Source organism: Mus caroli, unplaced genomic scaffold (assembly GCF_978045245.1).
Source record: "Mus caroli unplaced genomic scaffold, Mus_caroli_1 scaffold_20, whole genome shotgun sequence".
Classification (NCBI taxonomy): domain Eukaryota; kingdom Metazoa; phylum Chordata; class Mammalia; order Rodentia; family Muridae; genus Mus; species Mus caroli.
Window position 1 is genome coordinate 52,660,299 of NW_028227275.1, and position 116,233 is coordinate 52,776,531.

The 116,233-nt window shown below is 47.4% G+C and overlaps 11 protein-coding genes, 1 long non-coding RNA gene and 1 other non-coding gene across 17 annotated transcripts; 4 read left to right on the forward strand and 9 right to left on the reverse strand.

Annotated features, from left to right (window-relative positions):
- Nucleotides 1-3,661: 3,661 nt before the first annotated feature.
- On the reverse strand, nt 3,662-14,983 carry Eef1g (eukaryotic translation elongation factor 1 gamma). Its single transcript, XM_021151612.3, has 10 exons — nt 14,807-14,983; nt 13,645-13,803; nt 12,796-12,859; nt 12,515-12,657; nt 12,035-12,178; nt 9,254-9,383; nt 8,794-8,998; nt 4,353-4,525; nt 4,134-4,258; nt 3,662-3,900 (listed from the first exon to the last, which is right to left on the reverse strand). Exons 1-10 carry the CDS (start codon nt 14,816-14,818, stop codon nt 3,742-3,744), a joined length of 1,314 nt encoding a protein of 437 aa, XP_021007271.1. The 5' UTR covers nt 14,819-14,983; the 3' UTR covers nt 3,662-3,741.
- An 840-nt stretch (nt 14,984-15,823) lies between these two features.
- On the reverse strand, nt 15,824-28,035 carry Tut1 (terminal uridylyl transferase 1, U6 snRNA-specific). Its single transcript, XM_021152507.2, has 9 exons — nt 27,881-28,035; nt 26,339-26,529; nt 22,684-22,999; nt 22,003-22,103; nt 19,155-19,621; nt 17,850-17,959; nt 17,604-17,714; nt 17,383-17,475; nt 15,824-16,994 (listed from the first exon to the last, which is right to left on the reverse strand). Exons 1-9 carry the CDS (start codon nt 27,960-27,962, stop codon nt 15,868-15,870), a joined length of 2,598 nt encoding a protein of 865 aa, XP_021008166.1. The 5' UTR covers nt 27,963-28,035; the 3' UTR covers nt 15,824-15,867.
- Nucleotides 28,036-29,641: 1,606 nt separating this feature from the next.
- On the reverse strand, nt 29,642-39,447 carry Mta2 (metastasis associated 1 family member 2). The gene is made up of 18 exons (XM_021151253.3): nt 39,018-39,447; nt 37,883-37,950; nt 37,282-37,375; nt 35,521-35,638; nt 35,324-35,387; nt 35,022-35,139; nt 34,659-34,761; nt 34,348-34,447; nt 34,038-34,226; nt 33,877-33,951; nt 33,698-33,756; nt 33,377-33,474; nt 33,104-33,243; nt 32,281-32,509; nt 31,591-31,680; nt 30,904-31,022; nt 30,650-30,798; nt 29,642-30,444 (listed from the first exon to the last, which is right to left on the reverse strand). The coding sequence occupies exons 1-18, from the start codon at nt 39,043-39,045 to the stop codon at nt 30,279-30,281; spliced, it is 2,007 nt and encodes a 668-aa protein (XP_021006912.1). The 5' UTR covers nt 39,046-39,447; the 3' UTR covers nt 29,642-30,278.
- A 190-nt stretch (nt 39,448-39,637) lies between these two features.
- Nucleotides 39,638-51,805, reverse strand: Eml3 (EMAP like 3). 2 transcript variants are annotated; one of them, XM_021151480.2, is made up of 22 exons: nt 51,487-51,805; nt 50,473-50,644; nt 50,139-50,396; nt 49,940-50,053; nt 48,472-48,539; nt 48,235-48,358; nt 47,840-48,010; nt 47,582-47,651; nt 47,385-47,495; nt 46,673-46,768; nt 44,957-45,112; nt 44,656-44,797; nt 44,148-44,299; nt 43,941-44,066; nt 43,734-43,865; nt 42,909-42,976; nt 42,308-42,396; nt 42,139-42,236; nt 41,920-42,007; nt 40,712-40,810; nt 40,356-40,486; nt 39,638-40,259 (listed from the first exon to the last, which is right to left on the reverse strand). In XM_021151480.2, exons 1-22 carry the CDS (start codon nt 51,506-51,508, stop codon nt 40,056-40,058), a joined length of 2,691 nt encoding a protein of 896 aa, XP_021007139.1. In that variant the 5' UTR covers nt 51,509-51,805; the 3' UTR covers nt 39,638-40,055. The 2 variants fall into 2 exon arrangements, with proteins under 2 accessions (XP_021007139.1, XP_021007138.1); XM_021151479.2 differs by having other exon boundaries at nt 50,139-50,399.
- A 95-nt stretch (nt 51,806-51,900) lies between these two features.
- Rom1 (retinal outer segment membrane protein 1) lies at nt 51,901-54,055 on the forward strand. The gene is made up of 3 exons (XM_021151482.3): nt 51,901-52,860; nt 53,221-53,467; nt 53,560-54,055. Exons 1-3 carry the CDS (start codon nt 52,271-52,273, stop codon nt 53,776-53,778), a joined length of 1,056 nt encoding a protein of 351 aa, XP_021007141.1. The 5' UTR covers nt 51,901-52,270; the 3' UTR covers nt 53,779-54,055.
- A 164-nt stretch (nt 54,056-54,219) lies between these two features.
- Nucleotides 54,220-60,904, reverse strand: B3gat3 (beta-1,3-glucuronyltransferase 3). The gene is made up of 5 exons (XM_021152343.3): nt 60,637-60,904; nt 59,290-59,464; nt 55,566-55,926; nt 55,092-55,382; nt 54,220-54,728 (listed from the first exon to the last, which is right to left on the reverse strand). Exons 1-5 carry the CDS (start codon nt 60,716-60,718, stop codon nt 54,630-54,632), a joined length of 1,008 nt encoding a protein of 335 aa, XP_021008002.1. The 5' UTR covers nt 60,719-60,904; the 3' UTR covers nt 54,220-54,629.
- Nucleotides 59,459-60,085, forward strand: LOC115029980 (uncharacterized). The gene is made up of 3 exons (XR_003835555.2): nt 59,459-59,520; nt 59,610-59,677; nt 59,958-60,085. It is a non-coding gene; the product is annotated as an uncharacterized LOC115029980 (long non-coding RNA).
- Nucleotides 60,905-64,671: 3,767 nt separating the features above from the next.
- Nucleotides 64,672-86,830, reverse strand: Ganab (glucosidase II alpha subunit). Of its 3 annotated transcripts, none has more exons than XM_021151251.3 (25): nt 86,717-86,830; nt 82,456-82,560; nt 82,196-82,304; nt 79,587-79,714; nt 74,831-75,010; nt 73,388-73,453; nt 72,579-72,648; nt 72,318-72,405; nt 72,139-72,235; nt 71,713-71,893; nt 70,694-70,847; nt 70,370-70,605; nt 70,152-70,278; nt 69,957-70,036; nt 69,575-69,718; nt 69,355-69,451; nt 68,753-68,854; nt 68,369-68,612; nt 66,958-67,022; nt 66,729-66,805; nt 66,568-66,642; nt 66,307-66,420; nt 66,077-66,189; nt 65,843-65,943; nt 64,672-65,722 (listed from the first exon to the last, which is right to left on the reverse strand). In XM_021151251.3, exons 1-25 carry the CDS (start codon nt 86,752-86,754, stop codon nt 65,613-65,615), a joined length of 2,901 nt encoding a protein of 966 aa, XP_021006910.1. In that variant the 5' UTR covers nt 86,755-86,830; the 3' UTR covers nt 64,672-65,612. The 3 variants fall into 3 exon arrangements, with proteins under 3 accessions (XP_021006910.1, XP_085690257.1, XP_021006911.1); XM_085834131.1 differs by lacking the exon at nt 86,717-86,830 and adding an exon at nt 82,682-82,924; XM_021151252.3 differs by lacking the exon at nt 73,388-73,453.
- Nucleotides 86,831-86,905: 75 nt separating this feature from the next.
- Ints5 (integrator complex subunit 5) lies at nt 86,906-91,920 on the reverse strand. The gene is made up of 2 exons (XM_021151524.2): nt 91,788-91,920; nt 86,906-90,117 (listed from the first exon to the last, which is right to left on the reverse strand). Exons 1-2 carry the CDS (start codon nt 91,865-91,867, stop codon nt 87,141-87,143), a joined length of 3,057 nt encoding a protein of 1,018 aa, XP_021007183.1. The 5' UTR covers nt 91,868-91,920; the 3' UTR covers nt 86,906-87,140.
- Nucleotides 91,921-94,190: 2,270 nt separating this feature from the next.
- On the reverse strand, nt 94,191-101,393 carry Lbhd1 (LBH domain containing 1). 2 transcript variants are annotated; one of them, XM_085834031.1, is made up of 6 exons: nt 101,244-101,393; nt 101,005-101,167; nt 98,230-98,448; nt 95,911-96,032; nt 94,823-94,920; nt 94,191-94,527 (listed from the first exon to the last, which is right to left on the reverse strand). In XM_085834031.1, exons 1-6 carry the CDS (start codon nt 101,391-101,393, stop codon nt 94,497-94,499), a joined length of 783 nt encoding a protein of 260 aa, XP_085690157.1. In that variant the 3' UTR covers nt 94,191-94,496. The 2 variants fall into 2 exon arrangements, with proteins under 2 accessions (XP_085690157.1, XP_085690156.1); XM_085834030.1 differs by having other exon boundaries at nt 95,911-96,035.
- On the forward strand, nt 96,475-96,622 carry LOC115030048 (small nucleolar RNA SNORA57). Its single transcript, XR_003835639.1, has one exon. It is a non-coding gene; the product is annotated as a small nucleolar RNA SNORA57 (small nucleolar RNA).
- Nucleotides 101,394-104,724: 3,331 nt separating the features above from the next.
- Uqcc3 (ubiquinol-cytochrome c reductase complex assembly factor 3) lies at nt 104,725-105,373 on the forward strand. The gene is made up of 2 exons (XM_021152285.2): nt 104,725-104,930; nt 105,020-105,373. Exons 1-2 carry the CDS (start codon nt 104,745-104,747, stop codon nt 105,167-105,169), a joined length of 336 nt encoding a protein of 111 aa, XP_021007944.1. The 5' UTR covers nt 104,725-104,744; the 3' UTR covers nt 105,170-105,373.
- Nucleotides 105,374-110,304: 4,931 nt separating this feature from the next.
- Nucleotides 110,305-114,376, reverse strand: Ubxn1 (UBX domain protein 1). Its single transcript, XM_021151801.3, has 10 exons — nt 114,298-114,376; nt 114,127-114,212; nt 113,971-114,024; nt 113,769-113,875; nt 113,596-113,665; nt 112,260-112,451; nt 112,128-112,179; nt 111,716-111,832; nt 110,621-110,813; nt 110,305-110,447 (listed from the first exon to the last, which is right to left on the reverse strand). Exons 2-10 carry the CDS (start codon nt 114,183-114,185, stop codon nt 110,398-110,400), a joined length of 894 nt encoding a protein of 297 aa, XP_021007460.1. The 5' UTR covers nt 114,186-114,212; nt 114,298-114,376; the 3' UTR covers nt 110,305-110,397.
- Nucleotides 114,377-116,233: the final 1,857 nt, after the last annotated feature.

The window sequence follows — 116,233 nt, forward strand, 5'->3', positions numbered from 1 at the left end:
ATAACTACATCCATACACACAAAGGACCAGAACAAACTAGAATATTATACCTTTGGTCTCCCACTGTGAGAGCCTGGGCAAGCTATGACTTCCCAACACAAGCCATCTGATATATTGAGGGACACTCTAAGGAGTGCTGGTTGTCATACAAACTATTAATTTCAGGGTGGGGTCAAGACACACACACACACACCCCTGCACCTTTCAAAGGGGGAAGTGGCACATTTGGGGCATGTGGGCAGCTGGTGGGCTGAGTCCAACCCAGGGAGAACAGCAGCTGTCTAGATATAACTCAAGTTGGGACATGAATGGAAGGAGAAAAAAAAAAGACAATTTAGGTCTATCTTGGATGAATTTTAAAGAATCCTAACTTTTTTTTTTTTTTGAATCCTAACTTTTTAGTAAGTGATTCATGCAGAATTGCCAACAAAGCTAAAATAAATAGCTGCTTATGACCAGAATCGACTGACTTATCTACAAACTAGACCAAGGCTCTGCATTCCCACTCCCACTCCAGATTCAGTAAAGATTCTGAGGAACTGCAACTCTAGGCCCTGACCCCTTTCTTTTCAGCCTCCATCTGAGCTCTGAGCTTCTGCCCGTTAAGTGGATACCATGGCCTTCCTTCCAGTTTTCCAGGACCTCAACCTGACCATTCCCAACACCCCCTCCCCTTCTGCCCTTGACCCCTAAAACTTTGCCAGCTTGTTGTGGGCAGTGGCTGATGGCAGAGAAATCTCTCTGGCATCCAGGGACATTCAGAGGCTCACTTTTGTATTTGTGGCTGATGGTAGAGAGAGGACTAGGCTCTAACAAGATGCCTGCAGCCCAAGCTGAGATGGAGGAAGGCCAGGCTGGCAGTGTGGTGACTCAGGCCTCCCCAGGGTAGGGCGGAACCAAACTAACCCCAGATGTGCTTCCCCTTTCTGCACAAAGCCAAGCACCCCCCCCCCCCAACCTCCCTCGCCCTTTAGAAACTCCCATTAACTCTTTCTTAGGGGCCCATCCCAAAAGCCTCTTCTCAGATTTCTAACCGGTGTGCACTAGCCCTTTATCTACAACCTGGCCACCTTTTACCCTGCACCAAACCAAACCGCAGAGTTAGAATCAAGCAGGATGTGCAGAGGAGTCACCCTTCCTGCAGGCTGAGAGAGGAGATGAAGGTGAGGGTCCCTGCCCACCTCTAGTCCAGAAGTTTGACCAACTGCTGCCCCAAGCACTGGCCCACCCCCAAAGAACTCTATCCTTTAATGGGCCTCTCTCCTAGGCTGTCCTACCCCTTAAGTAGCACATGAGGTGGCCTTTTTGCCTCAACCTTCTGCTATTAGAAAAATGAAAAGGACACCAAAAAGTAGTGAAGACTGCACAAGCCAAAGGGGTGGGATGGGAAACAGAATTTAGGAGTCTGACAGGTTCAGTGAGGTTCCAGCAGCAAAGATATCGACACACCCCACCACCAGCATCTAGTATGAGGCCAAACTGCAGGAGACAAGTGTGGCTCTAACTCAAAATGAGCTGCCTGGGAACAGCACTGGAGCAAGAGCCAACCCATCTTAGACTTACCTGGATTCCAAACTACAGCTCCCACTAACCAACAACCCTTTTACAAAAAAACCCAACTGCAGGTTCAAGGTTCCATATGCAGAGGAGTCCCATTCCTAGTAAGGTCACTAGTCTCCCTCCAGACCCTTCTCCTAAGCCTTGACTAAGAGATGGGATAAGAAAACACAAGGGGCTGGTGAGATGGCTCAGTGGGTAAGAGCACCCAACTGTTCTTCCGAAGGTCCGGGAGTTCAAATCCCAGCAACCACATGGTGGCTCACAACCATCCGTAACGAGATCTGACTCCCTCTTCTGGAGTGTCTGAAGACAGCAACAGTGTACTTACATATAGTAAATAAATAAATATTAAAAAAAAAAAAAGAAAACACAAACAAGGCTGGAGAGGTGACTCAGTGGTTAAGAGCATTGACTGCTCTTCCAGAGGTCCTGAGTTCAATTCCAAGCAACCACATAGTAGCTCACAACCATCTGTAATGAGATCTGATGCCCTCTCCTGGTGTGTCTGAAGACAGCTAAAATGTACTTACATATACATCTTTAAACAAACAAAAAATGTCTTTGCCAGGCAGTGATGGCACATGCCTTTAATCCCAGCACTTGGGAGGCAGAGGCAAGCAAAAAAAAAAAAAAAAAAAAGTAGCACCGACAGTTCTGGTAATACTCAAGATGGCTTTAAACTTGTAGGAATCTAGCCTCTGCCTTCTGGTTGTCAATATTACAGTCATGTGCCACCACAACTGATTTATGTAATACAGACGAATGACAACAGGGCAGCATCATGAATACTAGGCAAGACTCTACTAACTACAGTATAGACCCAGCCTAGTATGTGAGCTGTTAACTTAGGTGGAACACCTAGATATGGTGGGTGGCACATTCCTGTAACTCCAGCATTTGGAAAGCTGAGGTAGGAAGGATCACACTAGCCTAGTCTAGCCTAGACCACAATGAGAGCCAGTCTGGGGCAGGAAAAAAAACCCAAAATTCTGAAAAGGTTGTAAAACAAGTTCAGAGTTCAGAGTTGGAGGGCAGCGAGTAGGAGTTACTATTAGCCATTGCTCTCAAAATACTGGAAAATAATCACAACAACTTGGTGTTGTAGACGTCAGGGTGACACCTACTGGATTCAGCAGCCAGCCTCCAGCTCAGATGTATTTACCTAGAGTTACTGTGAACTGTCCCCAAACTTCCTTGTTAGAAAGCATGGATACGAAGCACCCAAACCTATAATGCTAACACTTGGGAGGCTGAAGCAGGGTCTTAAGTCTGTAGCCAGCCTGAACTACACAATAAGAATTATTTCAGAAACTAACTAGAGGCTAAAAGATGGCTTAGCAGCTAAGAGCACTTGCTCTTCCAGGTGACCTGAGTTTAGTTCCCAGAACCGACACAGAGCAGCTCACAACTGCCTGTAACTCCAGCTCCAGGGGCTCCAATGCCCTCTTCTGGCCTCCAGGGTACCGGAACAATCATGCATTATGCACACACACACACCTTTAAAACAATGGATATGACCAGAGCTGATCCACAGCCAGTGGGACTAACAGGCCAATACATACCCCAAGTGGCTAGTCTAGTTCTAGAGTATGAATCATTTAAGCTGGACAGTGCCATCCAGCCACTCACCTACCTATGCCACAAGGCATCTAGGAGGAAATGAGCCCTCCCTATCTTACCATCTTCTGTAGAGCACTTAACTGTACTGCAGAGATGCAGGCCCTATGAAGACTCCTGAGCATGAGGACTGCATACGAGGTTACTCCAGAACCCAACCCAGACAGCAGCTACGACAGAAAACACCTCTGCACACTGGGAGCTACCCCTTAGCTCAGCAGACACTTTCTTCAATGGTTACAGTCTGGGACATAGCTTCTAAGAACTTGGTAATAATTAAACCCTATGTCACCACCCAGTCTGTTTCTCATCTTCCCCAGCTACAACAGCATCATTGTAGGAAGCAGGGCAATAAAGACAAAACTGAGGCCAGGCCTCTACTTCTGCTCTTCTGAAAACTTCTGCCCTGCCACACTGATGTCTCAGGCATAGGCAAAAACTTTGAAGAAGCCACCAATCACAAAGGAGGCAGGACAGGAAAAAGTTCAATGTTCAGTTTCCTTTAATGACCCCCATCTCCCTTGAAGGGTAGGTGCAGGCAGCTAGGCGACCGGCAAGACTTGTTCACTTGAAGATCTTGCCTTGATTGACGGCTTTGCCCACGTGCTGGAAGGTCCCCTCCCAGGAAAAGTACTCTCGAACCAGGGTCTGGGTCTCCTCGCTCCCAGGATCCAGTTTCCGCCATGTATACGACTCATAGTCCACCTGCCAATCTGGACTCAGCTGAGGATTTTTAAAAAACAAAACAGTACAGAGGCATGTGGTTAGACACTGGACATCGAGGCACCATTTCTGTCCAAATTCTAGCTCAGACATGACAGCAGATGCCAGGATTCCCACTGATTTGAACACACTTCCTATGTTTAGTCCAGAATTCTTCCTTCATACCCACTGGCCATGGCTCAAGACTCCTAGTTTCCCATATTATTACCCCCTCCCCCCAACATCTTCCTTACCGGAAAGGCAAGCTCTTGGCCTCGGAAGACCCAAACACCAGAAATGGAGCTGCTGTTGTTGGTTCCAAAGAGGATAACACTAGCAAAGGCATTCTTCCTCAGTTTGTCCAATCGCTGAAACATCCCTGGACGGGGGGGAAGGGAGACTTAGCTAGTCTCTGGAATCATGTCACCCACTACCTTGGATCCTCTTCCTCCCAGACCCACTCCTCTTCTCACCAGTGATGAGGTTGCAACTCATGAAGGTCTGGGTGAGCTCTTCAGGGAAGCGGTACTCAGCATACCACAGGGACCAGCCATCTTTATCAAAGTGCTCCCAAAAATATGGCAGCGCCACAGAGAGGGTGTCCTCATTGGAGTACTTACGCTTAAACTCATCCAACACAAAGGTACTAAAGAGAAGAAAACATAGGAGTTCCATAAGGAGCAAGCCCTACCAAGACCGCAAAGCATCTCTAGGCCAGTACTAACTTTCAGTTAGTACTTACTGGTATGACAGAAGTGGTCCCTGTAATGTAATGCAATGGCAGACACTAATAGTAAATAGTAAAGAGAACGAGAAGCATGACATGAAGAGCTAAGACATTTCTGTCTACCTGTCTTGACATGCACAGACAAGACTCAGAGCATCCGGTGAGCCAAAACCTTTTAATGTCATAAAGTTGAAACAAGCAATTTAACTATCATTTGTTCAAGGTTTCATTCTGGTCATGTTTATTGTTTTGTGGTTTTATATACATATTTTTTTTAGAGTGTTGGGTATTTAACTTGGAGGTGGAGGTTCACACACACTTAAACAAACTGCTATACATTCTAGTTACACCACCAGTCCTAGCTTTTTGAGGCAGGATCTTGTTAATAGTCCCTGTGAAAGACAAGACTCAGAGCATCCAGTGAGCCAGCGAGGACACAGGTAGCTGCTGCCCCCAGGTGGTGGCTAAGAGCAAGGTAGTCGGTTTTTCTCTCTAGCCTCTCCTGGACACTCCCCAGGAGCCACAAGTCAATGCTCAAGTCTGAGTCTCCCTCCCCACCACACAGGCCTTCTCAGGTTACAGGCTGGAACCAGAATTCAGAGAACAGCCACCTCAAATCTTTCTTTACACCCAGGTCCTCTGGTTCTTCTTTGTCCACTAACAAGTTTACATACTGAAAAGCTCTTAGGTCCAGGTTATCTTCAAAGTAACCTGACACTCCATCCAGGTCAGCTGCCAAGAAAGCTAGCCAGCATAGGCACAGGAGGTATTACTTCCCCATGGCTCGGGTCCATTTTTTCTTTCCTCCAATTATAAATTGGTCCGCAACCATCTTTAACTCCAGTTCCAGGGGCTGTGCCCCCTCTACACTCTTCTGACCTCCTCAGGCACTAGGCATGCACATGGTACATATAAAATAGAAACAAATCTACAGAAACTATTAAAAGCTGAACACGGACTGAAGAAAATCTGTAATCTCACTAAGTGGGATAACTAATACTTCATGTCCTTTCCTTTGGCCTTTGTTTCCAAAGATGCAGCCGTGAGTTACCAAGTTTTGTGTGCAACAATTTAATCCTGTGACATGCTAGGGCTAATTCTTACCAGGTATGGTAGAGCACACCATAATCCTAGCATTTGAGAAACCGAGTAACAAAAAATCACGGGTTCAGGGGGCTGGAGAGATGGCTCAGAGGTTAAGAGCATTGTCTGCTCTTCCAGAGGTCCTGAGTTCAAATCCCAGCAACCACATGGTGGCTCACAACCATCTGTAATGGAGTCTGATCCACCTTCTGATGTGTCTGACAGTATACTCACATAAAATAAATAAATCTTTAAAAAAAAAAAAAAAAACCCATGGGTTCAAAACCTGCCTGGAATCCTGTGTGAGAAGAATTTTTAGCAGGTAAATCTTGTACTGCACACAACCTACCACAACCTGTTAAGTGAAAATCAGCGGAGTGGTTTAAATTACTAGCATAAATACTCCTGCAAGTTGGGGGTGATGGTTGTGCCATACTCAGTGCTTGGGAGATAGCAACAGAAGGATCAGGAGCCCAAGGTCATCATCCTCAGATACATGCCAAGCTCACACAAGACCCTGACTCAAAAGCTACAGTTTAAGGATCTCTTGTTGTACTCAGTCCTCTTAGCACCTGAGTTACATCGTTACCTTTCTCTCATTTCATAGCCGAGGTTAAATGGTAAAACCTTTCCAGATTACTAGCAAAGACATAAGTCTGCTCTTTAACCACAGGTCCCAGATTGGTCTGCAAATGTCCAGGAGACAACTCATCATCTGAGGGGCCTGAAGGCCTCGCCTCAAACCCTTCTCCTTCCAGCAAAAATGTATGACTAAAAATTTCTTTAGACTCCATGTTCCCCCTTGCTCCCAAATAGTGCAGATCAGGTATGGACTGCATCTGTAATCTCAGCAGGGACTACAAGATGCCGTCTCAAAAAGCTAGGACTGCCACTTTATAAGCATGTGTGAACCTCCAACACTCTACAACCACAAAACAATAAACGTGACCAGAATGAAAGCTTGAACAAATGATAGTTTATGGCATTAAAAATCTTAAAAGCCGGGCATGGTGGCGCACGCCTTTAATCCCAGCACTTGGGAGGCAGAAACAGGCAGATTTCTGAGTGTGGGGCCAGCCTGGTCTACAGAGTGGGTTCCAGGACAGCCAGAGCTGTCCTAAGGGAAAGGAATTGTGGTGGCACATGTCAGAAATCTAAAACTTGGGACTGAGCCAAGGAGGCTCAGGAATAAGGCCACTTCTTAGCTACACAGTTGAGACCAGCCTTTGCTATATTAGAATCTGTCCACAAAACAACTGGAGAGATGGCTCTGGTTAAGAGCACTGACTGCTCTTCCAAAGTTCCTGAGTTCAATTCCCAGCAACCCACAATGGCTCACAACCATCTCTAGTGAGAACTAATGCCCTCTTCCGGTGTGTCTGAAGACAGTGACATAAAATAAAAGGAAAAGGAAAAAAAAAAAACAAAAAAACCCTTCCACAAACCAACAGCAAACAAAAATCCTAAGGGAAAAAACACTTTCAACATCCCATCATGTAACATTAAAAACTAGACATCTAAATAAACATCCTCAGAGGTACCTAAGAGCCAGCAAAACGGCTCAGTGGTTAAAGGTGCTTGCCTAGTGACCTGACTTTGATCCCCAAGACTCAGAGTAGAAAGACAACTGACCTCATTCAAGTTGTCCTGACTTCTATACACATCAATGCTGCACCTCTACGCTGGCAAGAGCAGGCACACGCTCACACATAAATTGTAAAAAAAATTATTTTTAAGGAGAAAAGGCAGAAGGAGCAAAGGTGTTCAAAGATTTTGTTTTATTTCACTTTGTTTATTTCCTGTCCATAATATAGATCAACTGACTATGTGTAAGAAGTGTCTAGATTGAGATACACTGTAGATTTATTTTTTACATAACAAAACTTTGCTCATTCAATCTATCCTGGTGCAAGGCTGGAGGTTAGTAATTTGAGTTCAAAACTCAATGTATTCTTAAAGAGCAGGGCTGCAGCTGTCCTGAGAGGCTGAGCAATTGTCTTAAATGAACCCCCGCGGGTTCCATCCCCAGCACCTTCCAAATCTTCCATACACACACACAACTTAAATAGCAACTACAGCTGGGCAGTGGTAGTTCCAGCACCTGGGGGTCAGAGGCAGGAGGATCTCTAAGTTCCAGGCCACCTGGTCTTCAGAGTGAGTTTCAGGACAGCCAGAGTTATACACAGAAAAACACAGTGTCTCAAGCCCACTCCCCACCCCTCAAAAAAGAAAAGAAAGAAAAAGCAGGAACACTACATACATCTGAAGTCTTCTTGGTCTGATACCAAAAAAGCAAACAAAAACAAAAACTACAAAGCAGGACTCTCAGACAGAAGTCCCCACCTATCCTTTGGTATATATAATCCTTGCTGCAATTTCCAACTCTACATTCAGAGTATTTCTACATGCTGGTTTACAAGGCAATCACTTAAAACATCACAAAATGTAGGTGGGTCAAAACTGAGCCCGCATGGCTGCTCTGTAGTCAACTTGACCAGGCTAAATGAGTGGACCCCAGCTCTCATGTCTCTCTGCCCTTCCCAAAACAACTAAAGGGACGGATTATGTTGTCTCGTTTTCCCTTTTCCTCAGTTGTCACAGCAATGAAAAAGTATTATGAAACAGACCATTACAGTGCACGCACAGAAGGTGGCTTTGGGAAGGGCAGAGATGCTAGACCTTGGGGACACACCTGTAGTGCTAGTACTTGAGGTGCAAGGGCACAAGGTCCAGGTTCAAGGCAGCCTGGTCTGCACAATAACAAAGTAAGGCATGGTGGCATGCACCATGCTTGGGAGGCACAGGCAGGCCTATAAACTACCTTTGAGCCACAGGAAGACCCTATCTGAAAAACACACACAAAAAAACCCAAAAACCACCCCCACTATACTCCACTTTAAACAGGCTTTTGCCCTTCTGTTAGAAAAATTCCAAGAGGCTGAGGACATGGCTCAGTGGGCAAAGTGCTTGCTATGCAAGCATGAGGAACTGAGTTCAGGCCCTCAGCACAACCTGGACACATGAGACCTGGACTCTACGTATACCCATCAGCATTGTAACAACCCACAATAGTAGCCCTAGATGTGAGAAGAGCAACAGCTTACCTCTTGGGCAGGTGAGCGAAAGGGTCCTTGGCCTTGGGCTCAGCAGCCAGTGCCTGCTCACACTCATCCATCTCTTCCTCAGGAGCTGGGGCAGCTGCCTTTTTTTCCTCTTTCCGCTCAGCCTGGGGTTTCTGTTTCTCCTCTCGTGAACCCTTTTCTTTCCTTGGGGTATCTTTTTTAGGCTGGCTCTCTGCAAACTTCTTAGCTGGCAAAGGAGGGAAGAAAGTAAATATACAGCCTCTTTCTTTTTTCTCCCAAACCCGGCAGCAGGCAGGGAAAAAGTGATGGCCTCAAAAAGCAAAACACACATTGTCACACGGCACTGCAGTTTGATGTAAACATCAGTTATTGGGTGACACCCATGTTCTCTGGGTGAACAAGGCTATGCAAGTCAAAGGGTCGACAGGAGCGAACTGGACCCTGACCCTATCTATCACATGCCCAGTCTCTTCAGACTTACCATCAAACTGAGCCATCTTCTCACACAGCTTCACCTCCCCCAAGACAGCCCTGAACTGGGGCTGGTTAATGCAGGTAAGGAACCACCGGTTGGTATTGGGGAAGGCCTGGCGAAAAGAAGGCTCTAAGACCTGCCAGAGGGAATGACAGAAACAAGATCAATAATGGAAAGGCCATGAACAGATTTCAAACCACAAGCCCCTTACCTCCAGGTCCACTTTCCTCTCCATGCCCTGACATCAAAACCCTAAATGACTACACCTCCTGGAAGACTCCTTTCAAAGAAAAGTTGTGTTTTATGTGTATTGAGTGTTTTGCCTACATATGCACGTATACTACGACATACGTGCAGTGTTCCCTGAGGCCCTAAGACAGTGTTAGGATCCCTTGGAACTGGAGCTGTAGATGACTATGAGGCATTATATGGGTGCTGGTAATTAAACCCTGGTCCTCTGGAAGAGTGGCCAGTGCCCTTAACCACATAACTGTTGAGCTATCTCTCCAGTCTTTTTCTGTGTTCCAGTCAGCTTTATTACACAACCCATACATGTGAGCCTTTCACATCAGGATCCTCCTATCTCTACCCTGCTGGGCTGGGACTATAGGCACTTTCTCCCTTGTCTTTACAGTTCAGTCGAGGATGGCTGTTCCCAGTCCTTCATGCACCATTGCTACTTAATGATTTCATATTCTGCTCTTTCATCTTTTTTAAAAGATTTATTTATTTATTTATTTCATGTAGGTGAGTACTGGTGTGTCTTCAAACACACCAGAAGAGGGCATCAGATCCCATTACAGATGGTCGTGAGCCACCATGTGGTTGCTGGGAATTGAACTCAGGACCTCTAGAAAAGCAGTCAGCGCTCTTAACCACTGAGCCATCTCTCCAGCCCCTCTTTCATCTATTCTTAATTTTAAAAATTTCACATGCCAACAAAATTTTCAACAAAAGTTGAAAAGTGAAGTTAGGCATGGTGGCTCATGCCTTTAATCCCAGCACTAAGAAAGCAAAGCAGAGGCAGGCAGAGCTCTGAGTTTTATGGCAGCCTGGTCTACAGAGAAACCCTGTCTCAAAAAAGGAGGTTGAAAAGTCTGTAAGAAGAGCCTGTCTAAGAGTACCAGGGCTAGGAATGTGGCTTAGTAGCAGGTGACCCCAGCATTGGTCAAGGCACCGGGTTCCAAACCAGCACCCAAATGGGGTAGAGTGGGGTGACTACTACACTTATTTTGCTAAATATGACAACCCTCCAAAAACAGACACTTCGTGTGTGATGCTAGGAATGGAACATAAATCATGCCAGGTAAATCACCGGGCTCCACTCTAGCCGTGCACTGCCACTGCGACTCTAACTAACACCGATGCCACAACCAACCCAAGACTAGACAGAGTAGAGCAGCGACACAGCACGCGCCCAGCACAGACACAACACAATCCTTCAAACCCTTCCTTGGAAACTTACTATCCTCTTTAAAAATTTTTAAGATTTCATTCTTATGTTTTAGTGCTTTTCTTCCAAGTACATCTGAGCCCACTTAGGTCATAAAACACTGGCTCCCCGATTTGGCGTTATATAGCTTTAAGCTGCCATTTGTGTACTGGGAAATAAACTTAAGACCTCTGCAAAACAAGAACTCTTCGAGTGCTGAGCCATCGCTCCTGCCCCACACTACCATCTTACAAGCTCCTGTTTGGTACTTTTATGTATCTGGGTGTCTTGCCTGTGCGTTTGTCTATGCATCCCGTGCATTCCTAGTGCTCACGGAAGTTGGAACATCAGATCTTCTGGAAATGGAGTTACAGTTATGAGGAAGCATGTGAGAGCTGAGAATCCACCAGAGTCTTCTGGAAGAGCAGCAAGCATTTTTTTAAACTATTGACTCATCTCTCCAGCCCCTGTCATTTTCTACTTTGTCAAACAGGAGTGGGTATAGGAGGGTAAATCTTGTCATGGAGACAGATGGCAGAATTCAGTTAGTCACATACTGCAAGTTCTGCAGTGATTGGGTCATTAAACTTGAACACGTACTAGCTGTGTGTTGTGGCCATGGAAGGATTATTAGAACCCTGTGAGGCACACCGGTCTGGCTAACAATGTCTTTTTGTTGTTGTTGTTCTCACTGGACTATAATTCTGAACCAGAATGGGTCCAGAGCTGCTGCTGCCTGGAAATCAGCAATACAATATTTAAAAAATATATAAAAAATATGGGGGTTGGGGCAGCTGGGGATGGCTACCTGGTTTGATTCCTAGCACACACATAGTAGCTCACAGCCATCTATAACTCAAGCTCCTTGGGATATGCATGCATGCATACACACATGCAAATACATGTAAGTGGAAATCTCAAAGATGCTCAAAAGACATAAGCTGAATACCACCTTGGATTTATTACAGATAAGTAACTATGAGAATTCTTATTCCACTGCATCTTTAAACAGTGAAGTTAAGACAAAGACCTGAATCTGCCTCCAAAAGCCCTTGCTGCTGCAGTCACTATCCCTGTCTCTTACATCTTTGATTTTTGCTTTCTATTTTTGATATCACTATGTAGCCTAGGGTGGCCTTAAACCAGAATGATCCTCCTGTCTCAGTATCTCAAGTCCTGGGATTACACAAGTATGAGCCACCACACCCAGCCTTTATCCATCTTTAATAAGATGGAAATAGTCACAGTTCTCACTGCTGGGATCCCTACAACTATTAACTGCTGGTCTGTCCTAAGCAGAACCAGGGTTACCCTAGTACATGTCTAACCCCTGTCAAATGGGATATAAACCTTACCTGTTTATAGAGCCACAACAGGGTACAGACAACTGTGATATCAGCCAGTGTCACTCGCTCGCCCACCAGAAAAGTTCGAGTCTTCAAGTGAGTGTCCAGCAGCCCCAGGATTCGCTTCACCTCCTCTTTTGCATTTTCAGTGGCCTGTTGTTTTGAATACTCAAGCTTAGTGGGTACCAAGTCCCTTTCCTCAGATTCCCCCACCAACAGAACTAAAGAAGCCATTTAACCAGCACTGACTCAACCCCCACCCTCTATCTTAGACTCTAGAATCAGTTGAAACTTATCAGAAATGAACCACTCGTGTTAAATTTCTTCATGATCAACATGACTTTATTTTCACCATACTGATGGTAACCACTTTAGTCTTTGCATTGCCCACACACTCCTGGTATCTTTTCCTTCATCTGTTTCCCAGTCCCAAAATGTAGGCTCTGACTCTATCTCTGGCCCAGCTTCTCCCCAAGTTCCAAAGCGTACCTGTTTGTTGTGGTGCATAATGCCTAAGGTGGGGAACACCCAGGTACTAGCTGGAGGAACGATGTCACTGTCAGCAAAGCTGACCCACTGCACCACCTGAGCTGCTGCCTCTGGCGTGCTTCCTCGAAGCTCCTCGTTGCTTACTGCAAAGGCAGACATAGAGCTTAAAACTTTGACATCATGCCAAAACCAAGGCGGGTTTCTGATTCCACCTTGTCCGCCACAGCCGCTTTTACAGCCTTACCCCCATACCCTCTCACCCCTGTATCCCCACAAATTACCATAATAGGCAATGGCATTGCTCTCAAACACACAGAATCCATCATCGCCCTCAAATGCTGGAACCTGTGGAGAAAAGAAAGTAGCAGAAAACATAAACACAGGGATTTCTCAGTAGCCAATTCTCCAGGCTGAATTGTTCTAAATATGTTAAGACAGACAACTCTTGCTATGCTAACTCATGACATCTCAAGCTCAGAAGAGAAAATTACTTAGTATCCCTTATGATATGAATTCACAATGGTGAAATTCAAACATAGTTGAAGTGTGCCCCATACCCTTGTCTGAAACCAGTCAGAGAGCTACTGAGATCCCACCTCAAAATAAACAAATTCAGATATGGATGCCACCCAACAATCCTACAGCTTCACTGCCCAAATCATTAGGTGCAATTCAGACTTAGCATTTGCCTCTATATTTAGATTTGGATATTTAGCTCTACTCATGCTCTTTGGGGTAAGAATCCAATTCTCAAGACATACTGGATACATACATACAGATAACACCTGGTGACAATACATTTTATCCTATAAATATAAACCAGGTCTAACTCCTGACAGTCACTGAACAGCTGTGAATTTTCCATCATAAATACAATGGAGACAGGATCTTACTGTACTTATAGGCTTGCTTCACACAATCTCCCTGCCTCAGTCTCCAGAGTCCTGGGATTACCAGAAGCTTTCAAAATTATCTTTTTTTTCTTTGGGCAGTCAAGTTCAGGGGCTTTCATAGGTTACATTCCTGGCCCCATAAAATTTCTTTAAAATAAAAAAAAGAAAAGAAATATACCATGGGGGCCATCTCCAGAATAATGGAATTCTAGAGATCCCAGATGCTTCCCCACTCACCTTGCCGGCAGGAAATTTTCGAAGAAATTCGGGGGTCCGGTTGGTTTGGCCAAAGTGGAAGTGGGGTGGTGCGGAGAGCACGCGGACCTGAGCCCCGCTGTACTGAGCAGCGATGAGGGCCTTGAAGGCCCTCCAGTTTTCAGGGTATGTGTACAGGGTCTACAAGAGAAAGGGTGAAGGATGGACTAGAGGAAGGAACCCTGAATGCACGCACCCCACGCACACTTCCATGCAATTCCAATGTGCACAGCTTAGATTCACTCCTAGTGAACCGAGTATGCCCCATGTAATCAGAGTCCTCTGAAATACCAAGAAGGAGAACATCCCAGCTGCTAAATAAAGCTTACCGACAGATGTGACCTCTCTTAAGGACATCTCTAGAGGCATTCTTCCCTCCAAAACTTCTGGTCCCACCAGACTCCCATCTGCCTAAACACACTAACACTCACACCCATCTCTCCCAGAACCCTTGTTTCATTCATTGGCAGTGACCCGGCGTCTTACTTGCAGGCTGGTATCACTTCAAAAGCACACACACAGACCAAGGGATTTCAAAGTTCCCCCCAGAATCGACACGCTGAATTCCAATGTTCATCAGTTATTCTTCCTAAAAGGCCTTTCTTTGCACATCGCGAATTAACAACCCTCTGGTCCTGTCCTGCAGTGAGTTCCCAGTTGTCTCCCTACTAAAATCTCACCAGCAGGGTCCATATGGGCTCACTTCACCGTCCCTTTATTCCTCTGGCTCTCAAACCTCCCCGAAGGTCACCTCCCACTGTGCCAGTCGCCCCTTCCCACAAAGACCCTCTCCTCTCCACGTCCTCGTTGTTGTCCCACAAGACGGTGGCAAAAGTTCCACCAACCTGCTCAGACGCCACACCTCAAAATGGCAGTGAGGTTAAACACTTTTTAAAGGTCCAGACAATGGAGACCCAGCATCTCTTTTTTCTCCTCAACCCCAGAACGTTCCACCTCTAGCCTCTGAGCCCCAGCCTCAGTTCCCCTTCAGGCCCTAGAAACCATGCTCTCCGATCGTACGGCTTGTGAACCCCAGATCGGCTCGCGGCTTGGGTCTGAAACTCCCCTGGCGCCCACTGGCCCCACTCAGGCAAAGGATGGCGGTGGATAGGGTGACCCGAATCACCGGAGCCGGCAAACTTACCCCAGCCGCCATGGTGATTCCGCAGAGAAAGGGGGTGGGGCTGTCGGTGCTGCCGCAAAGTAAGCCGCAAGGGAGACAAGGGAGGAGGAAAGGAGAGAGCAAGTGTGGAAACAGCGGCCGGAAAGCGAGGACGGCATAAAAGGCATACGCACGACAGTTCCGTCTACAGCCCCGCTGAGTTGGAAAAAGCGAGGGGTGGGGCCCGCTGCCTGGAGCGCAGAGAGCGGGCGCCTGCGTAGTATAACTCTGGACGATCCTGCCCCGCCCGCGTCGCCGACCAATCGGAAGCCTGATAGGAGACGGAGCTCACCGAGGGAGGGGAAAAGTGTGAGAACCTGGCGGAAGCACCGCCCCTCGAAGGCTGGAATCTGGAACCCGTGACAAACTACAGGAACTGCCTTAAGGAAGGGGTGGCAATTTACTGAATTCCTTTTGTTCCTGTTCGGGTTTTTTCTATAAAGGGTCTGTTCAGCTGGGGCCCACGGCCGAAAACGTCCGAAAGTAGGTCTGCGCCGATTAAACTCCGCGCTGTTAAAACTTATACAACAAAGCAGCACGGACCAACTTGCCACGTCACCAGCACCTCTCAGGCTTGGCTGCGCCCCAGAGGGTCGGGTAAGGCAGCCCAGTTCTGATACAATAGTTTACACATATCCAAATTTGAAAATAAATCTGACTCCAGCTTATGGGCAATTTGAACTCTCTTTCATGTTAAAGGATAGAAAAGACAAACCCTAAACCCAAATTTGTGGTTCCCATCACCTGGAGCAGCAGGACAAACCTCATGTGGGCAAAGCTTGTTCTCAGAAATCAGTGCCTTTGCCTTGTGGAGGTGGCACTCCCTAAGAAAGTGCTGGAAAGTGGGAAGGAGAGCTCTGAAGTGGAAGTCATAGGACTGTTTTAGGGTAGTCAGGCCAGAAGCTACATTGAGGCAAAGAAAAAAGGCGTTACCAGGAGGAAAACAAAGACCTCATAATGGTCTTATGAGGGAGTATGCAAAAGAACATTAAATGTCTGTATGAAATAAACTAGCAGCTTTATTGTTTTTGAGGTTTGGTTCCTCACTTGAGGAGGTTTTTAAGTGCTTGAGGGATAAAAACCTGTAGAAAATGATGAAGACCAGGGAACAGGCCTTGGGAGTCCTGGAGTGGAGCCACAGTGAGTGTCTGCTCAGCCTGGGAGGCAGATGCCACAAAGCTGAGGAGGGGCTCCCCCGCCGGCCTCTCTTGCTCATTATTGGGTCCTTTTAGTTCCTGGGTCACAAGAGCTTCCATTGCCAGCCACTCTGCTCCTGTGGTGGGACCTCCTCTACCTTCTTCCTTGGTTTGTTGCTGTAATCGTCTCCGGGCACGCCGCCTCCCCTGCCATACTTGGTGCCACAAGGCACAGCGCCAGCTCACTGATGATGGGTGTGATGCCTCCTTCCCTGTCTCACCCTGAGACCCTTCTCCAGCCACTTCAGGTTTCATGGGATTATGCTCAGCTGCCTTGTCTAGACAGTTTGCAGTCATCAGGGGCAACTCCTCCTCTGGTGGTCCGGAGTGCAACAAGGCCCAGTCCTGAGGTGTCTCTCGCAACTCTATTACCATTTCTTCTACCTCATTTTCACTGTGGTCCCCTGCACATCCCTGTGGCTCCTCTTTCCCTTCCTCGAAGCTCCTTTCTTGCCCACCAAGTCTCTGTCTTTTGTTCACCCCTCCCAAGGGAGAGTCTTTAGTTCTGGCACCTTCTGACCGTCGTCTCTTGGTTCCCTGTTCTATGTGGCATCCTAGTGCTTCCCTTAACACATCCACCAAAGCCATAATGACCTGTGGAAAGGGGGCAGAGGGTAAGGGGATGAGCTTGGCAGACAGCAGGGAGCTAGGGGAGCTGGGCTGCAAAAGCGGGAGCAGTCCCCAGTCCCGGCCCCGGGAGGAACGCTGCTGGTACTGGAGACTTCGGCAGTAACTGGCTGCTGCCCCACAACAGCTCTGCAGACGTTTAGCCACCCGGCCGGTCACATTGGCTGCAACATTGTGACTCAGGTCAAAGGGGTCCTGGAGATTCATGGGGCCAAGGCGCAGCCCTTCCCAGAGATCAGAAGGCAGGCCCTCTGCCACCATCAATGGCCGACCTTCCCGCAGGGACAGCAAGGAGCCAGAAAGATCCAAGCAGGAAACGCAGGAGAAGAACTGGGCCAGCAGGGAACCTGATGGAGGCAGATTAGAAAAAAGGGGGTCACCTGGAAGCCATAACTGGGACATCCTTGCAGCTACTTCAGTGGGACTCTCTTCCCTTCATAGGGCTTCAGAAGTGTCCTGAGAAACCCAGTTCCTCAGCCATGTCCTGCCTGACCCAGATACTTCTGCTTGCCCTAGAGAGCAGGGAAACTGGGGAATACACCTCTTACTTGCCCGCCCAAGATATGTGTTTTTCCATCCATAAAACAGCTGCTATAGGCTACTATGAAGACCATGCCTTGCACACAAGTATAATATATGTCCCTTATTCTTGAGCCTGCCTTGCACACAAGTATATGTCCCCTATTCTTGAGCCTGTCGTCACAATCAGTGTTCTACCAGGTTTCCCAGACTCACTGAGAGGCTCCACGTTGGTGCTGGGCTCCAATCTTGAGGCATCCTTAGGGAAGCTACAGTCCCAGCCATCAACTTCTACCTGTTCCCCTTCACCTGTGACAGTAAGAAGAGACAGTCAGCCCAGAGCCAGGCTGAGAGTTGAGATCTCATCCCGGGGCTTCTGAAGTGTGAAGGGGTGAGATGAAGCTGAGGTCATGACAATAGAGGCCGTTCTGCAGTACCTGTTCTCTGGGTAAGCTGGGCCACAGTAGGAAGTACTGGAGGGTCTCTGGTTTGAAGGAAGTAGATCACTAACAACGTCAAGGCATAGTTATTGAGAAGGGGGCCACCTCCTGGATAATAACCAATAATTCAAGTTAGGAAGAAGTATTTACAAGCCCTGGTTTCTGTGCCCACCTCTTTTTTTTCTTGCTAAATCCCTGCCTTTGCCTGACACAAACTTGGGCCAAGTCTGTCCTCATTCTTACCTGACAGCCCGTTATGCTGAGCCCAGCAGCGTAAGGTATACACAAGGGGCCGGACTCGACCATCCATCTCAGAGCAGAGATTCAGGAAACGTGAGTTATATAAGGCCAACCTAGGACAATGGAGAAGCAAAGGTGTTAGAAATTTTCCCAAAGTTCTACTGACATAATAGTCTTATGGGGAGTGTGCAAAAGAACATTAAATGGATCTAGGGATGTGGCTCAGTGGTGGGACATTTACCTAGCACTGATGAAGCCCTGTGTTGTATCCTGAGCCTAGGGATGGGGTAGGGGGGAATATGTATCCACTGAACCTTAGGCAATACTACATTCCAAATGCTCACCCTGTACTGTCACCATTCATAAAACATATTGTTTCTTTATATAGGACTGCTCAACGCCAGGTGTGGTAGCACATGCCTCTAATTCCAATACTCAAGAGGTTGAATAGGAACATAGAGACACTGCCTCAGAGACACAGGACCAGTGAGATGGCTCAATGGGTCAGAGTCTGCCACCAAGACTGATGCCCTCAGTTTAATCCCTAGGAATTATATTATAAAGAAGAGAACTGATTCCCGCACGTCATTCTCTGACTACACTCAAGATGAGATGTGCACACAAATATAAGAAGCATAGTAGCAAGAATAGTTTATTCAATGCAAAGTGATAATACAGATCTGAAAGAAATATGCCGGCCACATGAATGAGAGTATTCGGAGGCCCAGTTATAATCTGGGGCTTCCTTTTATGGGGTTCAAGAGAAGGCATTTGGTTGCATAGCTCTTAATATACAAAGAAACAAAGCATGGAGTAGGGAAGGAAAAATAGTGAAGGAAAAACCTGTTTACTTTTAACCTAACAGTTCCTAGGTTTCTGTAACTACAGAACTCTTTCCTCCGCTTTTAAGCCCAAGGGAGGAGGCAAAGGCCTATGAGCTCAAGGTTAGCCTGTCTCAAAACAGGCTGTCTCAAAAAAACAAAACCAACAACAAAAAGCAGTACTGCAGAGTCAAGCATAGCAGCACATGCCTGGAACCCCAGGAGTTAGGAAGCTAAGGCAGGAGAATCACAGACTTGAGGCCAGTCTGGACAATGGAGCAAGGCTCTGACACAAACGCACAAAGTATTCCAAAGGCAAAAACAGCATTGAAATGGAAGCCAGGTAAGAGGTGACATTCGTGGAAGAAAGGAGGACTGAACTGAAGAAGAAGAAACCAAATTCAGCAGGCATAAGCCCTTCCACATCAGGACCCCCTCCTCATATACCCCAGACCTTAAAGCCAGCCTTCAACCCACACAAAAGTACCGGTTACTGAGGGATACATCTCCATGAAGACCTGAAGGCCGATGACAGAACTTGACCACAGGACGCCGGGCAGAGGGCACAGTTTGGACTCGGTACACTCCAGGGACACAGCCACGGAGAATAGATCCCACCAGCTCTAACACTGCTGCTGCCTCCTCCTTCTCGTCCTTTGAGGCTTCTTCTGCTAATTCTAGCTCTTTCTCCTGTTTCCCCTCTTTCCTGTCCTCCTGCAGTGGTGAAACTGGAGACACGGACTGAGGAGAGGTGACAGTGTCAGAGCCCAAAGCAGAGTCTGGTGTCTGTGGTGCCAGAGAAGATGGGTTGTCAAAGTCCAGGGCCTCAGAATCTTGAAGAGAAGTTGGAGACAGTGAGTCTAGAGGAGAAGCTGGGGTGCAGGCCAGCACCTGAGGATCCAGGGCTGAGTCCAAGGATGAAGTCTCTGGAACCTTTGGAGCCTTTGGGTCTGGCTGTAGTGGAGATAAAAGGGAGTGAATACTCCCTCCTCCTCCTCCTCCTCCTCCTCCTCCTCCTCCTCCTCCTCCTCCTCCCTCTCTCCCCCTCCCCCTCCATCTTCTATGTACGGGCTTTACTCTGCAGCCTTACATAACTCATTTATGTAACTCATTCTCAACAGTCCTTTGAAGCCAGGCAATGGTGGTACATGCCTTTGATCCCAGCATTCAGGAGGCAGAAGGATCTCTGTGAGTTGGAGGCCAGCATGGTCTATATAGTGAGTTCTAGGACACCTAGGACTACATAGAGAAACCCTGTCTCAAACAAACAAAAGAGACAAGGTGTATACATAGCTCAGACTGACCTTTTTTCCTTTTCTTTTATGTATTTGCTTTTTTGCCTGCATATATGTCTGCACCACATGCAAGCAATGCCTGTGAAGGCCAAGCAAGGGCATCAGACTCCTGGAACTGGAATTATAGACAGTTGCAAATGGCTGTGTTTGTGCTGGACTCCAATCCCTGGTCTGGAAGAGCAGCCGGTGTTCTTAATCAGAGACTTCTTTCCACCCCCATGGCCTCCAACTTTTCACAATCCTCCTGCCTCAGCCTCCCAGAGATTTAGAGTCATGCTTTAAATTAGTCTGACAATCAAGGCTATCCAAAAGACTACCAAAACATACAGCCTATTGCTGCTGTCCTTAATTGCCCCCCCAACACCCAGTGTCTGCAGAAGACATTATGGATTCCAGGAATAGAGCCCAGAAACCCCTGAGCTGGAAATGACCTGAATGCTTCCTCTGTGAAGACTAGCGTTCATGGTACCAGAAGATATCATTCAAACTTCCAAAGGAACAAGGCGACAAACACCCTTAACCAGCTATGGATGCCTATGAACAACATCAATAACCAACATAGCATGAAACCCCTAAGAGTGCAGTAGTGACACACATATTTGACAGTAACTGGCAGCTTTCTAATTGGACTTAACACCTGCTCAACCAGAGGATAGCCATGCCTGAGAATGGAGACATATTACCTACTTGGTGCTATGAAGTCATGGATCTTGAAGAGAACCAGCAACCAGTACTTTATAAAACAAGCATAATCCCTAACAGCAATCTTATTTAAATATTATTTATGTATTTATTTATTTATATGAGTACACGGTAGCTGTCTTCAGACACACACCAGTAGAGTGTGCATCAGATCCCATGACAGATGGTTGTGAGCCACCATGTGGCTGCTGGAAATTGAACTCAGGACCTATTCGAGAGCAGTCAGTGCTCTTAACCTCTGAGCCATCTCTCCATCCCCCTAACAACAATCTTAAACATTTTTGCTTATAACCACAGGGAAGTACTGACTTCACCCCTCATCAAGGAAACTTCTTTTTACAATAGACAGAGATCACTACAGAAAAGCACAGTTAATGAAAATGCAGAATTGTGGAGCCCAGTCCCATCTACAGAACACTCCTGCACCTAAGGCTCGGTGGACATTGTGAAGGAAGGAACTGAACAAAGATAGTAAGAGCCAGAGAATCAGGGAGGCTGCAGTGTATTGGGATGATATGTTTGTGCACTGTGGAAAGGTTATCTCTGTATTATTCAAATGCTGATTTCTGTACCACACAGAGTACAAGCTGCACTTTGATACTGTTATTCTTATGGATGCATCATATTTTATACACACTCTCCAACACCTTCTGACTGGTTTAATAAAGAGCTGAGTGGGCTATAGCAAAGCAAGAGAGGATAGATAGAACTTCCAGGCAGAGGTAGAACTCTGGGAAAGAATTAAGCAAGAGGGATTTGCCAGTCAGAATAAGAAACAGGTGCTAATACTCAAGAAATAACAAGCCATGTGGCAGAATGGAGATTAGTTTAATCTAAGAGGTAGTTGGGAACAAGCCTAAGCTAAGGACAAGCTCAGGAGGCAGAGGCATACAGATCTCTGAATCTCGGAATTTGAGGCCAGCCTACATAGAGAAACACTTATCTCAAAAAACAAAACAAAACAAATAACAAAACCAGTAACACAGACTTTTGTTTTTTCAAGACAGGGTTTCTCTGTGTAGCCCTGGCTGTCCTGGAACTCACTCTGTAAATCAGGCTGGCCTTGAACTCAGAAATCCACCTGCCTCTGCCTCCTGAGTGCTGGGATTAAAGGCGTGCACCACCACTGCCCGGCAGTAACACAGACTTTTGAAATGTCTTATCTTCCTGTGACACTGTTATCTTCCACTCTCTCTAATGCACATCCATGCATATCCACATTCTCACAAGTACAGGAAGGCCTCAGGTTAAGAACCATCATGTATACCTGAGACTAAAATGAGTTTAGGTAAAGCATCTGCCTGAAGTCACACAACTGCATGCTCCCCCTTCACTCACCTCGGTCTCTTCCATATCACCCAGGTCCAAGAAGAGGTCGAGATCACAGCCATGAACATCAAAGCTATTTACAGTAGAGCCAAAAGGATGGACCACACAGCCTGGGTACCAAAAAATAAAGATAAAAAAGGTATTAGGGGGCTGGTGAGATGGCTCAGTGGGTAAGAGCACCCGATTGCTCTTCCGAAGGTCCGGAGTTCAAATCCCAGCAACCACATGGTGGCTCACAACCATCTGTAACGAGATCTGACTCTGTCTTCTGGAGTGTCTGAAGACAGCTACAGTGTACTTACATATAATAAATAAGTAAAATCTTAAAAAAAAAAATTCCAAACTTTAAAAAAAAAAAAAAGAAAAGAAAGGTATTAGGGGGCTGGCAAGATGGTTCAGAAGGTAAAGGCCTGATAAGCTGAGTCTGACCCCAGGACCTTTTCAGGAGAAGGAGAACCAGCTCCTGAAAGTCACTCTCACCTCCATAAGCATGTGTGCCACTTGTCTGTACATATAATAAAGACGGGTAAAAAGACAGGGAGGTCTCCATTCAAGAACATACTCAAGTACAAAGATAAAAGAGCAAGCAAATGAAATACCTACAGCTTAGGGAGGATTGAGGGTTCAAAAATAGGAGACGGAGACTGACAGAGGTGTAAGAGAAAGCTCAGATTAGAACAGGGGACTCACCAGGGAAGAACTCTGTGAAGACCTCCTGCATCAGGGCCACAACAAGGTTCCGAAGCTGCCGCTCAGCCTCAGACAACTCCCTCAGTTCCACAAGCTTCACCATCTGGGCCCCCACATCTGCAGTCTCAGCCAGTGCTTGGACCAGCTGGTGACTACTTGAGTCCACTCCTTTGGGAGACTTGGAAGCTGGGCTCTGGAACTCCTTCTGCTCCCTTGGCCGGACCCGAAGTCCATGTCCCCCAAGGCTGTGCTTGGGCTGTGATAAGACAGCCTCCCGAGCACTTATGTCTCCCATCTCCACGATGGCAAACACCCCCTGGAAAACCACATGAGAGCAAAGATGATGGTCTTTCGCAATCAAAAATCCAACCAAAAAAAAAAAAAAAAACCCTGTCTCAAAAAACCAAAAAAAAAAAAAAAAAAGAATCCGAGCATATGTTTTAACAGTAGATGAGAATCTTTGAACTGGAAACCAGTCCATATACTGGGAATATTTACTTGTTTTGTAAGAGGGAACATACTCAGATGTGTCGTCATCCCTTATCCCCTTCATTTTCATTCCAGGCTGCCAATTACAATTTCATCTATTGCCTTCCACACTTCACAGTAACTTAATTTCACAGGTTAAAATAAGATCCATCAAGCCATGCTTGGTGGTGCGTGCCTGGAATCCCAGGAGAGAGAGACAGGGCCTGGTGAGATGAGCTCCCTGGGCCTCTCGCATGGTGAAAGAATACAACTGACTACTGAAAGTTATTCTCTGACTTCTCTATCTGTGCCATACATGTCCCCCTGCTCACCTACCACACACACACACAAAACAAATAAAATGTAACTACACAAGGAGCTGGAGTGATGATGGCTCAGAGGTTAAGAGCACCTATTGCTCTTTCAAAGGGCCTGGGTTTGGTTGCCAGCACCTCCATGGCAGGTCACAACCATCAGTTACATTAGTTCTAGGGGATACAATACCCTCTTCTCACCTCCAAAGGCACCGGGTACCCCCACAAACGTGGGGTAAAGCTCACACACATAAGTCTTTTTTAAAAATTAAAATGCAAAAGCCGGGCGTGATAGTGCACACCTTTAATCCCAGCACTCGGGAGGCAGATGCAGGCGGATTTCTGAGTTCGAGGCCAGCTTGGTCTACAGAGTGAGTTCCAGGACATCCAGGGCTACACAAAGAAACCCTGTCTCGAAAAAAAAATATAAAAAAATAAAAAGCATAGCCTGGCAGTGGTGGCACACACCTTTAATCTCAGCACCTATTGCTCCCTGTCTGGTCTACAAAGTGAGTTCCAGGACAGCCAGGGCTACACAGAGAAACCCTATCTTGAAAAACCAAAAACAAAAAAAAACCTTTAAAGGAGTTAGAAAGATGGCTGGGCAGTGACAAGCTTGGTTCCCAAGCTCACAACCACTTGTAACTCCAGCTCTAAGGGATCTGATACCCCCTTCTAGAGTTAAAGGCACTTATGCACAACTTTACACACAAACCCATGTGTACATAATTTAAAACAAAAACAAAATCTTGGTCAGGCTCAGTGGCACACATCTTTAATCCCAGTTCTTGAGAGGCTACAGTAGGCAGATCTCTGAGTATGAGGCCAGACTGGTCTACGTTCCAAGACAGCCAGCCAGGCTAGAGAGAGACTCCCTCAAAAAGAAACAATAAAGCCGGATGATGGTGGCACATACCTTTAGTCTCAGCACTTAGGAGGCAGAAGCAGGTGGATCTCTGTGAGTTCAACTACAGAGTCAGTTCTAGGACAGCCAGGGCTACACGAAGGAACCTTTCTTGGAATTTTTTTTTTTTTAAAGACAAAAACAAAATCCAACAAAATCTTTTCAAAAGGAAAGGAGTTGGCAAGATCAGGAACTCAAGGCCAGCCTCAGCTACATAACAAGTTTGAGGCCAGCCAGAGAGACATGAGATTTACTCTCAAAAAAAAAAAAAAAACCAAAAACCAAAGAATAACCTTTTTCTAGCTGGTTCTTTTAATGATAAGAATCCATGGCTGGGAAGGTCCATATGTGGAATTCTAGAGAAATCACTCAGTGATTAACAAGACTTGGTATCTTTCGAGGGACTGGAATTCAGTTTCCCAACACACCAAACAGCTTGCAACCACCTATAACTCCAGCTGCATACAATCCAATGGCCTCCTCTGGCCTGGGCACCTGTACTTGCATACACATGACCCCATACAGACACCCACACACAAACATTAATAATAATAATTCATGTTGGGGTAAAGTACTTGCCACCAAACCTGACCCTGATTTCAATCCCCTGAATACAAAACATGACAGAACAGAATCCCAGCACTGTCCTCTGACCCTCATATTTGCACCACAGACCACACAGGTGCACACACAATAAATTTGTAAAAAGAATACATGTTGGGCTTAGAATGCAGCTCATTGATAAAGTTGTGTGCATAAAATCTTGAATTTAAGCTTTATCACCAAAATATAATAAAATTTTTAAAAATGCCTATCACACTAATAATAAAGTTCCCTGTCTTCAAGGAACGTACCATCTAGGATTACCAACAATATGACAGCTAGGCTGCTATGATTTGGGTGAGCTGAACATAACTAAATATATTTTTTCTTTTCTTTTTTTTTTTTTTTTTTTTTTTGACAGGGTTTCTCTGTGTAGCTCTGGCTGTCCTGGAACTCACTCTGTAGACCAGGCTGGCCTCAAACTCAGAAATCCACCTGCCTCTGCCTCCCAAGTGCTGGGATTAAAGGCATGCGCCACCACCGCCTGGCTATTTTTTCTTTTCTTTAAGGTGAGGTAAAACATCAGCAGGAACAAGGCAAACATGACTGCTTGTGGGTAAGAACACATGTTCCTTTATGTCTTCTGTTCCATAAAGAGGCGCACTCTGTATAGTAGTAAAGACTGTAGCGTCAGCATAAAGACATATTCAGATGAAGAAAAAGAAACTGATACCAACAAATCCGTACGTCCAGTCAACTAGTTTTCAAGTGGATAATAAGACCACCGGGAAAAGAATGGCCTTATAGATAAATGATACTAGGTCACCTGGTAGTCAAAAGCGAAAGGATGGTGGACCCTTACCGTATCCTTAGCATAACAAAAAAGTTACACAGATCTCACCAGCACACAGGCATGAATCACAGACAGGCAGTGATTCACAGACAGGCAGTGGAGATAGATAAAGGCCACTTTCCTAGCATTCAAAAGTACCCAGGTTCAATCCCTAGACCTAAAAACAACAGAGAGAAAAGAAAAAAAGGGGGGCGAGGTCAAGAATAGGGCAAATGCCTTCAATGTCAGCCTTTAATTCCAAGACCAAGGAAGCAGAAGCAAATGAGTTTCTGTGAGTTCAAGGCCAGCCTGGTCTAGATAGCAAGTCCCAGTCAGAGTTACAAGGCAAAACCCATAGTTACATGATAAGTACCCTGATACATACACACACACATACATACATACATGTCTGGTAAGCAAGCCCCCCATAATTAATACTGGTGAATAAAAATCCAAAGAGGGAAGATGTCAGAAGCTCACCAACTGAGCTACTTAATGTTCTGAATTGTCTACCAAGGACAAGCCAAGACAGACCGCTGGTTTCTCTCTCTGCATACGAAGCAAACACATTAATCCCAGAGCCATTCACTCTACCTTGTCCTTGTCCATGACAATATTGGCCACAGGGCCAAACGTCTGGAAGTACTCAGAGAGCTGAGCAGAACCCACATCCCTGGGGAAGCCACTGACAAACACACTTCGGAGTCCCTGTGCCTTCCTGGTAGCTCGTAGTTGCACCAGGTCCCGGTGCTTCCGGCCTTTCAAGTGGGCATCGAGGCTGGGTCCTGGAGAGACAAATGTCAGACATCAGCATAACTGGGTCTGTTAGTGTACCTGTTCTCTCTCTGCTCTGTACATACGGACATCTTCTGTTCCTTCAAAGACAAAGGGTGACACTGGGACAGAGTTGTACCTCCTTCCACACTTGATATTCTTCCCTTTTCTACACAGTGCATTCTCTAAGGGGTCTAAGTGAGAAAGGGCTAGAGTGTAGGTAGGTTTTAAACCATCGAGAAGCAGTAAGTAAAGAAACATCTGCACACTGTAGAAGAATTAAGTAACTTGTCCAAGGCCATATGTAGAAGAACTAAAAAAATTAGAGCACTGAATAATTCTCAGGAACAAAAAGTAGGTATTCCATAGCCAGGCAGTGGTGGCGCACGCCTTTAATCCTAGCACTTGGGAGACAGAGGCAGATGGATTTCTGAGTTCAAGGCCAGCCTGGTCTACAGAGTGAGTTCCAGGACAGCCGAGGCTATACAGAGAAACCCTGTCTCGAAAAACAAAAACAAAACAAAAAAAGTGGGTATTGCAGACATAACATTTTCTCAGATATATGATGGAAATGATAGTGCCTAACATATAGGCATCATTCACATACAGCTCCAGCCTTCTGGGATGTGGGCTTGGATGTGGTTAAGTGTAGAAAATTAGCTATTATTTAATTATCAGTCAGTTGCTTGGTGCCATGGAAGCATGTTATGTGAACAAAGAAGGCTCCTAAGTTACTGGCTTGCCCTAATGAGCAGAGTGCTGGGGGGGGGGGGGGGGAGTCATTCACAAAGAAAATACCAGAAGGCCCTGTTTAGGGGAGATCACAATTGCGGGGACTAAAAAGTAGGATCTGATGTGTCATTGAGTCGTTCACAATGTCACAGAATGATCTAGTCCACCTTCCCTACACCTTTCCTCACTGGCACCTTCGGCACTCATTCAGATCACGCTATTTCACTCATCCTCGCCTCTAGAGAAAGCCTCCATTGGGGGAGTCTCCAACTGAATTACTGCCTTCTCTGTGAACATACCCGTGGTGTACTGAAACTACCTCAGGCCAAACAATGAGTTCCTAAATCGCCTTCCCTACTCCAGAGACCAGCAGAGGTACCAGAAACAGAAGGGATGGCCAGCGGATGATGATTTTTAAAGGGAATAATGAAACTTTCACTATGGACATTTTCCATAGCGGGAACCACAGGTCAGATTTTCCCCACTCTCCAGTTCCCTGGGATATGATGAGTGAAAATAGGTGGATGACCCTATTTTCAAAAAAAAAAAAAAAACACCAAAAACACATAACCTAGATAACCCTAACTTTCACTAGCACCACCACCACCCCCCACACTAGCCACCGCTTACGGTTGGCTGTAGTAACATCGCAGAGGCAGCAGCGAAAGCGGCCACGCGGCAGCGATACAACGTCCGAATCCACCGCCGCCATAGCCACTCTCCGGTACGGACCGCCTACAGCCTATTTCGCAACCACCGGAACACACAACTAAAAATTGTAACGTGCGTGCAGGGAAGCCACTTCCGTCAATGCAGTAGGAAGTGACGTTCTGTCCTATGCTACCATATTCCTCCAGAAACCTCGTACGTAGGATTGAGAGTTCCAGCGCTAAAACACTTTCGGGAAAAGCCGCCCCTCGACGATGCTTATTGGCCTACAGTTAACTAGTTGGAGAGCTTCGTTCTACTCCAGCGTTGATTGGCCCGAAGAATCGTGAATATTCATTAAGCAGCCACAAAGGCGTGCTTGCTTCTTGACAGCAGAAGTCCTTCTTTGCCAAGTGGTGGCGGGCGATCTGTGCCTTCATTTCACCACACAACTGCCCCCTCAATCTCTTATTTTACCCTGCGAATAGAAGCAGAGGGTGGGTGTTTCCAATCGCTTGCCTTGTGGCGCTCTGGGACTCCCACATCCTCAGGTCAGTTCCTTTCTCTGCAGCCTGATCCTTCTACAAGTGTTCTCAGCGCTGTCCATCCCTGTCTCTCCCACCCCCATCAGCTGGATTCAATGAGCGCAACGCCAGATGGCTGCTACCTCAGTCTGCCAGTTTCTTCCACAGATGTAGTCTGAATGAAGTATATTAACGAGGCCCGTTTCAAGGCAGTACAATGAAGAACAGACTACAGTGGTAAGAGATAAGCACATTCATTTAAGGATGCGGAACGGGAAGTGTAGCAGATCCCCAACCAGAATAAGTCTTGTGGTTTCAGAAGCAGAGGAGAGTATGAAAGCTGAGCACAGGGCCCGTGATGAAATGGAAGGGCTACCAGGTGAGAGCTCAGCAGCTTGTGCTGTGATTATCAGCCAAACAGTAGACCTTAGACAGAACACCAACCAGTCTACGACCTTGGCTGAGTCACCAATGAGGCCCTGCCTCTCCTTATTGGGCCCTCCTCAGGCATCTGATCCTTATGCCAACCCAAAAGAGCAGACCAATCCAAAAAAGAAGAGAATACTGCAGTACGCTCAATAGCAGGGGCATTTGCTAAGGTTGTGTTAATCCTGAAGCAGCTGTCTGTATACATACACCACTGAGCTTGAATTGCAGTCTTGCCTCCCCGTTGCTGAGATTAAAGGTAGGGATGTGCCAACACAAGCAGCACTTGGTGGAGTACATCTTAGCCTGGTAGCTAACATTTTCTAGAATGCCTAAATGAAAGTTAAGGCTGAGGATGTAGGTAGCTCAATAGTAGAGCACTTGCCTAGCATTCTCCCGGCCCTGGGACCAGTTCCTTGGCATCCAAAGGACAAGTAGGTAACAGGCAGACATTCTCACACCCTTCTGTGGAGACGCAGAGCCATTAGAGCTCGGAATGAATCTAGACCAAGATACTGCTTGCACTTCAGCCCCAATGGGAGAAGCTCGAGTCCCACAAGAAGGCTAGCTGGCACAGACTTCCTCCCAGTCCGGCTGCATGTCTCATAAAGCTGCTCCTAGAACAAGCACCATCTATATCTCTTTCATTGTCCTTTGTCCTCAATTTTCCCTCTCAAAAACACCCCCAACACACAAAATGCAACGCACGCATGCGCATGCACATACACACACATACACACACACACACACACACACACACACGCACACAGAGAACAGCTGAGCCTGGAGGAGCTGAAGAAAACAGCTTTTTATTTGTCACTGTAAGAACCAATTACAGAATCTGAGGTTAAAAAACAGACAAAAGATCTTTATTTCTGAGAATTGGCATATAAAAGGCAGAGGGAGAAAGGGGAGGGAAGAAAGAGTGAGCATGGGCTGGGGCTGACACCATCTTAGGGCTCTCAAATTCCAATTAGGAAAGTCCGGACACCGGACAGTAAGAGTAACCCCCCATTAGAAAATAAGGAAAAATGAGACATGGCAGTGTACTTCCCCTTCCCCTGCCAGGGACCAACACCTGATATGTTTACTCTTCCCCTCCTCCATCCCTTTTACAAAGGGAAGTTCATTTTAAAAAAATTAAAAAACCCTCCCCCCCAACTGTCCAAACCACCTGTGGGTCCCAGGCCCCAAATAGGGTAGGTACACACACAGGCAAGTTCCTATAGGCTGTGAAGCCCAAAAAGGGACGTTACTGGCAGTTACAGGCAGTAACTAACACCAGAAGGTGTCCAACCCCTGCAAGGACACACACACACCAGGGTCAACCCTCCCTCACTCCTTACTCCCTTTGATACCAAAAGGAATGAAGATTTGTATGTCCTGGGCACCCACCCCTCTACCTCTCATCCCACCTCCCCCTAAGATGCTCAATCCTCCAGGACAATGGGCTCATTGGTGCTGGCAGGATGTGAAGAAGCGGGCAGAGGAACTGGGGGCCGCACTGTCATCAGCGTTGGTTTCACCTTCAGGGGTAAGTTGGGCCTTCGGGCCGCTCGGCGCATTTCCAGGTGAGTTAGAGCTTTCCTTAAAGCCCTGGCCAAAAAGAGCAAGACAGAAACAGGAAAGCCTGATGAGCACCAAGACTCAAGCAGGTGCAGCTCCACAGTGCCCTCTACAGTTCTACCCTCTGGTACCCACATTCTCTTATGCACCTATCTTTCTCAGATACTCCTACTTCCAATGCTGGACAACTTGGATTGCCAGCCTCTCAGCCCCTCATGGTGGACTCTCTCCCTACCTGGTATCCTTTGTGGCCACAAATACCACTGGATTGGGAGCATCAGCAGGGTTTAGTTTCTGACGCTTGGCTGCTGGCTGTGAGCTTGAACGAATCCCTGAAGCCAGAGGCCTTCCATTGGCAGAGAAGGGGACCCCTGTCCCTGCCATCTGGAAAAGGATGGGGTACATAATGAAGGAACTACCTTCCTTAGACTCCTATTTGAAACAAAAGCCCACCCTGTCCAGCTTTCCCAGCCCACTCTGTCAACTCACAGTCTCATAGGAACGTTTCACCATAATGCCCCCCAGGCCTCGATTCTGGGTCAGCTGGTTTCTGTTGATTGGTGTCTTAGTACCCCGAGGTGTTTTTGGTTTCAGAGGTGCCTGAGCCACTGTCAGTAGAGGGAGAAGGGGGATGAAATAGAAAATGTTCCCACTGTCCTTGCCTATGTAGTTTCATTACCATTCTTTCCTCCCTCTCTACCCTGACCAGTTGTTTACTCTAATGGCCTAAAGATTAATAATGGAGAAAATGGCCTACCAAGCTACTTAACCTTATTTAAAAACACATTATGCTTTCAGATCAGAAAATACTTATAGAAAGCCACTTCTGTGCCAGAGATGGAGCTCAATGGTAAACCACTTAACCAGAACTTATGAGATTCTGGGTTTTGATCTACAGCACCACCACCAAAAAACAATAACAAGAAGGATCATAATAATAATAATAAGCACACACACAAATACTCTAAGTTGTGTGGACTCGGTGTCAAAAAAACCTCTGGGGAAGAAGACTCAGAGAGGGAAATGCAGCCGTCAGCCTGACTGAAGAGAAGACTCTTGAGAGGGAAATCCAGCCGTCAGCCTGACTGAAGAGAAGGCTCAGAGAGCCTGATACCACCCAGACTGTCTCTCCACCTGCCACCCACCCTGGATGGGGTGTAGCTCCCCATCTCATACCCAGATCTTTGACGATAGTTGCCAAGGGCAGCCGCACCAGAGGGTGAATTTTCAGTGGCGTCTTGGCAGCCTTAGGAAGTCGGATAGAGCCTGGAAAAGAGAGGAAGGCTCTAGGTACTCTGCAGTTAGGGGAAGCCCCTGGGTACTCTGCAGTGAGAGGGGAACCCCTGGGTACTCTGCAGTGAGAGGGGAACCCCTGGGTACTCTGCAGTGAGAGGGGAACCCCTGGGTACTCTGCAGTGAGAGGGGAACCCCTGGGTACTCTGCAGTGAGAGGAAGCCTCTGGGTACTCTGCAGTTTTGTTTTGGTGTTTTGAAATGGTCCTGCTGTAAAGTACCAGCTGGCCTAGAACTTGCTATTATCGTCCTGACTCCACCCCTCCAATGCTTGGGTTATACGAATGCCTAGCCTTGTTTTTTGAGATTGGGTCCTAGTAAGTAATCCAGGCTAGCCCAGAGCTCATTACATAGCCCAGTCTAATAGGACCTAGGTAGCTATATCCTGTCTCAGCCTGAGGGCTTACATTCTAGGCATGCACCACCAGACATGGCAGATCAAAGTTTCTGAAGGAATTTCACTGTTCTCTTCTGTGGCCAAGATCTCTAAATACCCGCTGTGGCCTACTATCCCTACAGTCATGGGCTCTAGCCAGAGCAACTTTGGACTCATTGCTAGTACTCCAGTCCTTACACTCTGCCTTGATGGCATTGGCATTGATAGGTGCATAGGGTCTTCGGGCAGCCCTCCTTGGCTGTAATAGATCTCGGCACATCCGTCTGGCTAGACGAGTTAGCTTTGTGGTCTGGAGCAAGAAAGTTTGCCTGTTCTTAGCCAGCAACTTGGCCCGGTTAGCACTGGTTGTATAGGGGGAGAGACTTTGGGCTTCAGGTCTGGATAAATGACCTCTTGAGTGTGGCTCCTAGAGGAATGACATATGAAAAAGAGAAATCGCAAATCAACAGTGCAATTCTGTCCTCTATCTCCTGAAGACAGCCAACTGTTTCTACCTGACCTCTTCAGTGAAGCCCCGCCCAACCACCCTGGCTTCCCAATACTTGGCAGGTGCTCCTACCCATTTGACAGTCTCCATGGAAGAAGAGGTCAAAGGTTTTCTGGCCTTTGCCTAAAGCACTCAGAAGCCCACTGCTCTCCCAATCCCCACATATTCTTGCAGTTACTTTTTTTTCTTGGCTTTTCGAGACCCATAGCCCAGTCTAATAGGACCTAGGTAGCTATATCCTGGGTTTCTCTGTGTAGTCCTGGCTGTCCTGGAACTCACTTTGTAGACCAGGCTGGCCTCGAACTCAGAAGTCCGCCTGCCTCTGCCTCCCGAGTGCTGGGATTAAAGGCGTGCGCCACCACGCCTGGCATCAGTGATTCTTTTCTATTTGTTGAGACAACATCTAAGTATGTAGCCCCAGCTAACCTGGAGCTTGCTTTGTATACCAGACTGGCCTCTAACTCACCCACCTGCCTCAGTCATCATGCCAAGTTCCCACCCACTGATTCTTACTGTGGTGCCCCGAGCAGCCCCTTCAAGTTGGGTAGGGGTCTTCAGTCCCCCGTATTTCTTCCAATAAATCCAACAGGAAGCACAAAGTCGGCACTGCATGTTAGGGGGTCCCCAGGCATACCACTGGGCAGACTGTGTGGCTATAAGAGAGAGAGAGAAGGGAAATTTGCTGGCAGGAAATATGCCACCCGAGATCCTCAAATTCCCAGGACAGAGAATAAGCCACCCTAGGACCACCTATCCCCAGCAACCCTGTCCCTCCTTGGAACTCACTGTGGCAGCTCTCACAAGTCAGGCCTTTCTGGAATCCAGCCCCATTCATGCCAGGTTTTGAACCAACAGAAATGATCTGGTTAGGGTTTGGCTTGGTACTAATGAAGGAAACAAGAGAAGACAGAAGCTAGTTAAGAAAACAACCCACTTGTGTCTCTCTTACCACCACTTTCCGTTCTCTTTCCGACTCTGTGGAGTTCTGGGGATTAGGCCTACAGCCTTGAGCATACTAAGCCCATGCTCGTCACTGAGCCATAGCCTCTGCTTCCTGGTTACCGCAATCACTAAGGAAGGCACCATCTCCCTTTCTGCCACACTTACTAAGTGGGGATGTAGACCTGTTTCAGTTTGCTGTCTGCTTCAGCAGCTTTCAATCTTTTCTGTAAGGAGAAAAACAGAAATTCAGAGCATCTCAGTACAAATTGAAATCAAACAAAAGAAATAGCAGAGAGGTAAGCAGATAGCCTCTGGTCCAGCCTCCCAGCCAGCCTGACCCATACCTGCTGAATATACCGGTCTGTGGTTTTCCACATGTAATAAAACTGGACTATGCTTGCAAGTGACTTCCAGGGTAGCTAAAAAGAACAGCAAACAGAGAATGAGATGGCATGTGATCCTAGCTCAGTCATCGTTCTCCCTCCTCCTAGTCCTGTTCACTTACAAAGTCCTGGCGGATATCATTGAAATCCTTCCCATACTTCTCCAGAGCCTCTTCAAACAGCATGGCTTCAGAAGCAGACCATTCCTCCATCTCATCCCGACAGAGCACCGGGCCTCCCTGTGGTACTAGGGTTGACATAGCCTTGGCCAAGTCATAGTCATTCCTTTGCAAGGTATCCATGGCATGGAACTACCAAAAATATAGAACAAAGCTAAGGACTTGCTACTCTTTAAGCACTTCTACCTTCTCCAGGACTCCCGCCCTCCTCTCCTGCCTCAACACGCCCAACTATCTATCAGCTGGCACTTACCAGAGTGATATCTCGTGACGCAGCAGCTGCACTCATGTGCAAGCTTGGCTGCCGAATTGAGCTGCTGCAGTCTAGGGCTCTCGCAAAGGTTCCCACAGCTCTAAAGAGAGATTGAGAAGTCAAGAAGAGAAGAAAAAAATTGAAGCAGGTTCAGGAACTAAGAAGAAAAAGAAAATGCCCAGGCCTAAAACAAAGCCCACTTTAAAAAAAGAAAGGAAGAAAAAAAAGAAAAGAAAAGAAAAGAAATTGGATGAGACGCAGAATTCAGTCCATTCCTCCCCAGCCCACCTTCCTGATCCACCCACCCTCACCGGGCCACCACGAGAAACTGATCAATCTGCCGGTCTGTAAGAGGGTTGTCTGGGTCCCAGACTTTTAACTCCATCTTCTGTTGGTTTCGATTATCTGATTCTCCTGAGGAAACAACAGAATCACCACGGAGGGAGAGAGAAATAACTATAGTCACTCACAATGGCTCTTCTTCCTCTGCTCTGCTTGGAGTCTATCAGACCTCAGAACTCCCCTCCCAGCTGTGCCCACCTGTCTCTCTCATGTTCCTAAGTCTCACCCTGTCAGAGCCACAACACAACACCTAGCAGATTCCACACTGGTACCCCAAATCAAGCTATCCACAGAAACTTTCATGTTCGAGCACTTCCTGTTCTGTTGCTTACCCTCTGCCAAACGATCTGGGATCTCAGCTTGGAATTTGCAACCAACTCTGATCTCCCCTTGATCAGCCAGAAGTGTCTTCTGCACAGGATCAAACACCAGTGAGTAAAAAAAGCAGTCCTAAAGAGGAAGAGAGGAGGTTAGTAGGAAGAATCTGCATGGACAGTAAGGTCTCTCCAGACACACAGACAGACAGACACACACACACACACCCCGGCTGTGAGGTCCATGGCCCCTTTACCTCCTCACTTGCCTTTAGGGGGCAACATTCCCTCACCTCCCTCTCATCACAGCAGCTCCTCACCTCCTTGTCTAGATACTGGTTTAAGATGTCTGTCTCATTCAAGAGAGTCACGCTGCACTTCCCCCTAAGAAAAAAAGACAAACCCAAAAGTCCTGGATGAGCATCCCTCCTTACCTGCCATCTCCAATACACCACCCCGTTCTCTCCATCTTCTAAATAAGGGCGCATAGGCCACAGTGACCCTGATCGTCCTATACCTTATGTGGGTAGCTGGTAATGATTCAAACTGCCGAGAAAGAAAAAGCTCTCGGTGCTTCAGTTGATGTCTCTGCTGCTCGGAGACCCCTGGCTGTTTTGATTCCTCCTCAAATTCCCCTAGAATATTGAGGAAGAAACCAAGTCATAAACTAATTCAGAAACAGGTACCTTAGCCAGCTAGCTAGTCCGGTAAAGAAGAGCCGACCTCAGCTGCTGCCTAGCAATTTCCTCGGGCAGCTCACTCTTACCCTACCAGCCCCGCCTTTGGGCCTTACACCTCAGTGTAGATGTTCCATCCTCTCTCTAATTCCATCAAAGGAATTATCACATCCTTATACTGTGAGAGTATAAGGATACCACAGAAATGCACCCAATCCTAGCTGCCAACACTGACAACACGCAGAAAGCACAAACAGAGCCATAATACAGTGTGACGTCATATTTAGCTCTTTCTTGCACAACCAGTCCGAGGTCCTAAAATCCAGTTAAGAAGAAGTAAAAATAGCACACATGGTCGCTGTTTATTTACCAGCTCCTCTTCATACTTCAGGACTTCTTGCTGTGCCTGAAACATCACGTGCAACCTAATGTTCCTTCTCTTTCTACTTGGCTAATAATAGTTTGTGGGCTTTCAAGAAGGGCAACTCCGAAACCAGTGCAACACCTTCCTCACCAAGAGGCAGCAGCCTGTACTGAAATCTCCGTAGAAACAGTTAACCTGGCTAAGTGCCAACCAAAGTAGAAGACGACAGAAACCTCAGGCACATGCTCATCGGTGCATTGTTCCCCTGAAAACTGGGGTACAGATTTGGGGGGGGTGTCCATGTCTCTCTGTGTTCTAGGAAAACCCAGGGCTAGGGCAAAAAGAACCACACCCCCACCCCTTCTGATTGAACAAGACCAAGGTCAGCCCCTGCCAGATGGAGCAGGAAACCCCAAAGGGCCAGGAAACTTGGTAGGCCCAGTTCATTAACCCTTTCATGTCTGGGGCCTGAAAAAGAATCTAGGAGAAAAAAGGGAGTCAAAAGAAAACTAAGTGATGTGGGTAGTGCTGGCACACGCCTTTAATCCCAGCACCAGGGAGGCAGAGGCAGGTGGATTTCTATGTTCAAGGTCGGCCTGATCTACAGAGTGAGTTCCAGGACAGCCAGGGCTACACAGAGAAACCCTGTCTCAAAGAAAAAAAAAGAAAGAAAAAAGATAAAACTAAGTGAAAAAAAATTACAATATAAAGATCATAAAGAAAATGCAGACAAAGCAAAAATAAGTCAAAAAAGACACTAACTGGAGTGGAGAGGAAAAAAGGTAAAGGCAGGAAAACCCAAGAGAACTGCTCCTAGCTTATCATCTCTCTTAATGTTTTGGCATCGCCTTCAGACTACAGCATAAGCCTCCTCTCTGTTATGCAGGCTTCTCAAAACAGTATCTTCCTCTTCACCTTGGCCATCACTCACTAACCACTGTCCCAAAGTACCCAAAATGTCCCCGAGTGTGTGCTTCTCTAAAGCTCTTTTCATTTCCTATCAAAATATCTCTCCACTCACACACATAAGCCTCATTCTGGCTTTCCTTATCATGGTCTGCCCGCCCTGCTTCCAACCCCAACGTGTAACAACAGGCCTCCCTCTGCAGACCAGGCACTTCCCACCCCCCAAACTCACGCCCTCCCTTGGGAATGCTACCAGGGGAAACACCTGCAGGAACATGTCTAGTCCTCAGATCCTGGGGAGGGGAAAGGGGTGAGGAATGAAGACACTCACGAGCATTACTGTCAGCCAAGCTGTTGAGGCTACTAGAAATATCCCTTCGCCGGAAAAGACAGACAACCTTTGCTTCCACATTTCCATTTGCAGTCTAAAGGAGGGAGAAAAACATGAGAAGAAAAATTGGCCATTTGAAAGTGGAGGTGCATGCCGGGCATGGTGGCGCACGCCTTTAATCCCAGCACTTGGGAGGCAGAGGCAGGCAGATTTCTGAGTTCAAGGCCAGCCTGGTCTACAAAATGAGTTCCAGGACAGCCAGGGCTACACAGAGAAACCCTGTCTCGAAAAAACAAAAAAAAAACAAAAAACAAAAAAACAACAACAAAAAAAGAAAGTGAAGGTGCTGGGGGGAGGTGGGCGAGTGGAAGTGCACAGAGTCCAAAAGCAATATCTCCTTAAGGGTCTAAGTAGAAGAGCTAGAAAAACTTAGCAGTAAAGACTTAATACTCAAAGATAATTTCAGGACCAATGAAAAGGGTCTCCATGAGTTTAAGATCAGCCTGGTCTACACAGCAAGTTCCAGGCAGCCAAGGTTACATAATAAGAGACCCTGTATCATTAAAAAAACAAAACAAAACAAAAAACCAACTCCACTCACCTTATTGAGCTCCTCAATCCGTCTAACCAGGTAAGGATTGCTGGAGGAGTTCTCAAAATAGACGTAATCTGTAGAAGGAGGTGGGGAAGAAACAAGAGGATCAGAGGAGAGGGCACCCAGATGAAAAAGTCGGTCTGTGTGGACCAAAATGAGACAAAATTCTAGATAGAGATGAAGTGGAGATGAGCAAGAGGAGAGAGTTAAGAAAATAAGTATTAGTCATTAGCTGGACAGTGGTGGCATATGCATTTAATTCCAACAGTCTGGGAGACCAAAGCAGGCTCTTGGTTCAAAGCCAGCCAAGTCTACAGCTCAAGTTCCAGGACAGCCAGGGTTACACAGAGAAACCTTGTCTCAAAAGAAACAAGGGGAAAACCTGCCTCAAAAAGGAAATGGGGGGGGGGGGAGAAAAAAAGAAAAGAAAAAAAAAAAAGGAAGGAAGGAAAAGAGATATTATGGAAACACTTTGCCAGGCAGTGATGCCACACACCTTTAATTCCAGCAGTCAGGAGGCAGAGGCAAGCGGATCTCTGAGTTCGAGGCCAGCCTGGTCTACAGTATGAGTCCCAGGACAGCCAAGACTACACAGAGAAGAAACCTTGTCTAAAAAGAAACAAGGAAAAAAGAAGAAAAAGGAAATGAGTTTTTACCCCCTACCCCTGCAACACCCAGTTCTAACGTCAGATCTTCACTCAAAAGTGGGACTTAAGAGACAAGAACAAGAAATTTCCCTGGAATCCATACAAACTTTGCACTCAAGTTGCATCCTTGTATAGGAGAATTGAGTAAACTGTTCAGGCCCCACCTTCGCGAACGCACAAACCGCCACAGAAAAGAAAACCCCGGCGCGCCTAGCCCCTAGCGCGGCTGGCCGGGCGGTCACTCGGGCCCCTTCCAAGCCAAGGCCACTTCCAGCCCGGCGATCCAGTCACAGGTCTCAGAGCACCGTTACGGCTGCAGGTAAGCCTCTGCGGTAGACTCTGCGCCCGATAGCGTCGCCGCGCGGAACCATAGCTCTCGATTCCGGTTCCGGTCGGTGCCGCGGCCCACACGACCCCAGATGTGGCTCCCCCGCGCCTGCGGACACCGAGTCTCCCTGATCCCGGCCTCAGCCTCTTCCGCTCAGGGTACTCACCTCCCACCCGGTACATGTTAGCCGCCATGGCCGTTCCCGCCGCCGCCTCCGGCCACACAAAGAGGTCCCGGAGGCTCGCGGGGGCAAAGCTCAGCTCCAGACGAAGCCCCCAGCGCGTGGCTGACGCTCCGCGGAAGTGTCGATGGGGCCCGAGCAGCCGGCACCTCTGCTCGCTCAGCCGCCGCGGCTCATCACTGCCCGCGCGACGACGACACTGCTATAGCCTCACGCCGGGACACCAAGGCCAGCTCCGGTCTACTCGGCTTCTTCCGGAACGAGCTCGATTCCTGCCTGACCGGAGTGAGGTTCCGGCTCCTAGCGTCCTCACCGAGTCCCAGCAGACGTCGTGCGGTGCCAACCGCTGGCAAGGTTTGCCCTGCCCGCGTCCGGGTTCGCCTGCTTCCGGAACACCTTCGGCCGATCCGGAGAACAAGGCCCAGCGCTCGGCTCAGGTCGGAGAGCAAGACCCCGCAGATCGGCCACTTCCGGAAGGAACTCGGCTCCTTTCGCTCAGCCGCGGCCCCGCGCTCGGTTATTTCCGTTGCAGCTCGACCCCGCCCCTGAGGGCGGTGGGGAGCCGGAATTAACTCTTTGCACTATGGGTTAGGACTGCTCCCCGGCAGTGGCGTCGAAAGGCGCGCGCGCGCCCTCACTCTTCTTGAGGTTATTTGCAAGCCGCTTTGCCTGTTATTTGCATATTTGGTCTGAACTCCCTTTTCTCTTCCCGCCCTGCACTTTTTTCTTTCATCCTAACACAACTGGGCCCCTGTGGGGACCCGCCGCACAAAAGCACCAGGCAGTTACTTTTTTCTTTTTATTGCCCCTCACCGAGCAGAGGGTGTCTGAGCTGGGTTGCCTGGCTCAGCCAGCAAGTCTGTTGTTATTTTGTGTGCAGTGGGGTGGTTAGCACCTCCAGGAAAATGCGCAATTGGGAATGTATGAAGTCAAAGAAAAAGCCAGCACAGGAAAAGACTGTCCTTGGTCCTAGGGGTTTTGGCCAGACCACAGTACCAGAGGGACAAGACCATCCAACATCAATCACACGTCCAGGGAGGAGGCAGGGGACAGAGAGGGCGTTCTAGATGGTGTGGCAGGAGCGGGCCCAGAGCTCCCGGCCCCCAGCACTCGCCACTGAAAGATGCTAGCATCCTTGCCACCTAAGGAGACAAGGTATGAGTCGTCGTGTGTGAACCGGACACTAGTCACATGGCTGCCATGACCTGAGTACATACGACTTGGCGCCTAGATGAGAGAAAAAAAGAAAACAAAAAACTGGTTGCAGCAATGGCAGGGTACCAAACCTACCCACCTGGGCCCAATGGTCCCCTGAAGCCTCACCTTGGCTCGAGCACATGGGTACTGAAAGAGGTGTACTTTGCAGAAGTCGTCTGCCACAGCCACCACCCGTTCATTGTGGGAGCGGCAAAGGGAGTTGATGTCTGTCCCATCAGAGCCATCAGGCCACACACCTAACACAACAGGTGGCCTCAGTCAGGCTGCTACCACAACCTAGAGTTGCAGTGTTTCAGGTCTTCAGGTTGCCACTGCGCTCCAGACAATCCCAAGGGGCCTCCTAGCCTGGATTTGCCACTATGACCCCCACCCCGAGGTGGCACATGCCCAGTATTCTGAGGGCAGAATGGGTTCCTCCTTGTTTCCCCAGCCCTCCTAACGGATTCCAGATCCTGGCTCACCATAGACGTGGAAGCCCAGCACACAGGTATAGGTAGCCCACTCCCGGTCTCTGCTCTCATAGCGGTTCCTCAGCAGTTTGCAGCCTCCAGCCACATCCCCTAGGTGGAAATCGCCTACTCAGCCATCATTCTTCCCTCAGTTGAGAACATGAACTGATCATAGGCATAGCGTCCACTATGAACCCCACTGTGTGCTTCCCAAGTTCTCACTGACGGTGTTTGACTTGGCTTGGCTTTAAATTAGACCTGCATGATGGTGCAAATCCTTAATCCCAGTCCTAGAGGGGCAGACAGATCTCTGAGTTGGGGGCCACCCTGGTCTACAAAGTGAGTTCCAGCACACCCAGGTGACAGAGGGAACCCTGTCTCAGAAACAGAGAATCTAGCCTTAGACATGCCTGGAACTTCCCATTCCTGCCTCAACCTCTGGATAAAGTACTAACAGTTTCTCATCAGCTTCTCCTCCCAGAATAAGGTAGCCCCTCCACTTGCCCTAAGAAGCTATCCCAAAGCACTGTCTTCTTAGTGCATCAGTCTTTTTCGTTTGTTTTGGGGTTTTTTTTTGGGGGGGGGCTGAGGTTTTTTGGCTTGGTTTTTGGTTTTTCGAGACAGGCTTCCTCTGTATAGCTTTGGCTGTCCTGGAACTCACTTTGTAGACCAGGCTGGCCTCGAACTCAAAAATCCACCTGCCTCTGCCTCCCCAGTGCTGGGATTAAAGGCATGCGCCACCACGCCTGGCCTTTCCTTTGTTTTGTATTTTGAGGCACAGTCTTCCTATGCAGCCTTGGCTGCCCTAGAACTTACTATGTAGACCAGGCTGGCCTTGACCTCATAAAGATCCAGCCACCTATCTCTGCCTCCCAAGTTCTGGGATTAATGGCATGCACCACAATGCCTGGTCCATTTTTCAACTCCCTTGAGTTCTTGTTGGAGAAGATAGAGTGTGAAACTGTAGCTTACCTACTTACTGGGTTATCCCTATGTCCAATTCCAACCTCCACTTCCCTCCACATCAGCCCCTCTGCTTGATGTTCCTCTACTACCATCAGCCCTCCTGACTAGAAGCCTCCTGTCGGCACCCACATAATCTCTTAGGAGACATAATTAGGAGGATGACAAATGCAAAAACAGCATGGGCCACATAGAGAATTCTAAGCCAGCCTGATGAAAAAAAAAATTTAAATTATCCCCATCTCCCTGCCACTCACAGTAGAGAATCTCATAATCCCCAGAATTGGACATGATGAAATTCCCATCCTTGGACCAGTCAAGGTGAGTGATAAAACTGGAGTGCCCCTGGGGAATAAGAGTCAAGAATTTGACAAGATGGCTACCATTTCCCATCCCCAGACTAGCCCTTAATGCATCAAACCCCTGTTACTGTGCCCACAGTTAACAAATCCCACCTTCCACCCCAGCGTCCTTACCATACATCTGCCAAAGCGGCTGGACTTAGTGCCACAACTGGAAACACTATAGATGTAGATCATGTTGTCATGGGAACCAATAGCCAGGTACAACCCATCTACAAAGAAACTTATTCAGATAAAGAAGAGCCAGAGCAGGACCCAGGTCCAGGGTGGGGGTGGCTCCCACCTGGGCTGTACCGGACAACTGAGAGCTGTTCGTTGCCGTCAGTGACATCAGACACAATCTCTCTGGTCTCTGTGTCCAAAACCAACCACCTGAAAGGGAAAGGGAAGGAAGCAAGAAGGCAAGATGTGAGCCCACCCCCAGGGAGGCTCTGAGCAAAGAGTCAGCAAGAAGACAGAGACTATCAGGCTGTGGTGTCTGGAAGGAGGCTGGGGGATGGGACGAGGCTAAGGGCATAGAAATGCTGAGGGGCTTCTGATGTCTCCTGAGAAAGAAGTCAGGAACTGCAAACCAGGCCAACCACAGAAACCTTGTGGAGTCAGTCAGCCTGGCACTTCCCTGTTCGCCCACCCACATCCACCCCTCCGAGTCCCACTGCTTCCCCATCCTGGCCTGCTACCCCATTCTGTCCCAGACTGAAGAGTATACATGGGGAAGACTTGGTGACACCAGGGGAGGGGCAGCCTGGGTTACAGAGAAGCACCTGAAAGGTGTGGTTCAACACTTTAGTTAGCCTTGGTCACCTCTTGTCCCTTCCCCTGTTACCAAGAACCCTTCCTAGACTTCCCTGTTTTTCTTCATAGGAGGTGTGGTATTCTCTCACCTCCCTGTGTTCAGTCCTACAACCACAACTGCCCCACTTGGGTGGAAGTCAGCACATAAACCCGTCTCCTGGGAAGAAAAAAAGGTAAATTGAAGAAATTGTTTTTCTAAGGGGCCCATGAGATCAGGACAGAGACTTCAGGGGGTGGGGTTGAGGAAGGGGTAGTAGAACGTACATGAAAGTATAAGGGGAAATTCTAGAGACATGAGGATTCAGATGGAGGTCAAGGTGTTGGGGGAGGAAAGAGCCTGGGTCACAGTCAAAACTGAGTATTATGTAAATGTTAATTAAAGATAAAAGTTTGCCGGGCATTGGTGGCGCACGACTTTAATCCCAGCACTCGGGAAGCCGAGGTAGGAGGATTTCTGAGTTCAAGGCCAGCCTGGTCTACAGAGAGTTCCAGGACAGCCAGGGCTACACAGAGAAACCCTGTCTTAAAAAAAAAAAAAAAGAAAAAAGAAAAAGAAAAAACATAAAGTTTAATAAAAGAAGATGGCTTTCTAATAAGAGAAGTTGGATGTAACTTTGTCATCTTAGTAACTTTAAAGGATCCTTCCAAGGCAACCAGAGAAAAGGAGGCATGAGAGACCTGGGATAGAGCCTAGTAAGGGGAAGACACCGAAAGCACCTAGCAGTGCTACAGATGAACCAAAATGAGGTCTGAGGCAACAGCAACGCTCAGGTGTCACTCTTACCGATCTCTACAGAGTTCACATCTGAACAGCCTGTAACCACAGTAGTCAGTTCTCCCAGACACAGAAGGAAAGGCAGGATTAGGGAGTCAGAGCAGGTATAGCGTGGCAGATCAAGGGCAGCTGACTCTACCTTTAGGTCCATGCTCCAGGCCAGTGCATGGCCTTCGCCATCCCACAGGCAGAGCTGCCGGTCATGGCCACAGGTGAGGAAGCGGTTCTGGGACGGATGTGTACACAGTCCCCAGAGCTCATCAGTGTGTCCCTGCAACAGAACAGAGTTACCACTGCTCTTCCCCAAACTCCCTTCCCTACTTGCCCTGGCTTTTAGCTTCCAAACCTGGATAACAGGGGAGAAGCCCTGAGCCAGATCTCCCCTCAGTAATGCATTCTTTGTGGTTCCCACCAGCAGCTCAGAGCCAAGCCCTTCAGCAATGGCCCTCACAGCTCCAAAGTGTTCTGGAATCTACAGAGTAATAACAGAATGTCAAAAGCATACTGACCATTCCTCTCCCCATCCCTTCCTAGACCCCAGCCCATCTCTCACCTCCGCCTCCTGGAGGGCCACCAACCCGGGCCCCCACTGTACCAGTCGTCGGTCCCGCCCACCACCACTCAGCACTGTCCCATCCCGGCGGAGACACAGGGCAAAGATGGACCCCTCGTGAGCATGGGCCTGGGCCACGATTGTGTAGGTCTCTGTTGGTAAAGGCTAGGTAAGTCATGCTCTTAGAGAAAGGAGCAGCTTAGAGCATCACAACACAGACTAACTCTAGCTACCAGGCCCCCCCAGAAGACTCTCTAAGCCTCATCATGACTACCAATTCAGCTCATAGTAATAGTAGCAAAAAAAAAAAAAAGCCCTTTGAACTTTGAACCTGAGATTTAACAAATTCAAATCCCTAGCCTTCTCTCCTTTACTGTGTGGCTCCCCACCTTTCTAGACAAGGCCCCACAGAGTTCATCAGTTCTCCAGGGTAAAAGGAAACGCTCTGCTCTGTTCACACAGAATTTCTGAGATACAAATATCCTAAATGCTAGCCCTAACCACATACCTTTGGCCCCACCCCTGCCTGGGGTCTTGGAATCAGAGACACTTCGACCCCAGGTAAGAATGTTCCCCTCAGAATCTCCAGTGAGGATGTCTCCATCAGGAAGGAAGACAAAGCAGGGGATAAACTTGGGTTTCTTGTATTTCTGGAGAGGGCAGAGAACAGGTGTCACAGGACAGATGTGGATGCTGGGGACATTAGAATCAACAGATGTCACAGGATAGTTGGGGGTACTGGGGTGCATTAGAGTCTACAGGACTCAGCCCCATTTCCCTCTCCACTGCCTCACCCATCCACACCTCACCCCAAAAACACCCTGCTTCCGGGCGAGGAGCCCATTCCCGGGAACCCCTGTCCCACCACTCCAGTTCCAAAAGTGGACATGAGATTTTCCACTGGTGACAATACAGCTGCTGTCACGAGGGCTGAAGCCAACAGCGAGGACTGAGTCATTTGTACTCTGAAAAAAAGAAGACACTTGATTCAGCCACCCTAAGTCCTGAGCGCCTTCACTGTCTTTAATGCCTTTCTTTTTTTTTTTTTTTTTTTGGTTTTTCGAGACAGGGTTTCTCTGTGTAGCCCTGGCTGTCCTGGCACTCACTTTGTAGACCAAGCTGGCCTCGAACTCAGAAATCCGCCTGCCTCTGCCTCCCGAGTGCTGGGATTAAAGGCGTGCGCCACCACGCCCGGCTAATGCCTTTCTTCCTTCTTTCCTTTCCTTTCCTTTCCTTTCCTTTCCTTTCCTTTCCTTTCCTTTCCTTTCCTTTCCTTTCCTTTCTTTCCTTTCCTTTCCTTTCCTTTCCTTTCCTTTCCTTTTCTTTCTTCCTTCCTTTCTCTGTCTCTGTCTCTCTCTCTTTTTCTTTTGAGTCTCAGTCTCTCTCTCTCTCTCTCTCTGTCTCTCTGTCTCTCTGTCTCTTTCTTTTGAGACAGGGTTTCTCTGTATAGTCCTGGCTGTCCTGAAACTCACTTTGTAGACCAGGGTGGTCTCAAACTCAGAAACTCAGTGCTAGGATTAAAGGTGTGCACCAGCATACCCTGTTTTGGTTTGTTTCTTGTGACAGAGTTTCGTGTACTTATGGCTGTCCTAAAACTGCCAGTGTAGCCGAGGATGAACTCCTGACTCTCCTGCCTCCACTTCCCAAGTGCCAAGTTTACAGGTACGCACCAACACAAATGGCTTTTTGTTTTTTGATTTGCTGTTCTTTGTTGAGACAACTTACTCTATAGACCATCCTCCTAGAACATCAGATCTTATTACAGATGGTTGTGAGCCACCATATGGTTGCTGGGACCTTCGGAAAAGCAGTTGGTGCTCTTAATCCCTGAGCCATCTCTCCAGCCCTTGCTTCAGCTTTTCAAGTGCTGGAATTACCGTCATAAACCACTACAACCAGCACTTGACTCTTTAATTTTTTTCCCCAAGACAGGGCTTCTCTATATGCCTTGCTATCTTGGAACTCCCTCTGTAGACCAGGTTGACCTTGAACTCACAGAGATCCACTTGCCTCTGCCTCCTGAGTGCTGGGACTAAAGGTGTGCACCACCTCTGCACATTTACTCCTATTGCCATATTGAGGTTGAGTTCAGGGCCTTGTGTGTACTGTTATGGGCTATATCCTCAGCCCTCTTTCCTTCTGCTCAGTCTCCAGAGTAGCTGGCATGATGGCCTTATGCCACCAAAGTCTACTCTATAACTGAATCTTCCTAACCGCTGTCTACAAAAGCCCTGAGACCTCAGATAATTCTTCCTTCAAGGCAATGGTAGAATGCCTGCTGATATATTAAAGGCCCTGGTTTGACCCTCAACACTGCAGGAGGGGGGGAGCTGATCCCCTAAATAATTATAGTCCCCGTTAGAACTCCTGTAGTTCCCAATGCACAGATGGAGAAACAAAAGCTGAGAGAACTGAGATTTACCTGAGTCGGAAGTGTATGTATAAGTAAACCTGGAACTGTCTGTATTCCACCACTCCCACCCAACCCCAGATTCAGAAACCATCAAGCCACCTCGGCTCCTCACCTTAATCTCAGCCAGCTTCACTCCCCGGCTACAGTCCCACACTGACAGCATGTGCTCATTGGAATCATCCACCACACACAGAAAAGCACCTTGATCCTGAGGACGAGACACAGCATGTGAAGCCTGGAGGTCTGACATGCCTGCTATTAGACAGGGATCTATCACAGGTTGGGAGGGCAAAAAAAGTTGACGGGTCTCTTTCTCAGGAGAACTGGCTATGTGAGCCCAGAACACCAGACCTTCCCCAGGCTTCCTGGTAAAATCAAAGAGTGATGTCCTGAGCAAGAATAAGGGTCTAGCCATATATGGTGGCACGTGCCTATAACAATTGGAGGGCAGAGACAGAAGGAGCAAGAGTTCAAAAACATCCTCATCTATATATTGAGTTAGAGAGGCCAGCCGAAGGTACATGAGACCCTGCCTCAAAAACAAACAGCCGGGCGTGGTGGCGCACATCTTTAATCCCAGCACTCAGGAGGCAGAGGCAGGCATATTTCTGAGTTCAAGGCCAGCCTGGTCTACAGAGTGAGTTTCAGGACAGTCAGGGCTACAAAGAGAAACCCTATCTCGAAAAAACAAAACAAAACAAAGCCAACCTGGTCTACAAACTGAGCCCCAGGACAGCTAAGGCTACACATAGAGGAACCCTGTCCCCCAAAACAAAACAACAACAAACAAACAAACAAGACCAGAAGCTTTGTGCTCAGCTCACCGCTGCTGAAAAGGCCAAGGCCCCCACACCTCGCTCAAAGGCACCCAGTCCAATCTCCTGCAGTTTTAGGAGTGTCTCTGAGTCCCAGATATGAACCACGGGCTGCAGGGGCTAGTGGAAGAGAAGGGGTCAGAACCGGGAAGAAAAGCTGACCTGTTACCTCATCCTATCTGCTCCATATTCTGCACTGGCATTACCTTTCCATCCTTGTCCACTCCAGCTGTCTGTCCTGAGGCTACACGGACACCATCAGGGTGAACAGCAAGGCTAAGGAAGGGGAAGAGAACTCTAGGAAAGGGGTCACTCTCAAGACCACCCAAGACATGTTTTCCTTACTTAAGCAGCAGCAAGGCAGCTGTCTTTGCTACCCGTCCCCCCCGTAGACAGACCCTCTTCCTGTCAAGCCCACCAGCCCCAGACCCCAAGACCCTCACCATCGACCCCAAGACCCTCACCATCGAACGCAGTCTGTGTGACCCCGGTAATGTCTCTGGCCGCCACCTCCAGGACCCCCTGGGCCTCCCCCAGGCCGGTACAGCACCACTACACAGGCAATAAAGTAGACCACCTCCCCAGAGCGCAGCACAAATAGATTAGAGCGAGAGTCACGACCCCTGTACCCATAACTGTGTTGGGGACCATGGTCAAGGAAAAGGCCAGATGAAGGACAGGAAGAGGAAGAAGGGAACATGAAAACGGCAAAGCTCCCACTTGGCATCACCATCCATGTTAGGGTGGTATGGGATAATTCACAGGATTCCTTGTCCACCCACACACAGAAAGAAACTGTAAAGAAGGAAGGGGGACCCATTGTGGGCAGGGGTGATTCCTATGGAACTGAATAGGATACACCCAGTCAAGGCTCAGGGTCTCTGGGGGTGGGCCACTGGGCAGCTCCTCAAGACTTCGGATGCCAGACGGAATGTACATGGTGATGGGACGGCCACGAAGGAACATCTTCACCGAAATGCCTTCTACAGGAAAAAGCAGGGAAGTAAGCCTCCCTCCCAAAGGCCAGAGCAGCAAACCCACCGTACCTGACTAATTCCATCATGCAAGTTCTTTCCTCCACTTCTCTGTTACATACCTAAGTTATAATTGCTCCTCCGAGATCCGGGACCCCCAGGACTGGACAGAGGGTCTTTGTTCCCCCGGCTATTGAGAAGAGGTAAAAGTATAAGACCAGGATCAAGTGTCAAGACCTGAGAGAGGTGGGGACAAGATACTGACAGGAGCCGGGCGTGGTGGCACATGCCTTTAATCCCAGCACTCGGGAGGCAGAGGCAGGCGGATTTCTGAGTTCGAGGCCAGCCTGGTCTACAGAGTGAGTTCCAGGACAGCCAGGGCTACACAAAAAAGCCCTGTCTGGAACAAAACAAAAACAAAAAAACAAAACAAAAAAGATACTGACAGGAGGTTCCTCCCAGTCAGCCTGCTGATGTGGGGTCACTGTCAGGGCTCTAGAAAGATGGGGACTTTTAGTTGAAAGAGAGGTGAAGGAGGAAGGGAGGGAGGGAGGGAGGGAGGGAGGGAGGGAGGAAAGAAAGAAAGAAAGAAAGAAAGAAAGAAAGAAAGAAAAGAAAAGAAAAGAAAAGAAAAGAAAAGAGAGAAAGAAGGAAGAAAGGGAAGGCAATATAAAGGTAAGAGAACAGAACCATAAAACTATAGCCTGTGCCCTTTCTTCTAGGCCTCTACCGACCTTTTTATTTCCATATTTGTAAAATGAGGTCAGAATACATACCAACCTGCCTTTCAGGAATCTGGAAGGTAGGCAAAAATCTCCCAAAAGGAAAATGACAATTGAATTCCAGAGGTCACTATCACGGGATGATAAGCTAACAATAGCTCTTCAGAGAACATAGTGAGTAGAAGGTGAGAAAGGACAAGGCTGGAGTAGACCTTCAGGTCCACTAAGACAGTGACCCCACACCAGCAGGCTTCCTGGCACTAGGATGCTACAGAAGTAGGCGGAGCAGGACTCTGTAGGGAATGGGGATTGGCTGGAACTCTGAGGACAGCCGTCTGGGAGTGATCACCAGAGCTGCTAGGTGTCTTCCCAACCCTCTGGAGGCCAAGAAAGGACTATCAGGCCTTTTAGGCCAGCCTGGGCTACAAAGTGAATTCTAGGCCAGCCTGGGCTACAGTATGAGGCCCTGTCTTAACTAACAAAATAAACTGTCATCAGAGCTTTTAGCTCCTACAATTTTGGAAGGTATGTTGTGGTATGAAAATGTCAGTAGAACCAGAATCAGGAAGAATCAGGTCCAGAGCTTGTCTCTGTGACCTGAGGCAACTGACTACCCTCTCTGAGCCTGCTTCACCTGTGCAACAGAAAGCATGAGAGACCACCTAGTCACCAAAGACGTTACAGGGCCTGAATGACATGGAGGAGAGCTGCAGCACAGGGCCCCGAACATCGCAGGAGTCCCAAGGAATGCTTTGTTTCTTTCTTCCTGTTGGGTAATGAGGTCACCTACCCCACCCAGGAATGGAGAAAGTCAAGAAGCTAAGCCTGGGATACAGCAAGTTAAAGGAGGAAGGGAAGGCTTACCCACCTCTCTGTGCTCCCTGACCGCAATAGCAGGTTAGCTGAGGAAGCTGCCTTCCTGGAGAGTTTCTGCCTGGGCCGCTCTGAGGGGGAGGAGGAGGAGGAAGAATTTCTTCGGGGCCTGGTGGGACAGAAGGAAAAAGTGAAAAATCAAGCCTGCTTCTCAGACTTCCCATCTATCCTAGCTACCACCACAGGATACCTACGTGTCAGAACGCTGAAGAGGCTGCACGGGCCTGAGGATTCCTGGGGGGCCAGGGGAGCCTGCCCCACTGCTGCTGCTGCACCCTCCTTCAGACTGGGTCCCACTAGGCTCTTCACTTCCCCCCTGAAGAGCTGGAGGACCATTGCTCAGGCCAGGGGATCCAGAGGATGGACCAATCTCCAATTCTTCTTCCGTTTGGGTGCCTCGGCTCACCAAGGAAGGGCTGCACGTAGGTGGCAGTCCTGGAGGGACTGTGATGCTGCTGAGGAGACAGCAAATTAACCCGATGCCCCAAAGTTCCCAGGAAGGAAGAATGAGTGTGCTGGCATATATACCTGTTCCTTGTCGGGGCTGATATGCCAGAGCCCTGCAGGGTTGTGGTGGGGCCATGCAGCCGCAGCAGGCGAAGGGCTTCTGCCAAAGCCGCCTTTACCAGTTCCATCTCTTCTTCCTGCACCCGAAGCCGCTGGCTCAGGGTCTGCAGGGTCTCATGAACAGGGCCCTCACCTGGGAAAGGGGCAAGAAGCACTCAGAAAAGTGCCACTACCTGGAGGGCAGAGCTGGTTTTGTCCTCCTACCCAACGTTAGAATGCAACCATTCAATAGAGCTAACCCTTTCGCACAGTCTAAAGCTTGAAAGCTCATCCAGAGGCGAGGAGGTGGACAGAGATGGTAGGGGACCAAAGTGCCTCCTCCTAGCAGGACAGGCAATGAGCCTGGCAAAACTCTTCCTGCTGCTGTCTCAGCCTCCACAAAGACAAAGTATTATGGAGTACCAGGGGGAAAACATGGAATACTGTCGAGGTATGTGGGAGTCAGAGAGAGACGCAGGAGCAATCCTGGTGAGGATCCGCACGCAGCCCTCACTCCACCAGCAAGCGCCAAGTCTCTACCAAATGCAAACACAGCCAACAAGCTAGAGACACAGGAAAGTGAACTGGACAGTAAAGTCAGACTGAGAGGCCAGGGTGTAAGGCACACAATCTGGTGGCTGTGCAGCATATCAGTGGAGAGCTGTTACAGTGTACATCCCAAGGTAAGGGTAGAAGTCAGAAATAAAAAGACCCGGAATTCCCGGGGAAGAGGCCCAGTGTGACACAGTGGTCAGGGAAACTCAGAGGGGCACAGGGAACCAAGGAGTAGAATGGCATTAAGGAAGTCCAAAATGACTGTAGCGGGTTCCTAGGAACTAGAATTGGACGACCTGAAGAACTGAGGAGGATGCTCAGAACCCCCGAGGCGCAGGAGCACGCGAGCACGCCACTAGACAGCGGTCCAGCACTAGTAGTGCACGTCCGGCTGGCGCTCAGGGAATCCAGGCCACGCCGGCCGCCCCGCCCCGTACTCACCGGGCCCCGCAGCCCCGTCCATCCGGCCCCCGCGTTGCTCCGAGCAGCGTCGTCGGAGGCGTCTAAGCCGCGGGGGCCATGGCTAGAGAGAGGGGAAGGAAGCACTCGAGCGCGCGCGGAGGGGAGCCGTGCCACCCCTCGGGGGCGCTGTCGAGCGTGGGGGTCAGGAGTTGGAGTGGGGCGCTGTGGAACCGGTTCTTTTACTCTCTCGGGGGTAGGCTCCCGGGGTGCGGTGACGGGCCGTCCGGAGCCCCTGCGCTGCAGCACAAACAGGCGCGGGACCCGGAGTCGCCAGCAAGCGCGGGAGGGAGGCGGGCCGGAGGGGTGGGGGGGCGGGCCGCCAGGTAACCCTTCCCTGTCCGGGACCCGAGGCTCAGTCCGGAGGCGGGGACACAAGGCTGACCCTTCACCCCGCCAGGCTCTAGCCCGGCTTCCGGCCCGCAGGCTCCCAGAGGACCTGGGAGGGGACGCAGAGCTTGAGATCTGGGTCTCTTAAGCCTGGAGCCCAGCGTTCCAAACTCTCACTTCCGCGAAAGGGCAGGGCGGGGTCACGAAATGGGCCTTAAGCCCGGGGGCGGGGCCTTTCCTAAAGGGCAAGGCTAAGAAGCATCCTGAATCGGAGCTGGCAGAGGGTTATTAAGGCTGGAGTGGAAGGATGTCCAGGGTATTGGGGTCAGGGTGGCATTAGCCCTGTTGAAGCCAGGCTGGGCTGACTCAGCATCCTGCCTGCCCTAGCCAACCCCAAGCCCCGACGGCTTCTCACTCCCTTGGGCAGAGATGGGAGATGGCGCCGGTGCTGCCCGTGGTGCTGCCCCTCCAACCCCGTATCCGTTTGGCACAGGGGATCTGGCTCCTCTCCTGGCTGCTGGCATTCGTCGGTGGCCTCACCCTCCTTTGTAGCGGGCACCTTCTGGTACAGCTGGGGCACCTTGGTACCTTCCTGGCACCCTCTTGTTCATTCCCTGCTCTGCCCCAGACTGCCCTGGCAGCGGGAACGGTGGCTCTAGGCACAGGGCTAGGAGGCGCAGGAGCCAGCCGGGCAAGTCTGGATGCAGCTCAATACCCACCCTGGAGAGGGGTCTTGACTCCACTGCTAGCGGTTGGCACCGCTGCAGGTGGGGGGCTGCTGACCCTTGCCCTGGGGCTAGCCCTGGCTTTGCCAGTAAGTCTCAACCAGGGACTGGAGGAGGGCCTGGAGGCTGCCTTGGCTCACTACAAGGACACAGAGGTGCCTGGACGCTGTCAGGCCAAACGTCTGATGGATGAGTTGCAGTTGAGGTACCATTGCTGCGGGCGCCATGGCTACAAGGATTGGTTTGGTGTTCAGTGGGTCAGCAACCGTTACTTGGACCCCAGTGACCAAGATGTAGTTGAGTAAGTGACTGATTTGCTTCTCTTTTGTCTTCCTCTTCCTCCTTAGCCTTGAAATTCTTACCTGGACGTGCAATAAATAGAGCACGGTGGCTGAGAGCCTGGGTTATAATTCTACTTATCAGCCCAGGGCATGTTGCTAAACCACTGTGGGCCCATTCCTCATCTGTAAAATGGAGATAACTATGCCCCGTCTTTATCTTCTAGACAGGCTCCTATCTTACAGAGTTGTGGAGATAAATGAATTATGCAAGCTTGGATAGTGAAGAACTCAGTAAATGTTGTATAATCATTGCTCTCAACTGCCCCTGCTCTCAGATGCCTCTCTGCCACCTCCTGACTATCTTGTCTATGCCTTTGCAGCCGGATCCAGAGCAATGTGGAAGGTTTATATCTGATTGATGGCGTCCCCTTCTCCTGTTGTAATCCCCACTCACCCCGGCCTTGCCTGCAAAGCCAACTCTCAGACCCCTATGCCCATCCACTCTTCGATCCTCGGCAGCCCAACCTAAACCTCTGGGCCCAAGGGTGCCATGAAGTGCTGCTGGAACACCTGCAGGGTTTGTCAGGCACACTGGGAAGTATTCTGGCTGTCACCTTATTGCTGCAGGTTAGTCGGCTAAGGGCCCTGACTCCTTCTACTTTCAGCTCTGTGGCCCCAAACCCACTGACAATCACCCTTTCCACTTGCTCCCCCCACAGATTCTAGTGCTCCTTGGTTTGCGGTATTTGCAGACAGCGCTGGAGGGCCTTGGAGGAGTCATTGATGGGGAAGGAGAGACCCAGGGCTATCTTTTTCCTGGTGGGCTGAAAGACATACTGAAAACTGCATGGCTACAGGGAGGGCTTGCCCACAAGCCAGCACCTGAGGAGGCCCCACCAGATGAAGAACCTCCCAAGGAAGTTCTAGCTGAGGCCTAGAAACCTGAAGAGGTGGGGGTGGGAAGGGAAAAAATGGACAAATGTGGAAAACTTACAATTTGTTACTCAGACTCAGGGAAGGAAAGGTCCCTGGGGTTATAGGAGTTAAGAGCAAGGGGAACTGGACTGGAATGAGAAGTCCAGGTGTCCTGGAGCCCAGCTGTCTCCGTGGAAACCACCAAGGTTGAGAACAGATGAGGGCGACAGGGAAGTGACAACCAAAGGACTAGAGACTGTTTCTAGTATACAGATTCTACAATAAAGTTTGTGGACAGAAGTCACTGTTCTCCTGCTCTCTTCCTCTCTGTCTGTCTGTCTGTCTCTGTCTCTCTCTCTCTGATGGGAGCCTGAAAGACTGTGCAGAGGAGGAACCCAGCCTGTGTAAGAACAGGTACCTGATCTCTTGGGTAGGTTTGCCAAATGAAGAAAACCATGAAGCCCTTCCAGGTTGAGATTCTTTATTCTAGAGGTAGGAAGGGGATCGCATGCTCAGGTGGGGAGGGTCCAGCCCAGCTCCTCTAGCCCCCCACTGCATGCTTGTCCCCAATAAGTTACCCCTTTCCCGCAGCTACCCTCCTTTCTGAGTCCATCTGTCCTGCTCTGCCCCAGATGGGGCTGATCTAGCTCACTAGAGAAGCTGCTTGTCCCCAACATGTGGGCAGTGCCACATGGCAGGCTGGGGGAGGGGAGAGAAGCAACTGGGACACACCCTGTGGTTGGAGGGGCTGCCTCTGGTTCTCAGGGGTCAGGTCTTTTTTTTTAAAAAAAAAAGCCACATCCTGGGCTGGCCTGGAGCCCAGCCCCACAAGGTATGTGCCTCAAATAAGGTAGAGGTCAGGGTGAGGTTGCCATCACACCTCAATGGCTGGGTCTGAGCCCTGGCCCTGCCGTTGTAGCTGCTCCTCTTGCTTCATCTTAGGTTTCTCTGTCCGGGTGTGCCATACCAGTACCTGTGAAGGAGAGTTTAGGGTCAGGACCAGCCATAACCAGGGCTCTGGGGTGTTAAGATCTAAAATGGATTCCACCCCACCCCACCTCTTCTACATTCAGTGTTGGTATACAATGTATAAAATCTTGGGATGGGAGAACTTTGCTGCCTCTAAAGTGGAGCTGTGTTCCCTGTCTCTCTGATATATACATGGGCTCACATTAGTCTGTAAGATGAAGTGGCAGGAGCTCTACTCTGACTCTCAGAAGCCTTTTTAATAGAGTGAAAGCAAAGTTGGTCAAGATCTGGAGGATTTCTCCTGGTTCAAACACCCATTCCCAGTTCAGCTAGCTGCTCATCCCAGAGCCTTTCTCCATCCTCTTACCTGAGTACAGTTGGCAGCCCGTGGCTCCAGGTCCTTGGGATCTACGAGATGGCTCAGGAGACTACTTTCCAGGTGGCCCCGGGGTGCAGTAGCATCAAACTGGGCATTGGGCTTAGCCAATAGCAAGGGCAGGGCAACTGCAAATCCCGCCATGTCCAAGGGAAAGGGCCTGTTGGGTTCCCATGCTGTGTGGAAACCCACAACGCGGCCATCCTGTACCTGAGGACCTTCAAATCTCAGGCCACCCACCAGTCCCACAGGCCACACTGAGACACCACGAGTCCAACGCATCTGATGGAGATGAGAGAAGAAACAGAGAAGAATGGTCCAAGAAAAAGAACTACTTTGTTTATTGACCCCCTGCCCCTAGTGCTCCCCATCTTCACCAGCAGCCCAGATCAACACGGGTAAGCAAGAGAAAGAAGGGAGCTGGTCCCACCTGGCTCTTTCTCTGTCTTTAATCTCAGGGCTCACCTCCTTAAAGAGCTCCCGGCTGTAGGTGTTGTCATCGTCAGCAAAATACACGACTCCTTGGGTCCCTGGTGGTGGTGGATCCTGCTCCCCCCCAACAGCACCCCCTTTTCCTCGGAGCCAGTCAAGGGCCTTATTGCGCTGCTCCACTCCTCGGGGCCGGACCCAGCCTGGCTCACCTTCCCTAAGCCGTTGAGCCTTGGGGGTAAGGACAGCCAGGTGTGTAAAGAGGAGACCAGAAGCGGCCAACAGCCCCGAGACCAGCGGGGTAGGGCCCTCAGCGTCCTCCACTAGCAGCCAGTGTAGACGGGGCACCAAGCTCAGGGTCTGGGACAGCCGAACCAGCTCTGCCTTTTGTACCAGCCTGCAGAGGGAGAGATGCAGGAAGGAAGGGGCCAGGTAACCCTGGCCCTCTACACTTACAATGACAGCTGCTCCTGGTCACTGTTATTTCTGGCACCCCTACCTGTGCCCAAGCTGTGTGTGTGTTACTTAGGACGGAACCCAGGGTTTCAGGGATTCAAACACGTATCAAGAGACTGCCAAGTTACCTCCCGCTCCCTTGAGTGTCAATTTCATGCAGATAGTCACCTGCCCTATCTTTCCAGTCACTGGTCATAACCCATTTCAACACCAGGACTCAAGCTGGGCACGACTACAGGACAAATAACTTGGGATCACATGGATCTTAGCTTGAATTTTTTTGTAACTTGTTGTTTTTTGACGCAGGGTCTCATGTAGCTAGGCTGGCTCAAACTCATATGCTAATGATGGTCTTGAATTTCTGTCTCAACCTCCCACTGCTGGTATGCTACAACACCCTGAATGTTCAATTTTATTTGGTTTGGTTTTTTTTTTTGTTTGTTTGTTTCCAGACAGGGTTTCTCTGTGTAGCCCTGCCTGTCCTGGAACTCACTTTGTAGACCAGGCTGGCCTCAAACTCAGAAATCCTCCTGCCTCTGCCTCCCGAGTGCTGGGATTAAAGGCATGTGCCACCACACCTGGCTGAATGTTCAATTTTATAGTTTATCAAATGAAATACTTTGAGAAATGGCTTAATCTAAGCCTCATTTACTCAGGAATAAAACTGGATTAAAAAGATGGGCACAGCTATACATGCCTTTAATCCCAGCACTCGGGGAGACAGAGGTAGACACACCTCTGTGGAGTATGAGGCCAGCTTTCTACATAGCAAGTTCCAAGAGAGCCAAGACACTACATAGAGAGATCCTGTGTCAAAAAAGTAAATAAATAGGCCAGGCAGTTGTGATGCATGCCTTTAATCCCAGCACTAAGAAGACAGAGGCAGATGTGGACCTCTAAGTTTGAGGCCACCCTGGTCTATATTGAGAGTCTCAGAACAGCCAGAGGGCTACACAGAGAAACCCTGTCACAGAAAACCAAAATAAATAAATAAATAAATAGATAGATAGATAGATAGATAGATAGATAGATAGATAGAAAAAAGAGGCTGGAAATGTAGCTCAATGATAACATGTTTGTCTAGCCAATATGCAGTTCAATCCCCAATAACAAACAAATAAAAAAATAGATAAATATTTTGTAACAGTTTTATTAGTTTTATTATTGGCTTTTTGAGACAGTTTCACACTGTAGCCCAGGTTAGCCTCAAACTCAGCAATTTTCAGGGCTCGGTTTGAGTGTTGATACTACAAGTATGCCATTACGTGTAGCTACACATATCAGTGTTAGGGATTGAATCCAAAGCTTTGAACAGCTACACAAGCACTCAGCAACTAAGTTATACCCCCCAGACAAAGATATAGTTCTGGAAAACTAGATAAGCTGGTCATGGTGGCACACTCCTTTAGTCCCAGCATTCAGGAAGCAGAATTAGACAGATCTTTGTGAGTATAGACCACTCACTGTGTAGACCATGGTCTACACAATAAGCTACCAGCCAGCCTGTGTGAGACCTTACTTCAAATTTTAAAAAAAGAAGAAGAAAAGAAAAGAAGAGGAGCCGGGCGTGGTGGCGCACGCCTTTAATCCCTAGTTCAGGGGATTCGCTTCTGCCTGTCTTCTGGCCCTTTTTGGTACCTGCACACTTTCAGTGCACATACAGAACCTCAGCCAAAAACATATACACTTAAATGAAGAAGTAAATAAGTAAACAAAGTTACTAATTCTAATTTATTTTAACTAATTGGGCTTTTAGAGACAAAATCTTGGACTGGTTTGTTGGTTATGCCTTTAATCCCAGATCTCGCAAGGCAGAGGCAGAGAGGTGTTCAAGGCCAGCCATGGCTACACAATGCAACCTTGCATCAGAAAATAAAAATAATGACAGAATCTCATTTTGTAGCCTAGGTTGGCCTCAAAAATCATACCAATCCCTCTGTCTCAGGCCCCTCAGTACTGGGGATTACCAGGCATGCGTCAGCATGTCATGACTGGCGCAATACAATTTATCAAGTAAAACACTTTAGGAAATGGCTTGAATCTCACATTTACTTAGGAATCAAGCTGGATTAGGAAACTGGGCACAGTAGTGAGCACACACCTTTAATCCTGTCATTTGAGAGACACAAGCAGGGGAATCAGTCTAGTCTACAGAGTGAGTTCCAGGACAACCAGAGCTACACAGAAAAACCTTCTCTTGAAAAACCCAAATAAATAAATAAATAATAAAAATTAAAAATGAAACACTACAAGGCCAGGTTCTTTTCTTTCTGTGGTAAGGCTTCCAGAGGAGTTTTAGAGGAAATCCCAGTCATTCTCCAAATGAGAACATTATTTGTTTCTTCATTTTGAGATAGGATCTCCCTGTGGAGCTCTGGCTAGCCTGGAACTGACTACCTAGACCATAGACCAGGCTGGCCTAAAACTCTAGAGGAGATCCTCCAGCCACTGTTTCCTTAATGCTGGGATTAAAGATGCACATAATCTCTGCCCAGCTATGCACCGGGAGTGAGTGGTTTGCCTCTTTTGGGTTTCCTCGGGGTTAACATTGGTTTGCTGCTGGTGGTGTAAGTTACTGAGGCTAGGAAGGTATGCTGAAGACATGGTAGCAGAAGGACTTTTTGGCTGCATGTCCCAAACCACACTTCAAAATGGGTTTTCTCAGTATTAAACAAGATTTTGACTCTAAAAAAAGAAAGAGAGAGAGAGAGAGAGAGAGAAGGAGAAGAAGGAAGAGGAGGAAGAGGAAAGGAAGGAAGGAAGGATTGATTCGACTAAACCTACTTAGCCCTGTTTTCTAAATTTAATCAGAAATTGTTGGCGTTTTGTTTGTTTGTTTTGTTGTTGGGTATGTGTGTGTGTGTGTGTGTTTGTTAGCTTTGAGACAGTCTTACTCTGTAGTCCAGAATGGGTGAAACAGTAGCTCTCAGTCTCCCAAGTGCTGGGATTGCTAGATGTCAGCTACCATTCTGGATCTAATCAAAGTGTTAGAACTTTCTAACCAAAAGATTCCTAAGAAGAGTTCATTCAATGGCAAGCTCAAATTTTCTTTCACACTTCATTGTTGTACCTTAAAGTTTAGCAATAACTCAGCAATCTACTTCCTAATACTCCTTTGTCTATTTTTAAAGGAAAAAAAAAAACAAAACGTTTTCCCACAAATCTGAATAAAGACACAGATCACTTTTCATAACATTTGGCAAACTCTAGTTTAAGCATCACCCCGTACTTCAGTGCCTCCCCAGATTCATCATTAACCCTCTTCTTGTTCAATACAGAGCTCCTGAGTGTACCAGAGCCGTACCTGGCATAGGTGGGGGTAATGACATAGATAGTAGGCAGGGCCTCAGGTTCAGGGGGCTGGGCTGGGACAGGGGGTGGGCGACGGAGATCGGCTTGCAACTGGGATATCCTCAGGTCCTTCTGCCGAAGCTGCTCAGCTGCAGCTCGAAGTGGAGGGAGGCAGTCGCAAGGCTGGCCTGGTACCAGGAAGCACCAACAGGAAGAGCAAGTTGTGACAGAGAACCACAGGATAGTAAGTAGTTCAAAAACCTAGGCCAATTCTTTTTAATTCCTAGCCAATACAGAAATTCCCTTGTAACTTGCTTTTTTTTTTTTTTTTAGAATGGTGTCAGAGAGTTCAATCAACAGGCACTCTTCATCTTTCACTCTTACTGTGTTACTGTTTTAAGGTAGGTCTTGCTATATGGCTCCAAACTGACTGACCTCAGACCTTTAACCCACTGACCTGTTTCCCAAACGGTGTGCCACAACATTCAACTCTTCAATTTTAACCAGTTTCATCTGTCACTCTATTTTTCTTTGCTGGGCTCCAACCCAGGGCCTTACACTTGTGAGTGTTCTACCACTGTGCTACACCCTCAGCCCTGCCACTATTTTCACTAGTACATTTCGACGATTATGTCAGCCTTTCTGTCCTTTCTACCTTCTGATCCTAATTTTACCTTCCAGACATAAGGAATAGAACAGTCTGAACTCCTAGAGGCTCTCCTGTAATGGCACTACCTGAAAAGCATTTACCAAGCTCCCGCATAAAAGGCTGAATTCAAGCCGCTCCGTGGTCATGTGACCACTGACTTGTCAGTAAGTTCACAGATTCCATTACACGACAAATATTTATTGAATAAAAAGGGGGAGGGGGGAAATAGTCCCTACTCCCTAGCTACTTTAGTGGAAGAAGTAGACACTAATAAAGTCATTACAAATTGTGATATGGGCCACTTAGAAAATTAAAAGGGATCAAGACTAATAAGGGTTACTTGAGCTAAGGTTGTTAGGGAAGTCCTGATGTGACATCTGGCCTAAAACCAGAAGGATGAGAAATAGATGGCCTGGAGGTGGGGAGAGCACAGCAGGTCAAAAGCTGGAGGGGACAATGAACCAGGGGGTTCTCAAAAACCTATCAGCAAGGCAGAGCAAGGGGAGGGTGGAAAATAGGTTGCTAGGCGGCGGCGGGGTCATTTGGGGCTTGACCGGTATCCGCGGAGTTGCAGACTGCCAAGAGTTCTACACAAGGGGCCACCGAGGGCTGTCCCGAGGGCCGAGCGAGCGGGAAGCCGCTGTCTGCGGGTCTCATCCCCAGCGCCTTGGGCCGGCCCTCCGCACACCGCCCCGCCCCTTCCCCGCTCACCGAGCTGCACCAGAGCGTAGAGGAGGCCGGCGATCGACACCAGGAAGTAGGCAAGAAACACGTTCTTCAGCTTCAGCTTCATGGCCGGTGCCACCGGGGCAGGCGGGGTCCACCGGGGACCGGCAGGGACAGGTCCGCCCGGCCCTCCGCCCTCCCGCCGGCCCCGCCCCGGCCGCCCGGGCCGCGCCCCGCCTTCCCCAGGCTCCCTTACTAGTTCCCGGGAACACCGGACTCTGAGCGACACCTGGGACCACTTCCGGCTAGTGGTGTCCCTCCCACAGGCAGCTTCCGGTCCCGCCTCCTGGTAGGCCATTGACGCTATATCCGCTGGGTCAAGCGGTCGTGGCAGGCTGACCTAGAGCTTGTGTGGCCTAGCTCTATAATCAGCTTGAAGCTCCCAATTGAGCACAAGCTCCACCCTTGTCACTGAGTTTTCTAGACCCACTCAACCATCCTTCAGCCTCAGCATTGGCTGCTTAAAGAAACGGTTGTTCATTACTTGTTTAACCAATGAGTGAAATCTAGAACACACCAGGTGCTTGGCTAGGTCGTTTCCAGTGATTCTCAATCTTCCTAATACTGGGACCCTTTAATACAGTTCCTCATGTTTTGGCATCCTCCCCATCATAAAATTCATTTTGTTGCTACTTCAAAACTGTAATTTTGCTGTTAGGAGTCGTGATGTAAAAGACTTCTAATGGCATTCCTGCTGGTCCCTCCTGCTTTGTGCTGATTGCACTGGTTGTCTCTGTTAGGTTGTGCCACCACTGCTTCGAGTTCGCTCTCCCTACTCTACCGAACTGAACTGCTGATAGATTCATGAAATGTCTGAGTGGATCAAGCTGCCACTGCTAACCTGGGAACTGAATTGCAGATTTCCAGACAACAGACAAAAGCTACTCCAAAGAATTTTTCTAAACGTGTCCAGATCCCCCGTATCTTTCCTTTTCCACTACCTCTGGTGGGTGGTGGACTACAAGGGAGGTTAAAGTGTTTAAGAATCAGCATTAAAAATAGGATTTGAAAAAATTTAAAGTTACACATGTTCATGAGGACCAGAGGACTTTGGAGTTTTAAGCTTGGGACCTCAGGGTTGGTGCTCTTAACTGTTGAACCATCTCATCAGTCTTCCAATTTTAGGCCAAAATTATGTCATTACCATAGGACAATTTTTAAAAGTTCCTTCTAGATCTTCCGCTCCACCATCTGTAGTTTCTTCAGGGTCACCTCTCTTCAGCAAGTGACTACAGAGCTAAAAGTGGGTACCAAATCTATATTACAACGATACTTTATTCACTGATTCATAACAATTTACATATTTAGTCCAGGAAGTAGCTTGTCTAGTATGCACTGTTTTTCTTTGTCCTACCCCTACCCCCAACCCCCCAGCCCCACCCAAAACAAGGTTTCAGTTTCTCTGTTTAACCACCCTGACTGTCCTGGAACTCACTTTGCTAGCCAGGCAAACGCAAGAGATCTGTCTACCTCTGATGAGATTTAAAGGGCATACATCACCACTGGCCAGCATGTGCACTAGTTTTTATCACCAAAAAACCTGGGGTAGTGGTGCATGTCGACAATTCCTGCACAACATTGAAAGTGGAGGTAAACTCCACTATATCTCAAGATGGTCAGCCTGGCAATGATGGCACATGCCTTTAATCTCAGCACTTGGGAAGCAGAGGCAGGCGGATTTCTGAGTTCGAGGCCAGCCTGGTCTACAGAGTGAGCTCCAGGACAGCCAGAGCTACACAGAGAAACCCTGTCTGGAAAAAACAAAAAAGAAAAAAAGAAAAGATTGTCAGCCTAGGCTATCTGGAACCCTGTCCTATTACACAAACTGTTTCTCTTTGCTGAACAATATATATTGTTTCAACATATATTCAATAAAAAAAGAAAACTCACAAAAGAAAATACTGTTCCTACCAGTAACTATATTTCTGTTTCAATGTTACATCATAATAAAAACATTTAAAACTCCTTTCATTTAGCTCTGTAAAAACCATTTAGGAATTATCTAGTCACCCTACCAGACAAAACAAAATTTCAGAACTTTTTTTTCCCTGTAACCAAGTATCCACTGCTTGTCCTTTCTCCAATCTTTCCAACAATAGTTCTGAGACTCTTAGTACAGAATAGCCTTCAACTTAAAAGTCTCAGGATGGCCTTGAATTATTCCACCATTCCCAGAAAGGTTTTTTGTTTTGTTTTTTTAATCCTTATCTGAAAGGGTCTGTGGTCTAGAATGGCTTTGGACTCCCAACTCAGGCAATCTATCAGACTCCAGCTCTTTGCTAGCAAGTTCAACTTAACCATGGGAGGATTTTTAAAATGCTGATATAGGGCATAACCATAGGTCCAATCCCCAGCATTGCAAACCAATTTTTTTTTCTTTTTTTGGTTTTTTCAAGACAGGGTTTCTCTGTATAGCCCTGGCTGTCCTGGAACTCATTTTGTAGACCAGGCTGGCCTCCAAGTCAGAAATCTGCCTGACTCTGCCTCCCAAGTGCTGGGATTAAAGGCCTGCACCACCACACCCGGCTTGCAAACCAATTTTTAAAAGCTGAGTATGGTAATGCTATCTAATATACAAGAACTTGGGAGGCTGTGGCTAAAGGATCAGGTGCTCAAAGCCAGTGGGCTACGTGTCAAAATCCCGCATTAGGTTGGGCTCAGTAGCTAAGCCTTTAATCCCAGCTCTAAGGGAGGCAGGAAGAGCTCTTGACTTCCAGGCTAGTCAAAGCTATATGGTGAGACCCTAAATCAAAAGGTAAATTTAAAAAGTACTGTTGGGCTGGAGAGATGGCTCAGTGGTTAAGAGCTCTGACTGCTCAGGAGGCAGAGGCAGTCGGATTTCTGAGTTTGAGGCCAGCCTGGTCTACAAAGTGAGTTCCAGGACAGCCAGGGCTATACAGAGAAACCCTGTCTTGAAAAACCAAAAAAAAAAAAAAGACGGCTCTTACGAAGGTCCTAAGTTCAAATCCCAGCAACCCCACGGTGGCTCACAACCATCCATAATGAGATTTGACATCCTCTTCTGATGTCTGAAGACAGCTACAGTGCTTACATATAATAATAAATAAATCTGCAAAAAAAAAAAAAAAAGTGCTATTAACTAAAAATAGCCTTCTGATGAAAACATTTGACCCTGTATGTATTTCCAAAAGACCCCTACTAGGGCTGATCACTACTTATTACGTCCACTTTAAAATATGACAGTTGCTGTGAATATGTGTGCAGGCCAGAGGTTAAATATCTTGAGTGTTCTTCAGGCACCATCCTTATTCTTTTGTTTTGTTTTGAAACTTGATCTCTCACTGGACTAGAACTTACCAAGTAGGCTAGGAAAGCTGGCCAGAGCCCCAAGGATCCAACTGTCTCTGCTCCCAAGAATTAAGCTTACAGCTGGGCGGTGGTGGCGCACACCTTTAATCCCAGCACTCGGGAGGCAGAGACAGGTGGATTTCTGAGTTCTAGGCCAGCCTGATCTACAAAGTGAGTTCCAGGACAGCCAGGGCTATACAGAGAAACCCTATCTCGAAAAAAACAAAAACATAAAACAACAACAACAACAAAAAGAATTAGGCTTACACACTCAGCTTTCTTTACAGTGAGTCTGTGGATCAAACTCAGGCCCCTATATTTTCGAGACAAAGCAGTTTTCTGACCAGTTCACCTCCTGAGACCCATTGCTGGGTTCTTCTAAAGGGCTAGCATCTCAAGCTAAAGCCGCCCTCAGGTTGGCTCATTTTGCTGAAATGAAACAGTTTATACAGAATAAAATGGTAGGCCACTATTTACTGGAGCGATTTTGTTCAGTTTACAAGTATAATTCAGGGCTGGTGAGATGGCTCAGCGGTTAAGAGCGCCGATTGCTCTTCCAAAGGTCCTGAGTTCAAATCCCAGCAACCACATGGTGGCTCACAACCATCCGTAACAAAATCTGATGCTCTCTTCTGGAGTGTCTGAAGACAGCTACAGTGTACTTGCATATATAAATAAATATTTTTTAAAAAGTATAATTCAGACATCCAATTATTATTTATGTTTTGTTTTGTTTTTTATTGTTTCTCCTTTTTATCAAAACTTGTCACAGTTGGGAACCCAGAGGAAGTAAAAAAAATTCCCACAAATAGTTCTCCTGGTTCCTGAGTCCTCCCTCAACCCGCTTACCAGGGCTTGAAGCCATCCCTGGGTACACATGATCATCTTCCCCCCACCCTCAGTCCTCTTCCCAGCAATAAATACAGGTGACCGTGATTCAGTGAGACCACAACTCATGTCTCTATCTTGAGTGTCCCAAGGGGACCAGAGGGGCAAAAGAAGTTTAATAACCTTTCCCTCCTAATTGTGTGGAAGCGTCTCCCTCTAAGATGGGAGAAATGCAGCAGCTCTGGAAAGAAACAGGAAGACAAGGTTGAGATGAGAAGGAAGAGGACGTTCTCCAGGAACCTCAATCTTGATCCATTCGTCCCTTACCAAGTAAGGGGTGGTCCCAGTGTATCAGTGGAACAGAGAAGGGGACATTCAGGGGGAAGGAATGAAAGGATGGGCATTTTGGATAGGAGGGAACTGGGAAGAAGAAAAGGAACCCTAATGTTCACTGTCCTCATCTTCTTCCAAGAAATGGCATCAACAAACAAGAGGCTTGAATAGATGGGGTCTAAGGAGAAGGAAGGGACACTAAGGAAGAGAAAAAGAAAGACAAGGCCCCTTGGGTCTTCACAAATGACTGTGCTCCAGTTACAGCAACAGGATACTGAGTATGAAGGGCTTGGTAACACACAGAAGGAAAGACTAGGTCACAAGTGGAATTCAGAGCCCTAGGACAGCCCTGTCATCTTGCCCAGATGTTGACAGAATCTGGGTCATAGAATTAGAAGGTGAAATCTAGGTAGGGTCAAACTCCAAGGCAAAAGAAAAGGTAACTCAATACCATCATGCCCTTCCTCCCAACTCAGAACAAGTCCCTTGGGTTATCGAAGATGAATACTCCAGTCGGATGCCACACTGACACCAGGTTTACGCAATATCAGCACTGAGGTCTCAGGGTCATGCTGGAAGGACAGGCGACTTTCAGGGGATCCTGTGGAAGAAAGGCAAGCACCACAGTCAATAATAGGCTACTTCTCCATAGCAAGGTTGCAACCCTGTCAGCCCTACCTCTGCTTCTTTTCCCAATTTCAAGGCCAGACCTATCACTAACCTTTGGTCTGGAGCACCACAGCTGCTGGCTTTCCAGCCCCCATGATGACTACTCGCTCAATCCAAATAGGTGTCTCAAAGTGGCCTTTGGGATCTGCTGAACTGGAGGCAACAAAAGCAAATGCCAATTGGAGAAATGGGCATGAAGATAATCCAAAGCAAAGTTCAAAGGTAACAAAAGCACAGCGAATCTGAGCACCCCTGAAGGCAAGGCCCATAGAGGATGCCCCATTACCTAGAGACAAGTGTGCTGCCAGAGAAAGAGAACCGACGCAACAGGAACTCATGGCGAGTCTGATAGTTAAAGGTGTGCCCATCATCTAGAAAGAGCTCTCCTTGAGCAGTACCCTGTGCAGGAAGAGGTGAGGAACTTAAGCCAAAGAGCGAGTGCCTTCATTCACATCCAGAGGACTGAGTCCTAGAAAACAGGCAATAGTTGAGGTAGCTCACCCACTGGAAACTCACCTGGGGACTGAGAGCAACAAAGAGTGTGATAGGATCGTCCTTCATACAGTCTGAAGAGCGCCTCACACGCATCCATCGAGGCACAATGGTTCCGCCACGCTGGAACACGGGGATCTAAGGCAAAAGTGCTGCACTGAAGCACTACTCCTTCAGGCCTTTCAGCATCTGATGTTCCTTCCCTCTGCCTCCCAAATTATATATTTTCTCCCCTTCTGGAGAAGTACAAGCAAACAGAGATGGCAGCTAGAGAGGTATACTCACACTGCTCAAGGTTACTGGCAGATACAAGGTCTGGGGACCATGATGCTTCTGATAGCTCTGAATGTCATACCACACCTGTGGGTGACAAGAAAATACTGCATCACTCAGTGCATAGGGGTTCCATCCTTTTGCTTCTTTGCCCACAATATTCTGTAACTTACTTCTTCTTGGCCAGGCAAATAGACCTGCACTCCGTGGGCCCCAGCATCTGATACAGGGTGAATAAGGAGTGCATCACCTAAAATATACCAGAATTAACAGGGAACGAGGGCATTAGAAGATCTGTCTGTCACAAGTCCAGCCAGTTACTCCAACTCCACACATACGCATCCCACACGTTGTTCTTAAGCTGAAGCCCAACCTCCTACCAGCTGTCCTCCCATTTCTCACCAAGCATAAACTGATCCTCTATACTGAAGGTAGACATATCCTCAGGATACTGTACCCAGAGGGGCCTAGGAAAGAAGCAAGACAGGAAAGGAAGCCATTTATATTCTCAGAGGTCAAAGATGCTCTCCTCCAAGAGCTAGCAATTAGAATTGCACTGGGGAGAAATCCAGCTTTCAGCCACTGGATTCAGGACTTGGGGTGCAGCTACAGAACTCCACCTTACCCAGTCACTGTACTTTTCTCTCTTACCTCCCTAACTCCACTCTTCTACCCACAGTTCTCTGCCTTTCAGTGGCCTCCTTGAGCACTTCAGTGACAGATAGCTTGCAAGGCCCTTTAGGAGCATAAGCATCATCTCTATTCCTAATGACAATCTCTCTACCAGTTCCTTCCCAAGGCCCACTGACTTCTCTTTTCTCCTTTTCTGGCTTGTTTCGGTGTTTTGGCACCTGCAGCCTCCTCTCCGTGGAATGCCCTTCCCTGAGATCACAAACACCTACTTCACTCATTGTACAGGTGCCTAATGTGGCTATATTCTCAAAAGGGCCTTTTGTGACTATCTAATCCTATAACTTCATGTTTCTTATTCTTGTCACTAACTTATCACTGTGGGCAATCTTCTTCAGGTTAGCCTCCAATACTCACTTGTTCCCTTTAGTCTTTCCATGACTCTCTCTTGGTTTGTTTGTTTGTTTGTTTGTCTGTCTTTTGTTTGTTTGTTTTTCGAGACAGGATTTGTGTAGCCCTGGCTGTCCTGGAACTCACTCTGTAGACCAGGCTGGCCTCGAACTCAGAAATACGCCTGCCTCTGGTTCCCTGTGCTGGGATTAAAGGCGTGTGCCACCACTGCCTGGCAACTCTCTTTTTGAGACAGGGTCTTGCTATATAGCACAAGCTGGTTTTGAACTTTCATTCTTCCTACCTCATACCTCAGCCTCCTAAATTTCAGTATTATAGACATATATAACAAGACCAGGCTTTTTATCATCATCATCGTCATCATCATTACAATTTTGAAGGTATGGAGGGTCATATGCCATGATGTGGTGGTCAGAAAAAAACTTGCAATTTCCAGGAGTCAATTCTCTACTTCCATCATGTTCTAGAGACTGAACTCCTATATTTGATGGCAACTGCTTTTACCCATTTCATTAGCCTGGTTTTTTTTTTGTTGTTTTTTTTTTTTTTTTTTTTGGTGACATTGGGGCTTGACCGAACTCACGGCTTTCTTTATACATTAAAAGGCAAGTACTCTACTACTGAATGACATCCTCAGACCGCTCTTCCACATTCATATTAAAACCTTACAAACAAGGCCCTGGAAAGGGAAAGAAATAGGCCCAGAGATGCAAACCAGACCTCATTATCTCCCAGTCATCTGACTCTACACAGACCCCACTGACTAATTTACCTCATGACAGGAAATCCTTCCTTGTGAGCTTGATAGAAGAGGGTATACCAGAAGGGCAGCAAAGAATATCGCTGGAACAAGGCATCTCGGATTGCATCTTGGTATTGAGACGCTAACAGCCATGGCTCTCGCCGCCCAGTGTCCAAGTGGGCATGAGCCCGAAAGAACGGCTGGTAGGCACCCATTTGGTACCAGCGCACAAGCAGCTCTGGCTCTGGGTTCTTGAAGAAGCCACCCACATCCGCTGGAAGAGGAGAAGGAGCAGGTTGCAAAATGGCAAAGAAGAAGCGCTGGCAGCCATTCATATAAATATTCTATTTTTTGTTCATGCCCAGGTCCTGTGACTTTAACCCAATCAAAACCCCAAATTTCTCCTTCTCTTACCACCACAGAAGGAAAGCCCCACCAGTGCCAGGCTGAGACACATAGGGATAGAGATCTTCAAATGATCCCATTCGGCAGTGTTGTCTCCTGTCCACACAGCTCCTAAGAGAGTCAAAGGGGAAGGAGCCTGATATAGAGCAAGGAATTCAGCCTTTATCTAGGTATCCTCTGACCTGCCACAGTCACTAGACAAGTGTCCAGGACACTCTGATGACAGTGAAGTGAAACACAACTCCTCTTTCTGGTACTAGGGACTTAGCAAAGGCCTTGCACAGGCTAGGCAGTGCTCCCCCTCCATCCCTGCCAGAGGCTTAGATATGCCATTCACACATCAAAATACACAGATGGAGGTTATAGTGTGCAGCTCTCCAAAGATACTATGGCTCCTCTGATCTGGCCTTCATACTTTTGTGTTACAACTCTATCTGCTTACTCTTCCCTGGAGACAGAGTCATACTAGGCAGATCAGGGTAGCCTAGACTACCTGGACAGTTTAGGCAGCCCTATGACTAAAGCTATTCCGACTCAGCAACCTTAAGTGCTGGGATTACAGGCATTTATTCCCATACACAGCTACCACAGCTCTAGTCTCCAAGCCTTACCAAAGCGCTGGGAGCCTGAGAAGAAAGCCCTACTCAGGACAAACGGACGCTCTATGCCACCAGAGCGCTGTATTAGCCCATCAGCAGTCGCCATGTGCTAGGAAGAAAGAGAAGAGAGTGAGGAACAAATGCCATCTGTCATCTGGTGACAACTATATAGTCTCCATGTTTAACTACTGTCCTCCCTTTGTCTGCCAACTTTCCTCTCCCGGTTCCTTACCACATATAAGCCATAGATGTTATGGATGTCCCGGTGCTCCCAGCCGCCATAATGCACAGCATCCTTCAACATGGTGACTTCAGGACCATTGAACACAGACGGTTCATTCATGTCATTCCAAACATAAAGATTAGGAGCTGAACCCTGAAAACACAGGTACCAATTATGTATGGGGGAAAAAAAGAGGACGACGGTCAACAGTAAACACTGTCAGAAAGAAAGCTTCTAGAAATCCAGAACCAAGTATTTCTCAGAATCCTCCAAGATCTTCAAGTCCCCATGAAATGTTACAGGTCAAACGAAAGCAATGGTCCTGAACAGAAAAGCTTATTCATGAAGGAGGAGTAGAAAAGACAGAAGGCATACGGACAGTCTTTCCTACCTCATAATTGTCAAAGCTGAACATGTTAGACCACCAGGCCCTCATCCTTGGATTAGTGAAGTCAGGGTAACTAGCTGAGCCTGAGCGAGAAAACACCAACTCTGAATTCCCAAAGAGGCAAAACCAAAACATAACAAAATGTCTCCACCTCTTTGGCTGCTCCACAGCCTCCCCTTCAATTATGGGCCTGCCTACCTGGCCAGCACCAGCCCTCGTAATCAGAGCCATCCCGAGTTTTAACATACAGCCCATGGTTTCGCAATTCTTCGTGAACTCGGTAGCCAGAGTCTACCTTGATGTGGGGGTCCACAATGGCCACCAGCTGGGAACAAAGAACAGAAGGAGAAACGGTGGAGACTACCATGCCTCAACCCTATGCAAGAAGACCAAACACAGCTACAGGACCCCCTTACCTTCCGCCTCTTGGAAGCCAAGTGCTCAAGCATATTGAGGGGCTGAGGAAATCGGGTGGGGTCCCAAGTGAAGTACCGCTTGCCATCAGCATGTTCAATGTCCAACCATATGACATCACAAGGCATGTTGTGATCATCAAAACCCTGATCCACTTCCAAAACATCAGCCTCATCCCGGTAGTTCCAGCGGCTCTGGTGATAGCCGAGGGAGAAGAGCGGGGGCAACGCCTGGGTCCCTGCAGGTTTAAATGAAAGGGTCACTGGAGCTGAGGAAATAGCAAAAGTTAAGAGCACTTGCTAGCCAGAAGTGGAAACATCACCTACCTGTGAGACTAGCATACTGCCTAAAGACATCAAAAGCCGAAGGGCCAAGCATTAGGAAAACATCAATAATGCCACTCTCTGACATCCAACGAATGTCTGTCTGTGGAGTCTCCCCAGATCCCTGCAGGTAATCAAGCATCTTCCCAAACAGGGTCTGTGAAGGAGACAAAGGGAAGTCAGCTTTTCATTGCCAACTTGAAACAAAAGCAGCAACTTTCTCCTGAGTCTCACACAGCTGGCTCCTAACACCTCACTATAATTTAATTTAAGAGTAAAGTCTCACTGGGCAGTGGTGGCGCACCCCTGTAATCCTAGCACTTGGGAGGCAGAGGCAGGCGGATTTCTGAGTTCAAAGCCAGCCTGGTCTACAGAGTGAGTTCCAGGACAGCTAGGACTACACAAAGAAACCCTGTCTCGAAAAACTGAAGGGAAAAAAAAAAAAAGAGTAAAGTCTCATTTCCTCAAGGAAGTGTTCACGGACCACACATCAGCTTGCCATTTACCACTCCCCAAGTCCTCTGCCTTATAATAACCTGATGATACCTGTCTTCTTCCCTCAAACTGGGAACTCTTTTCTTTCTTTCAAGACATATTTACTTATGTGTTTTATGTACATGAGTACTCTAGTTGCATGGATGCCTGCATGACAGAAAAGGGCATCAGACAGAAGAGGGCATCAGATCCCATTACAGATGGCTGTGAGCCACCATGTTGTTGGGAATTGAACTCAAGACCTCTGGAAGAGCAGTCAGTGCTCCTAACCACTGAGCCGTCTCTCCAGGCCCAGAGATCGGCAGCATAGCCCCTGCAACCTAGAGTGTTCCTACAGAATGGACGAGAAACAAGGGAGTCTTCTCAAGCCAGAGAAGCAGTGGCTTCACATGAGGACTACCTGCAATGACTATGACTGTCTCTCAAATAAGCTGTGCCACTCATTAGTGTTTTCACACTCACACCCAGCATCCCTAGCATAAGGCATGGCAGACTCTCACCACATCTCTCCCATGCCATGCTCTCACCTTCCCAGCCGTGTTAGAGGATATATCAACCCATGTCTCGGCAGCATTAAGCCAGAAGATGCCCAGGTCTCGATGAAAGCTGTGTGCCAGGAGCACAGGCACAGACCCATATAGAGCCATGGGGTTGTTCAGCTCATACTGGAACACGTCCAAGTTGTACAGGCGGTACGGCTCACCACCCCTGGTGGTAGACAGACAAGACTTAGGCTAATGAATGGCCAGGCTACAGCTTATGCAAATGCTACTCCACAGACATAGCTGAGAGAAAAGGAAAGTCTCCTTCTTTAAAACAAGTGCATAATCAAGGAGGTAGCCCAGATACAAGAAGGGAATTATGCTTGTCTACAATATGCAACTGTATGAGCAAGTCCCCAGCCCTGACTGCCTCCTTTTCTAACCCCATCCCAGTGTTACTATCAGACTCACTCAGTGACCTTCAGTCTCAGGCTGTCAGCATGCTCAGGGATCCCATACACATGTTCCATTCCTGGCAGAGAAAAGTCCAAACCTACAGACGTGGGGCCTGAAAGAAAAGGATGATTTACAGAGCTTCCGTTTGGCAAGATACCTCTGTGCCCCTGTCCAGGGCTTTCCCAGCCTCTCACCATAAGGCTTGCTGTCAGAATGTGTTTTGAATGTCTCCTCCCAGGCTCCTGGCTCATCCTTCTCAGCCTTTTCCTGGGTCTCCTCTGGCTGTAAGAAAAGTGGACTGATACCCACTCATGTCCCAGTTATCTTTTCCCATTCTCAGGGTCTAAATCTCATCCTTTAAGAGGAGAACGGGCTCAGTTTTCTTGTGGGCCTTTACTCTCCGGCCTCCCAGGCAGCCCCATTCTCCACTCCAACCACCTGGCACTTCAACTTACCTTGTCACCATCCCCAGGTGTTGCTTCAGGCTGGGCTCCATTGCCTTCAGCTGGGTCTTTTGATTCTTGCCTGGAAGGTAGGAGAGCTGTCTGCTCCAATCCAGAGGGGACGGGGACGAGGGGCTAATGGAAGGAGGGGTGAGGGAATAGAGAGCCGAGGGTCCAAAGGAATGAAAGCACTGAAGGAAGGGACTGACTGTTAAAGCTCGGGAAGGGCCCAGTGAGCAAGGATGGGGAGAGAACTGACAGAGGAGAATGAGGAGAAAATGCCAGCAGGAAGTACTTTCTGCATACAGGCCCATATCAGCAGCCTCTGTTGATATCTACAAGAGACGCACGGGCAAGGGGGTTCTAAATGCCAGTCCTGGCTCTGAAAAATCTGACCTTTCTTGATCATACTTTAGAAAGGCAAGTTGGTCAGACCATAAAAAAAAAGCCTCTCCAGACACACTCTGGGACTGTAAAAGGTTTTGCCAAAGAATGCTTTTCAGAGGCAGTTAGCTAACAGTTCTCTCCAGAATCTCAATGTATTCCAAGTGAGAGCCAGGAATCACAGCAAAACAGAGCATCCCTCCAGCCCTTAGCAAAGCAATAAGCTTCCTACATTCCATAAGGACTTCCAGCACTCATATTCCCCCCAAAGGGCTCACAGCCAGGGGACAGCAAACAAGGACCCAAATACCAAGAGGGGGGAAGGACAGATGGTGAAGAGGAGGGAATAAAAAGGTCTGGGCAGCTTCCCCAGCGGGCCAGAGTGAGGGGTGGGTGAGGAAGAGGAACAGATACAATACCAGTGGCCATGGATTTACCTAGAGAAAAGGTTCTTGATCTTATCCCACATGCTACCGAGCGAGAGACTAACTTTATCCGAGAAACTGGGGCAGGAGGAGATGAGTAGGGAAGGGGGAGGAGGCACAAAACCAACACAAAAACAGAAACATAAAAGTGAGTTTCAGTAGACAAACTTCCAGAGATGGGGGGAAAAGAAACCGCAAATAAATAAATAAATAAATAAATAAATAGGAAGAAAATACACTAGGGGAATGTGATGATGTGAGAAGGGGAAGGAGAAAGCAGATCCAGGCAGACTTCCCAGAGGAGGTGCCTAGTGTACAGCCCAGGGACAAAAGTATCTGCCTCCTGATCTGTACAAGACAGAGACAAGTGCAACCCAGTTCTGTTTTTACCCTCCCTGAGAGTATCTCCCACCCTCCTGCCCCTCCCTGAGAGTATCTCCCACCCTCCTGCCCCTCCCTGAGAGTATCTCCCACCCTCCTGCCCCTCCCTGAGAGTATCTCCCACCCTCCTGCCCCTCCCTGAGAGTATCTCCCACCCTCCTGCCCCTCCCTGAGAGTATCTCCCACCCTCCTGCCCCTCCCTGAGAGTATCTCCCACCCTCCTGCCCCTCCCTGAGAGTATCTCCCACCCTCCTGCCCCTCCCTGAGAGTATCTCCCACCCTCCTGCCCCATTTGTTTTTACCCTCCCTGAGAGTATCTCCCACCCTCCTCCCCATTTGTTTTTACCCTCTCTGAGAGTATCTCCCACCCTCCTGCCCCATTTGTTTTTACCCTCCCTGAGAGTATCTCCCACCCTCCTGCCCCATTTGTTTTTACCCTCCCTGAGAGTATCTCCCACCCTCCTGCCCCATTTGTTTTTACCCTCCCTGAGAGTATCTCCCACCCTCCTGCCCCATTTGTTTTTACCCTCCCTGAGAGTATCTCCCACCCTCCTGCCCCATTTGTTTTTACCCTCCCTGAGAGTATCTCCCACCCTCCTGCCCCATTTGTTTTTACCCTCCCTGAGAGTATCTCCCACCCTCCTGCCCCATTTGTTTTTACCCTCCCTGAGAGTATCTCCCACCCTCCTGCCCCATTTGTTTTTACCCTCCCTGAGAGTATCTCCCACCCTCCTGCCCCATTTGTTTTTACCCTCCCTGAGAGTATCTCCCACCCTCCGGCCCCATTTGTTTTTACCCTCTCTGAGAGTATCTCCCACCCTCCGGCCCCATTTGTTTTTACCCTCTCTGAGAGTATCTCCCACCCTCCTGCCCCATTTATTTTTACCCTCTCTGAGAGTATCTCCCACCCTCCTGCCCCATTTGTTTTTACCCTCTCTGAGAGTATCTCCCACCCTCCTGCCCCATTTGGCTGTTCTGCAACCCAGTCTCGTCCCACAAGTACAATACCAGACTTTGTGACATTTCTAGGCACTACCACAGTAAAGTTCCCTGCAGTCCCCACCCTGTACTCACGGGACCCTGGGGGCCCTCTGGTGCTCAAAAGCCATAAGTCCTCGGGCATTGACACTGAGCAGGAGACTTCGATCTTCTAGCAGGTCAAGACGGAATGGCTGTGCTGTCAAAATGATTTTGTAGGGTCCCGAGGCCACTGTTAGCTCCACACTGTTGTCATCACGGCCAGAGACTGAAAGCCTAGAGGAGAGAGAGATCAAAGAGGATACATATATATATATATATATATATGGAGGCAAAGACCAGAGACCTGTTACAAGCAGCAGCAGGTCATAGCTCAGGGAGAAACAAACTCATTGGAGCCTTTCTCTCTTTAAACATTTTTGGGGACTGGCAAGATGACCCAGCAGGCAGATGCAGGCTACTAAACTTGATGACCTGAGTTTGAGTTCAAAAGACCAGTGTAGAAGAGGCGAGCCAATCCCTAAATTATCCTCTTACCTCTACATGCATATGGTACATGCATACCTACACATATATGCCAGTATACAAAGAACAATAAATACTCAGAACAAAATTTGCTATTTTTTGTAATTTATTTTGTGGAGACTTTTGGGAGTCTGGTTTCTCCTTTTCTCATGTTGAGTGTAGAAGACTGAACTTAGGTCCTTAGGATCAGCAGAAGTATCTTTACCTACTAAACCACCCTACTGGTCCCAAATCAAGCCTTGGTATAGGAGCACACATCTGTAACCCGGCACTTAGAAAGAAGAGACAGGGCTGCCTCAAGTCTGAAGGCACCTTGGTCCAGAGCATGTTCCACCCCAGCCAGAGCATAGTAAGACTCTTTCTTAAAGGTTAAAGCAAAAAGCTAAGGAGACAGACAAGTAAAATGCTTGCAAAAGGACCTCACTTCATTCCTTAGAACCTACATAAAAATGTAGGAGGTGGGAAGCTGGGAGTGGTGGCACACGCCTTTAATCCCAGCACTCTGGAGGCTGAGGCAGGTGGATTTCTGAGTTCGAGGCCAGCCTGGTCTACAAAGTGAGTTCCAGGACAGCCAGGGCTACACAGAGACACCCTGTCTCAAAAAAAAACAAAAAAAAAACAAAAAAAAAAAAAGTGAAACCTGTTTTTATAAACTAAACAAAGATATAAACAACAACTGAGAAGGAAAAACGAAAGTAGGTGGGGCTGGACATAGTGGGGCATGCATATAATTTCACTGCCAGGCAATCCTTTCAGTCAGCTAGCAAGCCTAAACTACTTGCTAAATTCCAAGCCAGTCAGAAAAATTAAAAAGGTGAAAACATTAAAGCGGGGGACATATCCCAGGGACACCACCATAAGTATCTTCTAGCTACCACACACATGTGCACCTTTACATACACACACTTACAAACACAAGTAAGTCAACTGGGGATGGAAGGTCAGCTCATCAGCTATCGTATACTGCTTTCACAGAGGACTCAGGCTTAAATTCCAGCACCCATGACAGGCAGCTCACAAGCTCCTTTAACTCCAGCTCCAGGGACCCTCTGTCCTCCCAGGGCACCTGCACTTACATGCACATGCACATACCCATATACCATGCATGGGTCTCACCATGTGGGTCGAGTGGGGGTGGAAGGGGGTGTCCAATGACCCTTTTACAGGGATCTCCTTAGACCATCAGAAAACACAGATATTTACATTACAATTCATAACAATAGTAAAATTACAGTTATAAAGGTGCAAAAAAATTATTTTATGGGTGGGGGTCACCACAACATGAAGAATTGTATTAAACGGTTGCAGCATTAAGAAGTTGAAAACAAGCCGGGCGTGGTGGCGCACGCCTTTAATCCCAGCACTCGGGAGGCAGAGGCAGGCGGATTTCTGAGTTCGAGGCCAGCCTGGTCTACAAAGTGAGTGCCAGGACAGCCAGGGCTACACAGAGAAACCCTGTCTCGAAAAACCAAAAAAAAAAAAAAAAAAAAAAAAAGAAGTTGAAAACAACCCGGGAGTGGTGGCGCATGTCTTTAATCCCAGTACTTGGGAGGCAGAGGCAGGCGGATTTCTGAGTTCGAGGCCAGCCTGGTCTACAAAGTGAGTTCCAGGACAGCCAGGGCTATACAGAGAAACCCTGTCTCAAAAAACCAAAAGAAGTTGAGAACACTGCCATACCCAGACACACAAATACAATAAATAAGTAAATGCATAAACAAACATTTAGGAATCTATTAAAGGAGGCATTATAGAAAGGAACTTCATTATGACATTCCCCATACAGGCATATGCATTCTTTGTCAGAAGTAGTGGTGCACACCTTTAATCCCAGCACCTGGAAGGCAGAGAGAGTCAGGCATATCTTTGAGTTTGAAGCCAGGCTAGTCTACACAGTAAGTTCTGGGGCAGCCAGAGCTACATAGTTAGACCTGCCTCAAAAAAAAAAAAAAAAAAAAAAAAAAACCTCAGAAGAAAACACAAGATTTTTTTTCCTCTGAGAGGTAAACAAAAATTTTCATTTTTCTTTCTCAGTTGATGTTTATATCTTTGTTTAGTTTATAAAAACAGGTTTCACTTTTTTTCTTTGTTTTTGTTTTTTTGGGGATTTTCGAGACAGGGTTTCTCTGTATAGCCCTGGCTGTCCTGGAACTCACTCTGTAGACCAGGCTGGCCTTGAACTCAGAAATCCACCTGCCTCTGCCTCCAGAGTGCTGGGATCAAAGGCGTGCGCCACCACGCCCGACACAGGTTTCACTTTATGGCCTAGGCTGGCCTCTAATATCTAGGTTAGAGAGATTCTCCTACCTCAGCCTGTCAGGTAGGTGGGCTTATAAAAGCCAACCACAACCCATGCCTGAATGAGACAGTTACTGTTTTTATAATGCTAGGGATTGAACCCAGGACTTTATATATACTACACAAGTGCCCCACCACTGAGCCACATCCAGCCCAAGAGAAATAGTTTAAACAAAGGAATATGTGCTAACACCACAAGGTAGAAAACTGACTGACACATTAACCTAAGAATATCAACACTAAAACTTTGTATTTATCAAAAGACACTTTTAGGGCCATCAAGAATATAAAGACGGGAGTGGTGGCGCACGCCTTTGATCCCAGCACTCAGGAGACAGAGGCAGGCAGATTTCTGAGTTTGAGGCCAGCCTGGTCTACAGAGTGAGTTCCAGAACAGCCAGGGCTACACAGAGAAACCCTGTCTCGAAAAAATACAAAACAAAAACAAAACAAAAAAAATATATTAAATATTAAATGTCTAAGAAACTGTCTCCAGAGAAACCTGGAGAAGTGTGACAACTGAATGCTGCATGGTGTGTTGGCTCCCAGAGCAGAACAAGTAGACTAGGCAAAACCTAAAGAAACCCAAATAAATATATATGATAGTGCAGTGCTACCAATTAATCTGGGAAGACAAAGGAATGACAGTTATGTTAGCAAGTGCACAGACACAAAGGAAGGGCTCAAAGGAAATCATTCCTTCAACTTTCCTACAAATCTAACCCCACTGCAAATTATGAAGTGTAAGTGTGTGTGGAGGGGATGGACACCGGAGCCTTGCACGCGTCAGCAAGTGCGTGCTCTACCTGGAAGCTAAAGCTCTCCAGACCTACTACTGCGATGTGCTTTTCTTGAATAACTTCAACTCAGGGCCTACCAAAGTACTCTATAATTGAGTTGCAGCTTTAATCTCAAGCTGTTTTCTTTTTTTCTTTAATGATACCTTTGGTAAATTAAAAGGTAACAACCTAGGAAAAGATACCCACAATATATAAATGGTAAAGACTCAAGATTAACAAATTCTATAAGGCAGTAAGAACAAACCACATAAAGAGATGAATGGGTGTAAGCTGTCAACTATTATCTCACACAACAGTAAACCCAAAAGACCACATATAAACAAGGCCTAAGGCCTAAGGCCCAAGGCCTGGTAAAGAGATCAGTTGGCAAAGAGCTTGACTCACAACCATGAGGAGCAGAGTTTATTCCCCAGAAGCAGATAAAAATGCAGCGTGGTAGCTTCACATAATAATCCCAGTATCAGAGAAGTCAGGTGGATGCCTGTGGATCACTGGTCAGCCCGCCTAGCCTGATTAGTGAGTTCCAAGCCAATGAGGAATATTGCTCCAGAGGTTGTTCTCTGGCCACACACACACATACATGTCTACACGTCTATACACACTAACATTAACAAACAAACAAACAAACAAAAAAACCCTCAGAGATGTTGGGTTTCATTAACAAACTTAGAAGAGCATGGCATTGTATGGTAGCCCATATCTTATTATATGAACCCTCAAGATACTGAAGCCACCAGTAGGACTCAGTGAGTCTGAAGCCAAGTGTGATCTACACACTGTGCTCCAGGCAAACCTGAGTTACAGAATGAGATTCTGTCGAGAGAGAGAGAGAGAGAGAGAGAGAGAGAGAGAGAGAGAGAGAGAGAAACAGACTGATACAGCCAGACCTATCATCTATATAAATGTATGAAAAAATGTAAAATAGATATTTGAACAGTTGTATTCTAAACAACCAAGGGAAAAAAAAAAGAGGAAAAAAAGGCTGGCAGACTACAAAGGTGTGATCTTCTTTATAACAGTAATACGTAGCCTAAGCCTGACAGGAAGACAAAACTTCACCTGTCTGCTGAGTGAATATAGAGTGAGAGGAAGTAAAACAGAGGAAGAAGAGAAGCGGGGTAGGCTGGAAGATGAGGCGCTGCCTCTCTGATGCAAGAAACTAGGTTACCACAAAGATTCCTTGGGAAGGAAAAAGGGCAATCTGAGAGATATCCTTCTCAGGAAAACTTTACCTAGCTGTGGGGGGCTCAGCCACTAAAACATCTGGCACTCGGTATCGAGGCCGCCGGGGCTCTAGCTCATCGATCCTGATCCGAGTCATGTTCTTCTGAAGGCCCTGCAGCTCCAGCACAAGCAGCACCTGCAGAAACAGACACTGACCTGAATCTGGAGAAACTAAAACACCCCATCAGACAAACCCCTCCATCGTCTCTCCTCAGCCTTTTGCCTACAGCTCTGATTTAAAAGCAATGTTTGGTTTAATTTGTTTTTTTGTATGTAAGTGTTTCGCCTGCATGTATGTATGTATATATATATATATATATATGTGTGTGTGTGTGTGTGTGTGTGTGTGTGTGTGTGTGTACCATGTGTGTATCTGGTGCCCACAGCATGGTCCTTGGAACTAGAGTTTTTAGATATTTTGTGATCCATCATATGAGTGCTGGGAAACAAATCTTGGTCCTTCTTAAGAACAACAGGTGAAATCCAGGAGTACAGACAGACACTTCTTTAATCTCAGCACTCGGGAGAGATGAAGGCCAGCCTGGTCTATAGAGTAAATCCTAGGATAGCAGGACTATACACAGAAAACTTGTCTCAAAAAACAAAAGACAACAACAAAAAGCAACAAGTGCTCTAAATTATTCAGCCCTCTCTCCAGTTCTCTTGATTATTTACTGATTTATTTTTTTAATTAGATATTTTCTTTATTTACATTTCAAATTCTATCCCCTATACCCTCCCTCTGCCCTGCTCCCCTACCCACCCACTCCGGCTTCTTGGCCCTGGCGTTTCCCTGTACTAAGGCATATAAAGTCTGCAAGACCAAGAGGCCTCTCTTCCCAGTGATGGCCGACTAGGCCATCTTCTGCTACATATGGAGCTAGAGACACGAGCTCTGGGAGTATTGGTTAGTTCATATTGTTGTCTCTTGATTGATTTTTAACAAAAGATCTCACTATACAGCCCAAGCCAGCCTGGAATTCATGCCTCTGCATATCTCTGCCTCTCAGTATTAAAGGTGTATACCACCATGCCTGCTAGCCTTTTTTTTTTTTTTTTAAACAGGATCTCATGTAACTCATGCTGGTTTTGAACTTACTATGCAACTGATTGCTGCTGTTCTTAAAACTCTGGATCCTCTTGCCTCTGTCTCCCAAGTGTTGATATTACAGGCATGCCCCAGTTTCCTATACTATAGATTGTAACCCCTATGACAAGGTATAACTCAATAGTGGGGGAGTTGTCATGAAAAAACTGACAAGTAGTTTCTCAATATGTAATGAAAAAATTTTAATCAGAATCAAAAATGAAGCTCAGTTGATAGTGTACTTGCCTAGTTCAAGATTAGCACAGTATAAAACCTGCTTTGATATACACTCCTGTAATCCCCCCATTCAGAAAACGAAAACAAGGTTAGAAATTCAGTCATTCTGAGCTACAAAGTTAGTATGACGACAGCCTGAACTACATGATACAAAAATAAACAAAACCGCCGGGCATGGTGGCGCACGCCTTTAATCCCAGCACTCTGGAGGCAGAGGCAGGTGGATTTCTGAGTTCGAGGCCAGCCTGGTCTACAAAGTGAGCTCCAGGACAGCCAGAGCTATAAAGAGAAACCCTGTCTCGAAAAACCAAAAAAAAAAAAACAAAACCGAAAATCAAACTCATAATGAACCTAAGGTTTTCCTAGCCGTGCTCACCCATGTTACATCGCCCAACTTCTCTGAAGCCTTGGTTCTCAACAGACTATATTCATATGCCATCATGGCACACAATGCCAACGAACTCTGCCTAAACCACTATGGCTCAGACTGGAGACTTTGTGTGTTATCAACTGTGATCCTTTTACTATCCATACAAAGTTTTCTGCTCTTATAAAAAATAAGACAGTGATGGTGACACACCCCTTTAATCCCAGTGCTCAGGAGGCAGAGGCAGACAGATCTCTGTAAATTCAAGGCCAGCCTGGTCTACAGTGAGTTCTAGGTCTGCCAGGGATATACGGAAAAACCCTGTCTAGAAAAGACAAAAAAACAAAAACCAGTAAAGTTATTTCTGTACCAAAAAACTGTTGTGAAATAAATTTATGATTTACTTAAATGTTTGATTTGTACACACACCAATATTCTCTCTTTCTGAGTTCCTTGATTTGTACACAGAACTAATGTTCTCTCTTTTCCTGAATCCTATAAAAATTTCTTGCAAAAAAAAGTTTTTTTATTGCAAATTTAAGTTTATAATGTTTTGGCCTAAGGAACCTGAGATCAGATTTCTTCAAAATTAAACGTCTCCAGGACAGAGAAGGTTCAAAACATTAAAAAGCACTGGCTGCTCTTCCAAAGGACCTGGATTTGAGTCCTAGCAGTCACATACTGGTGTATAACTCCAATGCTTGAAACAACTCTGTAACTTGCATCCCAGTAGATCTAACATACTCTTCTGGTCTCCATGGGCACTGCATACACAACTGTACAAAGACCAACATGGAAGGCAAAATACTCATAAACATAAAAAAGTCTAAAGATAAGCCTGACACAAGACATTTATTTACAAGTTTTTCTTTCCCAAGTTACCACCTATTTCCCCATCCCTATCACTCTTTCTTGTCTTGCCTGACCTTGGTGACTTCATGGATCAGATGGACTGTAAGAGCATCAGGACCAAGCTGCAGAGTGTCCAGCAAGGCACGGTAAGGAGAGAGGCCTGGCCGAATGCTTCGCTGCCGTCTGTCAAATGCAAGAGTTGGGAAGGAAGGTTAGAGAGCATCTCAATGTCCTTAGGTGACTCTACTTACAATTACCTTCCTTACAGCCCACTTCACCTCCCACACACGCCTCCCATGTCCCCACTTCCCATTCACCGCTTCTAGAAACATACTTGCAAAAGGAACTCTCATCACAGGTCTTAAAGTTGCTTCTATCCACAGCAAGAGTAATCCCCAGACAGACCCCTAAGTATGCCAGCACCAAACTTAACCAAGACCTATGGAAAGACAAGAAGAACAGTTAACACTCTGGTCAAGAAGGGCTTCACCTTCTTGACGTAACCATAACAGACAATTCATAATAGCAATCCTATTAATTAGGAAAAAAGCCAAGTAGACCAAGGATGAAGTCAATTCTGAGTGGGAATGGTGGAGCACATTTCTAATCCCAGCACTCAAACTCGAGAAGCAGAGGCAAGGCAGATCTCTATGAATCTGAGGTCAGTCTGGTCTATACAGTAAATTCCAGGTCAACCCATACTGTACAGTGAGATCCTGTCTCAAAGGAAAAAATTTTTTAAAGAAAAAGAAAAGTTAGTCTTGAAGAGATGGTTTGTTCACACTGTCCCTGCAAAAAACCAAGAGTAAGTGGACAAAGTCTGTCTGTCTGGCCTTTAGAGGCTGAGTATTGACTATAGTTACATCAGCCTCTCAGAGGAAAGGAACAGTAACAGCCAGTCCCAAAGGAAATGGTGGTACCATGTGTGTACATCAGAAGAACAAAGCTAACTGTGCCTTTCAGGGGTAAGTCATCAGATAGAGGCAATCTGCTCATCACAACTCCTAAGATCCTGGAACACTAGATGCCCAGTCCCTTTGATGTACAGTTCTACAACTTCAAATCACCATCATCACTAAGGTTAGAGTGACAGCTGAAAAACACACTGAGCCTAGCTAAACGATGCATCCCTAGCTTTCAAATGACTGCAGTGGTAAAAGAATCAATGCCCTAGCAACACCTTCAGAGACGGATTTAATTGGCCTAAAATAGTGACTGTTTAAACTCTCTATGGCATGGCATATGCTTGCAGTACACAGCTATTTGGGAGAGTTAGGAACCACTTGAGCATAGGAGAGACTAATAAGAGCAGCAGAGTGAGAACCTATCTCAATAATCATAATGCATAAACAGACACCCCTAACCCTAACAAGTAACCAAGACTCAAAACTACTTTCCATACATTTATTTTCCCCCTTCCTTTCACTGTTTTTCTTAGTCAATGTTAGGTTAGGAGATTTTTTCCAGATGGGAAAATTCAGTCATAGAAGGAACAATCAGCTATGACTTTTGAACAGCTACTAAGAGGTGAAAATGGCCTTGAGCTTAGTCCTGTCGCTAGCTAAGACCATGATTCCCACTCAATACACAGTACAGCACACTAATCGTCAACAAAACAGAGCAGACCTGCTAAACCGAAAAGCCTCACATCCAGGTTCCCACAAACTGTCACTCCCACAATGTGCATCCAATGAAAGACTACGGATTAATAACCTCATTTAAGTAAGTTTGGGGCTAGAGAGACAGCTCAGTAGCTAAGAACAGTAGCTGTAGATGTTCTTCAAACGGGCCTGGGTTTGATTCCTAGTACCCACATGCCAGCTCACAATCTTCTGTAATTTGTTTCAGGGGATCAAACACCCTCTTTTGGCATCAGGCATACACATGGGGGCACAGATATGCATGTAGGAAAGGAAAACATAAAAACACATAAAGAATAATCATAAGATTTTATATTTACCTACTAAATGATTCCTAAAAAGGGACTCTCAGATTTTAGTGTCTGTTAATGTGTAACCCAGGCAAAGACAGGATTGTGAGGCCAGCCTGGTCTTCAGAGCAAGTTCCATGACTGCCAGGGCTAAAGAGAGAAACCAGGAAGGAAGGAAGGAAGGAAGGAAGGAAGGAAGGAAGGAGAAGGGAAAGGAAGGAGAAGGGAAAGGAAGAGAAAGGAAGGGAAGGAGGAAGGGAAGGGGGAAGGGGAGGGGAAGGGGGAAGGGGAGGGAAAGGAAAGGAAGAGAAAAACTGATTGAGCATGAACAGGAGGGAGGGAGGGAGGGAGGGAGGGAGGGAGGGAGGGAGGGAGGGAGGGAGGGAAGAGAACCTAGCCAAGTGTTGTAGTACAGACCTATAATCCCAGTACTTGGGAGGTAGAAACAAGAAGACAGTTCAGTCATCCTTAGCTACATATTAAGTTTAAGGGCTAGCCTGGGCTATGTGAAACCCCATCTTGAAATAAGAAACACTTGTATGTATTAAACAAACACTGCCAAACCTTGGACCAGAAGTTGTATTTAAATTGTTTGCAGTGTTGAAGAATGAACTCAGGGTCTCACTCATGCTAGGCTACATTCTCAGCTTCTAACATGAGCCTTTTAAACAAGTTCTTCCAGTGACTATGATTTAAGCAATACAGGAACACACTAAGATGTGTTCCCCAGGGAGGACAGAAGGGACTCATAAGAAGGTTTAGTAGAAGCCAGGCAGAGGTGGCACACGCCTTTAATCCCAGCACTTGGGAGGCAAAGGCAGGCGGATTTCTGAGTTCGAGGCCAGCCTGGTCTACAGAGTGAGTTCCAAGACAACCAGGACTATACGGAGAAACCCTGTCTCGAAAAAACAAAAAACAAAAAAAAACAAAAACAAAAACAAACAAAAAAAATAAGATTTAGTAGCTAAGAGCACTTGTAGCCACGTGTAATTACCTAAGCTTGATTATCCAGGACCCACATGTGGGAAGGAAAAAAGCAACTCATTCCATACACGTACAGAGGTAAACTCACATACATGTGCACACAACTCACACTGGGAAAATAAACGTCAAAAACAGAAAACTCATTTTAAAAAGGGGGAACTCAGGCATAATGATGCACACCTTTAATCCTAGCACTTTGAGGCAGAGGCAGACAGAGGCAGATGGATCTCTTACAGGTTTGAAGCCAAGCCTGGTCTACATACATAGTGAATTCGAGGTCATACAAGCCTAGATTGACAAGACCCTGTCTCAGGATATAAATGAATAAGAAGGGGGTTGGGGCAGGGCAACACAGAAGATACGGTTCTTCTAAGCAATAAAAGCAAGAAAGGGCTTATCATACACAGTTATCCAGCCTCCATATCTACTTGGAAGGTAAAAGAAAGTTAGCATACAGTGAGGTGAATGCAGGTCCTGTTTGATCCCCAGAAGCACCAGAAGGCAATTTTGAAGGGGACCAGCTTCCCTAGAAGCTGGAAACTTTGGAAAGCTGGCAGGCAGCCACCAATAGTGAAAAAAGGCAGCCAGCAAAGTGAGAAAACACTAGGAACTAGTGCGCTAGGCTTTGGAGGAAGAAGTACCTGTAAGACAAGCAGAAGACAATGCTACTAGAAAAATCTAATCAGAAGGCATTGATACAGCCTCGGTCCTGAGGAATGGCTACTTATGTAGCAGTAGTGAGCAGTTTAGCGCGTAAATACTCCCTGGAACCCTATCTTCAAGTCTTTAAAATAGGTTTGGAGAGATGTCAGTAAGGATATGATTGCTAAAGAATATTTTCAACTATGACTTGTTGGCTCTAGGAATGCCTTAAGCATCCCAAACGAGAAGTGTTCATAAGCTAAGTCAAGTATGAACTTTAGGGTAAGTTACATCTGTTTATTGGAGAAGAACTTGAGTATATGATTCACCCTTTTTACACTGCTGTTGACAGTACACGCCTCTCCCAACCCTTTACATCCGTTAGGTGTACCGCACTTTCCGGCGCTGATGTGTTTTCAAGCTTTTTTTAAGGTTCTACAAAACTCCAGAGAACAGGCCAAATTATTTGATACATGTTGTGTTTGAGCAACATTCTCCATGCAGACTGTGAACTTACTGGACCCTGCCCCAGCCGTGCCCAGCAAATGAACACTAATGAAACTGGCCCAGGCTGGTTGGGAGGGCAAGGAAGTAATACAGGACGACCTGCCCATCGTATTGCTTCCAACCTGAAAAAGGAGCAGTGTGGCAACAGGCTGCTTTTTTACAGGCTGGGATGCATTTCGTCCCCTTACCTGCCTCAACAGCCCTGCGCACTGCAGGAAGGAGACGAAAGCATTGACCACCCCGAACCGCCAAGGGAGAGGGGGCGGCTGGGAGCGGACAAGACCGAAGACAGAACCCAGCTTCAGCCTTTTTAAGCCACCCGGCGAGATTCAGGAACCCCACAGACAAGGGCCGCAGCGACTCGTGAATCTGCCGCTGGGAGGCTGTAGCCAGAGGCCGCCACCACGAGGACAAAGAGCCCGTTGCGAGGCCAGAAGTAGCAGGGTGATGGGAAGGCATACAGAAAGAAGCAATATGGGGCTCGGGGGATCTAGGGCCGTCCGGACGCGCCCCCGGGTTCCGGGCTCCTCACCGCCTCCTACGCGCCGCCACTGCCGCTATCGCCGCCATCTTGTACCGGGTTTGCTCCTTGACCCGAACCTACCCGCCCCTGTGCACGTTGAGCCACGTATCCTAGTGCCCGCCCCTTCCGGCCTTCCGATTGGCTCGTCCAGAGCGCGGCCGGACGTCTATTCCATTGGTCGAGCGCATTCTATATTATGAATGGGGCGTGCCTCGACGCCCCGGGCTCTGCGTTCTCTGGCTTTTGGCAGCTTTCCGTGTTAGATAGAAACACTGGACTGTTTGTCTCAACTCGGCAAATTTTATTTAGAAAAAATGGTGGGGTTTGAAAAAAGTGACACCACTCATTACGTACGGACTTAGAAGCATCCACCCTTCTGTAGCACCTTAGTCTCTTCTCTCAGTTTAACCTCGCACAACTTGTAGAGAAAAGGTCAAGTCCCCTGCCGAAGCAGAGTGGATGGCGGAGGTGCTTGAAAGCGGCCAGAGAAGAGCCCCAGGCGATCGATGTTGCGGTGGAGGACACTGTGCAGCACAGACAGATGTGGTCCTCCTTCACCTCCACCCTCCCTGGTAAAGTCCCGGATGAAGCGGCCACGCTCAGACTGGAAGATGAACTTCTGGGGCAAGGGCCCATGCTCCCGAAGAAAACCCCAGACACTAAGCAGCAACAGACGCACTTCAAAAGGTGCCAGTTGGCTAAATACCTCGTGCATATTACCAAGGGCTGGTGGCAAGAGGCTTCCCTCAGCCATGACAGCCACCAGGATACAGGATGCCTCCAGATGCCAGGGGGAGTGGGTTGTATCAGGGTGTCGAGAGGCTTCCCAGTGGCTCAAGAGGGCAGCCAGCAGCCCCCGCAGCAGCACGGAGCAGTAGCACAGGGCTGGGGGAGCAGCTGCTACCAGCCTCAAAAGCTCAAACAGCAGAGGTTGTTCCCGGAAGCGCCTACCAATTCGGAGATCCCGCTCCACGGTGGCTCGTGCATGATCCTCTGGGGGCCAGGCCAGCTCAGCACCAGCTGCATCAGGACACACGCTCTCCACTAAGGTCACCGCAACTGCTTTGGCTGCCTCTGGGCTCAGGGTGGGAGCCCCCCAGCAACCCTCACGCTCACTGTTCCCTGATGCACTGCAGCAGTGCACTAGGAGGCTAACGAGGCTCTGGGTGTTATAGATCACTTCTTGATGGTTTCGAGATTGAACAATTTTAGGTGGCTTTAAGCCACGGCCGATGACTCCAGCATGGAAAACTGACCAGATCCCTCCAGGACCCGGCACTGCTGCAGTATGCCTCCGGTTAATGTCCAACAATGAGGCAGAAGCCAAAGGGGTTGAGACAATTGAGAGAGTCTCATTGTCTCCATCCATTTCCCCTCCAAATAGTTCTGTGTTGCCCCGATGTAAGGCTCCCTCTACAAGTAGCTGTAGGACAGCCTTGAGCCCAGCTGGGGAAGTCTGAGAAAGGCGGGTAAGAAGCTGAGAGGCTGAAGCCACACCAGGAGGGCCATGCAGCCTTAGAGAAGCGAAGAAGTGGTGTACTCCAGCTCTTACTAGTCCCAATAGTTGGGAAGGGGACAGGGCTTCAGAAGGAAAGGGACATATTGCAAGGAGGGAGGCAGCAGCTTCAGCTACTTCCTCTTCTGGGTGTAGTAGGAGAGGAGCCAGATCAGACAGGTGGGCTGAGGCAGACTCCCCAAACCGGGCCCCTAAGGCTGAAGGGCCCTCACCACCCTGCTGCTCCCACCCCACCAACAAGGCCAAATTGCGAAGAAACCGGGCTGTGAAGGGAGGCTGTAAAGTCCCTGCATGCACTCGAGCCAGGCAGCTTCGGAAGGCCAGGGGAAGAAGGCCAGAGAGACTGACCACTAGCCCTGCATATAGCTGGGTTGCCAAACTCAACTCTTCAGGGCTTCTGGCTCTGCTCAGTAGATGGCCCAAGGCCTCAGGTCCACAGCTAGGTCGTGTATAGACAGACAGTAGGCCCAGGAGCTGGTGTTGCCAGAGGAAGCGCTTCCGTTCTAGCCGTAATGTTTCTCCACACAGTTCTCCAACATGGTTTCGTAATGCATCAAGAAAGGGCACTGGACGAGGAGGTGGGGGTGGGCCCAGCACCCCTTCTCCAGGAGACCCTCCCCGATGATGAACTAGTTTTTGTAGATGTAGCAATAGCAGCTGGATCAGCCGGTCACAGGCCTCTCTCACGGTGTCTGGCACAGCCAGGCCCTGGGTAGTAATAACTGAAGCAGGCATAGCTGTGTCCACTAAGAACTGCAGCAGGCGGTAGGCACCAGTCCCAGAGGCCTGGCTCACTAGATGCACAGCCAGGTTTAGCATGTTGTCTAGCTCTTCTCTGGGGAACCCCTGCAGGTGTTGTTGCAGCTGACTTAGCACTGCTGGGGGCTTGAGGCAGTCCACAAGTTCTCCAGATACTGTGCCTAGCAAAGCTGGTGACATGACTGCCAGCTGCAGTAGGAAGGGAACTGTGGCCTGAAGAGAGGGCTCTCCATTCCGACCCCCAGAACCCCCTGCCAAACTATCATGAAACATGCGCAACAGTTCCCGTCGGATGCTGTCTCCATGGCGGGAAGCCAGGTGCCCTAGGATGCCTACAACTGAGGCAATCTTGGGTACCCGTTTTTCCCCAGGGATGGCAGGAGATCCAGGGAAGGGGTCTGTAGAGGGGGTTTGAGAAGAGCTTCCACAAGCACTAGCTCCTCCTCCAGCCCCACTATGGACACAGAAGTCCTTAAGGCCACAAGAGAGGACTCGGGAGATGATGGTGCCAGGAAAAGAAGAGCCAATATGGGCCACAACCCAGTCAAAGTGTGGGGAATGCTGGACAGAAGTGTCTAGCAAGGCATCCACACATGCATCTGGGCAGCTACCAATGAGGGCCGAGAGGCACTGCACATAGATGTCCATTAATGTGCGGGTGGCCCTGCAGCCCATCCACAGCTGCAGCAGTTCATTAAGAGAGCCAGTGGCATGGGGAACACGCTGATGCTGACCTGAATATGTGCTGCTCAGTTGTCCCATGAGGTCAATGGACCACGCACTAATCACAGGTGCCCAGGCCTTTGGGTTGGCCCGGATAAACTCACACAGCACCTGCTGTACTTCCTGCACCACATCCTCTAAGCCAGGTCCACCAGTAGGGACATGGGATGGTAGAGGTGGACGGAGGTGAGGTGGACCAGCCACAGGACTTTCTTCTAGGGCAGCTAGGTGGGCCCGGACACTCTCATCAAAAACACCTCTCAAGTGGTCCAACACAGCAGCCCGAGCAGGTGGCAAAGAACGGAGCAGGAGAAGACCACATCGAGCATGTTCACGAGCTGAGAGCTGGTGGCCCAGAATAGGGTCTACACCGGTCAGAAATGCCTTGATTTCTTGGGACAGCTCCTGAGCACTGTAAGGAAGGAAAAAAAAAAAAAAAAAACAAGCAAATCAAAATACTGGGAGATGTTAAGTAAGTTATATTCCTTCCATGAGCTTTGGTTTCTTTTTATGTGATAATAGGGTAATACATCCCTCATAAGAATTTATGAAGGTTTAGAAGCATACCCATTCCTGGTACACTTTGGTCATTCAAGAAATGCTGTTTGTCCCTCAGCAACAATAATCATAGGAATAGTAGATTACCTTTCAAATATCCACGTTCTTTTTTTCTTTTTCAGTACTAGGTTTAAAACCTAGGCCTTTAGGCCTACTAGGCACCATCTCTAAGCTACATCCCCACCCCACTTTTAAGTACTTTACCAGTACTTTTTCAGTCCTGACAACAATATGGTTATTATGATCCCATTTTACAGATAAAGAAATGAAAGTTAAGAAATCAGGATAAATATTACAAAGAGGCAGGAACCATTTCTAAGCTCCTAAAACAGAATTCCCTTTTGTTAAGCTGATGGTATATGGGAAGTACTCAATGAAAAATTGAATTAGCTAAATATATTGAGATTCTATACCTACTTTAACATCTTCTCAGCCCCCCCCCCCCACAGCACAAGCACCCTGAAATCTCTCAATGGACAGAAAACTAAAAGCTCTCCCTCCCAAATGTGTGCTTTTCCATACTATTCAAGAATTCAGCCTTAACTGGTGGCACACACCTTCAATTCCAACACAGATCTGAGTTCAAGGCTAACCTACATAATGAATTCCGAGACAGCTATGTCTATCCATAGAGAGACCCTGTCTCAAAAAAAAAAAAAAAAAAAAAAAAAAAGAAAAGAAAGGAATGAGCCAGGCGTGGTGGCGCAAGCCTTTAGTCCCAGCACTCGGGAGGCAGAGGCAGGCAGATTTCTGAGTTCGAGGCCAGCCTGGTCTACAAAGTGAGATCCAGGACAGCCAGGGCTACACAGAGAAACCTTGTCTCCGGAAGAAAAAAAAAAGAGAGAGAGAGAGAGAGAGAGAGAGAGAGAGAGAGGGGAAGGAATGGAGGGAGATAAAAAGAGAGAATTCTAATCACGCACCCACTGAATTAAACGCCTTCAGTGTGCAGAGAATGGGGGTGTGGGGGTCCCCCGGGGCACAGAATATAAGCCTTTCAATTCGCCCCCTTCCCAAATATATAAGCTGTCTTAAGAGTCTCAGAAGGCGATGTTGTGAAAGTAAAACCCCTTCCCTCTTACTACTCTCTGTTCTGTCAAACACAACCGCATTCTCTGGGCAGATAAGGTTCTGTACCCTCCCTCTGATCAAAAATAAAGGCACCTCAAAACGAGGGACGTGTGCAAAGGAAAGACTAGAACAAATATTGCGGCTGCGAGCCTTGGCTCCCCAGAAACTCTCATGTAAAAGGGGGAAGGAGGCTGGGTTCTCAGGAGCGCTGATGTCTCCAACTGCTGGCAAAGCACGGCCGGCCGAAGAAGGCACTGAGGTCTCGGGAGAGACAGAACTACGAGCAGGGCAGGTATTGCAGCCCAGAGTTTTTAGTGAGGCGGTCCCTGAGTTCCGGGAAGACGCGACCAGAATCTCTGAGAATCCTGACGCGGGTTCTCAAGGTAAGATCCAGCTTTCTGAGGAGAAGGCTGGCGGGGCGGCGCGATGAGGGGAGATACCAGGGGCTCTGACTACCTGAGAGGCGCGGGACCGTGGGTGGCGGGGGCAGGCCCGGGTGGCCCTGGGGCCCCGGGAGGGTCGCACAACGCGGACATCCCGGAGCCCTACCCGGAGCCTGAGGCGGGAGCCGCGAAGCACAGGCGACGCATGCGTGCTGACTGGAAACGCGACAGAAACTAGCGACCCCGCCTCTCAGGAAAATCCGTCCGGCTAAGTCTGGAGCCCTAGTACTTTGGTTCCGTGTCGCATCGGTCACAGCCGGTAATAGACTTGCTCTCAGCACAACCTTCACACCCACCCCCCAGGGGCCTCGTAGGCATAGGAAAGCTTCTGGGACTTTCATCTACATTGCAATCTAATAATCTGATGTTAAAAGTATAAACGTGCCGGGCAGTAGTGGCGCACGCCTTTAATCTCAGCACTTGGGAGGCAGAGGCAGGCAGATTTCTGAAGTTCGAGGCCATCCTGGTCTACAGAATGAGTTCCAGGTCAGCCGGGGCTACACAGATAACCCTGCCTCGAAAAAAACAAAAAAGGAAGGAAGGAAGGAAGGAAGGAAGGAAGGAAGGAAGGAAGGAAGGAAGGAAGGTCAACATGTTTTTTTATTATTTCTAAATGATATGTATATAAGTTGTTCTCAGTCTAGAAGAGGTCATCAGACCTCCTGGAGCTGGAGTTACTGGTGGTTGTGAGTTGTGTGACATTTATAAAGAAGTAGTCTGGAGATGGAGAGATGGCTCAGCAGTTAAGAGCATTTAACTGCTATTCTTGCAGAGGACTAGGGTTCAATTCCCAGTACCCATATGGCAGCTAGTTCACAAACTGTAATTCCAATTCCAGGGTTTCTGATTCTGGTCTCCATGGGCATATGATACACATGCATCCATGCAGGCAAAATATTCATATCCATAAGATGAATCTAAAAAGAAAAGTTTAAGGCCAGTGGTATTGTACACATTCAATCACAGCATTTGAGACAGGGGTAGGTGGATCTCGATAAGTTTAAGGCCAGCCTGTTTTATAGAGGGTGTCCCAGGGCAGCCAAGGCTACAGAGATTTCCCGTCTCAAAAATAAATAAAGTAAAATAAAATAAAATAAAAAATTGTCAATGAGGATGGAGAGACAATTCAGGGGTTAGGAACACTTTGTGCTCTTTCAAAATGCTCAGGCTCAGTTTCCAGCACCTACGTGGCAGTTTCCAAATATCTATAACTTTGATTCCAGGGGATCCAACAGCCTCTTCTGGCCTCTGAAGACTCCAGGCATGCCCAACAAATATAGTGTACACACACGTTGAGCAAAGGACTCAAAACCACAAGGTTGTCAGTTATGGATATTTAGTTGAGAAGGAATGAAAACTTAAATGTGGCAAGACCACGTCTAATTCCGTTTTGTTTTGAAATTTACTGTGTGTATGGGGACACGTGCTTGCCACAATTCAAGTGTGGAAGCCAGAGGACAACAGTAGAGAGTCAGCTCTCCTTCCACTATGTGGGTAACAGGGATGGAACTCAAGATTGTTGAGCCTGGGTAAGCACCCTTACCCCTGAGTTACATCACTAGCCTCCCTCTATCTATTTAGATGTTTGCAATGGTAAGTTAGGAAACGGGGCTGGACATGTCTTATACCCATCATCCCAGCACCATGGAGGCATAAGCAGAAGGATCATGTGATCAAACCAAGCCTGGCCTATAAAAGGAAAATCTCGAAAACAAAACAAAGTCCTTAGATCTGACATCTCACCGAGTGCTGATTGGGAAATACATGAATACATGAGAGATGTAGATGGCACAGGGTTGCCTAGAATGCAGGTACCCTGGGTTTGAATCCCTAAAGACAAAAAAAAAAAAAAAAAGTGTTCCTTACTTAACTCTAATCCTAAATATAGTGTTGACTATGATCAGATCCTTACCTATCTACCATCCTTAATCATCTTTATTTTCCAGAAATGCAAAATTGGAAGTGTTTAGAAAGATGGTGCGGGGAGGACTGAAGAAGGTACCTAGTTTAATTTTGAGATAGGGTCTTATAGCTGGGCAGTGTTGGCGCACACCTTTAATCCCAGCGCTTGGGAGACAGAGGCAGGCAGATTTGGCCAGCCTGGTCTACAGAGTGAGTTCCAGGACAGCCAGGACTACACAGAGAAACCCTGTCTCTAAAAACCAAAAACTAAAAAAAGAAAAAGAAGATAGGGTCTTATAAAGTCCTGGAACTCAATGTGAGGAACAACAGGCCTTGAACATAGATCTGCCTGCCTCTCTGCCTCGCAAATGTTGGGATTAAAGGCATACGCCACCACGCCTTCACTATGTAGTTTCTTGTTGCCTTTGTTGCACAATGTGTCCTGCTTCTGAAGTGTCTCCACCCACACTCAAAGGCCTTTCTATATGACTCATCCCTGCTGCACTTCATCACACATGGTGAACACACTAAAGCTTTATTACAAAAGGAGTTAACTGCTAGAGATGGCCCTCCAGTCTTTCTCTGTGTCCTTTTCCTTCCCAATATACACCTCCAGGGGAGGTCAAGGGTCCATTGTAGAAGGGGTGTCTAGGAAAGTGAAATATGCTACTGTTTTTTCCAAAGTTCCTCCAAATCCTTCTAGGTTCTGTTGAACATCTTCTGGTAGAAGAGGTAGGGACTTCAGCTCTTATCTTCAAGATCCTCCATAGTTACGTCCTGGGGAGCTTTTATCTTCTTTTGTTGCTTGGGCTGTGGCTGACTAGTCCTGGTTGACTTGGAGGGGGCTTCCACTAAACAAAAGGAAAGGAAAAGAAAGCATTAAAGATAAAACCCAGGGGCTGGTGAGATGGCTCAGCAGTTAAGAGCGCCTACTGCACTTCCAAAGGTCCTGAGTTCAAATCCCAGCAACCACATGGTGGCTCACAACCATCCATAACAAAAATCTGATGCCCTCTTCTGGAGTGTCTGAAGACAGCTACAGTGTACATACTGTAAATAAATAAATAAATCTTTAAAAAAAAAAAAAGATAAAACCCAGGTAAAATCCAGACTTCTTGTTGTGCAGCCTCTGTGCCCAAGACTTACCTTCCATGGCTGCTTTTTCTTTCTGGGCAAGTCGGATCTGCTGCAAGAGTTTCCTGCGCTTCTTCCCAGACAGCGTGATGTTGGCACGAGCACTGGACCTGAGTGACAGGAAACAAAAAATATCCAGGTTCATTTGTACCCAACTGAGCCTCAAAAGTGACCCCAGCTAAGAAAAGATCTCACAGGCTGGAGAGATGGCTCAGTGGTTAAGAGCACCAACTGCTCTTCCGGAGGTCCTGAGTTCAAATCCCAGCAACCACATGGTGGCTCACAACCATCTGTAACAAGATCTGACTCCCTCTTCTGGAGTGTCTGAAGACAGCTACAGTGTACTTATATATGGTAAATAAATAAATCTTAAAAAAAAAAAAAAAAGAAAAAAGAAAAGGTCTCACTCTGTAGACCAGGCTAGCCAACAGGCAACCTTTCTGTCTTAGTCTCCTGGCACTGGAATTTAAAAGGGGGCATCATTGCCCAGTTTTTGTTTTATAAGGTCTCTGGGTTCAAATTACTGAATGGGCTCTAGTGTCCTCAGGGAACTCTAACACTTAGACTTTTTAACAGTTTGACTTTAATATGTACCTCAACAGTATTAAGTCAGTAAGTTCTGAGTTCAAGGCGAACCTGGTCTACAGCATGAGTTCCAGGACTGCCAGAGCTACACAGAGAAACCCTGTCTCGAAACAAAAAACAAAAAAACAAAAAACAAAAAAACAAAACAAAACAAAAAAATCCTGTGAGCAGCTGGGTGGTGGTGGTGGTAAAGGACTTTAATCCCAGAACTTGGGAGGCAGAGGTAAGTGGATCTCTTAGTTAGAGGCCAGCCTGGTCAACACAGAAAATTCCAGAACAGCCAAAGCTACAGAGAAACCCTGCTTGAAAACCCGAAACAAAACAATCAACAATAGCAGCAGAACCCTGTGAGCAATGATACCATAAGAGGCTAGTAGTTTGGAAACTAACATAACTCTCAACTAGTTCCTGCATAAACGTGAAAGAGAACAAGAAATTTGGAGACCTCTGCGATGCTCTGAAACCTGGTAGGAAGTGGGTAGGAATGACCAACCGGAGGATAATACTGTACGTACGCCCGCTTCTTGAGGTGGTGCTTCGTAGTCAGCCCTTCGTCTATCACAGCCCCGACCACCCGGCGCTTCCGTCGCCGATCCCTGCTTAATACCCTGCGGCGCTTGAACAACTTCTTCTTCAGCTCCTGCCGAAGAAAAAGATGCGCATGGAAGGTTGTGCACACCCACCCGGGATCCTCTGCACCTAACAACCCCAGCCCCTAACAGAGCCTGTTTCCAGAGAGGAAAATGCCGGGCAGCAAAGGGAAACAAAGACGCAGTTCCCACTCCCACAGTTCAGTCACCGTCCGGGGACGATTGATCTTTCCTCCCGGAGGTCCCATGGCTACACTCGGAGGCTCACTCCAGAAGCCGCACTTCCGCTCCACTCACAGGTTCCGCCGCACGCAAAAGACCCCGCCCTCTGACGCCTCCGGACCAATCGCAGCTTGGAGGCGGGCACCAGGGGTATATAAGGTTGTTCCGCGCGCTGCAGGGGCCTTTTCAAGGGTGGTTTTCAAGTAAGTCTTGATTTTGTCTTTATATGCGAGGGAACTACTGGGAACTGGGCCTGACTTTGTAGATCCTCCTTTTCTTGGCGGGGACCGGGCGTGCGGTCCCGCTCCCCGTAATGTACGGAGGTAGAAGAAAGGGCTCCGGCCCTCTCGGCGTTATGTCTTCGGTGCTTGCGGCCTTCCGTTCGCGGGTTCTATCCTCACACGCCGGAACACTTTACCGTGCAGAAATGTAGCAAGGTCCCGCAGTCCCCTCTGGGTTACTCAACGCATTTTATTTTATTTTATTTTAGGTCGACATTGACGCTCCCGGAGTAATGGTTAACGTTTTCTTTGCTGTTTATTATTGAACCAATAAAAGTCTGTGAACCCTAAGGACCCTGTGTGCGCTTCCTTTTTTTTCTGCGACTCGTAATCTGCAGATCTTTAGGACCTAAAGCACGTGTTGGGAGTGCTGGTGACTGACTATAAGGATCTCTAGTCGATCTTGTGGGGGGACTTAATAAGCTAAATGTCGACCAGGTGGCGGGGATATGTAAGCCTTTATGAATATACAAAGTGCGATCCTAAAGGCATGGGAGTCAAACCTGTAGTTGACTGCTATGGTAAAAAGCCTAGCGTAATGGTGCACACGTGTAATCAGCAGAACTAACCAGGGGTAGCATGCACCCTTACCTTAAAGCTTCCTGGCATTTAAACTGTGGTGGTAGGCACAGCTTTCTCACTAAAATATTGGAAGTAAAACTAGGATCTCAATCCTCCACAAGCCTGCCCTGTGGATGTGGAGTGGACTTGTCTCCTCGTGCTGGAACCTACATAAACAGCCTTATACAAGGAGGCCATTGCCATTCCTTGTGCAGAATCTGGGAGCCCTAGCATTCTTAGGTTCCTCGCAGCTCTCCAGGGATAACTGTTGCTAAGGGAGATTTCCTTGAGGATTCAAGGACCCTCCTTTTCAGCTGCCCTACTTGAAGTAAAAAAAATAAAAGTAATATCCAATGGCTGGACTGGGTATAAAAGATAAGCCCTAAACTGGGCAGTGATGGCCCACTTTTTTTTTTTTTTTTTTTTTTTTTTTTTTTGGTTTTTCGATACAGGGTTTCTCTGTAGCCCTGGTTGTCCAGGATAGCCTCGAACTCAGAAATCCGCCTGCCTGCCTCTGCCTCTCGAGTGCTGGATTTAAAGGCATGCGCCACCACACCCAGGATAGCCCACACTTTTTTTTTTTTTTTTTTTTTTGGTTTTTCGAGACAGGGTTTCTCTTTATAGCTCTGGCCTCGAACTCAGAAATCCGCCTGCCTCTGCCTCCCGAGTGCTGGAATTAAAGGTGTGCACCACCACGCCCGGCTTAGCCCACACATTTAATCCCAGCACTTGGGAGGCAGTGACAGGCAGATTTCTGAGTTCGAGGCCAGCCTGGTCTACAGAGTGAGTTCAGTACAGCCAGGATGATACAGAAACCTTGTCTCGAAAAACCAAAAAATAAGTTAATCCCTTATAAGACATTCAGTTAAATCTCAAAGATTTCTGAGAGTTTCCATTCCGTTTTCTGTTGGTCAAGCATAGAGTTGGAATTTTGCCATTGTATGAATATCTAGTAATTAAGGATGTTTTCCTGGTTTGCACAGTTTGTGTCCTGGTTCATAAACCTGGAGCCTGAGGGTAATACTGGGTTACCGGGGTGGGGAGACTGGCATCATCACTGGCTGGGCTCAAACTTAACTGCAGTGCTGGTGTGAACTGTGTGTCCTGCAGCCTAGAGTAAGCCAGAGAGCTTTGAAAACAATAATGGAGATGAAATTGGAGAGAGAAAAACAATACTTACCCCCAGAAGTACTGAGAGGTGGAAAACGGGGGTACTCCATAAACCGGGTTCTATAGATGCAGGACCCTGTCGGGTCCCAAAGAGGACAGAGATTGGGAGGTTCCTGACCCTCTGTATCTTCAGGAATCCAGGAGGCATCTTCTTGTTCTTGACCCCAGCCAAGTCCAGGGTTAAATGTTCTTAAAGGAGATGTGGGATCCTGTGGGATCCAGGCCCAGCCTGGGAGAAGAGTAAATATGCTTGATATACTGTGTCTTTAATTGGTTTGAGACGAGGTCTCTCCATGTAGCCCTGGCTGATCTTTAATTCAGCACGTAACAGGACAAGCTGGCTACCATGCCTGACCCAGATAAAGATTTAGTTGTTTTAGTGTGCATAAATGTTTGCCATGTGCATGTCTGGTACATGAGGATGTTAGAAGAAATCTCATCCCCTAGACCTGGAGCTACAGATGCTTGTGAACTACCACAAGAGTTCTAGAAAACAAATCTAGGCCCCTCTGCAAAGGTAGCAAGTTCTCTTAGAACTGCTGAGCCTCATTATTTGTGTGTGAGGCAAAAGAGTTTTATTCTACCTTTATATTCTACCTTTAATCCAGGACTGGGTCAGTGGAACTAGTCAAATTTCTATGAGATCCAAAGTGGGGTTGGTAGTTTGTGCATATTTGTATTAGGAGGCCAGAGACTGGCATCAGGTATCTTCCTCAATTGCCCTTCACTTGATATATGGAGAGCTTGCCTATTGAGCTAGTCTAGCTGGGTAGTTTGCTTGCTCCAGGGATCTCAACCTCTAGAGTGCACTGCGATTGCTGGTAAGCTGTCATGCACAACTGGTCTATATGGATAACAGGGATCTGAATTCAAGTGCACATGTTTCCAGACCAAGCACTACCTACTGAGCTGTCTCTCTACCCCTACTCTCTCATTTATAAAGGGAAATTGTCTCCTTTAATTGAGTTGTTCTGAAAATTCTTAAAAGTATTTTAGCATTGTGACTGGTGCATAATGCACACACACACACAAAAACCAACAACTTTTTAATAACAACATACAGCCGTCCATTCACCTCCAAATGTTAATTACCTCTAGATAGATACAGGGTAATTACATCAGCTTCCTTCCCCAGTAATGAACCATTAAAATATTATTAGACACCAGCAAGATCTGAGCCATGCAAGATAAATAATAAATCATGTCTCCAGAACAAAAAGGGACAAAAGCAAATTAAGGTGAAGCTCAGGAGCTGATAAATTACCTAACATGCAAAAGACCTTCATTTGTGGGGCTGGTCAAATGGCTTAGCCAGCAAAAGATCAAGTGAGCCAAGTATCAGGGTGCTTAATTGCTAAGACCCACATCATTGTCCTGTTTAACACAGGGTCTCAATGCATAGCTCTGGTTGTTCTGGACCTCGATGTGTGGAAACTCAGATCCTGCCTCTGCCTCGAAGTGCTGGGATTAAAAGTGTGGACCACCAGTGGCCCAGCCACACACACATTTTTAAAAAGTGCTTTAAAGCCCTGGGTTCCATCCTCAACAGTACAAAGGAAAACAAAAACCATGCACACAAACAGTAGAGAGAGTGTGTGTCGCTCCACAGGTCAGATCACTCACTGGCAGGGAGTTCAGGGCCCAGATCCCACAAGGTGGACTGACAGAACAAGCTCCCACCAGACAAGGACGAGTCATTATCCTCGGACATACATACACACACCCATACTCACAAGCACATAAAAATACTATTTTTAATGTTTGGAGTCACATGCACACTATGTAGATCAGTCTGGCCTCAGATCTGCCTTGTCTACCTCAGATCTGCCTTGTCTGCCTCAGATCTGCCTGTCTGTCTCCAAAGAGTCTGGATTAAAGGCGGGAGCCACCATATGTTTAAAAACATTTTTTTTTTCCCAAGACAGGGTTTCTCTGTATGGCCCTAGCTGTCCTAGAACTTGACCTGTAGACCAGACTGCCCTCGAACTCTGAGATCTCCCTATCCCTGTCTCTTGAGTCTTTGGATAAAAGGCATGTGACATCATCACTCAGCTAGATTTTTTTTTTAAGGCAACATCACTCATTCCAAGATCAGAATGGCCCTCTAAACCAGGCAGGGTGTAGAGCCTGTAGCTCTGCTTTGTAATAATCTCAACTACTCCGACGGCTGAAGTAAAAGGAGTACATGAGTTCAAGGCCAGCCAGAACTACACAGTGAGCTCCAGGTCAGTCTGAGGTACAAGGTGAGCCTGTCTCTAATTAATTAATTAATTAAATTTAAAAGGACTGGAAATCTAGTGAAGCAGTACAGTATCTCTCTAGGCTCTCTCTCCGGTGCTTAAATAAAGGTGTAAACAAACAAGCAAGCCAGGCATGGTGTTAGAGGCTTGTAATCCTACAGTTTGGAAGGCTGAAGCAGGAAGATCTTTAATTTGAGGACGGTTTGAACTACATAGTGAAACTTCTTTAAAAAAAAAAAAAAAAAAAACCACAAAACATCCTAATTGTCCACTAGTGTTCATCAGCGATATCAGCTGCCTAGGCTTCTCTCATCCAGTGTGTGTGTGTGTGTGTGTGTGTGTGTGTGTGTGTGTGTGTGTGTGCGCGCGCGCGCACCCGCACACATGTGTGGTTCTAGGATTGGGACCCAGGGTTCTGTGCATGCTATTATGCACCTTCTTCATAAACCACACCACCCCTCCTCTTTCTAACAGTCCTGGACATCTATGGTGGGTCTAAAATATCTAAACGTCAATAGCCTGAACGGATCGGCCACCACTTTCACCTGGCTCTTCGCTTTGATCCTGGAAGAAAGCTTCTGCATCTTCTTCTTCACCATCAGTGAGCACCAGCAACTCCTCATGTGGCCACTGCTGGTCTTCCTGGTCTCCCTCACTCCGCTCTGAAGCCTCTACCACAATAGAGGGCAGGCGGGGCTTTTGAGACACCTGCATAAGTACAGCAGGGGTGTTGGGCACAATTCGAAGATGAGCCTGTCCCAGGACATGGTATAGTAATACTAACCTCAACATCCTGATAACCTTCACATCTGCCAGTCTCGTCTCTGTTTTTTGAGAGGGGGTTGGCCAACCGAGGACTTTCTGGATGCCATGAAGAGTCTGGGTTATCTCCAGACCAAGGTCCATCCTTGCTACTCTCTGGCACAAGGGCCATGATAGTAACTCTGTAAAAGTGCAGATGGTTGGATTCCAGGTCAAGTCCCTGTGTCCAGTGCCCACACAGACTGTGCATTAATCTTCTTTGGAGAGGGCCTCTTAATCACTGCTGAGGAAAGCATGATGACATGCTGGGAGATTATGGGCCTTCCATGGGAGGGAGATGCCAAAGAGGAAAGACAGAGCTTTATTCTGTGTACTCCCTGAGACACTGGGGATGGCAGTCGAGGTAGGAGACGAGGGCATCTGGATTATATAAATAAAGAGCTGTGGTGATGATGGATTTCCTAACTCCTCGTTTACTGGTTTTCTCAAGTGGACTTGGTTTGGTTTTGTTGTTGTTGTTGTTTTGGGGGAGGGTTGGTTTGGTTTGTTTTGGTTTGGTTTTTCAAGACAGGGTTTCTCTGTATAGCCATGGCTGTCCTGGAACTCACTTTGTAGAACAGGCTGGCCTCGAACTCAGAAATCTGCCTGCCTCTGCCTCCCTGAATGCTGGGATTAAAGGCGTGCGCCACCACGCTTGGCTTGTTGTTGTCTTAAATATATGTAATGTCTATTAGTGTTTTCCCTGAATAATATCTGTATGAGGTATCAGAAGTTCTAGGCCTGAGTTACAGAACCCGCATGTGGGTGCTGAGAATTGCAGAACCCAGATGTTCTGGAAGAGCAGCTAGAACTCTCAACAGCTGAGCCATCTTTCTATTTCTGGGTCCATTTGTGTGTTATTTAATGAATATTTATGTGGCTTTTGCTATTTGCCAGGGATCCTTTTTATTACTTTAAAGGTATTTATTTTTATGAGTACAGGTGTTTTGCCTGCAAGTATATCTTCTGCCATGGAGACCAGAAAAAGACACTGGATTTCTTAGGGCAGGAGTCAAAGATGGTTGTGAACACCATGAAGGTGATGGAATCAAACTGGACCCTCTTGGTACGCAGTCAGTGCTCTTAACCACTGAGCCTCCTCCCCTAGTCTGCCAAGAACTCATTGTTTGCTTGGTGATAGTCGTTGTTATTGTTGTTTGGTTGTAGGTTTTTGTTTTGGTTTTGATTTTTGTTTGTTTGTTTGTTTGTTTGTTTTTAGACAGTGTTTCTCTGTATAGCTTTGGCTGTCCAGGAACTCACTCTGTAGACCAGGCTGAGCTCAAACTCAGAAATCTGCCTGCCTCTGCCTCCCAAGTGCTGGGATTAAAGGTAATTAATCCCACTACTACCCTGTATATCTGCATACCAGATGAATTCTTTAAAATATTCTACATATCAGTCAGGTGTTGGTGATACTAACCTTCAATTGTAGCACTAGAGAAGTAGAGTTGGGCAGATCTCTGAGTCTGAGGCCAACCTGGTCAACAAAGTGAATTCCAGGACAGCCAGAGCTACACAGAAAAACTTTGAAACCCTGTCTCAAAAGAGGGGGTGGGGGGGAGTTAAGGCAGGAGGTTGTAAATACAAGGTTTCTTAGACTACAGAGCATGCTCAAAACCAGTGAAGAGAGCTAAGAACCTGTTTACAATGACAATGACAACGATGATGAAGAGGAGCCAGGTTTGGTAGCATAAGCCTTAAACTCCAGCTCTCTAGAAGAACAGGCAGGCAAAACTCTGAGACCTCAATGCTAGCCTGGTCTACTTAGAAAGATCTAGGGCAATCAGGACTACAAAGTGAAATCCTACAAGCTCTTTTTTTTTATTTTTATTAAATGATTCTATTTATTGTTATATGTAAGTACACTGTAGCTGTCCTCAGACACAACAGAAGAGGGCATCGATCTCACTGTGGATGGTTGTGAGCCACCATGTGGTTGCTGGGATTTGAACTCAGGACCTTTGGAAGAGCAGTCAGTGCTTTACCTGCTGAGCCATCTCACCAGCCCCCCTACAAGCTCTTAAAATAAAAAGAGGGGCCGGGCGTTGGTGGCGCACGCCTTTAATCCCAGCACTCGGGAGGCAGAGACAGGCGGATTTCTGAGTTCGAGGCCAGCCTGGTCTACAGAGTGAGTTCCAGGACAGCCAGGGCTACACAGAGAAACCCTGTCTCAAAAAAACAAAAAAACAAAAAAACAAAAAAACAAAAAAAAAAAGAGGGGACCATATTAAGTAAATACACACACACACACACACACACACACACACACACATATATGTATGGTCGGACCAAGCTTGTCCAATACTCTGAAGAGAAAAACAAAAATCTGTTCCCTATTCTGTACACATGGCTTTGAATTGTTTGTCCTAACCCCTATATGCTTTGTTTTGAAACAAAGTCTTCCAATGAAGACTTGATTGGCCTCCAAATCAGAATTTTCCAGATTCACTTTCCTTAAGTACTGAGATTTCAGATGTTAGCTGTTATATTACATTGTATACTTAAAACAGTAGCTGAACAGTCCTTTATTAATTTGAAACTTCCAAGGGTTGAAAACTGGCAATGCGGGCTGGTGAGATGGTTCAGTGGTTAAAAGCCCTAACTGCTCTTCCAGAAGTCCTGAGTTCAATTCCCAGCAACCACATAGTGGCTCACATCATCTGTAATAATAGGATCAGATGCCCTCTTCTGGTGTGTCTGAAGACAGCTACAGTGTGTTCATATACATAAAACAAGTAAATAAATCAGAAAGAAAGAAAGAAAGAAAGAAAGAAAGAAAGAAAGAAAGAAAGAAAGAAAGAGAGAGAGAGAGAGAGAACAAACTGGCAATGCTTTTTTGTTTTGTTTTGTTTTGTTTATTTTTTCGGACAGGGTTTCTTTGTGTTGCCCCAGCTGTCCTGGAACTCTGTAGACCAAGCTGGCCCTGAACTCAGTGATTCACCTGCCTCTGCCTTCTAAGGCATGCACTATCACTACTCAGAAAAAAATGGCAATTGAAATACCCATAGCAACCATGCACTCTTTGAAGGCAATGGTGCTTAGCGCTATATATATATATATATATACACACACACACATATATATACACATATATACATATATATATACACACACATATATATACATATATGTATATATATATATATATATATTATTATTATTTTTTTTAATGTGCATTGGTTTTGCTTGCACGGATGTCTGTATGAGAGTGTCAGATTCCCAGAACTGGATTTTCAGACAGTTGTGAGATACTGGGAAATTGAACCAAGGTCCTTTGGGAGAGCAGCCAGTGCTCTTAATCTTTGAGGCATCTCTCCAGCTCCCAACTTTTAAAATAATTTTCGTGTGTGTGTGTGTGTGTGTGTGTGTGTGTGTGTGTGTGTGTGTGAGTGTGTGTTTAGCCCTCTCTAGCCCAACTGTTTCTCTATGATTTGAGGCCCCGCCCCTCTCCTAGGTCTCTCTAGCCCGCTTAGGGAGCGGTGAGATGTCATGGCTCCCTTCTAGGCTGTGGGAGGAAGCATACGGCACCTCGTTTGTAGTGCAATCCGCCATGGAGGTGGCTCGTAAAGCACTTGTGGCAGTTGCAGTGCTAGGCGCGGGAGCTGGCGTGGGTTCTATTCTGTTTGCTCTTGTGACCCCAGGAGAACTACAGAAGCAGTCGATGCTGCAGGTAAAAACAACCGGACTCCCCGAGCTGGGTGTGCGTGGGAAGAGCCCCTGTCTTTTGGCCCATAATGCAAACATCCTTCTTGCCCGCAGGAGATGCCGGAAAGGGACTCGCGGCATAGGGACGAAGCGGTCAGGACCACGGAACTGGTGATGGCTACCCTGAAGGACGCCGCAGCCACGAAGGAGAACGTGGCCTGGAGGAGAAACTGGACAGTTAGCGGGGATGGCAGGTCAGCATGACACCAGAGCTCGCCTGTGGTCGCGGGAACCTGTAAGGCTCCTTTCTTGGTGCTCCGGACATGGAGTCAGGATTTGGGAGACACACCAGGACTCTCTCCAAATCACTGGGAACTGTGGTTGGGGGAACGCCTTTAAAGAGCACATCACGTGACAGGGTCGGATGTGTGAAACCAACGGAACTAATAAATGCAGTTCATCCATTAAGTGGATTTCGCAGCTGGACATCGCTGTTAGAGACAGCGCAATGTGCACCGAAGACCTAGGCAGCTGCATGCCATCCTACCCCTGAGAGTTCTTAAGTCCAATAAGTTTTCTGACTATTCAAAATAGGTTGCTCCTGCAACTGTCGGGTAAAAGACTTTAGGAAAAAGTCTGGATTAGTATGTCTCTATGTGTGTTGTGTGAATGAAAAATGAAAGTCGGACGTCACAGAACACTTTGGAAAGACCATCTCTATTTATATACTCTATCCAGCTTGTAGGCAAAACGATTTCACCCACTGAGCCATGTTACCTAGACAAATTCTTCTTTGAGACAGCATCCTTCCTCCACTCCCAAGTGCTGTGGATAAAGGAGTGAAATCCCATGCCCACCTCCAAGCCACAGTCTTCAAATTAGAGTAGTCCTTGAATATCAGGTGTGCAGTGAATACCAACAGGACTTCTGTCCTTTAAGCAAAGTTGGAGAAGGGTTTGACTGTTGCAATGCTTCCTCTTTACTATTTACTTTGGTTCAAGCCTCTTAAGAGAATCCGACTTACTATTACTGGAACTGCATGTCAATCCAAACATAGCCGGACACACACCTATAATCCCAGTACTCAGGGAGGTGAGGTAAGAAGATAGTAATTTTAGGGGCTGGCGAGATGGCTCAATGGGTGAGAGCACCCGACTGCTCTTCCGAAGGTCTGGAGTTCAGGTCCCAGCAACCACATGGTGGTTCACAACCATCTGAGATCTGACTCCCTCTTCTGGAGTGTCTGAGGACAGCTACAGTGTACTTACATATAATTAAATAAAGAAAGAAAGAAAGAAAGAAAGAAAGAAAGAAAGAAAGAAAGAAAGAAAGATAGTAATTTTAGCCTGGTGGTGGTAGCACACTCCTTTCACTCTAGCCTTTAATCTCAGCACTCACCACTGGCATAGGCAAGTGGATGTCTGTGAGTTCAAGGCCAGCCTGGTCTACAGAGCAGAGTTCCAGGACAGTCAAGGATACACAGAGAAACCCTATCTCAAAAAAATAGCAGGAAAAAAAAAAAAGATAGCAAGTTCAAGACAAGGCTGGGCTCCTATACAGACAGACAACCTCAAAAGGAAAATAAATACAACTACATGATACAAAACCTCTTTGAGTTAGGTGGGTGGTGCACACGTTTAATCCCAGCACTTGGGAGACAGAGGCAGATTTCTGAGTTGAGGCCACCCTGGTCTACAGAGTGAGTTCCAGGACAGCCAGCTCTACAGAGAGAAACCCTGTCTCAGGAAAAAAACAAAACAAAAACCCTCTTTGAGTTGAGTATGGATATTGCACATCTTTAGCCCCAGCACTTGGGAGACAGAAGCAAGCAGGCAGGTATCTATAAGAGGCCAGCTCGGTCTACACAGACATTCCAGACCTGCCAGGGGAGTGAAACCCCCTCTGAAGAACAAACCAAGGTCTCATTCTGTCGATTAAAGGTCATAACTCGCCAGGGGGGCCTCAGGAGGCAGAGGCAGGCAGATATCTGAGCTCAAGGCCAGCTGGTGTACTAAGGGAGGAGTTCCATGACAGCTAAGATTACACAGTGAAACCCTGTTTCAAAAAACAAACAGAAAGAAACTATCTCAAAATGGGTAAGAAAAAAAGACAGCTGAAAGATGGAGCAGTACATGGTAGCTTCTGCCTCAGTCTCAGCACTTGGAGTCTGAGTCAGAATTTTAACATGTTCAAAGCTATAAAGTATATCTCAGGCTGTCCTAGATTAGAGTGGAGATCCTACCACAGCTGTGAATGACTGTGGGGTAAAGTGATGGGCTGTTGAATGGCTATAGGTAAAAACATCTTAAGCTAAGCCTGAAGACCTAAATCCTAAATCCAGTCCCTGGAAGCCATATGGTGGATGGAGAGATCTGACCTCCACAGGCATAGCCATAAACAAACAAACAAAGGGGTCCTCATCTCCCAGGTTTTCACTATAGTATTATGCTGTCAGTGTCTGAATCCAGTTAAAATATATTTTGGAAATGTCACTAAGAGCACAAACCACTGAAGCAGGCCTGGTGGCACAAAAGCCAAGCAAGCAAGTCATAGCAGCTAGAACTACAGGGATTAACCATGTCACAAATCTTTTTTTGGTTTGTTACTGAGGATTAAGCCCCAGCACCTTGGTTATGCTATTAAACATTACCCATCAACTGGGCGTGGTGGCACATGCCTTTAATCCCAGCACTCAGGAGGCAGAGGCAGGCGGATTTCTGAGTTCAAGGCCAGCCTGGTCTACAGAGTGAGTTCCAGGACAGCCAGAGCTATACAGAGAAACCCTGTCTAGAAACACAAAAACACGAAACAAAAGAAAAACATTACCCATCGATGAGCCCCACCTCTACACCATATACATATATGTGTGTGTGTATGGATTTATGTATATAACACATTTTTCATTGAAGGTTTGTGTGTCTGTGTAGCCCAGGCTGGCTTTAAACTTGAAGCAGTCATCTGATCTCAGCCTCTCAAATGCTAGGTAGGATTACAGGCTTGCGCTACTACTAGCTTCATTTTTGTATTCTATAACTTGTAATTTTCAAACAGTAGCAGCTGAAAATATGTTTGTGGCTAGAGATAGGACTCACCTGCTTGAATACTCAGCTATCATACATAAAATTGCAAGTCTGATTCCCCATAATTTAGGAATGGTATGCTGGTAATGCCAGCACTGGGGAAATAGAAGCAGCAGCAGACCACAAGCAGGGTCCAACATGGTAGTACACACTTGGGAGACAGAGGCCTAGTCTCCACAGAACGTTCCAGGACAGCCAGGGCTATACATTGAGTCCCAGTCTGGGAAAACCAGGGGTGGGGGAAATCAAAAGTTCAAAAAGTATATGGCTGCATAGCAGGTCCAAAGTCAGTTTGGGATACATTTGTCTGTCTCATAACACTTAATGTTTCTGTGGAGCAAACCCAGAAGTGAACACCAGAGTTTGTTCTAGCTGCTAGTGTCAACTTATATTTACCCGTGTATGTGTTTAAGGCAAGGTCTCTGTGTAGCCTTGCTCGGCCTGCCTCTGCTGTGTGCCAGGATTAAAGGCATGCACCACCACAGCCTGGCCTATTTATTTACTTTTTTTTTTTAATTTATTTATTTTTATTATATGTAAGTACACTGTAGCTGTCTTCAGACACTCCAAAAGAGGGAGTCAGATCTCATTACGGATGGCTGTGAGCCACCATGTGGTTGCTGGGATTTGAACTTCGGACCTTCGGAAAAGCAGTCGGGTGCTCTTACCCACTGAGCCATCTCACCAGCCCTATTTACTTTCTTTACACAGGTGTTATTAATGGCCTCTTATGAATTGTGGCCTTTTCTCTGCACCCAGGAATAAGGACAAGTCAGCAGAGATTTGACAAAGACACTAGGGCAGTGGAAAACACACCATAAATCTGGCAGATAAGGTCTTGAGCCAAGCAGGGCAGGGAGACACACACCTTTAATCCCAGCTCTCAGGAGGAGACAGGGATGACTACAGAGAGGTCCTTTCTCAACAAAACAAAAACACCCAACCTAGGCTTCCCAAGTGGGTGTAAAGGTTCTTATATTTGTGACCAATGTCAGATTGGACCACGCCCTGTAATGTGCCGGTCTGATCTAAAATAATATTAAGCTTGACCACAATAGTCTTTATATCTTAATTAAAAAAAAAAAAAAAAGACGAATTAAAAAAAGGGGGGGGTTGGAGATTTAGCTCACTGGTAGAGCGCTTGCCTAGCAAGCGCAAGGCCCTGGGTTCGGTCCTCAGCTCTGGGAAAAAAAAAAAAAAGACAAAATATATACACATGAAGCACTTTTGACTATAGGACCTGGAATCCCAGCAGGCCAAGGCAGAAACAGAAGTTCAAGGCCAGCCTGAGAAATACAGTTGAGACCCTACCTGAAAAAGTAACCTGGGATACAGCTAAGTGCTTTCTCAACAAGCATCAAGCCCTGGGTTCAATCCTCAACACTGCAAAAGGATGGTATGTATGCAAGCCAGGATCTCTCTGTATCCTTGGCTGTCCTGGAACTCACTCTGTAGACCAGGCTAGCCTGAAAATGAAGAAACCTACCTGCCTCTGCCTCCTGAGTGCTGAGAGTAAAGGTGCGCACCACCACACCCAGCTTAAAAAAAATTTTTTTTTTTTTTTTTGGTTTTTCGAGACAGGGTTTCTCTGTGAAGCCCTGGCTGTCCTGGAGCTCACTTTGTAGACCAGGCTGGCCTTGAACTCAGAAATCCACCTGCCTCTGCCTCCCGAGTGCTGGGATTAAAGGTGTGCGCCACCACACCTGGCTTAAAACTTTTTTAGAAGATGCATTTGTGTTTTGCCTGCATGTATATATGTGTACCATGTACCCATGAAAGTCAGGTGTCAACTTCTGGAACTGGAGTTACAAATGGTTATGAGCCATCATGTGAGTATAGAGAATTGACCTCAGGTCCTCCTCAAGAATAGAGCTCTTGGGCTGGCGAGATGGCTCAGTGGGTAAGAGCACTGACTGCTCTGCTGAAGGCCCTTAGTTCAAATCCCAGCAACCACATGGTGGCTCACAACCATCCGCAACAGATCTGATGCCCTTTTCTGGAGTGTCTGAAGACAGCTACAGTGTACTTATATATAATAAATAAATAAATCTTAAAAAAAAAAAATAGAGCTCTTAAGCACTGAGCCAATCTCTCCAGCCCCTCAAAACACCTTTTAAGATTTTTTTTTTAATTCGAGTGCCTATACATGCTTATGAATAACAGGTGCCATATAAATACCCCCACTACTAAGCAGCTAGTCAATCCTAGACAAACCTACTGCAAATTGAAAATGAGAAAGGGGTCCTACTTTAACTGCCCTCCCTTCATCTTCTCATATTGCTCTTCTCAGAAAGGCAGTTCTGGAAGGAGCCAGGCATATACAGAACTCAAAGGGTCTATTTATTAGGAAGGAAATGTCAGTGCTTTATCAAAGATGAAGAGGTTAGAAAGAGATGGTGGGATGGAGAACCCTCAGCTGGGACACTTCTTGGCCACAATGAGGACAGCAGAAGGCACGAGTCCTAAAGATGGAAAAGAGTTTGAATTACAAGGATACTTAGGTTTTGGGCCTTCAAATTTCTGGACTCATACTTTATCCATTAAACCCCTTCTATCCCAACTGACTACCCATCCCTATCCACCCCAACTGCCCCTCATTCCTTTAAGCGCTGACTCCTGGTCTCACATAACATACCCAGTTCCTGCAGAGGCCGTTCCATATCAGCCTCTGAGAAAGCCCGTCTGGGAAAGCCACTGAGCAACTGCACAGGATCCTGGTCCTGTCCAGGCTCTTCCCCACGGTGAAGCTCCACGTAGAGCCTCACAGCTGCCAGCTGTTCCCGGGCCCGGAAAGTCTGGGTCAGTGAAGTCCCATCAGGCAGCCTAACCTAAAAGGCAAGAGAGAGATGCAGTACTATGAGCACTGAAACTGAGTGAGGACGAAGTATGGGGTGGCTTATGCCTAAAGTCTCAGCACTTAGGGTTAACAGCACAGGCAGATTTCTCAAGATGAGCCTGGTTTACACAGAGCTTCAGGGCTGGAAGAACAAATTCAAGGCTGGCATCAGGTACACAAGCCCCTGTCTTAAAACAGAACTATGACTAAGCAGGGTGAGGCCAGATAATGGCAATGCCTATAGTCACAGCACACAGAAGAAACAGGAAGATCACCAGAAGCTAGAGGTCAGCTTGATCTTCATAGTGAACTCCAGGCCAGTAGGACTGTGTAGCAGGACCCAGGCCCAAGAATAAAATAGTGCAGAGTGGTGGCACATGCCTGTAATCCTAGCATTCAGGCAGAGGGCAGGGATAGCTCCAAAGTCAAGACCAGCCTAGTCTACGTAGTGAAACCCTGTCTGAAATACCCAAGAAAGGAGAGGAGGTACGAGAGCTGGCTCTGCTTCCCTTGGAGCATCTGAACCAGGACAAATACTATTTAAAGGACCTGATGAGCAACCACTCATGCTCCACCTCAGCAGGTGATGGTAACGGATTCGACACCTCACAAGACAAAATGGAATTACTTTTAAAAATCACTGTGAGTACCATATTATGAAAATAGCTGTGTAATGAATCTAAAACTGCTTAGTAAGGATGAAGTAAGGATTTAAATAAGATGGGCAGGTGAAATTTGACCTTTCCAAAGAGTAGAGGAGATAGGATTTCAAAAGTCATGTACAAAGAAGGGAAAGATTTGGCAAAGGGGACTTAAGCGTCAACAGCTCTGGGCTGGGCACTTTATAAGCCAACATAGGATTCCAGAAGCAAGACGGTCACTTGAAAACAGTACCTGTATGCGACACTGGTCATACTCCCGCTTAGTAGGGGGCTCCTGGCTGGGAGAAGAAGGAACAGGACCTGGGTCTGTTGCTGGTGGGGATGACCGAGAACCCACACTACCACCATACTGAAAGACAAAATGGAACACTAGCTCAGGGGGAGCACACTAGTCTAGCATGTATAAAGGGTCAACCTCCAGTACATGGGCCAAACACACACACACACACGTTTGGCAGCTCACAGCTTTTAGTTAGAGTACTTGAAAGGCTGAGGCAGGAGAGTGCTATGAGTCTGACACTAGTCTGGGCTAGAGTAAAATTGCCTCAAAAAAAATCATGCTAAGCACACGCTTTTTTTTTTTTGACAATGGAAAGGGAATTAACCCACGTACTCCACTACACCCAGACTTTCTAATCACCCACCTTCTTGGCTCTCTCTGCTTTGTCCCTTTCAATTTTTTCTCGAACCCTTTGTCTAGAATACAGACAGGAAGAAAATAGGTCAGACACGGACAAGGCAAGTCTTCATTTCTTTCCCAATTAGCAACTTCAGACCTGGCAGCTAACTCTTCAGCCTTTTCCCTCCTGCGCTCCTCGGCAGCCCGGCGCATCTCGTCTTCCTGCAGTTTCTGTCGTGCAACTGATAGCTCTTGCCCTTGTCTCCTCCGCTGCTTTTCTCGTTCTAAAGCTTCTCGCTCCTCTCTTTCTTCACGTTCCCGCTGCTTTTGTGCCACAAGTTCCAACATTCTGTTTTGCAGAGAAGAAAGAGGTAAAGTTGGACATGGAGTGGGAAGCTGAGTTTAGACAGAGAAATTAACAAAATAAGGGAATACAGGCTTCAAGACAGAGGAAAGGAAACAAAACCAAAACAGTAATATAAAGAGGACAAGCAGGGCCGGAAGTGGTGCCATGCGCCTTTAATCCCAGCATTCGGGAAGCAGAGACAGGCGGATTTCTGAGTTCGAGGCCTGGTCTACAAAGTGAGTTCTAGGACAGCCGGGACTATACAGAGAAACCCTGTCTTGAAAAACCAAAGAGGACAAGCTAGGTGGTGGCAGTGTATGCCTTTAATCTCAGCGTTCAGAAGGCAGAGACAGGTAAATCTCTTGAGTTTGAGGCCAGCCCAGTCTACAGAGCCAGTTCCAGGACAGCCAGGGATAGAGACTCTTGGCTTGAAAAAAAAAAAAAAAAAAAAAAAAACAGAACAAAGCCAAAAAAAAAAAAAAAAAAAAGTGTAGCTCAAAGGTAGAGCATAATACATCATGCATAGAGCCCTGTGGGTTTTTCTTGTTGTTGGTTTTGTTTTTAAAGAAAGGGCATAGTGATGCATATCTATAATCCCTGCATTTGCAAAGGAGAGGCAAGAGAGTTGGGATTTCAGAGGAATCTGCAGTCAAACAGGAGTTTGAGACCAGTACAGAGCTACAGAGCTACATGAGATGTTTCCTGGTGACTTGCAGCACACCCTCAAAACCGGAAAGATCAGGTTCTATGATCAGACTTGTTTGTATTTGAGAGGAAGGAAGATGACCCATGACCATTGGGAAAGTGTGTCAATGGGCTAGCTATGGTGGCCCTGGCCTGTAATCCCAGCACTAGAAGAATGTGGCTTTGAATTTAGCCTAGGCCGCATACGGGGTTCCAGCGCAGCCTGAGGTACACTGCTAGACTGCGTCTCAAAAAAATAATGCAAGGCACAGTGAAGGCCTGTAATCTCAGCACTAAGGAGGCGGAGGCGGGAGGATCCGGAGTTCAGCCTGGGCAAGAGTTAGGCAGACTCCAAACAAAACACATACACACACACATACATACACACACACACACACACAACTGGGCAAGAGTTAGGCAGACTCCAAACAAAACACACACACACACTGAACTTGCCATTCACCTCTTGGTCTGTTCTTGTCTCTCCTCTTCAGTCAAAATGGGTCTGCTTTCTCCAGCAGCAGACCCAGAGCCTGCAAACAAGCAACCAGAATTAGTATTTATAATAAGATCATTCTGGTTTTCTCGGAGCCCTTACAAGGTCTCTAGAATCACAAGATGTCTCCCAGTCAGGACCTTCAGGGCCAACTTGCTCTGAGGGCGTGGGTTCTCGTCCCAGGACATGGCTGAGGGGAGTCTCTAGAGGCTCATCCACATCGGGGTCGTCTTCATGCTCCATCAGCCTGCGCGGAGAAAGTCGGCAGGGGTTGGTTAGCCTGGAGGCCGCCTTGCCCAGTGGCTCCCAAACTCCCGCCACCCGTGCGGGTCGCCCGCTCACCAATCCATCGCAGCCTCGATGCCCTGGTTCCCTGTGAGGGCCAGAGCCTTCTCCCTGGGGGCAGAAACACCGTGAATAGCACCCACCAGCCATGGTGACAGTCAGGCCGGTCAGGCCCGCGGCCTCCCACCACCGGCTAGGGGGAGGCTCCCTTACGCGCGTCCCCTAGGAAAGCCCATCTCGATGAGGCTCTCCAGAGCCGTCAGCTCCGCCATGGCGCCCGCCTCCGCCTCCGCGGGGACCTGCGGGGACCAGAAGGAAGACCGCAAGGGTCAGCCCGGGGCGACTCCGCCCGCGACGCCGCCCTCCCGGCGCTCGCTAACTCACGGGGCGGGAGACCCAGGGACGAGGGGGGAGTAGACAGTGAGTGGGGAGAGCGGAGGGGAAGCGGAAGTGCCCGGTCTGTTTGTGTCACGTGGAGGCACGGTGGACGGGTGCCGAGGAGAGCCAGAAATGTCCTTTCTGGTGGGCGGGGACTTCTGAGGACGGACAACTGACCGGAAAGAGACTCACCCACGGGGAAGAAGCTCCAGACAGGCTTGAGCCGGTTTGCAGGGTTTTAGGATTCTAAAAGAGGGCCTGGCTATGGATCGGCGGGTAAAAGCACCTGCCTTCAAGCCTAATCATGTGAGTTCGATTCCTAAGACCCACGAGGTTGAGCACAGAGGAAATAGGATTCCTGTTAGTTGTCCCCGGACCTAAGTCGGGGCATTCATGATAAACAATAAAAGTTTATCTCTCTCTCCCTCTCTCTCTTTCTGTCTTTCTCTCTCTTTCTTTCCTTTTGGTGCTTTGAGACAGGATTTCTCTGCATAGTCCTGGCTGTCCAGGAACTCGCGCTGTAGACCATGCTGGCCTGCAATCCAAAGAGATCCACTTGCCTCTGCCTCCGGAGCGCAGTACTGGGATCAGAGTGTGGCGCCACCACCTCCTAGCATTTTTTAATTTTCCGTTTTCTCTTTTACTTCTCTTTCTGTCTTTTGGCACCAAGACCAGACAGGCCTCAAACTCAGAAAAATCTGCCTGCCTCAGTCTTCCAAGTGCCAGGACTGAAGTTGTGTGCCACCACACCCATCGGTGATGTATGTAAAAGAAATTGGAACGAGAATAACTCCTAATATATGTTGTTAGTAAGTTATTTATCAGAGTCTAGGGAGTAGGTCTAGTGGTGCTTTGGCCTAGCATGCTTGAATCTATGTTCATCATCATCATCATTGTTATTATGAAGCCTTGGCAGTTCTGGAATTTTCTAAATCGATCTGGCTTTAGAGACTGATCTCAAACTCAAATATCAGTCTGCCTCTGCCATCCAGAGTGCAGCGATCAAAGGCTTGGAACATCCTGCCCAGCTATCGTTTTCTTTTTCTTTTTTTCTTTTTTTTGGTTTTTCGAGACAGGGTTTTTTTTTTTGTTTTTTTGTTTTTTTGTTTTTGTTTTTTTTTTTTTTTTTTGGTTTTTCGAGACAGGGTTTCTCTGTGTAGCCCTGGCTGTCCTGGAACTCACGTTGTAGACCAGGCTGGCCTCGAACTCAGAAATCTACCTGCCTCTGCCTCCCGAGTGCTGGGATTAAAGGGGTGCATCACCACGCCTGGCTTGCCCAGCTATCTTAAAACCTTTTTTTTTTAAAGATTTATTTATTTATTATATGTAAGTACACTGTAGCTGTCTTCAGACACACCAGAAGAGGGCATCAGGTCTCATTGCATATGTTTGCGAGCCACCATGTGGTTGCTGGGATTTGAACTCGGGACCTTCGGAAGAGCAGCCAGTGCTCTTAACCACTGAGCCATCTCTCCAGCCCTTAAGTTAAATCTTGATTTCAGAACACCCTGGTCTCTATGAGACCTCAAAAACCAAAATCTTAGGCATTTGAGATGGTTCAGTTGGTAAGACACCTGAGTTGGATCTCTACAACTCTTGTTGGAAGAGGAGAACCTACTTCTCCACGTAGTACTTTTGTCCCCTGACGTTCACCAACGAGGATGACATGCAGGCTCCACTTCCATTATACATCAATAAATATGATCATAACTAAAAGGAAAAATAAGGCTGCATGTGGTGTGCACACATTTGATCCCAGTACTTGGGAGACAAAGGCAGTTGAATCTCCTGTGAGAACTCTGTGAGTTCAAGGCAGTATGGTCTACAGAGGGAATTCCAGGAGAGTCAGATTCACGTAGTAAGACCCTGTCTCCCATCCAACCCCTCTCCCAAAACAACTTTTGAAATCAAGGTGTATAGCAGTGTTTATCAGGAGCCATAG

Excerpts from the sequence above, each read along its gene's own strand:
- Ubxn1 (XM_021151801.3), bottom strand. The coding sequence starts at position 114,185 with ATGGCGGAGCTGACGGCTCTGGAGAGCCTCATCGAGATGGGCTTTCCT. Across the intron at positions 110,814-111,715 it reads ATGACCAGTGTCGCATACAG|GTTAGGCTGCCTGATGGGAC; the intron begins GTACTGTTTTCA and ends CTTGCCTTTTAG. Across the intron at positions 110,448-110,620 it reads ACGGCCTCTGCAGGAACTGG|GACTCGTGCCTTCTGCTGTC; the intron begins GTATGTTATGTG and ends TTCCATCTTTAG.
- Mta2 (XM_021151253.3), bottom strand. The coding sequence starts at position 39,045 with ATGGCGGCTAACATGTACCGGGTGGGAG. Across the intron at positions 33,952-34,037 it reads ATGATATCCGCCAGGACTTT|CTACCCTGGAAGTCACTTGC; the intron begins GTAAGTGAACAG and ends TGTTCTTTTTAG. Across the intron at positions 30,799-30,903 it reads TGAAACGTTCCTATGAGACT|ATGGCAGGGACAGGGGTCCC; the intron begins GTGAGTTGACAG and ends ATCCTTTTCCAG.
- Uqcc3 (XM_021152285.2), top strand. The coding sequence starts at position 104,745 with ATGTCATGGCTCCCTTCTAGGCTGTGGGAGGAAGCATACGGCACCTCG. Across the intron at positions 104,931-105,019 it reads AGAAGCAGTCGATGCTGCAG|GAGATGCCGGAAAGGGACTC; the intron begins GTAAAAACAACC and ends TCTTGCCCGCAG.
- Rom1 (XM_021151482.3), top strand. The coding sequence starts at position 52,271 with ATGGCGCCGGTGCTGCCCGTGGTGCTGCCCCTCCAACCCCGTATCCGT. Across the intron at positions 52,861-53,220 it reads AGTGACCAAGATGTAGTTGA|CCGGATCCAGAGCAATGTGG; the intron begins GTAAGTGACTGA and ends ATGCCTTTGCAG. Across the intron at positions 53,468-53,559 it reads CTGTCACCTTATTGCTGCAG|ATTCTAGTGCTCCTTGGTTT; the intron begins GTTAGTCGGCTA and ends CTCCCCCCACAG.
- Lbhd1 (XM_085834030.1), bottom strand. The coding sequence starts at position 101,393 with ATGGCCCTTGTGCCAGAGAGTAGCAAGGATGGACCTTGGTCTGGAGAT. Across the intron at positions 98,449-101,004 it reads GGATCAAAGCGAAGAGCCAG|GCTGGGCCTGGATCCCACAG; the intron begins GTGAAAGTGGTG and ends CTCTTCTCCCAG. Across the intron at positions 96,036-98,229 it reads ACCTCTCAGTACTTCTGGGG|GAGCTGAAGAAGAAGTTGTT; the intron begins GTAAGTATTGTT and ends TTTCTTCGGCAG.
- B3gat3 (XM_021152343.3), bottom strand. The coding sequence starts at position 60,718 with ATGAAGCTGAAGCTGAAGAACGTGTTTCTTGCCTACTTCCTGGTGTCG. Across the intron at positions 55,927-59,289 it reads ATTACCCCCACCTATGCCAG|GCTGGTACAAAAGGCAGAGC; the intron begins GTACGGCTCTGG and ends CTCCCTCTGCAG. Across the intron at positions 55,383-55,565 it reads GCCGGGAGCTCTTTAAGGAG|ATGCGTTGGACTCGTGGTGT; the intron begins GTGAGCCCTGAG and ends CATCTCCATCAG.
- Ganab (XM_021151251.3), bottom strand. The coding sequence starts at position 86,754 with ATGGCGGCGATAGCGGCAGTGGCGGCGCGTAGGAGGCG. Across the intron at positions 67,023-68,368 it reads GAAGGATTTCCTGTCATGAG|GCCCCTCTGGGTACAGTATC; the intron begins GTAAATTAGTCA and ends CTTCTTTCCTAG. Across the intron at positions 66,421-66,567 it reads TGCCAGTAACCTTGAGCAGT|ATCCCCGTGTTCCAGCGTGG; the intron begins GTGAGTATACCT and ends CTTTTGCCTTAG.
- Ints5 (XM_021151524.2), bottom strand. The coding sequence starts at position 91,867 with ATGTCCGCGTTGTGCGACCCTCCCGGGGCCCCAGGGCCACCCGGGCCT. Across the intron at positions 90,118-91,787 it reads CACGGTCCCGCGCCTCTCAG|TGCTCAGGAGCTGTCCCAAG; the intron begins GTAGTCAGAGCC and ends CCTTCCTTACAG.
- Eml3 (XM_021151479.2), bottom strand. The coding sequence starts at position 51,508 with ATGGACGGGGCTGCGGGGCCCG. Across the intron at positions 50,400-50,472 it reads TCAGCCCCGACAAGGAACAG|CAGCATCACAGTCCCTCCAG; the intron begins GTATATATGCCA and ends CTGTCTCCTCAG. Across the intron at positions 42,237-42,307 it reads AGTTGTCCGGTACAGCCCAG|ATGGGTTGTACCTGGCTATT; the intron begins GTGGGAGCCACC and ends GTTTCTTTGTAG.
- Tut1 (XM_021152507.2), bottom strand. The coding sequence starts at position 27,962 with ATGGCGGCGGTGGATTCGGACGTTGTATCGCTGCCGCGTGGCCGCTTT. Across the intron at positions 23,000-26,338 it reads TTGTCATGGACAAGGACAAG|GGGGTGTTTGCCATCGTGGA; the intron begins GTAGAGTGAATG and ends GTGGTTTTCCAG. Across the intron at positions 19,622-22,002 it reads GTGATATGGAAGAGACCGAG|CCAGACCCAAAGGCTCCAAA; the intron begins GTGAGTGAAGGG and ends TCTCCACTACAG.
- Eef1g (XM_021151612.3), bottom strand. Across the intron at positions 9,384-12,034 it reads TGTTGTGGCTCTATAAACAG|GTCTTAGAGCCTTCTTTTCG; the intron begins GTAAGGTTTATA and ends TCCCTCTGGCAG. Across the intron at positions 4,259-4,352 it reads GAGTTGCAACCTCATCACTG|GGATGTTTCAGCGATTGGAC; the intron begins GTGAGAAGAGGA and ends CCCCCCGTCCAG.